Source organism: Polychytrium aggregatum (genome assembly GCF_025602895.1).
Source record: "Polychytrium aggregatum strain JEL109 chromosome Unknown BJ171scaffold_58, whole genome shotgun sequence".
Classification (NCBI taxonomy): Eukaryota; Fungi; Chytridiomycota; class Chytridiomycetes; order Polychytriales; genus Polychytrium; species Polychytrium aggregatum.
In genome coordinates this window covers 148787-292965 of record NW_026516260.1, presented here as the reverse complement: position 1 = coordinate 292965, position 144179 = coordinate 148787, and positions in this window count along the sequence as shown.

The following is a 144179-nucleotide window of genomic DNA, read 5'->3' as shown; positions in this document are numbered from 1 at the left end:
CTCCCCGAGCTGCATCTCGACAACAACCGCCTGGAAGCACTCCCGGAGACCTTTGGCCAACTGGCGTCGCTCTCCGAGCTCCATCTCGAGGGCAATCGGCTGCGGCACTTGCCCGAGACGTTCGGCAATCTCGCTTCGTTGGTGCGGCTGTACCTGCAGGATAATGAGCTCGAGCGTCTCCCAGAGTCGATCGGCAGGCTCGGGTCGCTGCGGTACTTGTACCTCAAGAGCAACAAGCTCCGGGCCCTGCCGCCGTCGCTCGGCGAGCTGACGATGCTCCCCGAGCTCTACCTCCAGAACAACGTGCTTGAACAGCTGCCGGTGTCGTTCTGCCGGCTCGGGTCGCTCACGAAGCTCAATCTCCAGAACAACCGACTGAGCGCTCTTCCGGACGAGATCGGCAAGCTGTGCAGGTTGCGCATCCTGAACCTGCAGCACAACCGTCTCACGGCCCTTCCAGCATCGTTTGTGCATCTGCGGGCGCTTTCGAAGCTGTGCCTGCAGAGCAACCGTCTGGAGACCCTGCCCGACGACCTGGGCTCCTTGCAGGCTCTGACCGACCTCTACATCAACGAAAACGGAATGCAGACGGTGCCGCGATCTGTCCAAACACTTTCGCCGCGATGCAGGGTCTTCTTCTACAACGAAGTGCGTCCGCTGGATCTCCGGTCGAGCAGATACTGATCTGGACAATGAGCCGAATTGTGGCTGGAAGGGCGGGATGGACATGATGGACATGATGGACATGATGGACATGGAGATGGACATGGATGTACAGCGTGTTGAAGGAGACATGGTATCTCAGACACAAACACGCCTGGCCGAGAGCGACCAAGTGGGCGACATCGTTTCCATTGGCCCCGTGGAATCTGTCTGTGCAAACCCCGATATCTCACCGGCCGAATCCATCGTCATCGAGCGAGCGCCGATCGATGTCGTTCAATGTGGGCGGTTGTATTCACCAACCAACCGCGGACAAACAAAAGTATCAAGGCGGCCATGCTCGGAACAGTGCATCCCCTTGGCCGACTTGGGCTGCTGAAACAGGGCCTGGCGTCCATCCCCAGAAATCCAGCCCGCCGTTCCGCCACCACAAGCCCAGCGGCGACTCGGGTGGATTGCAACACCGCCAGCCGGCCAATCGACAGCGCAGCAGACAATGTACCTTTGTCGAGCGCGGGTCCTGTTGGGCGTGCGCTTCAGCAAACGTGGCCCCGAACCAAGTTCGGCTTGCCGGCTGCTGCCGCTTCTCAGGCTCCTCGTTCCCTGCGCCCAGGCCGCCGTTCTGTCCCTGATACATCTTGCTGCTCTGCGTCCTCCGCCAACTCCTCGTCCTCTCTGCGGTCCGGTCTTTGACTCGTTCGCTTGCTCCTCGTCCCATGTCTCCAGGCGACCCTCGCTCCAGAATTCTGTTAGTCCGGATGTCACACAAATCTCTCCAAAGGCGGCTTTGGCTTCTGAGCAGGCGGGTGCTGCCATTGATCGTGCTGTCGCTGCTTCTGACTATCGGCATCGTCGTCCTGGGCAGGGCTGTGGCCAGGTAGACACCGTCCCCTGCTCTGCATGCAAGAGTGAAATAGTTACCAGCCAGATCCCGCGACTCCTGATCACCCGGATCGCTGCATCCCTCCCCCTGGTGGAGCTGTTCCTGGCTCCGCTCGCGGCTGCGGCGCCTCCCGCCTGTCTTCTGACCCATCGATACCGCCAACATGTCCAGGGAGACTCCAAACGCAGACTTTGTGTATCAGCCCGAGTTCAGAGTGAACAACACAGACTCTCCGACTGTGCCCGTTGGTTTGGCAAATCCCACGGTTGATCGACTGCTGGACCTGTTCGAGTTTAGCGACAAGGTCCAGCTCCGGGAAAACGACATCTATGGCCTGTCCAAGCGCTGCCAGCTCTTCCGTGATCTCTTCGGCACCATCTATGACTCCCGTGGTGGCCTCTATGTCGATGCTGTCTTTCAAGCCGGTGGAGAGGAGAAGTTGAGGAGGGTTCGGGATGCTGTGAGCAAGATGGAGTCCTTTTTGTATCCCTACTTCAGCAAGGACTACCACATCCAGACGCTCACCGGGCTCCTGAGGAGCTACAATGGCCAGCGTGGCATTGTCATCTCCACCGGCAACACCCATTATCGGTATGCCCTCCATCTGATTCAATCCCTCCGCATGGTCCTCAACTGCACTCTGCCTATCGAGGTATTCTACAACGGTGTAAAGGACCTCAGCGCCAACAGAACCGCGGCGCTGAAAGCGATCTCGGGTGTCCGAGTTGTTGATCTCTCCAAGATGCTCAACCCAGTCGGCATCGGCGGCTGGTCCATGAAGCCCTTCATGATTCTGTTCTCGTCCTTCAGCGAAGTGATCTTTATGGATGCCGATGCCCTGTTCCTGCAGGACCCAGCGGTGCTCTTCCAGCAAAAGGGATACATCGAGACTGGCGCGGTGTTGTTCCGGGATCGCACTTTGCTGCTGCAGGACATTGCCGGAAAGCGGGTCAACTATACCCTTAGCATCGTTCCGAGCCCGTCCGACAAGGTTGTTCACGGGCGCCTCTTCCGCAACATGAGCACGGACGAAGGCGACTCAGGCGTCCTGGTCTTTGACAAGGCCCGAACCTTCCATGTTCTGCTTCTGAACAGCAAGATGAACACAGACTACTTCAAGAAGGACTTTTACAAGGCCTTTCATGGTGAGTGCAGAGAGTCATGGCATAGCCTGCTTCTGTGCCGCTGCCGCTCGTTTGGGGGTCACTATCGGCCGACAGCGGTCGTCGCTCGAATTGCATCGCTGGAATTGCATCGCTGACGTGCTCTGGGCGCCACCATTCTGTGTTCAGGCGATAAAGAGACCTTCTGGATCGCATTCGAAGCCATGAAGACCCCTTATTTCATGAGTCCGAACGGAGGCGGCGCCGTAGGGTTTCTCGATCCAGACAACAACTATGTTTGCGGCGGGCTCTACCACCCCGACGAAAACAGACAGCCCCTCTGGTTCAACGGTGGCATTGTCCCCAACAAGCGCTTCGAAGGCGACGACGCATTCAATCTGACACACTGGGCGACAGACTCCACGTGGCACAACGTCAGCTGGATCACCGATACGGAGACCAAGCCGAGCTGCATGAGGCCTGCCAAGTCTGAGGATATGGGCTTGCTCAAAGGCCCATATGCCGAGGCCGCCAAGGGAATCATTCGGGTCTGGAACGAGGTTGTCAGGCCACTGACGACCTGAGACCTTCTTCAACAAGCGGTCAAGTTCTGTATACTCAGTGCTGAGAGCCTGTTCGGGTTCTTTTCTGTGCTGTCAGCAAGCATATGCTGCAGTTTTGTCATCAAGTCATGTCATAGTCTTGGAGCCATGCAGAGCAGCTCATCATGGTTTCATCACATCCACAGCTGCAGAGTCCCCGCTGGAGGAGGAGGCAGCGGCGGTGTTGTCCACTTATTTATGAATCAAATCGATCTATATCGCATCATATCGAGACTGCATCAGGAGAGCGAGAGCGAAGCAGCCGAGCACCCCAGGGCCAGCACATACTTTCTCGTTTGAGTGATACAGAAAGCGCACTCAAGGACAGGGGATCGTTTCCAATTGACGCTTTTGCAGCGTAGTTTACAGGCAATCCAATAAAAAACGGGACACCCGGGTTTTTGACCATTCATCGAATATTTTGTTACCCAATGTTATCGCGCGCTGGCCATGACCATTCGCCACACATCCGACTTTCGCACCGCCGCATTGCGATGCTACGCCCTCATCCATAGCCTGCGTAAGGTCGCCTCCATATTCAGTGTATCCAAGAGCACCATCCATCGATGGCACCGAGGATGCAAGCTGGATGACCCATCCCGGGTCCCAGCTCGCAGATCCACTTTCTTCGAGCAGGCATGTCCAGTCATTCGCACCCTGATTGAACAGGACCCGTTCCAGACTGGTCCTGTGCTGCGATGCAAGCTCGAGTCCATCCTCCAGAGGAAAGTATCACTCTCACTCTGCCACACTGCCATCCACCGAGCAGGTCTCTCACACAAGAGAGCCACACACCTCTACAAGTCCAAGCGACTGGATGAGCGAGTGGCACAGTTCAGGGACCAGGTCCGCTCCATCGACCCACGACGATTCGTCTTTGTCGACGAGACAGGGATCAGGAGATCCATTTTCTCTCTTTACGGATACTCACCGAAGGGCGTCCCACTCCGTCAGCGCAATCACATGAAACACAAGTCTGTCTCGGCTGCATTTGCCATCAACCACTCTGGTGTGCTGCATCGCATGTACATCCCCACATCATTCAAGACACACTCGATGGTCGAGTTCTTTGAGCGAGCGACCTTCCCAGACGACTCTGTGATTGTGATGGACAATGTCAGCATGCACAAGACAATGGCTGTCCTGGACTGCATCGAGCGCCGAGGATGGTCAGTGATCTTCACCCCACCTGCCTCGCCCGACTTCAATCCCATCGAGAACTTCTTTGGGGTTGTGAAGCATCAGTACAGGAAGGTGGCAGCGCTGAATGTGTCCGAGGGGTTCAAGGCCGGGATGGTCATATTGTTTGAGTCTGCCGTTCGGAGGGTGCTTCCAGATGTCTTCCCACGGCTGATTGAGCGAGCGATGCGCTTCTGGGGTTTGAGTTCCCTCCAATCAAGCCGCCATTTTCGCGTTCACATCCCTGGCTTGAACCTCTCGGCGATTTTTGAACAGGGTCACTTCCCCAACCAGCCCGCAAAGACGGGCTCCTGCTCTCGGGTATAAATGCCACACCTTCGTCCTGCTGCTTTCTTCCATCATCTCGCCTTGATCTGATCATCGCGCTATTGTACGATAAAAAAAAGTCTCTGCTCTGACCAGTACCACTGGCAGGCATCCAGCATCCTCTGTCCCCATGCCTCCGAAGCGCAAGGGTGCCGGTGATGGCCAGCCTCGGCCACCCAGGCCCAAGAAAGCCAAGTCACAGTCGGAGCCTGTCTCTGGTTCGTATTCTGATCCCACGCATGCTTGTTCGTCTGTTGCTCCGTCGCTCACCACTGCTTCTGCAGATCCAATGGATGTCGATCCCACCGAGCCTGGTCCATCTACTTCCTCGAGTACCGGCAAGCGATGTCCCAAGTGCGATGGCACCGATCACGAACGTTGCAACACCAGCAAGTGTCCAAAATACCGGCCCCTCAAGAGTTCTGTCGTCCCACTCGTGGATGGAAGGTCATCCGCCCCTCAGTTCAGCTGCTTCAAGCAGACGATGGATGGCTGTTGTCTCAATCCCGCTCTCCGCGACAAGATCCAGGCCACCGTCGAGGCCATGACCCAGATCCAGTTCGAGGCATCCAGGCTGCTCAACCTGCACATCCTCCGGTGCATCGAGCAGGATATTCCCATCCCCGTCATCTCCAAGACCACACCTGCATTCATCCGCCAATGCTTCACGATTGTCGAGGCCGATGCCCTCTCGCCGACCGGGGACACCAAGAAATACAACGAGCATCTGGTCGCTTCCTTTCGCGACTACCAGACCACTCGGCACGCAGACCTGCCTCCGGCCCCTCGTCTGCCTGATGGTGCTCACAGTCAGCTTCTCACCCTGGCTGTCAACGCCTATGCTACCAACTGCACCACCCACCTCGACCTGGCCTACTGGAGACTTCTTCGTCGCTTTTGTGCTGCTGTCTTCCCTGCCAACAAGCACAAGCACGAAGCCATCGAGGCCTGTCTCGAGCTCTTCGAGAAACCAGGGCAGACTCCACCCAAGGCCGATATCAAGTTCCTCTACCCGGGCTTTGGCCACATCCTGGACGAGTTTCGGTACAGCAACGACCAGGACCACTTCCGGGCCCTCCATCGCCTCTCACACCATGTGAGAATCCTCGCCCGAGACAAGATGGTCGACAATGTCCACAAGTGGATCGACTGTGACATGCCCGCCCTCCGAGTCACCGAGCTGCAGCGCCAGGCCAAGCTGGACAGCCTCACTGCCCGAGGCATTCCCTCCGACGACAAGAGGTTCACCACGGCCAAGTCTGAGCTCGGCACCACCAAGGCCAAGATCAACAAGCTGGCATCCAGGATCAAGTGGGCACTGAAGCAGCTCGCTCTCGACACTCCTCCGGCCGTGTGCACGATGGTCCCTCTGTGCACTGCGAAGGCCAAGTACATCAAGATTGACACGGCCACTCTCTGGGATCTCCTTGACACCGAACATCGTCTTGGACTCACCAGGGACATGCTCAAGGAAGAAGGTGAGGACGGTGTCAACAACCAGGATCGTCTCTGGCGCAGTTGCTTCAAGCTGCGTAGTTCCCTCTTCCGTGACCGGGATATCAATCACAAACTGTTCAACTACGAGATCAGCACCGATGCCATTGGATGCACCATCGGTCTCGTCAAGTTTCTGCCTCGAACCGATCGCACCGAGACCTCCGAGCCTCCTCCGACTGCCGAGTAGCGCATCCAGGCCCACATCGGTGACCCAAACCCCAACCGCACCACTTGGATTGGCATCGATCCTGGAGTCGGCTCCATCTTCACGGCGGTCATCCAAGCACCGGGCCACCAAGACGAGGTGGTCTCGTTCTCCAATGGTCACTATCAGCAAATGTGTGGCCATACGTCCAACACCGACTGGCACAACACCATGAAGTATCGACTCAGCATCGAGACCTGGATGTCGACCACCCCCTCGCCCAAGGTGTCGTCCTCGGAGGCTTTCAAAGTCCATCTCACCCATGTCCTGCGACCGGAGCTGCGAGTGCAGCTCGACTTCCACCTTGGCAAGAAGGCCCGTCACCATCGCTTCACGGGCCACAAGAGGCGCCAAGTGGCCGTCGACAGGATGTGCAAGTCGATTGTGGAGACCGGAGAGCGACCGGTGGTCTTCACTCGGAGGCTGCCAAAGTGATCTGTTTTATTTCTTGTGGCTTTGCTTGACGCAAGCACAGCACATACTACATGTTCATGGAAACGGCTATATTGTCCCGTTTTTTTCTGAATAAAGTGTAGGATACTCTGCGTCGATTTCAATAACGGTGACCTTCCAGCTCCTGAGCGAGATCCGGGGATGGTGGCCACAGGTCAAGAGATCGGCTGGCGACGGGACGACCAGGGAACCCATTTGGATTTGGATTTGGATTTGGATTTGGATTTGGATTTGGATTTGGATTTGGATTTGGATTTGGATTTGGATTTGGATTGTACTGTATTTGGATTGCACTGTATTTGGGAAGGCTGAGCGACGTACATACTCCTCCCTGATGCACTATATAGCGCATTGATGATCTATAGAAACAAGCGATGACTACAATAGAACGGGCGCGGGGTGATCAACGTGGTGCAGGGATGCGGCAGAGAGTAGAACAGGGTGGTGGGATCTTCTTGGCAAGATGGGGCGCAATAGGGATCGACACGGCGGAAATCAGCCATCACGGCACTTGGAGAGCGGTTGCTACTCGATGATACAGCATCACCACTGGTCCCTCCCCCTTCTCGAGCCACACCACGGGCTCCCCCTGCCCACTTTTGAAAGTACAGAATACAAAAATGGGTCCAGACAAAGAGAATGTGTGAATCGAAGGGGTGATGGGAAGGAGGAAGAAGCAGGTTCGACATATCTCAAATCTAACAAAATTCACACCGAGAAACGCCCGGTGTGTGAGGCAGAGCAGTCGCAGACATCTCGAAGGGGGGGGGATGAGTCTCGCATGGAGCACCTCAATCTCGGCAAAGAATCAGAATCAAAGGAACAGGGTGGGAATGGCGGCGAAGCTTGCTGTTTGGAGTCCCCTTGTTCGGAGAGAACGGACGATGGGCCTTCGAGATTGGGGCAGGAGAGAGAGATCGATGCTTCCCTTTACTTGGTGGTGCCTCGGCTCAGGAACGAAAAGAGTGTCTGCGAGACACTCCGCTTCAAACGCGGCTTTGCAGCAGTGGGCGTCAGCGGCTCGGGACTCGGAGGCTGCTGGTTCCGGTTCTTGGGATCGATCTTGACCTTGGTAACAGGCGATGTGCGCTGGCCCCAGCCACCTGATGGCAAGCATACACAACCGAGTCAGTCGCATAGTGGTTCACAACATGAAACGAGAGCTGAGTTGCTCGGTCATAAAAGTCGACATGCATCAAGGGATGCACGTCAAAGGAACGATGCAAGAGATGCCATTAAGGCTGGTGGGACTCTGAGACAGCACGCCATCAAGACTGAGATTGTCGGACAACACCATCACATCTTGGATGCAAACGCCATACCTGAGCCATTCATGTGGATTGCATGGAGCGTGGTGTGGCGTTCGAAAGCAGCCAGGAGACGCTTGGTGCCCGCAGCTTCGATGGAGTTGCCTAAAAGTCGGTTGTTGGTGGAAGTGGGCGAATCGATACGCAGAGGAGCGTGTGAGCGATGCTTGCAAAGGTACATCCAACACACCCACCCAGCCACAGCTTTGCTGCCAAGAGCGGACAGATCGCGAGACGCAAGCGTCTCTGCTGCAGGAACTGCCATAGCCTGTATGCTTCAGACATGCGGGAGCTGCCTACCGATTAGATTCAGTGACTTGATCCGGGTGCTGGCCGTGAGACACTCGGCGAGGAACACCGCACCCTTGTCCGTGATGTCGTTCTCTGAAGATCGAGGGTGTGCGTCAGGAGTGCGCATGCGCTTGGTCTACCAAGCCCACATATGTCGCCACCTTGGGCGGAGTCCAGCAGATCCGGTTGGTGAAGGTGTACTCACGGGTCAGATCGACGTCCGTCAGGGAGGTGCTGCCACGGATAGCAAAGCCAATTTCAATAGCACCGGCGTCTCCAAGAGAGTTGCCTGGTCGTTCGAGCCATGTCACAGAGGGAATGGTGAGCATCACATGCGCAACTCTACGGCAAGAGCAGCACAGTGTGCCGCAAGCATCGGTGCATCAGCCGGACCAAAGTGGGCGCTCTACTTCCAGTGCCATGCTCTGGCAGCAGACTCTCTGAGTCAGGACGAGCCAAGCAAAGCCGCAGTCGCAATCCGCTTCAATAAGGACCGTGGCACACTCACAGTTCAGTCGGAGAGAAGTCAGGGTGGTGTTGTGATGGACGAGGGTGTTGGCGATTGCCTGAGCTCCAACGGGCCCAATACAGTTGGCTGCGTACAGGAGCGACGGTGTGGTTGAAGACGTCGTGGAGCAGTCAGTAAGGCTCACTAGGGGCCGCAGTATGAGCAACCGAGGCCATGAGGCGACCCACGACAGCATCCCAAAGCTGACGCCACTCACAGCTGAGGTCGAGTTCCTTGAGGGTGGTGTTCTTTGACAGGGCCTGGGCAATCAGCTTGGCGCCTTCGTCGTTGATGCCGTTGTCTGTTTTGTTGTGGGTTACGGTACAGGGGATTATCAGCACACCGACGAGTCCGCTGCAATACTGGGCAAGATCTACCCTGAGCTAATGCAAACAGAGAGGCAGCATCGCAATCGTGTATCCTTACAGCAGAGCGTCAGTGATTGGAGTGACGAGTTGTGCTCGAGCAGCTCCATAGCAAGGGCCATCTCGGAGTCCGAGAGCTGAATCAGCGAACAGTTGCTGTAGCCCCAGCTGCCAAGCAGAACCTTGGCCTGCAGCGACTCTTCAAAGATCTTGAGGCATTCCAGGTGCTTTTCCTTGGACTCTGTGAGAATCTCCTCAGACTCGGAGGCTGCTGGGTTGTGGAGCATGGGGTGGAACGAATGAGGCCAATGACGAGGACGGAGCCGACGGAACGGTGGTAGAGTGTGGCGATCTAACAGCGCGGAGATGGAATCTTGGCGAAACACGTTGGCTCTGCGAGAACATGATTCGCACGTACCGGTTGAGCTGTAGCCAGACTCTCGGCGCGGATAGCTGATGTCCGACTTGAGATCCAGGTCGGAAAGCTTTCGCCAGCGGTCCTGGGCGGCCACAGGGCGGCGGCGCACCTCCATGACGGATTTTTCCTGGGAGGACAGGTGGACCTTGCACGGATACTGGAGCTGGTCTTCGCGCACAACGCTCTTGGTGGCGGGGCGGCTGTACTCGTTGGAGCTCAGCATCTGCTGGCGAAGCTGCAGCTTTTCGATGGCACGCCAGAGCTTCATGCGCTGCTCCCAGTCGGCAATGCGCAGGATGATCTTGAGGTCCTCGCTTGTCATTTTGAGCAGGTGATTTCCAGTCAAGCTATCTGTTGACAGAGAAACGCCAAACACGGACAAGGACGGACAAACATAGTGGCAGATATTGGGGATCATGACGGGTACGGCAAATACAGCCATGGAGGATGTACCGATACAAGGACATGGAGTGGGAGAAAGAAACTATCAGCAGGTGTCGATCGGGACTGGAGACAAGGTTGCGCTGGACAGATCGGTGGCGAGCGACATGCTGGTCGACAAGCAGAACCCAGAGGACAGTCGCGGTCTTACTGTTCAGGTTGGAGGAGTGCAGCGAAAATCCGTTGAGATGCAGCCAGGTGGCGACATGCAGACCGGTCCAGGTGCGGACGTTGTATGGCAGGGTGGTGTGCTCGATGGGGATGTCGGTCTCATCATCGACGCCATTGTCGGCTACCGAGTCGTTCAGGACCTCTTGCAGAGTCAGCATCGTGTGCGATATGCGGCTGGGACTGGTGTGGCTGGATGCAAATGGGCGCAGGTGCAGGCAGGTGCAGGCAGATGCAGGCAGATGGAGGCAGATGCAGGCAGATGGAGGCGGGTCGACTGCGAAGGAATCAGGAAGCAGAGACGGGCTTGGGGAAACAGGAGAGACCCGATCGCAGATCAGAAGGAAGTCTGGGCGGACGGAGCACGCCGCTAAAAAGGACGGTGCCGGAGGACAGGACAAGGGCGAAGGGCCGGCGCGGCGCAGCGGACGTGGACGCGGCTGTGTGACGCGGCTGTGTGACGCGGTCGCACGCAGCGCGGCAATGGCAATGACAGCTGGACTGCGCTGTTGCTGTCGACAGAGACTGCGACGCTCGCCGTGTGTCACCGCCGCCGCCGCCGCCGCGGTCGCGCATGACGCCACCGCCAAACACGTTTTTGGGCTGCCGCTCGCGTCGCACCGCCATGCGCGTCCCACCACGTTCCTGTCTCGTTGCCTGAGCCCCAAGCACGCTCCTGGCCCCGTCGTGACTGTTGACGATGTGCCTCCAACGCCACCGCATTGCTATCGCCAGGAGGCCGTGGCCATGCTGCAGATCGACCACATCTCGACTGCATCCCGGCACGAATCTCGACCACATCTTGACCACATCTCGAACGCACCCCGGCACGCATTCGTCGCTCGGCTCCAAGGCTGCCACGACCCTCATGACCAGGGCCGGACAGGTCGCCACACCATCCTTCCCCTGCAACGTGCTTGCTCAGCATCTGGCGCGGGCCGTCTGCCGCTGCTTGTTGGCCCGTCAGGCTGGCGGCCCAGCCGTGTTGGTGTGCCGCTTGCGCAGCCAGGCCCACCCATCTCCAGGCCGGGGCGATCTGTACTTGCATCGGTCCAGCGGTCGTGTTTCCATGATCTATGCCTTGGCAATCTCGCCAATCTTGCGGACAAACTGCTCAATGGACGTTGCCCTGACCTCCCCCTTGGATGACTCGCTCTCGGCACCCTTTTTGGCAGCCCTGTCGCCGCTCTTGCGCTTCTTGTTGTCGCTTGCTGCCGGTTGCGGGTCTTGCTTGGATGCGGCGATGGCATCCTGGGCCTTTGCAATCACGGTCTTGCTCGCTTTGCTCTTGAAGATCGCGTGGACCTCGGCGTCTTCGGTCTCGAGAAGCGCCAGCAGAATCAACGACAGGCGCTGTGTGTGGTGCGGGTCATGCGCCGCCTGCCCGATCCAGAACGGAATGTGGTCCTGGATCTTGGCTGTCACTGCCCGAGCAAACTGGATCGACTGCTCCGAGCGCGCAGGCTCGCTGGACACCTCTTGGCTTTCGCTCTTCTTGCCGCCCCACGACCCCGCAATCATGTCTTTGACGATGCGCGAGGCGGGGAAGTGGAGAAAGACGTGGGTGTCGAGATCCAGACCCTCTTCGGCCTGAGCTTTCTTGGCAGCCGTTGCCTCGGCGTGGAGCTTCTTGATGGGATGGAACACTTCGCCAGAAGCCGCTCCTGACTTGTCCTCGCCGGACTTCTCAGCCTGCTTGGCTGATCCGGTGCCCTCGACCAACGCGGCAACAGCCTCGATCAGGGCGGCCTTGTCTCCTGGTGTGCCATGAAACAAGTTCGGTATCGTGAGTGCCTGTGTGGCCTGTGTGGCCTGTGTGGCCTGTGCTCCCACATCCCGCCCAAGACGGTACTAGGGAACCCCTCAGTGTGCGCTCCTTCTGCAACAGCGATACCGCCGTCGCTTCCCACACCCAACTGCCCTTGCCGCCTACCCGCACGCTCCCTGACACAGCGGATACGAACCTTGACTGGTCCGGAAGAGCTCGAGCAGAACCTGCGAGCCGTACTTGTCGCGAATCAGCAAATTGGCGTTCTTCACGGCCACTGCTATCAGCGGCTCCGAGATGGCCTCCAGCATCTCAGCCCGCCGCTGGACATCGTCCTTCTTGGATGTCTTGGCACGGACCTCGTCCAGCTGGGCCATCTCCTTGATGATGTATGCAGGCTGGTATTTGGGATTGCGGCCGCAGAGCAGGAACAGCAGCACACGGCTTGCATACTGGTCCTTGGCCAGGTCGAGCAGGTTGCCCTCGCCGCCAGCCACAATCGGCGTGCCGGCTACCAACTCGCCGACGACCGCCTTCTTGAGCAGGACGGTGTCGTCCACAGAGTCAAAGAGCGTCAAAAGAGCCACATGTCCGTACTGCTCCTTGGAAATCTTGATCACATACTCCTTGAACGACTTGATGATAAGCTTGCGATCCTTGGTGGTCGAGTGCAGGATCACCAGCTGGCAAACTTGTGAGCCTTCGCGGGTGTGCAAGATCGAGGCGAGGTGTTCCTTCACCAGCGTAATCATCTCGTTCAGGCCCTTCTCATCGGTGAGCTGCATGTACTCCAGCAGGGCTCGATGGACGATTGTGTATGGGCCAATGCTGCTGAAGCCCTTCTCTAGCAAGCCCGTCAGACTCTCGCGCAGATGTTTCACGATCGACGGCTTCTTTGCGGGATTCTCCTGGACAATCGTAAAGACGCTCTTCGAGCCCTTGCTCTTGAAGATGCTAAACTCTGGGCCATAGAACTCCTCGATCAGCGCCGTTCGCTGCTGTGCATTCGCAAACTGCGAGTAAGCTTCTTCCAGCACATGCGATGCGTCGCGGTGGCGAATGAGCTTGCGAACATTGCCGTACAGCTCCGTGATAACGTTGTTGCGATATTTGGGGCTGGTGGGGGACCAAGTGCAAGCCGAGTTTGCAGATACGGGTCAGAAACTCAACCGCGGATCCGAGTGCTGATTTGGGCGCCTTTGGGATCATGCTGTGCCCGTGGACGGCGCTGCGTTTGCAACAAAGCTGCTCTCGAGCACCCTTTAGCCCACATTCATTGTTCCTGCGCCATAACGCCATCGTGTCGGGCTGTTCCTGCAGCGTGACTCACCAATAGTTCAAGATCTTCGACACGATAAAGCGCCCATACTGGCTCTTGGACAGCTCGGCATAGTAGCCCTTGAGCTCCGCAGCCACAATGTTGCGGTCGTCCAACGTGCCGTACTTGAGAATGGACTGCACAATGCGTGAGGCATCGTGCTTGAAAATGATCTGTGGGGCACCATCGGTCGCATGGAGGTCAGTTAGCTCATGATCACACCACGGCCCATACAAATGCACCAGCATGCCACAGGCAGTTGCAATCCGCCCTTTCTATCCTTACATCGTGGATCTTGCCGGTGACCAGTCCCATCATCTCCTCCATGAACGGCGCGCGCTCCTTCGCTGTCAGCTTCTTGACCCGCAGTCGCTCCCAAAGCTTTTTGATCTTGAGCACAAGCGGCGCATTGGGCTTCTGAGCCTTGCGCTCGAGGAGCAGAGCCTTCTGGCCCTCGCGATCTGGCCGAGACTTTTCTACTGCGGGACGAGTTGCCACATCGACTTTGGGGTTAGAAACCAGAAAACAGGCAACAAACCCGCTCATAGGAGCCTCACGAGTATTCGGACAATACATTTTTCATCCTAGAGCACAAGTACCGCTGCCACGAACCTGACTTGTCGTCCTCGTCATCCTTCTTGGCTCGCTTGGCGCCGCGAGGCGAGGCCCCCTCGCCCTCATCTTCGTCTTGGCCATCGTCGTCTCCATCGATCTCATCACCATCGTTGTCGTTGTCGTCGTTGTCGTCGTCGTCGTCGTCATCGTCGTTTTTGATGTTGCTGTCATCAGACTCCCAGCCATCGTCCGAGTCGCCGTTGTCGTCCGCGCCGTCCTCGGCTTCATCCAATACCTCGTCCTCGGGCTCCTCCTGGACCTTGGACTTGACATGTGCCTGGCTCTTCTGCTTCTTGGCAATGGTGCCCGTGTTGGATTTGGGCGGCGCGCTGGATTTGCTCGCTTTGGCGAGCTGACTCGACTTGCTCTTGGCCATATTCACAGGATGCTCGCTTTATCGAATCGGTGCGGATTTAGGTGGAGGTTGCGGTGATGAGCGGCAACCGAGGGGAGGCAGAGGGCCGGCTGATCGAAGCTGCTTGAAAATCGATCTGTACAGAGCAGAATACCCGTGGTGTGGAGGTGCTGCTGCTATTGCTGCTGCTGCTGCTACTGCTATCGCTGTCGATGCTGCTTTTGCTGTTGCTGGCCGAATCGAAGAGATGTGCGTGCCAGACCCTGTCGCTGTCGTCGATCGCCTGGTGTGCTTGACCGATTTTCGCCTTCCGACACTGCTTCGTGTCTGGGGCAAAAAAAAGTGCGCCGCTTATGTCATCATTAATTTCATCGCGCCGCGCATTCGAGCCGCCGGATCAAGCCGCCCGTCCCACACACACACACGCGCGTGCCTCCCCTCATCCCTGCTTTGGGCGGCCTGGCTGACTTGTCATTGATCTGGCGGCCCCCGAACGCACCCATCCGATCCTCTCAGGTCTGGCCTGGCTGAGCCACCGATCCGACGCAGCAGCAGCAGCGGCGACAGCAGTACCGGCAGCAGTATCGGCAGCAGTATCTGCAGCAGCATTATCCGCGCACACTCACACGAATAGTCCCTGTCGCATCCCACCAACACCTCTGTCTGATTAGTCCATCATGTCCATCATTTGCCAAACCCGTCTGGCCGAGGAGCGAAAACAGTGGAGAAAGGACCAGCGTACGTATCACCTCGCTCCGGCAACTGTCTGTCCGGGAAGGAACCGACCCGGTGGCGTCCAAGCACCAACAGACACAGTCGTGCCAGGACTATTCCGGTCAGATCGGCTTGGCTGCTCGGAGGATGGAGATGCGATTGGCGGTGCTCGTTCTGCCATGATGTCTATGCCTCGTTCTGCCATGATGTCTATGCCTCGTTCTGCCATGATGTCTATGCCTCATGTTCCATCGTATGCCTTGGCGATCCGCATTCTCCAAATACTCACCGACTCGACCTGCGATCTCCCTACTACGACATGCGATCTCACCGTGTACGACACTCTTCCGATGGACAACGCTATACTGCTTGCCTGGCACTTCCTCCTCGATCGCCAATCTCACGCAACGAATCCCACGAACCCTCGGATCATCCGATCGCCAAATTTCATTGCTGCGATATTGCAATCTTGTCTTTCCATCATCTTTGCGACCAGCATTCGGCTTCTATGCCCGTCCCGAAAAGGATAGCAACGGCAACCTGAATCTCATGCGGTGGAGCGCCGGCATTCCTGGCAAAGCCAACACCGACTGGGAGGGTGGCCTCTACAAGCTCGTCCTCATCTTCCCTGAAGACTACCCCCAGAAGCCGCCAAAGTGCCAGTTTGTTGCCAACTCAGGCCTGTTCTTCCATCCAAATGTCTATCCGTCCGGCACCGTCTGCCTGTCGATCCTGAACGAGGAGCAGGACTGGAAACCCTCCATCACCCTGAAGCAGATCCTTCTGGGCATCCAGGATCTGCTCGACAGCCCCAACCCGGACTCGCCAGCCCAGCACGACGCCTATCTGCTCTTCAAGAAAGACAAGGAGGCCTATCGTGAGCGAGTTCGGCAGCAGGCTCGCGAATACAGCAACAAGGATTAGAATGAATGCACTCGTCCCGGATCTTACAACGCTGGAGGCAGTCGGGGCCAGATGCCTGCGCGAGGGGGGCGTCCATCGGGTCGATGACTTTCCTCCTTGGCTATGCGGTCGCCACCCCGCTGCATACCCGCCGCCTTTCTCCGTGCTGCCCTTTGCATGACGCTGGCATCGGCTGTGCCCTCGATACCGCCACTCCGGCATCCCCCTTCCGCCCCCCTTCTCCGCCTGCCTCTCCTTTACGTGAGACAATAAAACGATATCTTGCTGAGCCAAATTACTGAGACGCTCTGTGCTGTGCCATGGGTCGCTTCTCGGACAAGTCGTCGCCAGGAACTTCCATCCGAAGCGAACCGATGGGAGAGGCGAAAGGCACGAACAAGAAAAGGACTCACTCCGAGAATCAGCCACTGCTCGAGGATATCGGACGTCGCTCCAAGCGTCTATCCAACTCGTATTTCCGCTGTTTGATCAAGGTTCAGGCAACCGATCTCCCACCAATACGCTGCGCACCACCATCCGTTGCCCAACGAGCATAACATATCAGTGGCCAGTCGTGCGGAACCTTAGTTGTCGTCCATCTCGTCTTCCAGGTTCTCATCCAGCTGCAGCAGATTATCCATGGCATGCAGGGTGTAGTCGATAAGGTAGCTGCCCGACATGAGCTGGTCGGCGTGCTGGTAGTGCCTCTCGGTGTACGGCAGCAGTGCCTCGAGGATCTCCTTGGACTTTGCCAGCCCCAGAATGCGCTCCTGAGGCAGCTTCTCCAGAACTACACGAAGAATCGCCTGGCTGGTCTGTGAGTGCTTGGTGTTGGTGTTCCAGTCTCGGACGTAGAGCAGAAGCAATTCGATCTAGTCGGCGCGCCCACAAGAAAGGGAATGTATCAGTCTTGAGTAGCATTTGCATTTGCATTTGCATTTGCATTTGCATTTGCATTTGCATTTGCATTTGCATTTGCATCGCTGTTCTTTCCACTGGTTGTTCAGGGCAATGCAGAGCACCCATCGGCAACATACCTTGTCGTCCTCGAGGTTGCCGAGCACCAGCTCCAGAGCCTTGGATCCAAGCAGACTGTCGGAATCATCCTTGGCCTCGATCAACTGCGAAAAGATCTTGAGCAGCCTCATGGGCTGCCGGAGTTCCAGCGCCAGCAACACCGCGTTCCGATAATCCTTCTTCAAGAGGAAGTTGGAAAGATCCTGCTCCTTCAGCACCTTGTTTTCGTTCTCGGCCTGCTTCTGCTCCTCTTTCTCGATCGTCACGTCCTTCCACAGATGAATGGCCGAGTCGACGCCGCCAGAGGCAATCTGCTTCTCGTCCTTGCGCACAGACAGTGCCCACACCTACACAGGGAGCAGTATTGGAGCGCGATTAGATAGAAGGATGTATGCAAGTTGAGACAGCCACGTCTGCCGGAGCATGCAGTCATTGTTTGGCTCGGATGGCATTGACTGACCTTGTCTTCGTGCTTGTCGAGAGTCTCGACGCACTCGCTCGTCTTGATGGTCCAGAGCTTGACAAGACCGTCGGAGCCGCTCGAGACAAGCTGCATGCCCATGGAAATGAAGCGCACCCGGAGCACAGAGTTCAAATGCCCCTCCAGAGTCTAGCGAGCCCAAAGTATGGATGGATGAACGGTCATGTGGGCATGTCCGGCGGCGTATGGTCAGTATCGGCTTCAATAGGTTTCCTCGACAGCAATCCCCCACAGGCCCGACGCGGTGCTCCTCCAGAGACCGGCCGACTGCTTTACCTTCAGACAGGTAAAGTCGCGGATGGACCATAGTTTGATGGTCTTGTCGCCGGAGGATGTTGCCAGGACTTGATCGACAGGTGAAAATTCAACGCACCATACACCGCGCTTGTGGCCCTTGCAGACGCCAAGCAGGGATCCGTCGCTGACCGACCAGATCTAGTGACAATTCAATATTGCCAGCAGACCAACAAGCGATCATGCGTGAATACAGCGTTCACCGAGCACTCCAACCATTTCACCCTGGGTCCAAATCGCGGTACACCCGCCGTTCCAGCAAGGCTTTGCTGACCTTGGCAGTCTTGTCTTGTGAGCCGGTGGCAAAGACCTTGTCGTTCGGGGCAATAGCGATTGAGTTGATGTCCTTTTCATGAGCCTGGAACGTGTAGAGTGTCTTGAGCTTGGCAATGTGGTCATCGGCTGTGAGGAGGCACACATGTCAGCGAACCACAGCACATCGCTGCCACCATGCGACGTACGAACAACAGGGTCGCAGCCGAGTGTGGACTCTGCGCACAGGATCGCCAAGCCCACCTATCGTAGACAAATCCCAGACTTTGATCGTTCGGTCCTGCGAGCCAGTTACGGCGAAGCTGGAGAAACGACGAGAAAATGCAACGGCGCCAACAGCTTCTGTGTGGCCAACGCATTCACCGACACAATCAAATCTGCAAATCGTCCCATTGACAGGATCAGCTATCTGAACAGCAGCAATCCATAGTACAGCAAAATGGTCCTTGAGCGCGACTGCGATCAAAGGCAGACATCATCATCGTCATGGCCAATAGCGAACGGAATGGCACTTACTTGGAGTGCTCGTTCATCCGCCACACCAGGGCGCGATGGTCCTTGGAGCCAGAGATCAGTAGCGTGCCGTCCGACGACTTGTCGAGCGAGATGACCATCTCCTTGTGTCCTTGGAGGATCTCGCAGTCAGTGGTTTCCAGATCAAAGATGCGGATCTGGATGATGGAGGGCAACGATTCATTGAGAATGACGCCCACTTCTATGAATGTTGTCGATGGCAGTACATCGGTCACAGGTCCAAACCGATCACGACACTGCACGTCCCTCTCCCTCTCATCTGTTGGCTCCTGGTAACGACGTGTGAAGGGTGGGGACGAACCTGCTCGCTGTTGGTGGCGACGGCAATTTTGGTATGGTCGGGCCCGACAAAGGTAGCGTCCAGGATTTCATCGTTGTAGCCCACAATTTGCTTGACTTTATCGAGAGTCGTGCCGTTGAAGAAGAACAGGTTCTGGTCGCTGGTCACCGCCATCAGTTGGTTCCGTGACTTGAGCAGTCTGGACGAGAATGCATGAGTATACATCAGCTATCGGCACATTCGGGCGATTCGCCCCCCTTATTTGACCGAGCCCGATCGTGATTAAGCTGCAATCATGTTATCGGTGACTGCAATCGATCGGGATGCATCCAAGCCGCCACGACATCCCAGTGTGCTACTTACTGAACATCCATAATCGTATGACCGCCGATCACACCCGACTTGTCCTGGGCAACGCACTGACCCGTCCTGACGTTCCATATACGGATGAAGCCTGAGCGGAGCAGGGAACAATGCACGCACCGTTTGAATAGCGCTCCTTTGACGAGGACGTCCATAGCCAGACGCTGCTCGTTGGACAGGTCGACGGGACAGGCAGGAAGAGCAGCCAGCGGAAATACCATACCTTTGTCGCCTCCAGTATAAATGAACAGATCGTCCTTGGATGCTTGCACGCCGTGGGGAGCAGCCGTCAGAACACCGACAGCCTCAACCGACTGCGAGAAGGACAGGTCCATCGGTTCCAGCAGAGCAGTGACGGTGATTGATGGCGAGTCAGCAGCCCGTTCAAGCCAGACGCTTTCCGGCCATGACAATATCGAGAGGGCGGAGGGATCGCATCACGATCATGCTGGCGACTATCTTGCAAAACACGCTCGGCTCAACTTGCCTCGAGGATGGGAAGCGTCTTGAGAAGGTTGCCGGACTTGAAGTCCCAGAGATTAACGACTTTGTCGCGAGCGCAGCTGATGAGCTGGCTGCCATCCTTTGTAAAGTCCAAGCCACGAATGACACTGACATGCGAGTCGAGCACGGAGATGCACCTGGGAGACCCGAATGCCATCAGAAGACACGATGCAAACACAGATTAGCGCCATGTCCAAACGCCTCTCGAGCCATGCAAGGTTTGGGCGGCGAGGCTCCCAGGTCCACCTCATCACCATGAACAGCACCAAATACACCCACCACCCATCGCCCATTGTCCACCGCCCGTCCTCACCGCTTCTCGGTCAGATCCCAAATGCGAATCGTGCAGTCGTCCGCGCCAGAGACGAGTTTCAGCTGTTTGGCATTTGGATGGAATTTGACGATGGAAACGATGCCGCTATGGCCGGTCAGGTTGTGGGTGCAGAATCCGCGATCAACGTCCCAGAGCTTGATTGTGCTATCGGCTGAGCCCGTGGCCACCAGGGTTGACGTGGGGTCAAAGTCCATGGTCAGGACAGGAGCTTGGTGAGCCTTTGAGCCGTGTCGCATTCATGGCACATATCACAAGGTTTGCCCGAGTTTTCGTTACAGATTCAAGGCATCAGTCCAAACATCGGCGAATATTTGATGAACGCACGCGATCCAGGCGACGAGGTCAATACGAGAGAGGAAGGGCGTGTTCGAGGACAGGATCGTTAGGAATGTTTCCCTTGGAAGCGCTCACGACGCCCCTCCAGCAGACCCGGCGGTGTCTATTTTGCCCACCTTCCAGCTCCGGATCTCCTTGCCGGTTGCAATCTCCCATATTCGGAGCAACAAACTTCGGCTCGCTGTGACGAGATGGTTGCCCTCGGGTCTGGCGACCAAACAGGTCACAACATCGGCCTCCTGCGGAGAGTGTGTCGATGAGACAGAGTCAGCGGGCCTTGTTAATCATCTCGGTGTGTTGATTGCCCAGGACTAACCGGTGGGAGCGGTACATGCAGCGCTCATTGCATATCCGAGGGACCTCTGGGTAGCCTCGCACGCCGCCGTTCCTCGGCTGCTATGGTGACATTCGGAGGATGCCTTGCGGCTGCAGCAGCATTACCCCTTCAAGAGTATGGACGATCTGACCGCTCTCCAGGTCCATGATGCGAACGTCCTCTCCGATGGTGGTGATCAGGGTCTTGTTGTCCTTGGTGACAACGACTTTGCCACCGGTGTAGATCTCCTCGAGGCTCTTCTCGATATCGAAGCTGTTGATCGATTGCGAAATGACCGCGCAAGCACACGGGAGCCACCACGCCGAGAGTGATCGCCGTCGACAATATGCAGGCATCATCGTATCGAGGGGTTGAATTGTCGCATCGGAGTGGATAAAGTTGGCACCGATCGAGATTGTTCAGTCGGGCGTTTATTCAGCAAGCGCACATTAGCAGAGTCGCATACGATGCAGAGCATTTCAGCGCGCTCGTTACCTGGATTTGAGGTGAACGGGCTCGCTCATTGTGTCTGTTTTTCAAAGTTGGTTCGACTTGCTGTGGAGGACTGGTCTGCATCGGAGCATACATTGAAAAACGGCAGCAGGGCATCAATCGACAATGTCGATGGGGTTGGTGATGTCGTTTGCGTCGCGATCACTCATACTGCTGGCACCGGCTGGCCAAGCAAGGCGGCCCTGCGTCTGGCTATCACGCACCTGGAATTTGTGCAGCCGGTTGGTGCTCGGAGCTCGATCCGTGCTCGCTGCTCGATGCTCGGAGCTCGACGACTGGGAGGCGGGCCGTCCTGATGTGCGATGCGATTTGCGTTTCCAAAAAAAAACAAAAAAGTCGCACATTATGTAATCCACACACACACACACACACTGATGCACATGCAGATCCATTTGCTCGGGGACAAGAGCCCAGCGATGCCTGGTGTCGACGATCGCAACCACTGCAGCGCACCATGCCCGAGGACGTCGAGGCGCTCAGGACAAAGGCAGAGGTCTCGGCGCATCTGGCCCGAAAGCTCGTGGACAGCTGGCTGCCGGCCGAGGCCTCCACGAACGATGGCGCTTCGACTGCCGCCAAACCAAAGTAATATCCGCATTTGCTGCTTACTTGCCAACCACCGATGGAGCTATGGCGATGATTCGTTGCCCCGGAACCTGCAAGTGCGGCGGGATCGATGCGTATCAGCATCCGATAATGTGCATCGACATTGGTCCAGGCACTCGACTGGTTCTGCCGCGATCTGATCCTCCCCCCCCCTTACCGCTTGCTTGATAGACTCGGCAGCCTTTACAAAACACCTGAAAACAAGCGAGCGAGGCTGGCAGACGTCCAAAAGTCAGTTGCTGCCAAGAAGAAGAGACAGGAGGAAGCCCAGATTGCTGCGGAAAAAGGTAATATATGATGCTGGGCCCAGAGTCGCTGCCCTCTCTCTTGAATCGTTGTCAGCCCTCGATTCACACATCGTTGCCCCCACTCTTGGTCCCAGCCCTCAACGATGGCGAAAGCCGAGCGGCGGCCGTAGCATCAGCATCGGCAACGCCAAAAGGCTCGTCCAAGCCAAGGGCCCAGGTAGTGGATGTCTTTGCGTCGTATCTCAGCAAGACAAAGAAGAAGAAGGCAAAGTAGAATGGACGCTACCGATCGGAACACCGGCAAGGGAGCAAGAAGTCAAGGACCGATCTATGTATTTGCTCACAAAGGCTGGAGTGATCTGGGCTTTTATTTCAAGGCCAGGGTCAGGGCCCGAGGACAATGCTCGGACTGGTCAACACACACGGCCTGGGCAGCCGGGATCGGTTCGGAGAGGGCGGCGGTCTAGCATCCACCACGCAGGGCCAGAACGAGATGCAGGACAGAGCCAGCCTCAACGTTGTAGCTTACGACGCTTCGGTCATCGGCCCTATACCGAGGCGGCGGAAATATAATATGGCAGTGGTTAGGCGATGATGGCGATGATGGCGAGCATGAGCGTGCGTCTGGGCAAGATCGGCTGGTCGACAATTAAGGCTGCGGAGCGATACATACATTTGCTTTCCACCAAAGATCAATCTAGCAAGATGGTTGGTAGACGGAGGTGTACGTTAGTATGTCCGCGGCGGGAGCTGTTGCGTTGGAAGGCTGCGGCTCCAGCGGTCGGCTGCGAGCCCGAACGGCCCCGGATACGGCATGTCGCAGCTCGGCGAATCTCGGTGCAGCTTCCAGTTTCTTGAGCTGACGATGCTTCTTGCGTCCCGGTGATCTGTTACATTATCCGTCACGCTCTCACCTCTGCTGAGCAGGAGGAATGCCTTCCTTCTCTTCAACTCTCTCCTTGATACGGCCAATCTGTCGAGCGGCAAGAATCAGTGGCGCAATTCGCCGTGCGTTCACACCGACAGAGATGCCAACCAGCATGAAATGTGCCAGCACAAGCCAAGGGGCCGAGTGATAATCGACTTACGGTGTCTGACGGCTCGATATCGATTTCGATCTGGGTGGTCCGGACAGAGGGCAATGGTGATGCCGGGTGATACCGGATGGCAATGCCAGATGCCGACGGGAGGCGGCTCGGTGAACACCAACAGACAACTACGGGGCGGGCTTGCCGGGAACTGGCAGGGACGTTCGATTGCACGGCAACACTCCACGATTCAGTCTCACCTCCTTTCCGGTAAGGGTCTGGGGAGAGAGTAGCCGTGGTCCGGCAAGACAGAGCAGGAGTTGATGTCAGCCCGGGGAAAGGCCAAGCAGCGTTCGGCGACATAAAGACACCGTGCAGAAAATGTCCAACGGACCAAGGACGTCGAGGCCGGCGACCTCGGGGTGGCCCGGCAGCGTGCACCCTACCTTGACCTTGATAAGCATCTTGGGAGGCGTTGTCTGTGATGATAGAGGGCAGAGGCGACGGAGATCGGACGAGAGACGAGCTGGTGCTGGCGCGGCACAGACAGGCTTTTGAGGCCGTGGCACAGCGAGCCAAGCGCCGGCAGGTCAGCGACCGATCTGCAGCCGATCCCCAGCCGATCTGCCGCCGATCTGCATCCGCACCGGCCTCCTGCCTCCCCCGCATACCTGCAGCCATGAGTGCCGCCGAACAGAGAAAGCTGCTGGAGCAGCTTATGGGCAAGGAAGCTCTCGGTAAGGCCTGGCCACCATCGCGGTAGCCAAACGATCTCTCAACTCTCGCAAGGCTGCCTGCGTTGTAGCCCTCGGTATCAGTGCTGCACTGACCTTCCCTTGCCTCGTCGATCACGCCGGCAGGCGGAACCCCCGATAATCTGCGTTTCGACGACCCCAAGGTTTGCAAAAACTACCTGTGTGGATGTAAGGCCATATCTGGGAGGCAGTCGAGCATCTCTGTCGTGCACTTCCAGGCGTTTCCAAACACTTGTGCGGGTCAGGATTTGTCTGACGCACCTTGTTGCTCTATTTGATCGAATGACTTTCGATCGGACTGGCCAGTATGTCCTCATGAACTGTTCACGTAAGTCTACCAAAGCTTCGGATGGAGCACTGTCAGAATGGGGCTCACATGGCTGCTTCTCGACGACGATGAGTCGCTGACGCTTCATCCCTCCCTTGGTTGTCTAGGAATACGGTATGTCCGGAGCACCGCGAGATGTTCGAGACGAGGGTGAATGGGAGGACCTGCTTGGCCGAGATCAGAGGATGGCCACGATTATCTGACGATCTGTTCGCTTGACCAACTCGTCGATACGATTCAGAAAATGGACCTCGGTAAGTGCGCCAGCCGAGCGATCTCGCTAGTTTGCAGCATATACTTTGCCGCCTCGTCCGCTGTATTTCTTTTCCGTGATGGCAGAAGGCTATCGTGATCGCTATCCGGTCTGGGCTGGACTGCCCTTGCCGCAGAGCTGACATCCCCCCCCCGACTGCATCTGTAGGCGCCTGTACCAAAATCCACTCGGATAAGCTGAAGAAGGACTACGAGGATGCTCGCAAACGAGACCGGAATGTGAACTACGAAGAAGAGTGGTGCCGAAACATGAACGAGTTTATTGCCGAGTGCGACCGAAAGATCCATAGTGCACAAAAGCGTCTGGACAAGAATCCCGAAGACGCCGGCATCAACATGGCAAGTGGCGGCAAGATGGCTGAACAAAGCGGACGCAAAAGCATCTCTATGAGGCACTGCCGATGCACGAAGCGGAATAGGCTCGTTGCCCACAGGGGGAAAATAACCATTCTCGACTCTCCTCGACAGATGAAGGAGATCGCCGATGCCAATGCCGAGATCACGTCTCTGGTCGACGAAACTGAAAAACTTGGTGTGTTGGCGCGCCGGGCGATGCACTTTGGTTTCGGTGTGGCTGTAGCTCCAGGTCATCGGTCGCATACACCTATATTGTGACTCGTGCTCACTCTCTCATCATAATCCACCCACCGCCAATGGCCTGCAGCTGAAGATGGCGAGGTTTCCAATGCCCTGCGGGTTCTGAAAGATCTTGAAGAGATCCAGGAGCGGAAGGCCAGGAAAGAGGTGCGCCTGATTGGATTCGCTTCAATGCGCGTATGCATGTCAGAACAGCCTTGGGTTGAGTACCGCTTACGCTCGTCCATGTGTCCGTAGCGGGAGTTGAAGCAGTATATCAGCAGCGAAACCACCTCGCAGCAACAGAAGCTGCGGGTCTGCGACGTTTGCTCTGCTTTCTTGTCGGTGTTTGACAGCGACCGCCGGCTAGGTAACGTACTGTTTGCGTGTTGGTGGGAAGCAACACACCCTCCAGCAACAGCGTCAATCCGATAACGATGCGTAGATGTGGTCTGGTCTGGTCTGGTTTGGTCTGGTTTGGTCTGGTTTGGTCTGGTTTGGTCTGGTTTGGCGTGGCCAAGTTGCCCTTGCCTTTTCACATTCTCCATATTGACTCTGCTGTATATGGTGGACTGGCCCAATCGCAGCGGATCACTTTGGCGGAAAGGTAGGCACGGAGCTCCATTGGCCCAGCAGATTAGGCTGTGGTTTGTTCAGGCAATTGCCAGGCAATAGCATGCTAGTGTTTTCGAAAGGCGTATACGTCTCATCCAGAAGCTAACGTGCTTGGGCCGGACTCTAGATGCACTTGGGTTACATGAAGATCCGGCAGACTGTCAAAGAACTCCAGGAGAAAGGCGTCAACCGACGACGAGATGCGGGCCGAGACGGAGGCCGAGACGGAGGCCGAGACGGCCGAGAATTCCGCGACCCTCGGGACTCCCGAGACTTCCGAGACCCCCGAGACGATCGCGGATATCGGGGCGGTCGATACGACGACCGACGACGCGACGAAGGCCGACCCAGATGGCGCTCGCGCTCGCCAGAGGCCCGCCGTCGATCTCGCTCGCCAGGACGAAGACGCTACTGATCCCATCGCAGTGCAGACACATCACTGCGCCGTCTGCGCAACGGGCTTGGGAATGAAAAAAAGTATCCTTCGGAAGCAAAAGCGCTCGAGAAACTTGCGGAAACTGCACCAGGAAATGCACAGCAGCGTGAATGCCGACTGTTGACGGATGCGAGTTTGACAGCACCACAATACAGATCATCCAGGATCGTTGAGAATTGCATCGATGCTTGCATTTTAGCATGGAGTGAGATTGGAGACATGGTCGATTCCCGCGAATATCATCAGAGGCGGCTGTGGCTGAAGAGGCTTCGTTTGCAGGCTGGCTGGGATCAAGGGAGGCGCAGCAACACAACGGAGATGATTCCGATCTTGACAACTGGAATCGAGGCGGGGCCAGGCGCATCGTCGGTGCGGGATGTGCTGAGTTGCTCGCAGATGATTGTGCCGCTGCATGTCGTGCGGAGGTTCGGCACGTAGTCGACCTGATCCCTGCGAGACTTCATAATGATCGAATCATGTCGATCATCGCGGTGTGAGCGGGAGTGCCGGATCTCATTGCTCGCTTGTTGTACTCGGATTCGATGGCAGAGAGCAAAAGCTCGATGGCAGTGCTGAATATGGACCTGAATAGGGTGTCCTTGCGGTTGAGCTTGATCACGGAGTATGCGGAACATCGCTGGGAACACCAGTGTATGTGGCAGTGTAGGGTAACACCGACTCCAGCCAGCAAATCATCGGATCGAGCCAGGCTTGCGTGTGTGTGTGTGTGCTCGATGACCAGGGTTTGGCTTGCCAGTGTTGGCTTGCCTGGGTCTGGCTTCCCTCTCTGTCTCTTGTCCATTTGCCATTGTCATCACCAACGAGCATCCATCCAGCATCCATCTCTCGCACCATGGCCAGCAGAGCCATCATCCGCCCCGCTCCCGAGCGTCCGTCCTGGTACATATCGCCCAGGGACATCACCGACCGCTCAGCCAACCCCATCGGCCGCGGTGGCTTTGGCGAGGTCTTCACTGGCACATACTTTGGCTCCAAGGTCGCCATCAAGCAGCTCCTTGGAAACCACAACAACCGGGAGCTCGCTGACTACAACCATGAGATCGATATCTGGAAGCAGCTCAGCCACCCCAACATCCTCCCTCTGCTCGGTGCCTGCGACAAAGACGATGACGGCAACCCGATTCCTCCCTTCATGGTGTCGCCGTTCATGCCCAACGGCACCCTTCGCAACCATGTTGCCAACAACAATGTCCCACTCGAGGAGAAGCTCCGTCTCCTCTTCCAAGCTGCATCGGCTCTGGCATACCTCCATTCCCGCCGCATCATCCACGGCGATCTCAAGGCCCTGAACATCCTCCTGGACGGCTTGAACAACGCCGTCGTCACCGACTTTGGCATGTCCCGCACCAAGCACACCTCTGCCTCGCTGGACCGCAACCGATCCATGGGCCCGACCGGCGGTACCGACGGTTACATTGCACCCGAGATGCTGGACGACGATGATCCCAGCGGATCCACCATGAAGACCGACGTCTACGCCTTCGCCATCACAATGTATGAAGTCCTCAACGATGCCAAACCCGTCTGGGTCACCAGCAACGGACAAGCCATGCTAGGCCGAGCTATCGAACGCATTTCATGCAACGGCAAGCGCCCCAAGCGTCTCGATGGCATCCCCGACGATATCTGGGCCCTCATCGAACGCTGCTGGGCCCAAGATCCCGCCGCCCGCCCTGCCTTCACCGAGATCCTTGCCGTCCTCCAGCCATACAACCGAGCTGCTGTCTCTGCTCTCGCCGTTCCCGCCGCCGCCAAGTCCCCTTCCGTCAGTCAGGTTGCCAGCCATTTCGCCACTCTCAGCGTGAACAACCAGCCCCCGTCCCAGTCCAGTCGGCCCGCCGAGTTCGTGTTCGATGGCATCAAGAGCACCCGTCGCCGACTACCTGGCGTCCTATTGTCCCGCGTCAAGCAAGGTGACCCCGCTGCCTGTCTCAATGCTGCCAAGTTGGTCTCGGAGGGTCTCCCTGCTCGCCACAAAGATTGGAAGCTCGCCGCCCAGCTCTACAAGGCCGCTGCCGACCGCGGGAGCCTCGAAGCATCCTTCCAGATGGGCTGGCTCGGTTTCCTTGGCGTGGGAATTCCCCAAAGCGACCGCAGCGCATTGTGGTTCTGGCAGGAAGTCAGCACCAAGTCGGATGACCAGGTCCTGAAACCCATCGCGACCCACATGGTCGGTTGGATGCATTATCTTGGCCGGGGAACCCAACAGGACAAGCGGAAGGGTGTCAAGATCATCCGAGACAACAAATCGGATGAGTTCACACTTGGGGAAGCCGAATGTCTGGCATGGTCAGTTTGCGACAGAAAATCGAATTCATCAGCGGCCCGCAAATTCTTTGAGCTATGCCAACTGGGATCAGAGCGCGACTGGTTGTGCAAGTATCTCTTGGCCATGTGTTTGTTCCTTGGATTTGGAACCACGAAAAATCAGACCAAGGCAATGGGCGACTTCGAACAACTTGCCAATGATGGTCGCAGTGACTGTCAGCTCGCAATGGGAAGGTGTTTCTACGCTGGTTGGGTGGGATCGGAGGATCACAAGAAGGCATATGAGTGGTGTAGCAAGTCGGCCGATCAAGGCAACTCGTACGGTCAGTGGATGGCTGGTGTGTGTATTCTCTGTGGATATGGAGTTGCCAAAGATCTCACCAAGGGAAATGCGTGGCTCCGCAAGTCGGCCGAGCAAGGCAATCAATATGGTGAGTTTTGGTTCGGCAACTGCTTCCATTTTGGCCGTGGTGTCCCCAAGAGTATCGAAACTGCGATTTTTTGGTACCGCAAGTCCGCCGACCAAGGCCACTGGGATGCCATCACCATACTCAAGTCCCTCGGCAAGTGGCCCTGATCTCCGAGCTCCTCCCGATCCACTCCCGAACAACCATATGGTAGCCAAGCAAAACGGCCCCCACACCGATCCCAGGCACACCGACATCATCTGCCTCTACGTGTCGGTGAGAGTCGCAATTTAGGTTGTCTCGAATCGGCTCAACCATCAAACTAAAGTTCTTTACTTTAATCTCTATTGTACTTGCCACGATTTCGCCAGTTGAACTTGGTCTCCTCTAGCAGGCCAATCTGAGGACCAAATCCCACCACTCAAACTGCCACAAATCCATACACTCATATAACCAAAGCACAGCGCCCACATCAAGCGCCATTCCCAACGATTTATATTGTGAAATGGTTCGGCAGTCTTGAGAAGATTATCGAGGTGCTATAGATGGCATCGCGGACTGCCGAGTTGAGGACTGCCGCTCCGACAACCAGGGTTGCGAACTCAGATAACATGGAGAAAAATCAAAACAAAAAACACAACAATGCAGATCATCACAAACCAACAAAACCCTGAGTGGCTCTCTGAAGTGGTGGACCTCGTGACTCTCGTCGGCTGAGCGCTTCTGGCGAGCTCCGCTCTTCTGGCCTCAGCTCTTCTAGCTTCCTCAGCTCTTCTAGCCTCCTCAGCTCGTCTAGCCTCCTCAGCTATTCTTGCGGCCTCAACTCTTCTGGCTTCTTCGGCCATTCGGGTTTCTTCGGCTATTCTGACTGCCTCGGCCCTTCTAGCTCGCTCCTCGTAATAGCCTTTGACCGAGGAGCTCTCAAGGACGGCTTTGGCTCGAATTTCTCCCTCGAGATCGGATGAGTTGTTGAGGTAGTTGGAAAAGGCGATGTGGATCTCGGGGGTGCTCAGGTACATGGGCTACGGAGCACGATTCAAGTTAGTCCGAGTTTGTGAGCATTTTATGCGACGGCTGGACCTACCAGAATATAGCAGATACGGAGTTCGTTCGGCCAACCGGGACAAAGGGGGACCTTGATGGAATGGTTTCCGTGGCGAATCCACTGGGGAGCTTTGTCGATGTTAGCCCACTCGGATGGTGCAAGCATGATGGGCTTTTTGGACGCTGAGACAAAGTCAGTTGGATTTTCGAAGGAGCGAGAAAATATTTTGTCATGGTAGGTCCAGATGATTTGGTTGTTTGAATAATCGCGGGACAATATCGAGTTGCCCTGTTCCGAAATGATAACGGAGTTCACACCATCATTGTGTTCTTCAAGAGTTTGTTCCAAACGATTGGTTGTGGCATCCCAAACTTTCACCATCTTGTCACTCGAGCCAGAAACAATCCACTTGCCATCGGGCGAGATCGCCACGGAGTTTACACTTTCGGTGTGTCCTTCGAGAGTGGACTGCAATAGGCCAGTGGCAGAGTCCCAAACTTTCACCGACTTATCATTCGAGCCAGAGATAATCCACTTCCCATCATATGAAATGACCACAGTGGTGACAGTATGGGTATGTCCCACGAGACTGTGCTGCAACTTCCCCGTCAAAGCATCCCACATCTTGATGGTTTTGTCCCCCAATGCAGAGACAGAGGCAAACCACTTGCCATCGGGGGAAATCACAACAGAGCTCACAGCGTTTGCATGTCCATCAATGGTGTACTTCAGACTGAAGGTTGTGGTGTCCCATATTTTGATCCTATTGTAGTCACCTTGATCGACAATAGCAACAAAGCTACCATTTTGCGAAATTGCGGACGTATGGACCTTGGTCTTGTGTTCAGTGAAGGTTCTCATGATCTGGCCAGTGCTAGCATTCAGATGCTTGATCGTGCAATCGACCTCCACAACCACGACATTCTCGCCATCGGCCGAGACCATTATGGAAGAGACATCCGGGTGTCCTGAGGAAGACCAATTCATTTTGCTTGTTGCAACATCCCACCGTTTGATTACCCCAACTTTTGATTTCGAGACAAACCAGGTTCCATCCCGCGAAATCGCAAGCAGGGCTACTTCTCCCGGTTGTCCTTCGATTGATGGCTCAGGACTGTCCCAGTGGCGTTTGACACCCTGGGTCACCAGGAACGGGATCTTGCCTTCAAGTCGGGCAGCGTATTTCTTGTAGATGGCTGTATCCTTGGGTGTGAATGCATACCCCGAGTTGTAGACCTGAGGGGCACTCTTGCTGATCGGATCGCCAAACTCGCGGACGAATCTGTGTGTGTCCTTGACCAACTCTTGGGCCGTGTCATCGAAGGCGGTGCTGGGAGTCAAGGCGAGTGTTTCTTCCAGCGAGCCAAGCTGGGTTGCGAATTCCGGAATCACATGAACCAGCGAGCCGGCTTCCAGCCAGAAGAATACATGACTCGTCAAGAATCGGTCAAGCAGATCACTGAGATTTTCCGCGCGATACTTTTTCCAGATCTGCCGATCGAACGACTCGTCGGTGGCGCACCACACAAAGTGTGTGATCCAGTGGGCAACGCTGTATCGGAGCGACGGTGTAATCTTGGCTGCGACCCTAATCTCGAGGTCTGGGATGTTGTCGTGAAAGTCGAAGATATCGCAGATGTTGATCACAGGCTCGTGGGAGAGGATCACAGATAGGCAACGTGAGGCGAATGTTACGTGGAACTTGGGGGAGACATGGAAAAGCTCGCTGGCAGACTCGTCTCCGAGCAGATAGGCAACAATCGACTTGTGCTTCTGAGCCTTCACCATCAAGCTACCCTCCTTATCGCGGCTTAGTTTGCCGGGATCGAGAACGGGTCCAAGTTCCTTGATGCACCGACGAACGATTCGGATATCAACTCCAAAGAGGTCAGCAATCATTCGGATGTTCAGAGGAGACTGCGATATGGCGATAGCCGAGATCAACAGAGGGAGCTGCTGCTGATTGCGGGACTGGGCATAGACGTTGGTGAAGGCTCGTTGGAAGTGGGCATTATCGGTACCACCGATAGCTGCAAACCACAGATCAAACTCATCGTCGTAATCATCGTCCGAATCGAAATCGTCATTCTCATCGTTGGTAAGCAACTCGGGCATGTCTGCAAGGAAGGGGACGGAGACGGGCTTGTATGCCAGGATTGCGGAAGAAGGTGTCTCCAGAGTGTGGGGCGCAAGCAAAGACACTGTAGCGGTGGAAGCCTCGAGGATTGGCTGGAACGACTCCAAGCGACGAGGGGCGATGATAGTGGGTCGTTGCATTACGTCTTGAATGGGAGAAATCTCAGTGGACTGACGGAGGATAGCAAGGATTTCGGGAAACTTGGGTCGCATGGCGGGATCTTGGTGCCAGCAGCGCTCGATGAGGGCACGGATGTCGTCGGGGATGTCGTCGAGACGCTTGGGACGGTTGCCTCGGAGGACTTGGCGCTCGATGGCTGTGGGTCTCATTGGCTGGCCGTCGGCGGTGACCCAGATGGGCTTGCAGTCGTTGAGGACCTCGTACATGGTGATGCCAAAGGCATAAATGTCTGTGGTTATTGAAGATCCCATGGGGTCGTCATCATCAAGCATCTCCGGAGCCATGTAGTCAAGGGTGCCGCCAGTTGGCTGGTCGCGGCGAGTGCGGTTGGCCGTGGCCGAGGTGTACTTGGTCCTGGCCATGCCAAAGTCAGTCACGACGGCATTGGATGAACCATCCAGCAGCACATTGAGGGACTTGAGGTCGCCGTGGACAATGTTGTTGCCGTGGAGATAGGCCATGCCAGAGGCGACTTGGTAGAGGAGGCGGATCTTCTCGCCATAGGGTCGAGGTTCGGTGGCGGAGAAGTGGCTGTGGAGGGTGCCGTTGGGCATGAAGGGCGAGACCATGAAGGGCTTGGCGGTAGTGTCGCAGGCACCAAGTAGGGGAAGGACATGTGGATGAGTAAGCTTGTGCCAGATGCCAATCTCACGACCAAAGTCGGCGAGCTCGTTCTGGTTGTAGCCTCGATAGAGCTGCTTGACAGCGACAGGGGCACCATAGTATGAGGCAGTGAACACCTCGCCAAAGCCGCCGGCTGCCAGTGGATTGGCCGACCAGTCGGTGATGGCATCCTCGGGGATGTACCAGGGTTTTTCGATCATGGTTCGACAGAAGGAAGATGGAATGAGGGCAGCTGCTGGCGAAACTAAACGGGATGGGGACCAAACCGCCTTGGGAGGGCGACAATTCTTGGTTTTTATCTCCCGATTTCGGCCGTCAGATGGTGGCGGAGATGGGTGTTCCATTTGATCAAATGCGGAAATTGCAGAGAACACAACTTTGATTGTTTCATGTTGTTGACGCGATTCTGAAACACTGTGTTATACGAGATGATTCGAATTTGGAAGACCCCGCCTCATCTGGGAGATTTGACGAATGGCATTGGCCACTCCAGTCTGTCGCTTTGTGCTTGGCTGTTTTCTGATCTCGCCTATTGTTTGTGTGCAGCCGCCAGGTCCTTTCGCCCGCATGTCGGCTCTGTGCGATCCGCTCAGTCCTTCTGGGAGATTCTGCATCGAACCATGCGCGTTGTCGTCCTTTGGCGAGGCGCTATCGTTCGTTACTCCTGATCCATCGCCCGGCCTCGATTCTTGCGGGAGCCATGAGCGGCAGAGATATCAATCATCTGCCATGGAAACCAAGTCTAACATGTCGGCCGCCTCGGCGTCTGAATATACAGCAACAAGGCAGCCAGATTGCCATCAGCGAAGCCACAGCCCGCAAGTCCATGGACGACGCGTGGAGCATCTTCAAGACCACGATCGACCTGATCGCCAGCGAGACCATCGGAAGCGCCAGCATCAACCCTGGTCGGATCGAGGGCACACAGGGGCCCGAAATCCGACGCCTGGAACGAGAACGGCGATGCCTGAGCAGAATGCTCGCCCAAACCCCCGAGTACGACACGGAAGAGCTGGACGACCTGCGTCGTCAGCTTCGGTCCACGAGAAAGGCCATCACCCAGCTCAAGCGCAAGAACGGCATACGGTCATGGAAGGAGTCCATGGCCACCATGGACACCCAGAAGTGCTCCGAGATGACCAAGACCATCGGAGCGATGCGCACGAGGAAGGAGAGGGAAGGATCCCATCTCTTTGACAACTCGGATCCGACTCTCGAGAAACTCGTGGTGCACTTTGGCAAGGTATCCTCTGCCTCGCAGGACAGCGGGACAGAGTACGACAGAAGTATGACCCCACCACCCCTGGGCACGGAGGCGACCCTCCTGCCGCCCGACAACCGGCTCCCAGAAGTATCGCTGGAGCACATCCAAGAGACCATCGAGAAGGCACCACGCCGCAAGGCAACGGGATCCGACAAGATCAAGAGCGAAATGCTCATACCAGTCGCACCAGTGATAGCCGAGTGGCTCCGCCTGATCATCATGGCGGCGCTCAAGGCCAGTGTGGTGCCAAGCGAATGGAACAGCGTGCTGATCCACCCAGTGTACAAGCAGAAGGGATCGACCCTAGACCCGGCCATGTATCGCCCTATCGGTCTCACTCAGACTTGCAGGAAGATCGTGGAAAGGATCATGCTCCCCTTCCTGGCAGAACAGGCAGGAGACATGGACGTCGCCCAAGGCGGATTCCGAGCCAGACGAGGAACCCTTGACCAGATCGTCGCCCTGGACACCCTGATCAAGCACCACAAGATGAACGGCGAGGAGTACTCCCTCGTCTTCCTCGACATCAAAGCCGCCTATGACACAGTATGGCGCGAGCGACTGTGGACCAAGCTCAAGCAGCGAAGAATGAACGGCATCGCCCTCGGCTTCCTCAAAGCCATGTTTGACCAGGTATCCATCCAAATGGTCAGCAAGGGTCGAAGATCCAAGCCAGTATGGCTCCAGAAAGGACTGATCCAAGGATCGGTGCTGAGCCCACTCATGTTCAGCGCCTTCATCGACGATCTACCAGGACCGAATGGTGACCAGGACAAGAGAAGCAGCATCCAACATGGCCAAGATGGGCCTGACCCTTGGGAACCTCACGGCCAAGACCTCAAAGATTGCATACCGCACGTTCTTGCGGCCAATGATGGAATACGGCCTCGCCCTCGACGCCATCCCAAAGAACGAACAGAAGCGGCTCCACCGGACACAAACATTCTGCCTGAACTTGCTGTTCCGCACAGCCCTCTCAACATCACACGGAGCACTGCACCTCAACTGCGGATTACCCACGATGGCAACAAGAGCCAAGGTCCTCGGCATCCAATGCCGAGCACGATGGGAAGACGTCGCCACACACGACGACAAGATGATCGCCCTCATCACCCGCTTTATCCGATCCACGGCGATGAAGGACCAGCCATACCTTGGCAAGCCCTTCTACGAAAGCATCCAATGGAACCTGACCTGCACCCGCAAGGAGAAGAACGCCACGTTCTCGATGTCCATGGCCTTTGCCAAGGACGACGACTCGACCACGGATCGCACACAGATTCTGTCGGTCAAAACACTCATGCTGACCCACGATGCCCACACATCGTTCAAGCGAGGACAGCAGCTGACGGCTGCGTGCACACCAAGAACGAAGATGTCGGGAGTCTGGACCCAACTTGGACCAAGCATCCCACGCAGACTACACGTAGTAATGGTGTGGTGGAGACTGGGGGCATTCACCTGGCACCCACACGGCAAGTACCGCCTCTGCAAAAAGTGCAAACGCAACGGCGAAGGCCGAATCGAACTGAGCAGATCCCACGCACAGACGTGTGTGGATGAGGAAGACGCCTTGGACGCCCTGGTACAGGGCTATAAGGATATTTTCACTGGATGGACCGAGCCCGAGACCGAAGGTGTCGGGCCTATTGATAAATTGTTGGATATGCCGGGAGAGGTTGGCAAGCTGGAAAACGAAGAACCCATCGTGGGACAGGCCTTCAGCGGTCTGTGGACTGATCTGGAACAGATATTCCATACCCTGATGTGGAGACTCGCTGGATGGCAATCCAGGCCCGGCGACATTCCCGAGTGGGACTTTTAAAACACTCGATGTACTCCATGAAGCGCGAGATGCCGGGGACCACGGGGTCCTGATGGCTAGCGCACTGCGGTTGAAACGAGTGCACAATGAGAGCGAGGGCTGATGTGAGGGATGGGATGATGTTGGGCACTTGCGACCCAAGAAGTGCCTCCTCTTTCCGAGGCGGTCCCTGACAAACACAGTCCCAATCTCGAACATGGACGAACGGCGCCACCCCACTGCCACAAAGTGTTTCATGTGGCAATATTGGGCGGACTGAGCCACCCTGTCACCCCAGAGGCAGCTCGCTCTGTCCATCCCTTGGCTGCCTCGGTTTCTGTCTCTCACCATCCTCCAACCCCGTCCAGCCATGTTGACACCCACCAGCAGCCAGCACTATTCCTGTCCTGCCCACGGCACCGACCACGATTTGTTCCTCTCCTACCAAGCCCAGACTGATGCCGACACTGTCCAGGCTCTGAAGGAGGTGCTCACCTCGGTCGCCCTCCGTCGATATGGCAAAACCCTTTCCGTCTTCCACGATGTCGACTGCCTCAACAATCCCAACGACCCTCCAGCCAGTTCTATCAATGCCCTCTCCACCAGCAAGGTCATCATCCTGCTCCTCAGCAAGGCTTCGATGGACATGATGAAGGACAAGGCACTCTCCGACCAAGAGGACAATGTCGTCCTCGAAATCAAGACCGCCCTCGACCTCAAGGATGCCAATCGTTCCCTCCCTGTCCTTCCCCTCGGAATCGCCACCAAGGAGACCAAAGACGGAGTCGATGTCTTCACTCCCTTCCTGCCCTATATGATGTCCCTCCCCGACGAACCAGCTTTTGCCTCGCTCAACCAGACCCTCGGCAGAGTGAACCAGATCCAGTCCTTTGGCTTCCGCCCCGACCAGATGCACAAGCGAGCCTACCGCCTCCTCAACCTCGTCCATCCCATCCCACCCAACATGGATCTCATTACGGCCATTCATGACAAATACTTTTGTGATTCCAAGTTCCGATTCGATCCCGCCCACCTCGACACCCTGCTCAAGCACCTCACCCTGACTGGCCGCGCCGTCATCTCCGGCATGGGTGGCATGGGCAAGTCTGTCCTCGCCATCCAGATTCTGTTCTTCATGATGGGCATTCTGAATGCGAGCAACAAGGACGACCTCCATGTCATCAAAGCCGAAACCATCGGCATCAAGCCGCAGTACCGCCAGGTCTTCTGGCTCAACTGCTCGACCGAGTCGACTGCCATCGATGGACTCATCGAGATGTTCCCTGGTGTCAAACCCGATGAGATCAAGGAGTATGCCTCGAGGTTCCTCGCCAACACCCACGGCTATCTCCTGGTGCTCGACAATGTCGATGACATCAACGTGGTCGACTCTGTGTTTGAGCACTCCAAGTCGGTCGGGTTCAGCGGCGATGTGGTGATGACGACCCGGCTGGCCTCGCTGCCTCCTGGTGCATTCGCCAGTGCTCTTGAGACCAAGGCACCGTGCTTCCAGCACGATCTGCTCCGTCTCGGCAACTGGGACGACAAAACCACACTCGACTATATCATGTCGTCGTCGCCAATGATTGTCCAGCGACTTGTGTCAGACGAGGCCAAGAAGTCCCTCGACAGCATCGTGGCCAAGATCAGTGGATATCCGCTCGTCATCCAGACATTCATGACATTTGCCGAGAACTACGACACTCCCCTGTCGGTGCTCGAGGCCACGTTTGCAGGAGCATTGGCGCTGCAGGATGGCGAGGACGACACGCGGTCGTCGCTCAAGGTGATTGTGGATCTGTCGCTGGACTCGCTGATGAAGCGAGGAGATGAGGGCATCGAGGCAGCCAGGCTGTTCGGGGCCCTCAGTCTGGTGGCGCCGACCAACATCCAGTTCGAGTTGATCAAGGAGATTGCAGAGCAGTTGGAACTCAAGACCGAAGGTGAGTTGCGAGTGGATCAAAGTGCAATCAATGGTGTCAGTGTATGGAACTGACCAGCCCATCTGTCCACAGTGACCGATCTGATCAAGATGATGGTCCAGAGTGGTCTCCTCCGAAGTGGAACCGAGGGACAGTACTCGACACACTCGCTCACCCAGCAGGTGGCTCGAGAGTACGTCCAACGACATGAAGACCTGGATGCAGAGGCAATTGAAGATGCAACTGGTGAAGTATTGATCGAGTTAACCGAGTCGATGGATCTCAAGGCACAATCATTTGCGGAGCATCTCGATCAATACGCCGAATATACAGTGCCAGAGGTTTACACCAAGCAACTGCATGACCGGTTCGAGTTCCAAGTTGCCACATTGGCCATCCATAAGCCACTCTACACCAAGGCGATGGAGACATACAAGAGGCACTTGGAACGAGTTACGGTGCTTTTTGGCACCCGCGCGCATCCTCATGTTGCCATGACTCTCAATAATATGGGTGAAGTGGCAAGATTCCAAGGACGTCTAGATGATGCACTTGCTTTCTATGAAGAGTCACTCGATATCTATGTCAAGGTCCATGGTACTCGCGAGCGTCCTGATGTTGCCGGGACACTCAGCAACATGGGTATTGTGGCAAGATCTCAAGGACGTCTAGACGATGCACTTGCTTTCTTCCAAGAGTCACTCGATATCTTTGTCAAGGTCTATGGTACACGCGAGCATCCCAAAGTTGCCATGGCCCTCAACAACATGGGCAATTTTGCTTATGGACAAGGACGTCTAGATGATGCACTTGCTTTCTATCAAGAATCGCTCGATATCTATGTCAAGATCTATGGTACACGCGAGCATCCCGATGTTGCCTTGACTCTCAACAATATGGGTGAAGCGACAAGATCCCAAGGATGCCTGGACGATGCACTTGCTTTCTTCCAAGAATCACTCGACCTCTATGCCAAAGTCTATGGCACCCTCGAGCATCCTCATATTGTCACGACCCTCAGCAACATGGGTATTGTGGCAAGTGACCAAGGACGCCTGGGCGATGCATTTGCTTTCTACCAAAAATCACTCGATATCACGATCAAAACCTATGGTACCCGAAAGCATCCTGATGTTGCTTCGACCCTCAACAGCATGGGTAATATGGCAAATGATCAAGGACGCCTGGACGAAGCACTCGCCTTCTACCAAGAATCCCTCGATATCAAGGTCGATAACTATGGCACCCGCGAGCATGCCGATGTTGCCATGACCATCAACAACATGGGTAATGTGTTACGATCCCAAGGACGCCTGGACGATGCACTTGCTTTCTTCCAAGAATCACTCGATATCTTTGTCAAGGTCTATGGTACGCGCAAGCATCCTAAAGTCGCCGGGATCCTCAACAATATGGGCTTGGTGACAAGTGACCAAGGACACTTGGACGAAGCACTCGCCTTCTATCAAGAGTCGCTCGATATCTATGTCAAGGTCCATGGTACTCGCAAGCATCCTGATGTTGCCTCGACCCTCAACAACATGGGTAATATGGCAAATGATCAAGGACGCCTGGACGAAGCACTCGCCTTCTATCAAGAATCCCTCGATATCAAGGTCGATAACTATGGCACCCGCGAACATCCCGATGTTGCCATGGCCCTTAACAACATGGGTGCAGTGGCAAGTGGCCAAGGGCGCCTGGACGATGCACTTGCCTTCTTCCAAGAGTCATTGGCAATTTGGACCAAGGCATTCAATGACCCCGAGCATCCGTATATCCAGATGGTTATGGGAAACATTGCTGAAACCGAGAAACAAATCATCGAGCGAGCCTAGGAGTTTCGATATCAATCCTCGAAGAAGCTGTAGTATTAGCACGATAAAAGATGTCCCTCATCGTGTAGCTGCCCCATCCTTTCCTTATCAGCATTGTGAATGTCATATCCCTCCTAGTGTGATGCTGAGTCGTCGTATTGTCCAATAACATTCAAGGGCTCGTTTCCACCCGCCCCATAACCTTTTGGCTCTACAAAACGATCCTTTTCCCACTGATCCTTTATGTTGTCGCGCAAGTCCAATGCGCGCTGGCCATGACCGTTCCTTCCTGCAATACATTCGCCATGTGTTCGATGGAGACATGATGGACAAACAGCTGTACTTCAGCCTGACCCGGCGACGGCGATTCAAGCGACTCGATCTCCAGGTGTGCCCACAGTGCCGGGAAGCCAAGCGACTCGAGAAAGCCGAGTATCTTGATATCGAGTTAGTATGGAGCTTCAGGTCTCTGAAGTCAGAAAGTGACCGTCCCGTTTCTTTCTGTATTGACTGCGGATGCAATATACATCGGACTCTCTAGACAGCGCCGCGCCGGCGTAATTTCTCGACATCCAGATTTCGGGCCAACAGGTTGCTCGCTGTGCTTTCTCGGCGTTCGAGCTCCTATAGTGGTGGTGGGTCGCCAACACTACTTGGCAAGTCTGAGTCTCCCTGGGCTGACTGCGTATCCCTTCCCTTGCTTGCCTGAAACTTCCCCAAAGGCAGCCACAAACCGGCCACTTGGACATGCTGTTTGACCATGGTGGATAGGCGTGTATTCTTGATCGAGAAAAAGTGACATGTCTGACCCAAAACCAGTCCATGGTGGAGTCACCGTCCCTCTAGAACAGTGCCCGAATGAGTAGCAGCCGCAGGCTGTTCCAGATATACATAATCCAGTCGAGCAGTGAACCTGGAGGCTCGGGTGCAGGCTTGGATCCAGCAGCCTCCCGGCGAATCGTCCCGGTTGCCCGGGCGGAGGATCTGAGGTGGGTGGCGATAGAGAGCTTGACCAGATCGAGCTGCGACAGCGACGATACCAGGAACCAGGCTCGCACCCCTCCGTCGGCCGACAGGTCTGCAGTCGGCTCGCCCACCTGGATCCGGACTTGGTCGGCCGATGAGGGCTGCTGAAACTGCATACCAAGTGTTTGGCAGAGCAGGAGGACGGCGCTTTCCATGAACCCATCGCCAGCGCTCTGGGTAAAGACGGCATCGTCCAGAACCCAGACAACCTTTTGCCGGGGAGACTGCCGGGTCAAATCGACGAGCTGAGCCAGCCCCAGCAGAAACGGCACAGCGCCGACATGCTTCTGGTACTTGGAAACGAACTGCGAGACTGCATGCAGGTCACGCTCCGAGAGAACTTTGGCATCGTTTGGGCTGCGGTTCTCCTGGAGGAGTCGCTCGAGCTCCGCCGAGAGGTGATCCTGGTGAGTGCGGTGGAAGGCTTCCCGGGCCAAGTTCTTGATGCGGCCCAGCCGCCCGGGATCAAGAGTCTGGAGAGCGACTCCAGACTGCGGGTCGATGCCGAGCTGAGCTAGAAGCGTTTGCGCCTGGGATTGCTGCTCGCGGGGCAAGCTGTGCAAGCCGTCCAGATCGATACGGGTTCCAGACGGCGACGAGTGGGCTTGCTCGGCCAGGGAAATCGCCAGCTCGAGGTACGGGGTGTTCAGGCTGAACGCCTGCTGACAGACTTGCTCCCAAAGGGCATAGATGGATTCAGGCGTCTGGGCCATGTCGACGGAGGGATGCCGAGCCGGGCGGGCCGGATGCAAACTTGGTGCCGAGGGAGAACGGCAAATCCAGATCCAGCACGGGCGACCCCGGAAGGATCGAAGCGGTGATCGAAGCAGCGACACAATGAAAAAATTTCTTGTTAAAAAAATGAGCGAGAACGAAAAAACGCGCTCTCGGAGCCACCTCGGTCGGCGAGAAGAGCAGTCTCTGGCGAGAGACCCCCGAGGGAAGGCGAGAAGCCTCTCGCCGTCACACACACACACTTTGCACAAGGGAGTCAAACACCTCCCATCGACCATCCCAAGAGGGATGGCAACCCCGAAGTGGACTGCCCAGAATATGGGCGACCCGGCATCCACTGTCGAAATACTCAAGGAACAAGATGCTTACAGTCTATCCAGAAAGAAACGGGACAGATCCCATTTCGGGCATCAGATGTCTGAACCCGCTGACTGACTTGTAGGCCCAGCGGGCAGGCCGTGGCATTGCACTCCTGTCTTCGTCGGCAATCGCTTTGTTTTGTTGGTCTCGGGAGCACAGTCTTGAATACACCCGGTCGATCTCCATGGGCGATGATCGACTGGCATACCGAGATCATATTCCTGGCTGCATTGACGTCTCGATCCCACAGCGTATGGCAGCTTGCACAGCTCCGTACAAAGTGTGGTTTCTCGATATCAAGATACTCGAGTGACTCGAGTCGCTTGGCATCCCGACAATGTGAGCACACCTGGGATGTGTTGAACTCGTTCACCGAGCACACATGGATCTTGGAGACGGATCGGTCTGGTGGGCCTCTCTGGTGGTGGTGGAATTGCTCAAAGTACTTGGCAAACCTGAGTCTTCTGGGACTGGATGCGTATCCCTTCCCCTGTTTCCAGGATGCATTCCCAAAGGCAATCACCACCTCGGTCTCCTTCAGTGCCTGGTCAATGACCTGCTTGCACATCTCGTGGACGGTGCGCTGTCGCTTGCCGTGGAGATCGAGTCGCTTGAATCGCCGTCGCCGGGTCAGGCTGAAGTACAGCTGTTTGTCCAGCATGTCTCCAGTGAACACATGGCGAATATATCGTAAGAAAGAAGGCACTCCAGGGATCTTGGGGCTCGGTGTGGTGCTCATCCATTGCTGCAGACCAAGGATCTTGTGGGTGCTCTGGATCCACTTGGTCGCTTGGGTGGTGCCAGTTCGATGCTGGTACTCCTTGTTGGAGAACGACACGATCTTCTCGTTGGCACGCTGTGCCTTGGTCACCTTGACACCGTCTCGCTCCTGGATGGATGGTTGACCGGGTGCTCGAATGACAACGGTGAAGATCGATCCTACTCCAGGGTCGATCCCAATCCATGTGGTCCGAGAGTCGTCAATGGGACCGACCCTGGTCTGGATCCTCTGCTCGGGAGTGAGTGCGCTCGTCTTGTCCGTGGATTTTGGTTTGGCATCAGGGTCCTGCTTCAGAATCTTGTATCTGAGTGTGGTGATCGAGCACCCGACCCCATCGGTGGTGATCTCGCAACCAAAGAGCTGCTTCCCCTCTTTCCTGACACCAAAGAGTCTCGGATCCAGCTTGAAGTTGGTCTGCCAGAAGGTCTCTTGCTTTGTGGTGTCGTTGACCTTGGTCTTCAGGTCGTCCCACTTGAGCCCAGTGCCAGTCTGGTATCCAAGGATCTCCCACAATGCTGTGGTGTCGAGCTTGATGTACTTGGCTCTGGCATCGCAGAGCGGGACCAAGGTGCACTGTGCTCGAGGGACATTGTGTCGCTTCTTGGTCTGGGCAAGCCGGTCGGCGAGGCGCTTGATCCGCTTCGTGTTGATGGTGATCTGCTTGCACACCTCCTCGTGCTGGGTCTGGAGTGCGTTGTGCTTGTCAGCCCCGATGTGGTGGATGGGTTGACACATCTCCTCGTTCAGTCGTCCACGCTCTCCTTTCAGAACATCGGTATCCCTCGCGAGCCTGGGAATGATCATCTTCTGAAAGACCACCATGAAGAGGGCCTCCTTCAGGTGGGTCAGGCGAGAGACTTCACTGGCCAGAATTGGTACGACTTTGTACAGGTCCTGGTGGCTTTCGTACCGAAACTCATACAACTGGTCGGCATGGTGGGCGAAGGATTTTCTCAGATCACCGAGGAGTGTCTTGGAGAGGGGATTCTCCATCAGCTTCATGCACTCATCGACGTGTGTATGACGTTTGACACCCTTGGGAGCAACCAGGACCAAATTGCAGAATCGACGGAGGAGAGACCAGTATCGATCGAGAACGTGGGTCTCACAGTTGACTGCATAGGTCTTGACAGCCAAACCAAGGACCTGTGACCCAGTGCCCTTTGGGAGGGACACTGGAGGCAGGATACACGATCCACTCCATGTACTTCGGTACATCTCATATGTGTCGAGGATGTGCCTGTCTTCTTGAGTCGTGCCTTTCTTGGCACTCACTGTTCCTGTCTGCACCATATTGAAGCATTTTCGAACAAACGCGGGTTCACTCGACGACACGATGGGGAGGGTGATGCCCTCGTCCAAGCACCGCCTGAGATGCAGCTCCAGGAGACGAGATGCTTCGTACTGCACTTGAGTCATGGCTCGGACAGTCTCCTCGATCTTGTCGTGCAAGGTGTCGTTCTTGATGATGGCATCGAGGGTGCACTTGACGGTGGAGTAGTCGGCCTTGACTTGCTCGTTTGGGCCACAGTCAGGCAAGGTAGAGCTCCAGAGTGGGTTCTTCTTGGTACACAATGAACTGTTGCTTCTGGCATGACCCTCTTCCCCGCACGTGGCACATACAGGGACCTTGGGTGCTTGGCTGACCATTTCAGCGACCGAGGCAGAGCCAGAGGCAGGGCTGCTGTCGATTCTGGCTGTGCACTTCTTGGTGAAGGGCCTAACATGGTTGGTCAGGCCACAGGCACGACACGATTTGATGACGGGTTTCTTGGCCACAGGAGAGTCATTGGGTGATCCCGGGTCGGGATCGGGGGGTGTCTTTCGCTTGGGAGCCATCTGGCGAGAAAATAGCGACGATGGCTGGTTCTGCCCTTGGGGAAGAAAGAATCTCCTCAAAACCAGCGCATTTTGGGCTGGCAGAGATACTGCGCAGTGGCGTCCTTGATTCAGATCCAGAAACGCATCGCTCGCTCAATCAGTCGTGGGAAGACATCTTGTCAAGGTGAGTCTTGCCTGATAGTCAAACGATCATGTCATCTCGCTGACACACAGCCACGCTTGACTAGGTTTCCAACCAGAGAGATTCAGACGGTGGTGGTTCTTGTCCGCAATCGGAGTGGAGCTTCCAACAATGATACAATTGGTCATTCCTCCACACCAATTGCCCACCACCACCGTCAATCGGCTCAAGGTGATACCAAATGCCGTCAACCGACCATGGCCGGATTCCAACTATTGCTGCTCCACATACAACGTGACTTTCAGGTGACCGAGATGAGCAGCCGCCAGGGGGCCGGAAAAAATTGATAGTGCGATTTGTCAGGCGCACGAGTTTTCCCTGATTGCCCTGGATATTTGACCGCCTCATCCGCCCCACTCTCGCTCATCCTGCTCGCCTGCTTGCCTACTCGCCTGCTCCCACCATGCCGCCGATCGCACGAAACGAACGACCCTTCGATGTCATCCGTGAGTGCCCGCCCTGTGCTGTGGCCATCGTCGCTGCAGATCGAGGAGTACTTTGTTGATCGCGTCCATTGATCCCACCTGCTCCGATACGGTTCGCATGATCTCCAAACGACGGACATTTCCCTGCATCAGTTTGGTATGCGCACCATGCTCTCGCCGCATCGGACTGCATTGCAATTGCACTGGGTCACATCGTATCGCCTGAGGCTTGCCCTCCGATCGCTGGAATGCCGCCCATGGCTTCCTTGCGATCCAAGGAAACTACAATTCACCCTACCCCTTGCATCTCAGGGGTGCCACTGGCTTCACCGGCCAGTATGTCGCCAAGCATCTTGCCCTCAACGGCCCCGCGGTCAGTGCACATTCCCATTGCATTTTTTGGGTCCTGAACACCACCACAGACACATCGATTCAGCATGCGCTCGCTGGGGTGGATTATGCCCAAATCAACTATTTGATCGCCACCAGCAGTTTCCATCGTCATCTGTGCTGATGCTGCCCCCCTCCTCCACCCAATGACAACTAAAGGGACTGAAATGGGCCATCGCCGGCAGAAGCGAGTCGAAGCTCATTCAGGTCCGAAACAAGCTCATCTCCTGGGCTGGAACCAAGGTCGAGGTAGCCACCCAAAGCCAGCTCTTCAAGCACACACGGGTCTTGCTGCTCGAACGCCTATTGGATATGTCGCTGACAGCTTGCTTTTATGTATTTTTGGCGCTCTTGCTCATGGGAATGATGCCAGAATCTGCCGATCATCATCGCTGATTCGGGTGACTCTGCCAGTCTGGATGCCATGGTTGGCCAAACTCGGGTGGTCGCATCGACTGTTGGTGAGTTGGATCGTCAAGGTCGACAATTGCATCGCCAAGGTCGACAATGGCATCACCCTCCAACCACAGCATCGCAAGACATATGCTGCATTTGGCTGATCCGTTTCCGTCCGCTAACTCCCTGCAGGGCCTTTTGCAATCTATGGCTTTCCGCTTGGTACGTTGCCATAATGCATATGCTGCCCGCAGCACTGTTTGCCAGGCAGCCCATCTCTGCTTGCCGCTGAGGTCGGCAGTCTGAGCAAGTGGTACATACTCACCGTTGGACTCGATCGCTCCCCATCTACCACCACTGCATTCTACAGTGGAGTCGTGCATCCGAATGAAGACTGATTATGTCGACTCGACCGGCGAGACAGACTTTGTCAAAAAGGTCAAAGACCTGCACCATCAGCAGGCCGTAGAGGCCGGCATCAAGATCGTCAGTCAGTGTGGCTTCGACTCGATCCCCTCCGATCTGGGTGCGCTGATGTGAGACCGTGAATCGGTGTCGGAGAGTGTACCGCAGTTCAGGTCGACGGCTCGTGAGCCAAATGAAATGTTCTGCCAGCATCGCTTGGTATGCTCTGTGGACTCACTCGCAGCTGTCGGAATTGCCCCTCCTCGCCTCGTCATTAGGATCGCCGACCACCTTCGCACCGCCCACAAAGCCTCCACCACATCGATCCAGCTGGTCAACAAGGTGGCCAAAGGCGGTGTTTCCGGAGGAACCATCGCCTCGGTGTGCAACATGTTCTCCAAGCCCATCAAGGAGCTTCGCGAGCTGCTCGATCCCAGGATCCTGATCCAAGATGATTTGCCCGAGTCGATCGCGCCAAAATCCAAATCCACCTTTGTCGAATACGTCCCTGCTCTCAAGGCTTGGTGTAGCTACTACTTTATGGAGGGCACCAATATCCCGATTGTCCTTCGATCGATCGGACTCTTTGCAAAGCGCCACATTGACCAGGCTGCCCAGGCGTCGTATGGAAACAACGTTATGTATCAGGAAATGATGGTGGCGCCGCTCTCCGGAAACGTCATCGCGGCCTTCATCCTGTCGTTTGTCTTCAAGTTTGGGGCGGCGCTTTTGTTTTTGATTCCGCCCTTGCGAACGTTGGTGCAGAGGCAGTTTCCAAGCGGAGCCGGGCCAACGGAGGAGCAGGTCGAGAAGGGATACTGCCATATCGAGCTCCTTGGCGAGGGCATAACGGACGAGGTAAGAGACAGCGCCCCAGGTTGTGACTGTATAAACCAGCGCCCGTGGGGATTAGCAGGTTGCTGGTGTGACCAAACGACTTGTCCTGGTTTGGACAAGGCATTGCATGATTGGAATGTGCTGGGGGAGGTTGATACTGCAAATGATGAGGCAGTCGCGCTGACGAGGTACCGACTCTCTGGCACCAGACCGCCAAGCCCGTCAAGGCTCGCGGATCCATCAAGACCGAGTTTGATCCAGGTGAGGCACCGTGGACTTGCATCGTGGCGTCGCACCTCCCTCTGTCTCTCTGTTGATGGTGGGCGCTGTGGCTTGGGTTGGCCAATCTCCTGCGCTCGACCAACGCTGCAGCCGAATCTGAACCCTCGTTGCTGCGACAGGATACGGCGAAACTGGCAAGATGGTTGCCGAATCTGCCCTCTGCCTCGCCCTCGACCGGGGCAAGCTCGAGACGGCCGACCCGGCAGTCGTGGGACCGTTTGCGCCCTTCCGTGGAGGTGTTCTGACCCCTGCCACGGCCATGGGCATGGTCTTGGTGAACCGCCTTCGAAGGCAGAGGATGGAATTTGCGGTGTCGTCCGCAGACCAAGCCTGAGTGGCACTCCAGGCCTCATTTTATCACGCGTGAGACTCTACCATTCTCTGAGATGGCCAACTTCCCTCATCCTCTTCGGACTTTGCTGTCCCTATATTCTTCTCGGGCTGGTGAAGTAGCAGTATCCTCACCATTTTGAGTCTTGCTTCCTGTTGAACTGCTGATCGCTGGCCTCTTACAACGGGAGAAGTATCGACAAAATACATTGCAGATGATCCCATCTCCATCGTTTGGATTGTATGTGGTCGATGAGCAAACTTATCGCCCAGAAACAAAGACGGTGACGTACAACAACCGCACCCAAACCGATGAATGCTCGAACGCATGAGCAAGCACAAATCCCAAGTTGCAACACGGAGCCGTCCACAATGTATTTCTGATCTTCGTTTGTTTGTCATTTGATGTCGTTCGATTGTTCGTACTCGAGCGATCTGTGCGGACCAATGGATTGCATATTTCGGCGCTCCGCTACTCCGAGTAAAGTATAGAATGGATTGGGGAGGGGCGACAACCTTCGCGATTCGCTAGTAGGATTGGTGTCAGACATGGCATCGTTGCTGGACAAGCCTTCACTCGTAGTTGGCCATGGCACTGGTATTGGCCATGAAATCAGAGACAGTCCATACGTTCGATGACTGCCGGCATGGCGGAAGCGGCATCCGACCAGGGTGAGGGTGGGGATCTGCAAGTCAGTTTCCGGGCACAAATGACTCGGAATGATCACGTTTGGCTGTGCGGCTGTTGCGACAATGCCATCCATCCATCCATCCATCCATCCATCTGTGGGCCACGAGCCCTCCCAATACCGGCTTTGCTTGAAAAAAGAAAAGTTCAGCGAATGACGCACCTTGTCGACCATCATCTTGGAGTCTTTGGTAGTCTCGGCATGCAACTGGTCATGCAAAACAGTGATGTGCTTGACGATCTGCTCGATCCCGGTGGTGGGCGAGAGATTCTCGCACACTGAAATGTCAACAGAAAGGGATAGGAACGAATACGTCTCGTCAGGAGGCGGATGGTATGATCGCGTGGGTGCTTGTGTGTGAATGGCAAGGTGAATCTCTTCCGGCTCGAGCGTACTTAGGATATGGCTGTTGAGCTTCTCGGCCACTCGCTCGCGCCGCTCCTGCGAGAGGTATTCGGCCATGGGCGAGCTTTGTGGATCGGCATAAGCAATCAGCGACACAATGTCCTGCAGGATGGCCACGTAGCTTGAGTCGAGCGTGCTGAATTGGCCGAGCTCTGGGACGACAGGGAAGATGATAGGTGTGGTCAGGAGGAGAGCCGACAGAGACGCATTACGATGCCGTTGCGCTGCCGCTGCGACCCGATGCAACCCGATGCAACCCGATGCAACCCGATGCAACTCCGACACCAGGACAGAGTCTCCGCGAAAAGCACCATAGCGTCATGCAGGTCCATGATCAGGCCGTCGCGTGCACATTCGCACGCACCCGCATGGGCAAATGTCAGCGCGGCCTCGGCGGAAGTCTTGGTGAGCTCGATAAACTCTTGGCACTTGAGATCGAACAGAACTGGAAGGGCCGATGGATAGACGCTTGTATCCAGCACGCAGAGCGGCGCCGTGGTGCAGATCTGGATGGCCTCGCGAACGTTTCCCTCGAGGACGAGGGAAAAGAGCCTCTTCCTCCAAAGCAGCGAGCGATCGGCGGGCTCGGCTTTGAGAGACGGCGACGCGGAGAGCGAGGCAGAGGACTGCGAGAATGCCACGGCCGTGTCGGCATAGCAGTGGTGCAGCAGATACTCGTGGATCATCTGATCAAATGTTTTGTTTTGGAGGGCAAGCGAGGCGAGCGAGTCGTTCTTTGTGCCCTGGAGGGAGCCGACTTTCTCTGCGAGGGACGGAAGCGTCATGATGCCAAAGCGCAGGGCGACAGAGAATAGCAGGAGATGAGGGCGTGGGAGGTGGCGAGGCTGTGAGATCAGTTGAAGCGCTGGCGTATGAGCGTATCGATTCAGTTAGCGAGATGAGCGTATCGATTCAGCTGGCGAGATGAGGATGCTGATAATGCCGATGATGCCGATGATGCCGATGATGCCGATGATGCCGACAGAATGGCAAACCTCCGATCGATGCCCAGCGCGTCGGAGATGCGACGCGGCTCTGGACGCAAACCGGGACGGACAAACCCGGGACGGACGATACGCCACGTGCACAGCCACCCACGTGTGCGCCGCGTGCACAGAACGCACGGAACGCGCACACACACACAGCGCTGTCTTTGGCTTGGCCGTCTGGTCTTTTGGGGTTCTCGTCCTGTCTTCCCTCCTCTGCTCTGTCGGCGCCATGCAGTCTATGACACAGGTACGCCGTCCTGGCCCTCGCCGCTGCTGCTCCTGCTGCTGCTACTGCCGCCTGGATACCCGGGCCGGTTGCGGTGTTGCTGCAGAGGCCTCTGTCGCCTCGCTGTGCATGCTGCCACCCGCAGGGCCCTGCCCCGGCAGGAGTGCGTCGGTTGCCCTGCACCCTTCCCCCTCGAAACATCCAAGGAGACGAGCTTCCCCCTGGCTTCGCTTCGCTTCGTGCTTGTTGTCGCTGGCCGGCCTACTGACACTGACGTTCTTCGTTCACGCACACGCCTAATCTCACCCACTCGCATCGCGGGGTGCCATGCTCCATCTACCGCTGCCATCATGCTTGGGGGGGGGTGTGGCAGAACAACCTGCCTCAGTCCGAGACCCCGGCTCAAGCCTCCGAAGGTATCTGCCCCAGTGCCTGCATGTATCGCTTGCTCCTCTGCCCTTGAAGCTCGCATCGATTCGTCCGTCGCCGCGATCGTCGTGCACGGCTGCAATCCATCTCTCGCTCGTATCGCCACATTGGGTCCTGTCTGGTTTGGGTCCGGCCCTGATCTGTCTCTCTCGTCTTTCTCCCTTCCTCCCTCTCGTGGCCGTGCCTTCGATGCCCCCAGTGAGCCACATCGAAGCCCTGCTCCCCGATCTGGGCCTGGAGGTCGAGTCGACAAAGCTCTACAAATGGCAAATCAACAACTGGTCGTCGCTGAACCAGTCCGACCGAGTCCACAGCCCCGAGTTCGAGTGCGGTGGCTCTCACTGGTGCGTTCCTGACTCTTACCACACGAGCCGAGCTGGCTGCTATCCTGCCCTTCGATTCGGTGGCCAGCCTCTTGCCGTTGGCTGATCGGACAAGCACACCACCCAACCCCTGACCTGTCTCGCTCTGGGAAGTGGTGATGCGAAAAGTCACAAGTGGAGATCTGTCGAGGAACCGGCTCTCGTGTCGCTAACGCCAAACACAACACCCCTGATCTATCCAGGAGAGTTTTGCTCTTCCCCAAGGGCAATCGCACTCCAGACAGTCTCTCGGTGTTCCTCGAGTCCGTCGAGGCTCAGACGATCCAAAAGCCAACAAAGTGGCATGTCTGCGCCAACTTTGCCCTTGCCATCGCGAATGCAGACGACGACACCATCATCAAATCGTCCCGTAAGCGCTTGGCTGCCGCGTCTGCCCCTCTGCTCTGCCCCGCTTCGACAGCTCTGCCTACACAGCTTAGTGCAGATCGCCCCGCACCCTGACCATCCTTATCGATCCTCCCGCCGACGGTCCTCAGACGTTCAGCACCGTTTCAGCCCAAGCGAGCAGGATTGGGGCTTCAACACCCTCGTCAAGCAGAGTCTCCTCTTCCAACCCATCGAGAACTTTAGCCGCCCGATCATTGAGCAGGATCGAGTTGTGATCATTGTTTATATGCAGATCATCAAGGACTCCACCGGAGTGCTCTGGCACAACTTTGTCGAGTAAGAGTCTCGTCAACAGCGCATACGCATCCAGAGCCTGCTGTGCAGAAATACCATGCTGGTGGCGCTGTGCGACGGGCTCTGGTTGGTGCGTGTGGGTGTGCTCGGCTTGCTTCAGCCTGAGCCACAGGCGATGGCCGCGACTGGCACCCCTGGCAGCGATCGCCGTGGCCGCTCGTACTGACTTTTGGCCGATCGGTGTCCGTGCTGCTGTGTTTCTCTGGTTCTGGTTCTGGTTCTTGCGGTTGCACAACTCCCCGTCATCAGCTACGATTCCAAAGAAGAGACCGGCTATGTCGGACTCAAGAACCAGGGTGCAACCTGCTACATGAACTCGTTGCTGCAGTCGCTCTATTTTACCAACGAGTTCCGAAAGGTAGACCGTCCGACAGCCGCAGCCGTCCGGCATCAGCCACCACTGGCGGATTCTGCGCATACGCAATCGATACGCTGAGCGGCACCCAGCGCACTGAATAGTGCAGCCATCCTACCGCCTCTTCACAATGCTTTGAAACCCCGCCATATTTTGGCCTTGGCGGCGCCCGACTGTTCTGAACGAGGTGGTACGTCAATGCTAATGCCGACTCCTTTCGCTGGATGCGCCAGGCTACATTCCAGATTCCCACGGAAAACGATGACCCCAACAAAAGCACCGCCCTTGCGCTGCAGCGCGTGTTCTACAACCTCCAGTACTCCTCCGAATGCGTCGGTACGTTGGAATAACAGTCTTTCTAGATCCAGCACCGACTGTTTGCCGTCGCCGCCGTCCATGGTACCGGTGCTGTGCGCGAGCATACTTGCTTATTTTCTTTTCCGCCTCTGCATCCCCAGGCACCATCGAGTTGACAAAGTCCTTCGGTTGGGACATGCACGACTCATTCATGCAGCACGACGTCCAGGAGTTCAACCGTGTTCTCCAGGACAATTTGGAGAGCAAGATGAAGGGCACCGCCGCCGAGGGCGCCATCTCGAGACTGTTTGTTGGCAAGATGAAGAGCTATATCAAGTGCATCAATGTCGAGTACGAGTCGTCCCGCACCGAGGACTACTATGGTACGCCCGAACTGCATTCCGACTTGCCCAATTGTCTACGATCACAAACGCCAAGAGCCTCCCTCCTTCCCTCGTCGCCGGCACTGGCCCTGCACTTGGATATCTCCGCGCCTGTTTATATCTGTCACTGGGCCGTGATGTTGGAACCCCCGTTCGTCTGTCGCGATTCGGCGCTGCTCGCTTCTCGCTGTTGCCTCCCTCGTCTTTCAACCCGATCAATTCCTCCCCCCTGAACGCTGCGCTAATATGTGCCCGTCCATACCAGACATCCAGCTTAACGTCAAGGGATGCAAGAATCTCACTGAGTCGTTCCGAGAGTACGTCACCGTCGAGACTCTTGAGGGCGAGAACAAGTACATGGCCGAAGGACATGGCCTCCAGGTGCGTGGGTGAACTGTGCACCGACATTGCCGCTCGATCCTCCCACCCCGCCCCGGGATCGGCCCGGTGTCAGTGCTGCCGTGATACGCAACCAATAGATTCGGTCTGCACTGGATCGTCCACGGCCAACTCAGCTCCGCCAGATGTCGTGGCAGATCTCTGAAATCTCCATGTATTTCAATCTACTATTTGGATCGGTAGGATGCCAAGAAGGGCGTTATCTTCAATAGCTTCCCACCCGTCCTCCATTTGCAGCTGAAGCGCTTCGAGTATGACATGATGAAGGATATGATGGTCAAGGTAAGGGGCGCTACCGGTCGCGCAGCGGCTTGTGGGTGGTGCTGTGCTGTGTTCGTTGCCATGTTGTGTTCTCATTTAACCCACACGCACTGCCAGATCAACGATCGCCACGAGTTCCCCGAAACCATCGAGCTTGATGAGTTCCTGGACCAGAGCAGCGCCCCCGGCCCCAAGCAGACGTATGCCCTCCACGGCGTCCTTGTTCACACCGGCGATCTCCATGGCGGACACTACTGCGCCTTCTTGAAACCCGAGAAGAACGGAAAATGGTTGGTGCCAGCGATCCTGTGGCTCGTTCTTTGGCCGTAGGGGAAGCGGATGATTGGCCAAGACGCCGGGCACTGACATGGCTTGCCGCCCTTCAGGTTCAAGTTTGACGACGATCGGGTCACGCCCGTATCCAACCGCGAGGTCTTTGAGGACAACTTTGGTGGTATTCCCGACGCCAACCCTCAGTTCAAGTCCCAGTTCAGATCCGCGCGACACAGCTCCAACGCCTACATGCTTGTGTACATCCGCCTCGACGACATCGACCATATTCTTGCGCCAATCAGCGAGCACGATATCCCCAGCCACGTTGGTGACGCCATTCAGAGGGAGAGAGAAAAGCTCGATTTGCATAAGAAGGAGCTCGAAGAACGCCACTTGTATCTCACCTTCAAGGCACAGTATCTCCTCTGCAGCAACACCTGCCGAGCTCATTTTTGTGATATATGTGTGAAGGCGCAGACAGCTGCTCGTCGAGCTAACCGTGTTTTACCAACAGGTCATCAACGACGATGCTATCCGAAAACATCACGGCTTCGATCTGTGGAACTTTGAGGAAGCGGACTACCTCGACAGCGAGATTTTCTCCGGACGAATCAAGAAGGATCAGCCGGTGCACAAGTTCAAGGTAGGCACACATGGTGCTTTCCACGGAGCTGGCAGGGATCCGAGTGCGAGACGCTTTGTCACAGAGACTATGAGCTGTATGTCGGTTGGTCTCTGAGCTCTGTGCGCCAACCTTACATTGAACTGCTATCATGCCCAGGCCCTGGTTGCAGAACGCTTCCGTATTCCGCCAGAGCAGATCCGCCTGTGGTCCATGGCCCCCCGCCAGAACAAGACCGTCCGGCCCGATATGCCTATAACGGAGGGCGACGATGAGAACCACACGATGGAGCAGATCCGCGACAAGTTCGCCAAGGGCTCCCATGAGCTGCGCTTCTATCTTGAGCAGCCCGACTCGGCTCTCCAAGGCGTGTCTGGCGGCCAGGTATGTGTACCTCTCGAACCACACTCACACAGCTTCGATTGATCCGGCAGTAGTCTATGACTGCGCAGCAGCGGCGAGTTGCCTGTGAAGCTCTCGATGCTATTTCTGATATGGGGGGGGGCTTTCTTGATTGGGATGACGAGTAGGCTTCCTTCTTCATGCCAAAGGACGAGAACACTCCCGCTGGATACTTCATGATCTTTCTCAAGTACTACGACCCCTTCAAAGCCAGGATGGAGTGAGTCTCAAGCCGACCCACCCTGCTGTTGTCGCTGCTATGTCACACGATCATCTGGGCAGGACCTGTGTGATCTGACCATTTTATGTCCCGTGCGGATACACACAATCTCCTTGGTTGACGCGTATGTATCGAATCACCGCTCAGATTCATCACCAAGTTGTCGGTTAAAAACCGGGAGAGTCGAGTTACAGATGTTATTTCCATCGTCAGCAATGCCATGGAATTGCCTTCTGGCACACCCCTCAGGATTTACGAGGTACGTGGTCTTGCAAGCGTAATGGGCTCAGTCAGTATTCGATGAAAACGGCGCCGAGTCCGCTGCTTGCTGTGTTGGCTGCTGTTACTCACCCCTTCGAATACCGTTTGATTCGACAGGAAGTCAAGCCCAACATGATTGAGCTGATAAAGATCAAGTCGACTTTCAAATCTGCAGAGATCGGCGATGGCGACATTCTCTGCTTGCAGCCAGATCTCACTCCCCAAGAGTAAGTGGCGTCTCTCTTGTCTCTCAGAAGCGGCACTCGAGGACATCGCGTCTATGCGTTGACTGGTGCCGCCTGTCATCAGCGCCGTCCTACGTTTTCCTGATGCTCAAGCCCCTCACCATCCCCCTCCGCTGTTCTCCCGTTTATCTCGGCCTGGGAAACAGAATTGAGCGTCTCCCCGATCCAAGCCTAGCCACAGTCCCTGCCTACTTTGACAGCCTGTTCAACCAGATCACGGTCCTGTTCCGTGAGAGACAGAACAAGGACGGCAAGTCCGACATCCAGCTGCAGCTGTCCCGCAAGATGCCGTACAATGTGGTGGGTAGCACGGGCGATGATGACCACAGGAATGAGGAAATGACCGGCCAAGATCGATCCCGTGCCACAGCCGCTGTCCATTGTTCTGGCTGGGTCGTGGGTGTGAGAAGAGCCGAAGCGGGATAGGAGGGGGAGGCTGGGAGCTGAATCTACCTGCGATCAGTTGATTATTTATATATCCTGATGTGTGACGAATCCGGTATGATGTCTCTGATCCCAGGTTGCCACCAAGCTTGCCGAAGTGCTCCGCGTCGACCCTCTCCATCTGCGATTCTATCAGACCGATGGCATCCGCGCTCCGATCAAGCACCAGAACATTCTCCTCCAAGAGATGCTGCCGGCTAGTTTCCAGCACGTCGGATACAACAACAGTGGATACTTTGGTGGCGGCTACGCCCACCCCATCCTCGCCTACGAGATCCTCGATGTTGCCATCACCGAGTTCGAGACCAAGCGGATCGTCAAGCTTACCCTGGTGGACCAGCACCAGCACGAGACCGTATGTTCCTCCTTGCCGTCGATGGCTTGGTGTGCCGCGGGGGTGAAGGCAGGGCTTTGTGATCAGCGGCGGCCTGCGCGGTGGCCTGCACGGTGAGAGGATGGACAGTCACAGGACGAAGGACGTTTTTGGAAGGGCGGTGGCAGTGTTCTGAGCTCTGTCGCTGCCATCAAAACGGATTGGTTTGGAGAAATCATATCCCCTCCCCTCCCCTCCCCTCCCTCCGTTGGACTCGATGATTCATCCAGCAGGCATGCTCACGCCGCCACTTTGTGCGCTCGTACCTTACATCCCCAGGGCCCTGTCGATGTGCTTATTCCCAAGGAAGCCTCGATCAAAGACTTGGTCTTGACCTTTGCGGCCAAGGCCAACGTCGATCTTAGCCACATCAGCAAGCCGCTCGTTTTCGAAAACCTGTTTGGCAAGTACGGCACCACCTACACCCTTGACCAGCCCGTCTCGAAGATTCCTGACCAAATCCCGCTCTATCTGGAGGTGGGTTGTGCATTCAAACGCAGATCTGTCTTGTTTCCGATCGGGATCCTGCCGCATGTGGCCCGAACGCGCGCGAGCGAGGAACTGCTTTGAGTCGTCTGAACTTTGCTCCAGTGTGTAGCATCGCTGCCCCAACTCGTACTGGTCAAAGATCGAGCGAGCATGCTGACTATTTGTGATCCATGGCGATGGCAGGACACCTCGGTTCTGGATGAAGTTGGACCCGACGATGTCGTCATCAAGGGCTTGCACCTGTCCAAGGAGCTCAACCGCTCCCATGGCCTGCCCTTCCATTTTGTCTGCAAGAAGGCAAGTAGCCCACGAGATCGGCCCCATATTTGCCCCTGGTCGACAGACCAGCTGTTGCCTGGCTAAAGGAGGGGAAGAGTCTCTCTCCTTCCATCGCATCGCATGTCCCTGCGCTTTGCTGCGACCACTCCACACTCCCTCCCTCGCCTCGGCTACACCACGTCTCTAGGATGAATTGCCTCTCCGTCTCCAATCCCGATTTCTCACCATCTTGATGTGTCACCATCTCTTGCAGGGCCTCATGGCGGCCGGAGTCAAGAAGAGCCTTCAAGAGCGCGTCGGTCTGAATGACAAAGAGTTTGCCAAGGTCAAGCTATTCCACGTCCAGGCCAGCCAGGTGAAGCCTATCGAGGATGGTAAGTCCGCGATTGTCTGCTTTTGAAGCGTGCACCGATGATCATGGCAGCGATCCGCTTGGTCCAGCAGAGAGGGAATCAATATGGAGCCGCCCTCGATGCAAGGTTGCATGACGTTCCGATATCAACCCTCCTTCCCATCCTTTCCTTGACAGGCGACATTTTGTCGGATCTGTTCATCAACGAGTTGGACTACCTCGGCTTGGACCACCCCGATCGCAGCGCCAAGACTTTCAGCTACGAAAAGGCCATCAAGATCCATGTATGTAGTCTTGCGTGGCCTCGATCGCAACAGCACAATTCACCTAGAGGACCAGTATCGCGGGGAGAACGAAGGCGGTTGAAGTTGCCAGCCGTTGCGGCGCACTGCCACAGGGGGTTCGCATGAACTGCACACGCACGACGGACGAGACTAACCGAGCTCGTATTATTTCTTTTTGTGACAACTCCAGAACTGAGGGGAGACTGTTGGTTCGCGCCGCAAGCCACAAGCGATTCCTACTCTCCTTCACCCCACCCACTCAACACGGATCATCGATTTGTGGGAAGCATTGTGTGGGCGGAGACTTTATCCAATCGAAAGCGTGCGTGGAGGTGAGCAGGGTATAGGGTATTGAAGGGAAAGCCTGCCGAACGCAAAGAAACCGACACATCCAGCCTCTCCCCCCCCCTCCAGCATGGTAGCTGTTACCGGAGCCGATGTACGTGTGCAAGTTGCTTGCACTCTTTTCCGTACACTTGCAAATCCAAAATAAAAGATAACGGAGCGACGTAAATGGATGTATTGCAGCGGCGTGGTGGCAACGAAGGTGAGGAAGGAGAGGAGCTGTGTGGATGAGACGGGCAACCGAATCGGGTTCATCGACGCGGACGAGAGGGAAGAAAAGGAAACAGCGGAAAACAGGGGCGTTCGATGCCACCAAGCAGCGTGAGCATGTGTGCGGGATGCAGATACAAATGGGGGCAGACACAGATGAAAACAGCAGATCGAGCCACAGACAAGGTGTCGTCCAACAACGAGAAACCAAAGCAGAAGGGAAGGAGGACGCAGGATAGGGCCACCATTCACAATTCACAGCCCACCCGAATCCATCCACCCGCTTCGTATGCCAAGTGACAGGTGCGGGTCACAGATCATCAACTTTGCTTGAGAGGGGAGAGGAGATGGAAGAAGGGAGGAGAGAGACGAGAGACCTCCTCCTCCTCCGCTCGTTTCGAGCTTTCGCTCAGTTCTTCTTTTTCTTGTCGGTGCCATTGGGCTTGTTGCGGGCAAACTCGGTGAGCTCCGCAACCAGCTTGCGGAGGGCATGGAGATTGGCGTCGCCAGAATAGTAGACGTCGCAGCTCGGGAGGCGATAGCTTGTGCCGGTCTCCGACACCAGCGCAAACTCGATCCTGAAGCGAGCAGCAAGAGGAGCGAGGGTCAGTACCAAACAGAGACCGGCGGGGAGTGCAAGAATGGCTATGGATTGCTGTGGATTGCTGTGGATTGCTGTGGGTCATTTGCTTACCTGTAGCCATAGACTCCCCGACGAAGTTCCACGCGCACATTTTCGACCTGCGGGACAAGCAATCGCCAGACAGATGTTGCTTTAGAGCCAGTGCAAGATGTACCAAAGCCAATATCCTGATTGCAGTTGCGAGATCGCAGCTCGGATGTGCCGTGGAGGACGAAGCAACGAGGGTACACATACGGAGACAAGCTCGTCCAGCTGGATACCAACAGGAGTGGATAGAGGGACGATCGAGTCAGCAAAATCTCGGATCGACAGATCGGCCCACGCCGTAAGAATCATGTTGGACACACAGCCAGCCAGCCAGCCAGCCACATCGCCCAGCGAGACATCCAAAAGCAGACACTGCATGGGGCTGGAGAGGTCTGGCCTGAGATGCACGATGGTGCCGCAGACCAAACTCGGCTCGCAACATCGCTCCAACCGTCAGATTTAGTGCTACACCCCCCCCCTGCACGAGGTCCCGTGGACGACGACGTACCGGCGCTCCTTTGATCCACTTGGTGCGGATGAGGTCCGCCTTCTTGACCTTGATGGTGTTCTTCTTCTGGTTAATGGTCACGGTGAAGGTATCGTCGAGCACGGCGAAGGCGACATACAGTGCCACGCTGGCATTCAGCGCAATCTTCCACCAGTGACGGGTGATGTCAAAGTTTTCGGTGCGCATCGTCGAAAACAGGATAAACAGCAGGCCGATCAACAGGACCACAGCCGACCAGACATAGTCGCGGGTTTCGGGGCCGTTGAGGCGGTAGACGAGCAGCGACGAGCTCTGGCGCACCACCCTGGGCTGGATGACCTTGTTGCTGAGCTTCTTCCACAGGACCCGGAGTTGGCTGAACATGGCTGGCAGACGACGATTGAGCGACTCGGCGATTTGGAGATTCGGGCGGGCGAGCGAGTGGGCGGGCGAGCAGGCGGGAGCGAAACAGGCTTCGGGGCGACGAGTGGCGACCGATGCAAGATCGCAAGCCGCGGGTTTTATATGCCGGCACGCCCCTTGCCCGTCGCGGCCTTTGTCGCCGAGCGCGTGCGCCGGACGGGCGAATCGCGTGTCGGGGCTCGCAGCACGTGCGCGCCGGCCGCTTGTCCCAGGCGGCTCATGGCGACGGCCAGGCCGACCGCGGCTCCATGCGCCTGGGCTTGATCTTGGAACGGCCTCCGATGGCAGAGAAACAGGGACACTGTCCCGATTTTAGGTTTTTTCTTTCCTGGAATGACTATACAGCAAAAACAAGATCGCTGGTTACCGCCGCCAAGGCTCCCAGCAAACAACGCATCAGCAAAACAACGCCTCGTCGGGCGGCATCGAGCAGTAAGGCACAGTCGAGGGCGCATATCACAGCAGCAGGTGAATCATGAGAGAGAGAGAAGAAAAGAAAACGGCCGCAATGAACATTGGTGCGGAGATGGTGTCGACGAGGTGATCTTCCGTTGCAAACAGGATGGCAACTTCAGGACGCGCGCGTTGTTCCTGCTTGGTATCTTTCAGACACAATCCGTCGCATCAAAGTCGGTGAGAATCCGTCCGGGATCGGTGTCGCTCAGCGATCGGGCCGCCTCGGTTTGGTCCATGCAATGCTCATCGGTGACCAGGCGCGCTGGTGCCCCTATCGGAACTCGTATACTGTAACACGGAGCATTCTTAGTAGTCGCAAGCACAGCACGACGTCGCCGAGATGCATCTACTCGGCTCGTCAACCAGGTTTCCAGAGACAGTGTGATGGGTAAAGGTCTCACAGACTGTGAGCAACAGCACTCGAGCTTACCCCCAAAGTGCCGCTCGGACTGGTGGCGGAGGCTCAGTCTTTGGAACTTCTCAGAGCTCTTGTGCTGTTGTCGCAGAAGATAGCGCCCCACGATGATGTGGTGAGGAAGATGTTGGATACCGATAATGAGTTAAAGGGTAGCGGGTATCAGAGCGCGTATCAGCGGAAACTGGAAAGACTCGGATCGGCCACAACAAGACCAGCGCCGAGTGGGAGTATCCGGTCAATGTGCTGCCTTTGCCAGACTCTGACAAAATCTCGCCAAAGGCAATTTGTTTCGAGACTCGGGCTGGCGGCGCAGACAATACCGACATAGTAGTATCCAACAAGTGTCCCAGCGGTTCGGTCGTACGCAATGTAATAGAAACCTGCAAACGAGGCACCGGTGATGGTCTCGATACGGTGGTCTGGGACCAGAAAGTGCTCCTGCAAGTACAGCCCGTTTGTCGTGAGATTAGAGGCTGAGCAAGTGGTGGTGACGAGTCCCTACGGTTGCCCATGCACTCAAACACGGCGATGCCTTGCCTTCCATCGCATAAAGAGTACATTCGCATTCGTGTTGTCGCACTGAAAGTTCTCTGAAACAAAGCACTCTTGGTAGGGCTCGAAGGCTGGGAACTTTGTCTATCCATAGCGGTGTGCGGGCAGGAATCGTCGGTCGAAGTATTAAATCCCATCGCCATTCCGTTGGACAGTTGGTTAGTGGATTTGCATCGTTTGATGGAGTTGATCGGCCAACGAAGCACCAGCGGCGAGCGAAGAGGTGTCGTGAGTCAGCCAGTTGCACGCTTATGATGCCGATGTGCCGACGTGCCGATGGACTATCATGCCCGCATCGGACACAGAGACATCGAAAGTTGGCCAATTGTCTTCCAGCCTGCAATCCGAGTCTCCCCCCCCCTTGACACTGCCTCAGAGCTCCAATGACACGAAGCCATACCCAGTGCATGCGATCGACGTCGGCATCGGCATCCCACTTCTTGGTCAGAAACGAGTAGCGATCGCCGACAATCTCTGCCTCGAAGAACGTGCAAAGCGTGGGCCATTCCTGGATGGCCGCCGGAAAGCAGAGACGCTACGATCAGATCAAGGCACAGTTCCATGCGATACAATGGCTGCAGCAACAATGTCGAACGGCGATCGCACTCGGGCCTGCAAAGGAGAAGGAAAATATGGGCTCCCTGGGTTGGATCATGGCACCCAGACACACCTCTGTAAGTCCCTCGATATGCAGATATCCGCAGAGGAATGACGTGTCCAAATCGACATGCTGTGGAGTGGAGGAGACCTTCCGATTGTTAGCCGAGGATCAGGTGTGGATGGATCGATAGAGTGCCCACATGGCGGTGGAACGACACAGGATCGATCCTTGAGATGCATTCACATGAGTCCGGCTGGCGAACGACCACAGTTTCGCCGAATCGCAGGATCGGCATGTCCGGAGCGAGGACATTCTCGTATCTGCTCCGCTCAACACACCTGTATCTGGACTGTAACATTGTAGCTACAACGACCGCTCTTCTGGGTGCCCTGAAATCGGGAGCCCGAGTAGAGATGGCGGCATTCGCGGTTTCGGAGCCGAGCCTTCTGGGTCGGAGAGAGGGTATGTGGGGTGTCTGGGGACGGATCGGTCGCGGGCGGTGGTAAGGGGCGATTCCAGTTCATGGAGTGCAGCTGGAGCCGGCGTTTTCGCTCTGCGGTGCCGGGCATCGAAGGCTGGATGAGAGAGGCGAGAGCCTGTGCCAAGCTGAGCAGAGGTACGGTCTTGGGGAGAGGGGCGATCGAGCAGCCGGCTCGATTGGCGGGAAGGTCGAGGACACTATGAAAAAATTTCTTGTTAAAAAAATGAGCGAGAACGAAAAAACGCGCTCTCGGAGCCACCTCGGTCGGCGAGAAGAGCAGTCTCTGGCGAGAGACCCCCGAGGGAAGGCGAGAAGCCTCTCGCCGTCACACACACACACACTTTGCACACACACACACACTTTGCACACACACACTTTGCACACACACACTTTGCACAAGGGAGTCAACCACCTCCCATCGACCATCCCAAGAGGGATGGCAACCCCGAAGTGGACTGCCCAGAATATGGGCGACCCGGCATCCACTGTCGAAATGCACAAGGAACAGTGCGAAATACTTACAGTCTATCCAGAAAGAAACGGGACAGATCCCATTTCTGGCTTCAGATGTCTGAACCCGCTGACTGACTTGTAGGCCCAGCGGGCAGGCCATGGCATTGCACTCCTGTCTTCGTTGGCAATCGCTTTGTTTTGGTTGGTTTGGGAAGCACAGTCTTGAATACACCCGGTCGATCTCCTGTGGCGATGATCGACTGGCATACCGAGATCATATTCCTGGCTGCATTGATGTCTCGATCCCACAGCGTATGGCAGCTTGTACAGCTCCGTACATAATGTGGTTTCTCGACATCAAGATACTTGGGTGACTCGAGTCGCTTGGCTTCCCGGCAATGTGAGCACACCTGGGACGTGTTGAACTCGTTCACCGAGCACACATGGATCTTGGAGACGGATCGGTCTGGTGGTCGTCTCTGGTGGTGGGTGAACTGCTCAAAGTACTTGGCGAACCTGAGTCTCCGTGGGCTGGAAGCATATCCCTTCCCCTGTTTCCAGATGCATTCCCAAAGGCAATCACCACTTCGGTCTCCTTCAGTGCCTGGTCGATGACTTGCTTGCACATCTCGTGGACGGTGCGCTGTCGCTTGCCGTAGAGATCGAGTCGCTTGAATCGCCGTCGCCGGGTCAGGCTGAAGTACAGCTGTTTGTCCAGCATGTCTCCAGTGAACACATGGCGAATATATCGTAAGAAAGAAGGCACTCCAGGGATCTTGGGGCTCGGTGTGGTGCTCATCCATTGCTGCAGACCAAGGATCTTGTGGGTGCTCTGGATCCACTTGGTCGCTTGGGTGGTGCCAGTTCGATGCTGGTACTCCTTGTTGGAGAACGACACGATCTTCTCGTTGGCACGCTGTGCCTTGGTCACCTTGACACCGTCTCGCTCCTGGATGGATGGTTGACCGGGTGCTCGAATGACAACGGTGAAGATCGATCCTACTCCAGGGTCGATCCCAATCCATGTGGTCCGAGAGTCGTCAATGGGACCGACCCTGGTCTGGATCCTCTGCTCGGGAGTGAGTGCGCTCGTCTTGTCCGTGGATTTTGGTTTGGCATCAGGGTCCTTCTTCTCCAGGATCTTGTACTTGAGTGTGGTGATCGAGCACCCGACTCCATCGGTGGTGATCACGCAACCAAAGAGCTGCTTCCCCTCTTTCCTGACACCAAAGAGTCTCGGATCCAGCTTGAAGTTGGTCTGCCAGAAGGTCTCTTGCTTTGTGGTGCCATTGACCTTGGTCTTCAGGTCGTCCCACTTGAGACCAGTGCCAGTCTGGTATCCAAGGATTTCCCACAGTGCTCTGGTGTCGAGCTTGATGTACTTGGCTCTGGCATCGCAGAGCGGGACCAAGGTGCACTGTGCTCGAGGGACATTGTGTCGCTTCTTGGTCTGGGCAAGTCGATCGGTCAATCGCTTGATCCGCTTCGTGTTGATGGTGATCTGCTTGCACACCTCCTCGTGCTGGGTCTGGAGTGCTTCGAGTCTGTCAGCCCCGATGTGGTGGATGGGTTGACACATCTCCTCGTTCAGTCGTCCACGCTCTCCTTTCAGAACATCGGTATCCCTCGCGAGCCTGGGAATGATCATCTTCTGAAAGACCACCATGAAGAGGGCCTCCTTCAGGTGGGTCAGGCGAGAGACTTCACTGGCCAGAATTGGTACGACTTTGTACAGGTCCTGGTGGCTTTCGTACCGAAACTCATACAACTGGTCGGCATGGTGGGCGAAGGATTTTCTCAGATCACCGAGGAGTGTCTTGGAGAGGGGATTCTCCATCAGCTTCATGCACTCATCGACGTGTGTGTGCCGTTTCACACCCTTGGGAGCAATCAGGACCAAATTGCAGAATCGACGGAGGAGAGACCAGTATCGATCGAGAACGTGGGTCTCACAGTTGACTGCATAGGTCTTGACAGCCAAACCAAGGACCTGTGACCCAGTGCCCTTTGGGAGGGACACTGGAGGCAGGATACACGATCCACTCCATGTACTTCGGTACATCTCATATGTGTCGAGGATGTGCCTGTCTTCTTGAGTCGTGCCTTTCTTGGCACTCACTGTTCCTGTCTGCACCATATTGAAGCATTTTCGAACAAACGCGGGTTCACTCGACGACACGATGGGGAGGGTGATGCCCTCGTCCAAGCACCGCCTGAGATGCAGCTCCAGGAGACGAGATGCTTCGTACTGCACTTGAGTCATGGCTCGGACAGTCTCCTCGATCTTGTCGTGCAAGGTGTCGTTCTTGATGATGGCATCGAGAGTGCACTTGATGATTGAGTACTCGGCCTTGACTTGCTCGTTTGGGCCACAGTCAGGCAAGGTAGAGCTCCAGAGTGTTATAGAAACGGCACTTTGGGGTGTTGCTTCTGGTATGACCCTCTTCCCCGCACGTGGCACATACAGGGACCTTGGGTGCTTGGCTGACCATTTCAGCGACCGAGGCAGGGCTGCTGTCGATTCTGGCTGTGCACTTCTTGGTGAAGGGCCTAACATGGTTGGTCAGGCCACAGGCACGACACGATTTGATGACGGGTTTCTTGGCCACAGGAGAGTCATTGGGTGATCCCGGGTCGGGATCGGGGGGTGTCTTTCGCTTGGGAGCCATCTGGCGAGAAAATAGCAGCGATGGCTGGTTCTGCCCTTGGGGAAGAAAAATTCTCCTCAAAACCAGCGCATTTTGGGCTGGCAGTGATACTGTGCAGTGGCGTCCTTGATTCAGATCCAGAAACGCATCGCTCGCTCAATCAGTCGTGGGAAGACATCTTGTCAAGGTGAGTCTTGCCTGATAGCCAAACGATCATGTCATCTCGCTGACACACAGCCACGCTTGACTAGGTTTCCAACCAGAGAGATTCAGATGGTGGTGGTTCTTGTCCGCAATCGGAGTGGAGCTTCCAACAATGATACAATTGGTCATTCCTCCACACCAATTGCCCACCACCACCGTCAATCGGCTCAAGGCGATACCAAATGCCGTCAACAGACCATGGCCGGATTCCAACTTTTGCTGCTCCACATACAACGTGACTTTCAGGTGACCGAGATGAGCAGCCGCCAGGGGGCCGGAAAAAATTGATAGTGGGAGTCTCTCGGGTGACCAGCGAGCGGGGCGGGACGGAGCGGGAGGGACTCGCTCGCTTTGGCCGCTCGCTTTGGCTGCAGACGGAGGGGATTCGCAGCCAGAGTGCTCATCGAAATTGATAGTGATATCCGCTGCAGATGCTCGTTGGGAGCGACGGATAGCGGATGATTGGGCTCGAGGCCGATGGGTCTAGTCCTCTGGAACTTATATCCCTGGGTGCCCGTCGAATCGAGTCGGTCCAAGACTCTAATATCATCGGTCAAGCCCATCACCGCAGTGCGAGCGCTCATCGATGGCATCCGGCAGACGATCGATCGATCGACGCCATTCAATCCACACATTTCGCCTACAATCAATCTAGAAAGAAACGGGACAGTCAATCTCTGGCATCAGCGACACAAGTCTGCTGATCCATCCAGTGAGAAAGCCATGCGATTGTTTCTCGACCCGTTTATATTGAATTGGCTCTACACTTTATTCAGAAAAAAAAAACGGGACAATATAGCCGTTTCCATGAACATGTAGTATGTGCTGTGCTTGCGTCAAGCAAAGCCACAAGAAATAAAACAGATCACTTTGGCAGCCTCCGAGTGAAGACCGCCGGTCGCTCTCCGATCTCCACAATCGACCTGCATACTGTGATCATGTTGCGCGCCGTATTGACGTCGCGATTCCACACTGTCCGGCAGCTGGGATTCTTGCAGCTCCTGACAAAGTGGGAATTCGCAACACTGGGCGCATCGAGTCCTTCCAACCGAACTGGCTCCAGGCACTTGGTGCACACCTGTGAGGTGTTGAACTCGTTCGTCGAGGCCACCTTGACGCTTCCGTGAGGGTGATTGGGACGGCGTCGGTGGTGCTCGAACTGCTCAAAGTACCGAGCAAACCGCTGCCTCCGAGGGCTGGATGCATAGCCCTTGCCCTGTCGCCATGACGCATTGCCAAAGGCGATCACCACATCGGTCCGTATCGGGGCGTGCTTCAGGACGGCCTTGCACATCCTGTCGACGGCCACTTGGCGCCTCTTGTGGCCTGTGAATCGATGGTGACGGGCCTTCTTTCCAAGGTGGAAGTCGAGCTGCACTCGCAGCTCCGGTCGCAGGACATGAGTGAGATGGACCTTGAAGGCCTCCGAGGACGACACCTTGGGCGAGGGTGTGGTCGACATCCAGGTCTCGATGCTGAGTCGATACTTCATGATATTGTGCCACTTGGTGTTGGACTTGTGGCCACACATGTGCTGGTAGTGGCCATTGGAGAATGAGACCACCTCGTCTTGGTGGCTCGGTGCTTGGATGACCGCCGTGAAGATGGAGCCGACTCCAGGATCGATGCCAATCCAAGTGGTGCGGTTGGGGTTTGGGTCACCGATGTGGGCCTGGATGCGCTACTCGGCAGTCGGAGGAGGCTCGGAGGTCTCGGTGCGATCGGTTCGAGGCAGAAACTTGACGAGACCGATGGTGCATCCAATGGCATCGGTGCTGATCTCGTAGTTGAACAGTTTGTGATTGATATCCCGGTCACGGAAGAGGGAACTACGCAGCTTGAAGCAACTGCGCCAGAGACGATCCTGGTTGTTGACACCGTCCTCACCTTCTTCCTTGAGCATGTCCCTGGTGAGTCCAAGACGATGTTCGGTGTCAAGGAGATCCCAGAGAGTGGCCGTGTCAATCTTGACATACTTGGCCCTTGCAGTGCATAGAGGAACTATCGTGCACACGGCCGGAGGAGTGTCGAGAGCGAGCTGCTTCAGTGCCCACTTGATCCTGGATGCCAGCTTGTTGATCTTGGACTTGGTGGTGCCGAGCTCAGACTTGGCCTTGGTGAACCTCTTGTCGTCGGAGGGAATGCCTCGGGCAGTGAGCTCGTCCAGCTTGGCCTGGCGCTGCAGCTCGGTGACTCGGAGGGCGGGCATGTCACAGTCGATCCACTTGTGGACATCGTCGACCATCTTGTCTCGGGCGAGGATTCCCACATGGTGTGAGAGGCGGTGGAGGGCCCGGAAGCGGTCCTGGTCGCTGCTGTACCGAAACTCGTCCAGGACGTGGCCAAAGTCTGGATAGAGGAACTCGAGATCGGCCTTGGGTGGAGTCTGCCCTGGTTTCTCGAAGAGCTCGAGACAGGCCTCGATGGCTTCGTGCTTATGCTTGTTGGCTGGGAAGACGGCAGCACAGAAGCGGCGAAGGAGTCGCCAGTAGGCCAGGTTGAGGTGGGTGGTGCAGTTGGCGGCATAGGCATTGACAGCCAGGGTGAGAAGCTGACTGTGAGCACCATCAGGCAGACGAGGGGCCGGAGGCAGGTCTGCGTGCCGAGTGGTCTGGTAGTCGCGAAAGGAAGCGACCAGATGCTCGTTGTATTTCTCATTGTCCCCGGTCGGCGAGAGGGCACCGTCCTGGACGATCTTGAAGCATTGACGGATGAATGCAGGGGTGGCCCTGGAGATGACAGGGACGGGAAGATCCTGCTCGATGCACCGGAGGATGTGCAGGTTGAGCAGCCTGGATGCCTCGAACTGGATCTGGGTCATGGCCTCGACGGTGGCCTGGATCTTGTCGCGGAGAGCGGGATTGAGACAACAGCCATCCATCGTCTGCTTGAAGCAGCTGAACTGAGGGGCGGATGACCTTCCATCCACGAGTGGGACGACAGAACTCTTGAGGGGCCGGTATTTTGGACACTTGCTGGTGTTGCAGCGTTCGTGATCGGTGCCATCGCACTGGCGACATCGCTTGCCGGTACTCGAGGAAGTAGATGGACCAGGCTCGGTGGGATCGACATCCATTGGATCTGCAGAAGCAGTGGTGGTGAGCGACGGAGCAACAGAGAAACAAGCATGCGTGGGATCAGAATACGAACCAGAGACAGGCTCCGACTGTGACTTGGCTTTCTTGGGCCTGGGTGGCCGAGGCTGGCCATCACCGGCACCCTTGCGCTTCGGAGGCATGGGGGCAGAGGATGCTGGATGCCTGCCAGTGGTACTGGTCAGAACAGAGACTTTTTTATCGTACAATGGCGCGATGATCAGATCAAGGCGAGATGATGGAAGAAAGCAGCAGGACGAAGGTGCGGCATTTATACCCGAGAGCAGGAACCCGTCTTTGCGGGCTGGTTGGGGAAGTGACCCTGTTCAAAAATCGCCGAGAGGTTCAAGCCAGGGATGTGAACGTGAAAATGGCGGCGTGATTGGGGGACTAAACCCCAAATCGGTGGGGACTCAACCCCAAAGAAGTTCTCGATGGGATTGAAGTCGGGCGAGGCAGGTGGGGTGAAGATCACTGACCATCCTCGGCGATCGATGCAGTCCAGGACAGGCATTGTCTTGTGCATGCTGACATTGTCCATCACAATCACAGAGTCGTCTGGGAAGCTCGCTCGCTCAAAGAACTCGACCATCGAGTGTGTCTTGAATGATGTGGGGATGTACATGCGATGCAGCACACCAGAGTGGTTGATGGCAAATGCAGCCGAGACAGACTTGTGCTTCATGTGATTGCGCTAGCGAAGCGAAGCACCCTTCGGTGAGTATCCGTAAAGAGAGAAAATGGATCTCCTGATCCCTGTCTCGTCGACAAAGACGAATCGTCGTGGGTCGATGGAGCGGACCTGGTCCCTGAACTGTGCCACTCGCTCATCCAGTCGCTTGGACTTGTAGAGGTGTGTTGCCCTCTTGTGTGAGAGACCTGCTCGGTGGATGGCAGTGTGGCAGAGTGAGAGTGATACTTTCCTCTGGAGGATGGACTCGAGCTTGCATCGCAACACAGGACCAGTCTGGAACGGGTCCTGTTCAATCAGGGTGCGAATGACTGGACATGCCTGCTCGAAGAAAGTGGATCTGCGAGCTGGGACCCGGGATGGGTCATCCAGCTTGCATCCTCGGTGCCATCGATGGATGGTGCTCTTGGATACACTGAATATGGAGGCGACCTTACGCAGGCTATGGATGAGGGCGTAGCATCGCAATGCGGCGGTGCGAAAGTCGGATGTGTGGCGAATGGTCATGGCCAGCGCGCGATAACATTGGGTAACAAAATATTCGATGAATGGTCAAAAACCCGGGTGTCCCGTTTTTTTGGATTGCCTGTAATAAACCGCTGTATCATCAGCATCCAATCACGACTCGGCCATTTTTCGAGAGCCGTGGCCGGAGCAAGGTCCCTTCATAGGCAAGCTTGATACTCTCCAGATTCATCGCTGCCCGCTACTTTGCCTGGGCCGTCGCCTGAATGCCTATTCCCTCTCCCCATATCGTTTCTCAATCCTGCTTCTCTGTCCATCCTCTCTCTTCGTCACCCAAATATGAAAGTCCGTATCTCCGTCGGTACGTGGAACATGAACGGCAAGGTCGATTTCCAATATCATTCTCCCAAACTCGGGTGCTATTATGCAGGTGGACGACGAGGCAAGTCCCAAACAACGTATTAGTCTGCTCCCTGTTTCTCATGATATCTGTACTCTTTGCTCGCTTCGTTATGCAGATCCCACAAACCCAGAACATGGACAGTTTCCTGTCGACGAGGGATGTCACCGACGGCTTTGACCTCATTGTCGTTGGGGTGCAGGAATGCCAAAGAGCGATCGACGCCTCGTCCGCCCAGGACGCTTGGGATAAAAAGCTCCTCGAATATATTCTCTCCGACCACTGCCTTGTGAAGTCGGAGTCGCTTGGAGGAATCCACATCGCTGTGTTTGCCAGACACGAGCACATCGCCCTGATATCCAGTAGGTCGACGCCAGCGCCGTTTCTTGCACAGTTCAGCATCGACCCCGACGATCACAGTGCATCGTCAGTTGGACCATTGCCCCGGAGCCACATCCGTTCTTTGCACCGCAAACTCCAGATCGGATGCAAAAACACATTCTCATCCATCCATCGTCCACATGCAGACATCCATACACATCGCGTTCCCACAGGCGTCGGGAACGTCTTTGGCAATAAGGGCGCCGCCTCGATCTCGTTCACATTCGCCGGATCGTCGTTTCTGTTCGTCAACAGCCATCTGACGGGTAAATACCCCGCCTGTGTCCCTGGATTGCACTCGGAGCCACCCTGGCCTATATTCTGACCCTGTAGGCACAACACTGATACCACCCCCGTCGAGTAGCGCACCAGGAAAAGACGGTCGAGCGCAATCAGGACTACCTTCGCATCCTCGAGAACCATCCACCTTTGCAAAAATTCTCGCTTGTTGTCTGGTTCGGGGACCTGAACTACCGAGTCGAAGGAACTCGCGCAGTTGCCAACAAGCTACTCGCCGACGGCGCTCTCGAAGTGCTGCTCAATAACGACCAGCTGCAAACTGAGATGAAGAAGGGAAACTGCTTCCATGGCTTCATCGAGGCACCCATTCACTTCCTGCCCACATACAAGCTTGACGTGTATGTATTCATGCCATAGATTGGGAATCACTTTCCGCTGATGGATACCGCCCCCAGTGTCCTGGCAGCACAGGCGGCAACTTTACGAATTGGATGTGCCTCTGATGCTTTCGGGCCCTCAATCTGCAGTATCGTCTGCGGCACGCCTTGGACTAATGGCCACATGCGACTCTTGATTGAACTGCTGTCGTCAGCGACTCTGCTGCTCCTTTGCCGCCGCAGGCGGCCCCAGAGGAAACCGACACGGTCCCTCCATACGATTCTTCGGCCAAGCAACGGATTCCCTCCTGGACCGATCGCATTCTGTTTTGCTCCGAGCCCTGGGTCACGGTCACTCCGCGGATATATACCAGCTGCCCCAAGATTCGCGGATCGGATCACCAGCCTGTTCGGGCCGTCCTGGAATGCCTCATCCATCGGAGCTCGGTTTCAAATTTCCATAAACAAAAGCAGCAGCCCAGCCGAGTCTGCTTGGTCCAGTGAGTTGCAGCAGTAGGCTGTACCTGAGAATGAGCACGGTCTCGGAGCAGCATGTCTTGAATATATTCGTCGACAATATGTGGTAATGGTCGGATTATCCAGCGTGATCAGAACGGAACAGCACCTGATTGCGTACTCTCGCACTTCGGCCCTGCCTGCTGTCGGATTGGGTGAGTATAGTCGTGAGATACAATACGTATTCGGTCGTCTGGATAAAGCGTTGTTCTCAGTGTCAAGACAGTCGCTCGCTGTGACTTGGATGCCTCTGGTAGCAGATCTAGTTGTATTCGCATCCAGAGAAACGTGACAGCCCTGGTTCATAACCGGGTGTTCCGTTTCGTTCGGGGTGATTCGACATCCCCTCGATACCTCACGACCAGGTTCCATCGCCCGCCATCAAGTTGGCGCCCAGAAGCGCCAATGGCGCTTTCCTGATTGTCTGTCTGCCCTTCCTGTGCTGTTCTGCCTTGCCCTTCCAGTGCTGTATCGTTCTGCCTTACCTTGCCTGTCTTCCCATCAAGTAGCTTTCTCCTTTCTCCTGATCGAAGCAATCCTTCGAGCCCGACACGCGCACTTTCCTTCCCAACTGCCCAGCATCTACCCCCTCGCAATGATGGCCGAAAAACAAGGCGGTAAAACCCAAATCAGCCCAACATCGCCCGAGTTTGCGTATCTCGAATACAACCTGCAGCTCACGCTGCATTCCTCCACGGCCAAGATCGTCAGCGCGTTCGCCATCTCGAACCCGCACCTGGGCAATCAGTTCGAAAGGAGATGCAAGGCAAGCTATGCGTTGCTCCGCGCCGGCAACTGGCACGATGGTGATCAGCTCGCAAAACCAGCCGACTGTAGACTTTCCAACACACCAACTCGATCGCTTCAACGTGACCAGATTTCTAACATCCGCGCCCCAAATTGCCTCCCGATCGATCGTGTTTGGGCGCGATGATCGTCCATGATAGGACATCTTGGTGCTGCCATGCTGGGTCGAGAGCTCAGAGTTGATTGGATCCAACACTGAGGAGGAGGTCATTCGACGGGGGTTTTATCTCACTGGTCAAGAAGGAATGAAGTTTGCCGTGGGTAGTCTCCTCAGGAAGATTCGCGCGGTCGATGGTGAGAGCCCACAGCGAACAAACGCATGCAACGCAACGCTGCCTCGGGACTCGGTGGGAACTCACGCGCTGCACACATTTGCAGGAGTTAAGGGTCAAGGCGGCGACTCGGCAAAGAACCTGCGCAAGGCCATCTTTTGCCGCATCGGCGTTGGACGAGCGTACGTCTCCAGCGAGGCTGGATTGGACAAGAGGGCCATTCCAGATGGTTACGATAGCTTCTACATCCATGACGGTACGAGCCAAAGCCTGCTTCTCTGGGGATTGGAGCGGTGCCGACAATCACCGAGATTGACTTTCCTTGCGCCGGCCAGACGACCAGTCGAACAGCAACTCTGTCACCAGCGAGGGATACTACCATGAGTACTATCTCAAATCTTCGGCGCAGGTCTTGCCCCAGTATCTGATTCACTACGACTACGACGCCAGGCGGGAAGTGGCCTCGCGCGAGGTTCGGCCAGCTCGCTGCAGAATCGATATAATGTCAGCAGGAGATCGCCCAAGCTGCTTGTCCTGAACCACAGTCTGCCTCGTCCACGCCCGCCAGAAATCCAAGTGCGACAATTGTGAGAAGGAGGCCGCCGTCGTTTACTGCCAGTCCGACGCTGCCAACTTGTGCCAAGATTGCGATGCCCAACTCCACGTTTCCAAGCTGGCCTCGCGGCATGTTCGCACGCTGATCGGGAAGGTAAGAGAGCGCCGTCGACACCTTAGGGGTTATTTGAAGCAGACCGAATAGCGGTGCGTATTCCGGTCAGTGTTGCTAGCGCGAGCACCGCACTCACCCCTGACTTTTGTTGTGAATGCCTGGGGGGGGGGACCAGGGTGCCGATGTCTTTGGACACTGCCGTCACCACCCCGAGAAGAAGATCGAGTTCTTTTGCAGCCAATGTCATGTTCCAGTCTGCGTCTACTGCAAGATGGTTGGCAATCATGCCAACGGAGAGGCGGCCAAGCATCAGCTCGTCAGCGTCTCGGAGGCATACCACACGGTGCTGGAGGAGGCTCAGGCGGTATGAATGACATCTGCGCGCCCGTCGCTTGATGGATGGACTCGCATTTGGCCTCTTGACTCACTCGCCTGGGCCTCTGGCACCAAACCTATAGCACGATCCGATTTTGCATGCCCGCAGGTCCGAAATCACCAACCAAATCGCCTGCATCAATGCGCGTGCCAGGGCTGTTGAGAAAATGGCCTGTGTGATCGAAGGACAGATTGAGGAGATTTACAAGAAAGCGATGCTGGAGCTCAAGACTGCCGCCCAGAATAAGGTGGGGCTTCTTCCAGAAGGCCGTGGCCGTGGTGATTTGCCAGTTCAAACGTGGTGCCCCAAGATCGAGTGATGCCACTGGCCAGACCTTGACAACCCCCCCGTGGATACCCCACCATGCTCAAAGCTGCTGCCTCTGACCCTCCTGCTTTCATCCATGCCCCATCCAACATGTTCTTGGATAATATCCGTCCCTCCCTCGGCCACTGACGGTGGACAAACACATTCTGAACTCTCCACGATTCCGTCACAGCTCAACGTTCTGCTCGGCGATGAAGTCGAACTCAAACGGCAGTTTGGCGAGATTGCGATGCTGGAGGAGTTTCTGAAGTACCAGCAGTCTGGCGAGGCCACCCAGTTCCTCTTCAGCTGGGTCAGGCACCAGCAGCTCCGCTCCGAGCTGCACGACTTTAAATTCTTCCGCGAAGACATTGATGTCGCACTGGACCTGAAGGTGGGCGGAGAGTGGGTTGCTGGTCGGTGCGGTTGTGTTGGCGAAGCACTTGATTTGATTCAAGCAGCCTAGTTGCTTTGCTGGAACGGGTAAAATCGCTCACCCGAAGCTCCGTTTGACGCAGGTTGTCGGTGGCATCACGATTGCGACGGAGGAAAGCTTCAACTCTACTCCAGGGCCGCATTCACCGGCCGTCCCCTCGGGCTCGCCCAGCAAGTGGGCAAAGTCCAATGCAAACCTCAGCCCCGTAAAAGATGTAAGCGTTCAGTTGGCAGCGGTGAAGGCTTGCACGACGAGACAGCGCCGTCGCAGCTTGCCGATTCTCACACAGACTCGCTCAGGAGCCCCGACATGCCCCTCGACTCCCAGTTTCGAAGATGGGTCAGAACGAGCGCCGTGTGCAGAGAAGAACCTCGGTGAGCCTCGAAAGCAATCCGGCGAGGCGCGAGGATTGGATGGATGTTGATATACTGGCTCATCGCTTAACCCCCATCGGATATTCAACCACGATCGCTTGGACGATACCCATCCGCCGATAGGACTTTTTCGCAGAGACCCTGGGGACATTTGACCAACTGAGCATGAATATTGCCCCTTCGGCCGAAGATCTTGGTTATGGCGGCTATGACGACGCCAGCTCCGTCAATGACGAATGATGAGGACAATGTCAGGAGAAAGCTGCGTTGGAAAACGCAAGCCAGTTGGCCGGACAGCAAAAGATCGAGAGCGCAAGCACTGCTCTTTGAATGAATGGAAGTAGTTGCTGACTATAATGCACCGCGCATATCGACTCCGTTGTACCCGCAAAGAGCAAGTTGCAAAATGCAGAGATGCAGAATACAAGGATGCAGAGATGCAGAATACAAGGATGCGGATCGCATCGCTGGTGCCGCACTCTTTCGCCTGCGAGATCTTGGTGTCAATAGATGGGCTCTCCAAAGACCTCGCTGATGCAATCAATGTCGTCTTTTGACAAGTCGGGCCACGACAGAACCTGTAGATCTTGTCGCATGTGCGTCTCGCTCGAAGTGCCGGTCAGGGGTGTGATCCCAAGCTGGATGACAAACTTGAGAAAGACCTGCTCTGGCGTTGCGTTGCGCTGTGCGGCAATCCGACGGACAGGCTCCGAACGAACTGCCTCCGGGTTGCCAGTCAGAGTCCAGAAGCTTTGATAGACAATGTTGTACTCTCGGCAAAATCGACGGATTTCTCGGTCGTGCTGAGTCGACTCGTGGAATCGGTTTTGGACAACCCGGGGCTTGACCGAGGCATCGGTCCACAACTGTCGGAGATCTTTGAGGGAGTAGATGTTGCTGATGCCGAGCATGCGGACGACGCCTTGTTGGTGGTACTCCTCGAACACCCTCCAGACCCTCATGGTGGCTTCGTGCGTGCGCAAAGGCGAATGAAGGACAAGCGAGTCGAGGTACTGGAACCTCGCCAGCGAGAGGTCGACGGACTGGCGCACCTGCTCCTCGAGAGGGGCATTTCGGTCGTAAGGGGTGGTATCCGGGTCCTGACCTGGGTTGACGAAGATAACAGTGGGAAATGCGGCAGGTCAGAGGGTCAAGTTACCGAAAGCCATCAACGAAACTGTGATAGAATCGAGAGCGGCCAGGTGTCGCAGGATCGCAGGATCGCAGGATCCGAGACCCCCTGATCGAATTTGGCGTACCACCCGGCGGAGTGAACTTTGTCTGCAGAAAAATGTCCTTCCGCTGGATGCCAAGAGTCGTTGCAGCCGTCTTGATGGCCTCGGAGACGAGATCCTCGCGATAGTGGCGGGGCTGGCAGGCGGTGTCGATGGCAGAGTATCCAGCCTGCAGCGCCTTGAGGACCAGACCCTGGGTTAGCTCCTTCTTCCACGCCGTTCCGTAGATGATGCCGGGTATGCTCATGTTTGTCGGGGGGGGGATAAGTGAGGTCGATAGCGGCTCCAGTGTAAGGATCGATGGCAAAGGCAAGTCAAGGCAAGGCAAGTGCCAATGAACAGGACAAGACCAGGGTTGATATGCAGCCAGTCTGTGGCTACCATGCAGCCAGTCTGCAGCTGCTCTGTGGCCGGCCAGAGCTGGCTGGAGCCGTGCGCAGGCGCGGGTTTGCTTCTGATCGCAAATCCGCCGTCCATCACCGTTTGGCTCGGTCAGTCCGCGATCCCTGAGCACCATGGCCATCCTGGCTGCCCTGACGTCCCGAGTCTGCCCTTCTCTCGGCAGCGCCCGCCAGACGCTTGTCGCGGGCAATGCGTGGTGCCCTCGTTTCAAGCCCTGCCGATCTCGCATTCTTGCTGGGCTGGCCCACTTTTCGCAAGGTGTGTCGTCGGTGCCAACACCATTCCCTGGCCAGCGCTACCGTTCGGCGTATGATCTGGAGATGCAATTGCCATGCGCTTACACTCAACGAGGCTTTTGCTGGCTGATGGGTGCTCGATGACGAGTCTTCTCCATGCTAAATCGAGCAGCGATCGACTCTGTTTCAGCCAAGAATCCGGAGAGCCTCACCGTCCTGGACCGCGAGTACCCAACCGACAGCTGGATGAACATTCCGCCGTCGATCCTTGCAAAAACCGTCTGCCGCCTGCACCTCCAGCCCGGACACCCGCTCAATCTGCTCAAGGCTAGGATCGAGGACCACTTTGAAAAGTTCAGCAAAGACATTGGCTCCAAGGGCTTCCGTGTCAAGGACTCTCTCAATCCCATCGTCACAGTCGAGCAAAATTTCGACGATCTCTTCATCTCCAAAGACCATCCTGGCCGCCGCCCCACCGACACCTATTACGTCAACGAGGGCCATGTGCTGCGAACGCATACCTCCGCCCATCAGCGCGAGGCTCTCCGCACCCGCGATGCTCCAGGCTATCTCGTCACAGCCGATGTTTACCGCAAGGACGAGATCGATACAAGCCACTACCCCGTTTTCCATCAGATGGAGGGCATCTACACCTTTGATCGCGCAAACCTGGAGACCGAAGCTGCGCTCCCGGCATCGCTCTCAACCCCAGCCAACGTCGAGGTCACGGGTGCCAAGGTCTGTTCGGAGACCAATCCAGGACAGGACGTGCACACCCTCCGCGAAACCGAGCTTGTCGGTGCTCATCTGCGCACCTCGTTGGAGTGCATGGTCCGCAACATCTTTGACGACCCGAACCTCCGAATCCGCTGGAACGATGACTACTTTCCTTTTACCGCTCCGAGCTGGGAGATGGAGGTGTGGTACCAAGACAGATGGATGGAGCTCTGTGGCTGCGGCGTGATGAAACAGGAGATCCTGGATAAAACAGGTTCGTTTGTCTGTGGAGCTTGTGCTTCGACCTCCGTAGCAAGGACCACGACCCAGCGTCTCTGGGTGGAAAGCGTCTGTCTCTAACGTCGATCTACCACGGATGACGCACATCGGTGTCCTGACTTTTTCCATCCTGCACTTTGATGCGCAGGCAACGAGAGCCGGATCGGATGGGCTTTTGGCTTTGGACTCGAGCGAATCGCCATGGTGCTCTACGGGATTCCCGATATCCGACTCTTCTGGTCGATGGACGAGCGCTTCCACTCGCAGTTCAAGAACGCCTCCAAGAGCTCGGTGGTCAAGTTCCAGCCCTACTCGAAGTACCCGTCGTGCTACAAGGACATTTCGTTCTGGTGCCCCGAGAGCTACCACGAGAACGAGTTCTCGGAGGTGGTTCGTGAGGTCGCCGGCGACCGGGTCGAGACCGTCGCACTGGTATGGATCCGAAGAGCCGACTTGGTGGCGTTACTGGTGCTGAACTCGGCGGCGCAAGGACCAGCTGTGGGCCAGAGTGCTATGTTTGTCTGGCCACTGGCTCATGCTCCATACGGCTGAGCGACTGATCTTGATCCCGATCTCTCCCTGAATCCACCCCTTGACCAGATCGATAAGTTTACCCACCCGAAAACCAAGCGAACGAGCCGATGCTACCGAATCCAATATCGCGCCATGGACAGGTGAGACGCGAGGCAAAGTGGAGTTGCAAGTGGCTGCTGGCCAAGGCCGACTTGTTCTCGACTCGGGCGAATCCCTTTTCCCGATATTGATCGTCCTGCGACACCTTTGGCAGGACCCTGACCAATGAGGAAGTGGACTCTATCCAGGAGAGTGTCCGGCAGATGGTCAGTGACAAGTGCGGTGTCGAGCTGCGAGGATAAGCATCGACCGCCACAAACCGAGACACACCACTGCTTGTCGAGTCGGATGCTTGCTTCCCATATCCCACAGCCCGATTATACGACTTGATGGACACTGCTATACGCTGGCGTGGGATATTCTAGAGCCCATATCGACCGTGCCGAGACAGCCCGTGAGCGAAGCGCCTGCTTGAGCCCCTGGACAGTAAACGAGATCGTTGCTGCCCGAGCTCAAAACAGAGTGTCCTGTTTCGTTTTAGACATGCTGTAATACACCCATATGAGCCCTGCGAGCTCAAGGAATCTGCGATCCACCGACCACGACGACCGATGGCTGGGACCGCCGCGCCGATGGGCTTGGACTGTCTGTGGCGCAGTGAAATCTGACTCTCACATGATCACGCCGTTTCTTGTGCGGTTTGAGCTCGTTTCTTGCGACCAGTCCAACAGGCACGTCCAGGCCACATCGACAGCCATCGCCGCTCAAGACTCGCACCCATGAGGATCGCCATCGAGGGGTGCTGCCACGGAGAGCTCGACAACATCTACGAGGCTCTGGTCCATCTTCAGAATGTCAACTCGTGCAAAATCGACCTGCTGATCATCTGCGGCGATTTCCAGGTACAGCAAAGCGATACCAAACGCCGGCAGATCGTCCAGCACTCCCCTCCCCCCGATGCGAAACGCTCAGACGGCGGGTGGAACTGCTCCTCGCCTGGTCCTGTCTGCTCGTCTGGCGGATCACTTTGCTAGTCCTGCTGCTGGTCTGATGCATGACTGTCCCGGACAGCCAGTGGCATCGCCTGATCAGTGCCCTTTTTGCTTTGTCGCCAGTCTATCCGGAATCTGGCCGATCTAGATGTGATCGCATGTCCCGATAAGTACAAAAGCATGGGCACATTTTACCGTTACTACAACGGAGAAAAGGTTGCGCCTATCCCAACCATCTTTATCGGCGGAAACCACGAGGCCTCCAACTATCTGTGGGAGCTGTATGTGCCCACCACCGTCGCACTCGTCTGAACGAGGCGACCGTCTGCATCGCTTCGACACAGCGCCTGTGTGGACTGGGCTCAGCGATCGGGCCCAGATATCGGGTTGCTCATCGGTTCACGTCTTGTCTCTTGCTCTTGGAATGGCACTGCCAGCTATCATGGCGGTTGGGTCTGCCCGAACATCTACTTCCTGGGCTTTGGCGGCGTTGTCAACTTTGGTGGCCTTCGCATTGGCGGTCTCACGGGAATCTACAACCCAGCACACTACGACAAAGGTGCGGCTCTGCATTACTACTGGCTGCAGTCACGAGCTGGCTGCGCCCTCGGCACTCAAACGAGCCCGGCGCAGACTTCAGGGATGCAGCATATCCGCGAGCAAATGCAGCGCAACTGCCAAAGAAAACTTACCATCTGAATCGGCAATCTAGGCTTCTTTGAGACCCAACCTTTCAGCAACAAGAGCTGTCGAAGCATCTACCACGTGCGAAAGTACAACGTTTATCGCATGGCGCAGGTAAGCATCCCTGGCCAGTGGGGTCGCTGCTGTTCCCAATCCGACCCTTGAGCTGCTGGGCTGCCGCAGGTCGGCGAGGATATGCGCCCGTGTTGATCGCGTCGCCTTTTGTTCGCAGATCCGTCAACCTCTCCACTGCTTTGTTTCGCACGACTGGCCGAATGGCATCGCGGCCTACGGTAATGTGCGCCGACTCTTGAAACTCAAGCCGTATTTTGCCGACGAGGTGCGTGCCTCCACAACAGCTCGGCAGAGCCGCAGGCATTTTATTAGATGCCGCGGCAAGTTAACAGCATAACATGGCACATGGAGTGAGCAGTGGCTTCTCTTCCATATCCTGGACTCGCTGGCTCATGTTGCCTGTTTGTTTAGGTTCGGACGGGCACCCTGGGAAGCGATGCCAACCAGTTCCTGCTCAAGCGCCTCAAGCCCTCCTACTGGTTTTCGGCGCACTTGCACGTCAAGTTTGCCGCTGTCTATCCGCACGAGCCGGAGCACCCAGGTCCCGAGAGCGCCCAGCCAGAGAACCCTGACGAGATCCTCATTTCTGATAATGAGGATCGAGACGACAATACAGCGCCCGACGAAGGTGCCAGCAGCAACAAAAAGGGCGAGGGCCAAGAGTCCACCCTCGACACCAGGCCGACTTCGTCTGAGCAGCAAGCACAGCCGAGTGCGCCTTCCCGCCGAGTCACACGCTTTTTGGCTCTGGACAAATGCCTTCCTCGCCGTGATTTCATCCAGGTCGGTTGAAGCCGCCGCCTGGTTGTCTGCGCAACTCTTGCGATCAAGCGATGACGCCACAAACTAACAGTCTAGGATCGCCCTGCCTATGCCGCTCAGGTCATGGACATCCCTGAGGTCGAAGGAAGCGGCCCTTACGAACTGCACTATGATGAAGAGTGGCTGGCCATCATGCGAGCAACCCACGAGTACATGTCGCTCGCCTATAACCAAAAGTCACTCCCAGACGATGCGACGATTCGAGCGTGAGTATGAAACAAACTCCATCAAGTGCAGTGCAGACTCTGATGCTGGAGTCATACGCATCGGCAATGTCCCGCCCACGCCGACACGCGTTGACTCGATTTCATCCAAAACGAACCAGTAAAATCGACCAAGAGCTGCAGTGGATCAAAGAGAATGTGTCGTCCAAGCCCAACGGTCTCAAGGTCCCCCTTGACTTTGTGCACACTGCTCCCAAGCACAACCCCACCAGCCAGCCAATGCGCCAGCCTGAGAAGTTTGAAGCACGTAAGCGGTGAAGAGCGATGGCGGTGCTGGCTGCGATTGCGGCTGCTCTGGTGTTTATGTCCGTGACGGTGGGATTGGCGAACATGAAATCCACCAGGATGCTGTTTGGGTGAATGGGAAAATGCCAGGACCGGAACATGCCAGGATGGGCTCCCAGCACCAGTGTACCGCCGAGGACTGCCTCTCCGCGGCTGCGCACCCGCCATCTCGATCTCTTGATCCTGCTCGTCCTTCTCACCCACGCTGAACCTCCGACCTCCTTTAATTGGCCATCTGTCACCCAGTCCGACCCTGCTGCAACCCCCAGACGCAAGCTCTCTGTGACTTGATTCAAATTCCCAACCAAATCAACCCCAATGGGATCCGCAGCTTCAATCGCGAGTCTGGCGGTCGTACTGCGCCCAAGCTACCTCCGCCTAAAATCCAGGCTGCGACGACAGAGTCCGCAAAGCGTGCGCCTCTCAAGCTGCCGCCGCCCAAGAGCAACTTATCTGCAAACGCACCTGGCGACGAAGCCTCGGCCTCCGCCCAGGAACCCTCCGTTCCCGACCCAGAGCCGGAGACAATGGACACCGCTCAGCTCGATCAAGTTGATGAATCGTCGCGCACTGCCGACGATGTTGGCGATGCCGACAGTGCTGCCAAGGCCGTCGATGCACCCATCGACGACGAGGCTGCTAGCACCCCTCCGAACAAGAAGCAACGGCTTGAGGGCATCGTGGAAGATGCTCCGAGTGAGCCAGTGGATGCTCACGATGCTTAGCTCGTATGGCAGGCAGTAGTAGCAGCCTTGCCATCCGAATACAAACCGAGTCCACCATCTATTCGTCGCTGGCGAATCGCACTATAGTCGTTGATAATGCAGCGCAGCAGATGCAACATGTCCGTACATCCAGCATCCAACACACAGCGTCCAGCGGGCCGAGCATTGTTCCTGGCTATGCAAACTGGGCTGCCCGCCCTCGGACAGTGACTTTCTCCAGGAACCGGGCAGCTTGGCAGAGCCGCTCATGTTGTCGTTGGCGCCGAGTCTCGTCGGTTCGAGGGCCCCGCCGAGCTCGAACCCTGCGACGGCATGACTAGCGAGACCGATGAGCGCTCGCTGCCGCCCGCTCTCCGGGGAATGTCTGAGTCGGCCTCGAACTTGCGAATACGCAGCCGATAAATGATTTCATCGATGCACAGCTCCACAAGACAGTGATTCCGCATGATCGAAACCTCTGGAGGACAGGTTGCAGAGTAGCCAGTCAGGGCAAAGCAGTTGGGCAAAGCAAAGCGGTTAGCGCAGACAACCAACCGAGCCGGGGCAAGTACGCCGTTTGTCCTGCCGACGAGCACGGGGACTGCCGTGACTGAGGGCAAGCACCGATTGTCCAAACTTACTGGGCCAAGTGGCTCGCTCGCCTGTAATCGTATAGTTCACGAGCATGTCCGAGTCGGGGTTACCAACAAGCCGGGTGTAGTCGTCGGGAGAGATGTCTGGAACGATCGTGATGTCGCCGTAGTACCGCTGCACGAGAATCGCTTGGACCCTGAAGAGGAGGCTGTTCCCGAGCCCAAGCTCCGAGAGCTGCATATGGCAGGCAGAGTCGTTGGCGGGCAGCGTGTGAATACCCAGCATGAACAGCGCATAAACGGGCACTGAATCTGCGAGTGCTGCACCTGGTATAGACGGTGATGTGCCTCGGACCGAATCAGATACGAAAGCTTGGATGTGAGTTGGTCCACGGTGGATGGGCTGAAGGTATCCTGCATAAATGGGACAACATGGGGATTGACTGCCACCATTACGCATGCGATCAGAATGGAGTCGAGCGACACGTGCAAACGGTATGGAAAGGGATTGTGGAAGCAATCAGTGGAAACACCCAGTGGAGTCAGTCGAGGCTTATCGAGTGGTGCGTGCTGCAAAAGAGTCGCTCTACTACATCACACCATTTTGGCATCCACGTCTCGCCCTGAGCTCGGCAGAACGACCATCACCTTGACTAACGATGAAGTGGTTGACGTTGAAAAGCTCAGACAGACGCGCGATCGGCAGGTCGCTGAAACGCATAGCAACAGAGGGTGGGCCACATAGTAACAAAGCGTAAGTCGCGGCGGCCCAACCCGAACTGCCTACCCGCAAGCCACGATCACAGCCGCAGCTTTCCACACATACTTTTCGACAGACCCGTCGATCCACTTGTGTCCGGACGGGTTCCACTGGATGATCTTTCCGTTTCGGTCCTTGGCCATCAGAGGCGCGGATTTGTACACATATGGAATGGCACATGACGCCGTGCTGATATCCGAGAAGAATGCACTCACGAGTCAGCTCGAGACAACGACGGAGTCCGGAGCAAGGAGCTGGGCGCAAGCAGACAAGACACCTACACAGCTGACCAAATGATCTGCGACAATAGCGCATCAAATATGGGTTGGGCTCAGTACAGGCATCGAGACAAGGCGGCCTCTCGCCGGCGCGGTACGTTCTGCGGGATGCGACACCCACGGCAACGCACCACGTTCGGGGCAGTGAGGTAATTCAGCAACTTGGGCATTTCAAAGACAGTCGACGTGCTGACGGTAATGTTCAGCACCCTCCGGGTCTTGTTGAAGGCTTCCTATGATTTTGGCGGATCCATCAGCATGCATATAGACCACAAAGTGGGAAGGAGCAGCTTGCTGGGCACAGCAAATCTCCTGCCGGTTACCAGAAATGTGAGGTCGCCAACGTTGTCTCGCATGGCTTGGACAAAGACCTGGACGTCAAATACTACGCCTAGAACATAGGGAGAAACACCCCCAGGCAACAAGACAAGTAGAGAGGATTGATGTGGGCACATCCAGTGTCAGTCGCTCCCCGACCCCTTACAACAAACTGAATACGGCCATCGCCGCCACCGCGAATGATCAAGTGCAGGATCGGCCATCACCGTCTTTCAGTATCCGAAGAAGTCGTTTAAATATGTTCCCGTGATCTTCCGCCGATTCGAATACATTCTGTAACAGCGGCACGAGCGCCAGTTAGTACTCGGTATCGTAGTATCGAGAGTATCGTGGTGTCCGATGGCCGGGACCGATGGCCAGGGCCAATGGATCAACTTTTGGCCGACCCAGCCTCCACCCACCAAATTGAGGGTGTCCGGCTCGAATATGTACGGGACCTCAGAGTCCGTCCGGGTGCATAGCACAGCGGCGATGATGGCGCCGCAGGAAGAGCCGCTGATGATGCGTGGGAGAAGCTTCGTCTCATAAAGCGTTTTGATGACGCCGACATGGGTCAGTCCTGTGGCAGTCATAGAAATGATCGTAGGATCCAGGGGAGGGGGGGCCGCAATAGGGAGAGAGTGAACCGAGTTCAGCATCTTGGAAGCCGATGCGACTGGTAACTGTTTGGTCGATGCGTTACTTGACTACTATCGACGAACTACCCAGCACACACACGATCATATTCTCGTCGTCGCTCATTTGTGACCTCACCAAAGATGGCCCCTCCGCTCAGTAGAAGGGCAGTTCGTCCATATGACTTCTGGATGCTAAGAAAGAGATCGAGCTTGGATGCATTCGGCAGGTCGTCCGACTCGGTGTCGCAGATGATATTGAGCTGCTTGGTGACTTCTTCGATGTAGTCTTCGATCAGCCGCTTGGTGCCAATATGCGTATGGCCGTACAGCTGGCGACAGACAGTGACATGAGACTTTCGATAGAGTCGAATGTAGGCAGCAATCCCATTTGCTCACCAGATAGTGCGACAGTGCGACAGCAGGATGGCCCCGTCCGTATTGAGGCAATATGGCAGTGGGTCCGCTGGCCGATGATGTTGCTGGATCGTCCGAGACAAGACCTCCGTCCTCCCACATGAGCCCAGATTCACTCACTTTGTGGTTTCCCATGTTCCCAAGATCCCTGTTCAGGCTCGTCCGGAGGAGAAAGATCATCGATGATATGTCGCCCGAGAGGCGGGCCTTCTTCAGCGAGACAAGGCGCTCTTGAATAAGATGGTAGTCGTAATCCGGCGAAACAGGATCTGATTTCCACTTTTCATTTCCTGTTCGAGATCAGAGTCCAAGTTGCAGATTGACGGATGTATATATGGATGGATGTATATGGATATCAGTCGGACAAGCGAGATGAGGGGCTTGGTTCGTCGTCGGAAGATGGATGAGCGTGTGCAGGAAATCAATCGTCTCATCCATCCATTGCCGCTGCACACACCTTCGAGATCGTCGAGGACCAGCGAGGCAGCCGCCCATTGCTCATAGTTGGTAGCCCGATCCTAAAGAGTATCCGAGCTCGTCAGCCGCTCCACTTGTTCATCAGCAGTGGAGCCGAGTCACTCATGAGCCGAAACCACCAAGCCAGCTCCAGACAAAACCTACACGTATGCGCTTGAAATACTCGATGGTATCGTTTTGGTGGAGCATGGCCAGGTAGATTTTCTGGCGTGTGAGGTGTGGGGTGTTAGCAAGACCCGATGGCCACAGGCAAATGGTGACCAGCGGCACCTGTCCGAAATATGTCCGGACGGCAGCACTGCATTGTCCGCGTTGAATAAATCAGGAGTATCCAGTCGGGCTGATGTTCAGGGGTTGGGAGATGCCATCGAGGGCACCAATGGCGGAGAGGCGGCATCCAGGGGACAAATGGCACCCCCCTCGCATCATCTGTCTTGGGGGCTCGGCGGTCATCCGGCCTCACCTTCATCCAAAAGCTTGAGACATCGCTGACGATCATGCCCGCGAGCGAGAGCAGGTTGCGGAAATGAAGCGCCAGCCGAGACTCTGGCGATATTTCCGAACTGTTCACAACGGGGCCAAGAGTGACGGTTGGGGACTGCGACGACCGCAGAGGATGGGCTGGATCGGCATCGCTGTGGGCATTTGGGCCGAGATTGTGGTTGCTGGCGCCGATGCCGGTGCTGGTGCTGGTGTTGATGTGGATGGGACGAGGCAGCTTTGGGCTCGAGAGACGCGACGGCAGCGACGACATTGCAGAGGCAAAGCCAAAGACGGAGCAGGGACAGCACAGGACGAAGGGCCCCAGAAGCAAATGATAAGAGAATGAGATCTGTGATTCTGGCGGCTCGGATCGGGCGGGCAAATATGGCCGGCCAGCGACTGCTGGGGACTCACAGGCAGAACGGGGGCCTGCTGCTGGACCATGCTTTTCACGTGCGGGGACGCTTTGATCTGATCATCACCATCGGTAAACAGCCAGGATACAAGAGAGCAGGAAGGACTCATGTGCAGATAGCATGGTGTGTATTGGAATGCCGTCTACACCGACGTCATGGTGATGGTCAGCACCCTGGTCTCGCGGTTGAAGACTGCCTCGCCGAGCTCGGTGTCGATGGCCCTGGGCAGACGCAGATCCAGATCGTATCGCTCGGGTGAATGGAACAAAAGTCGATCGGACTCAATGTCCACCGTGCAGCTGCGGGTGGAAGTCTGTTTGGACGTGGATGCCGAGCAGGTTTGGGACAGAGACATGAGGAGCTTGTCGATCGGGCGACGCATCCCTCGATACAATGCATCCAAACCAGCGCAGATGCTACTTACGAGATCAGGCAACTCGATGGTGGCAATCACGTCGCTTCCCTTGACGACCAGGTTGTGCTTGGGCTCTTTCAGGCGACGTAACGTTTGTGATGACGAGGATGCAGTCGCAGCCGGTGAACCTCTCAATCTCTGAGCTGTCGCCGAGGTCAACACCGGATTGATCTCAGAAATCTGGGGTCGCTGCGTCCGCCGAATGATGTGCTTGGAGAGCTGGCCCTTGGTTTTCAGCTTTGGCAATGTGAACTCTGCAGGAGTTGATGGCGAACGGATAGCATTCGCCAGCGAAACGATACGGAATGAGCGCAGCCGCCGCTTGGGCATGGTGGGTGTCGACAGGGCCAAGACGCTTCGAATCGCCCCACGATGCCTGGTGATGATCGGTGTCGTTGGGACAACAGGGAGGACAATGATTACCTCGACTGAGATCCAAACGATGCTTCTCCTCAACCCACTCCATCGACAGCTCGACCAGGAACAGCTTGAAGTCCTCGTCGGCCATGCATTTGAGGAAGGGCTGCGTGTTGATACACGCATCAAAGACAAGGCAGGCCCTGCCGGCTGGAGGATCGCCATAGCATCAGTATGAGCACGGCAGAGCAGTTTCGAGAGGGAATCTCAGGCCCGATCGCTTACACTTGTCCTTTTCGGCCTTGGGACCCGAGAGCGAGAGTGGAACGCGGAAGGCGGTGTTGTCTTCGGCATTCAGCGCCCGACGAATCTCTTCGTCGGATGCCAAAGGCGGCGGAGGGATTTGCTCGCTGTGGCAGAGGTTGATGAATACCTACAAGGGCAGCAGCACGAGCATCAGCATCCACCAGGACATGCCCAGAGTGATCGAAAGCACGTTCGGCAACACCAGCAGCTCCGTCGTCGGCCAAGTCTCTCTTTATCAAGCCCTGTCTATCTTCTCGAGCGAGTACATCTTGTGCGAGATCTGCGCCTCGGCGGCCGAGCAACGCCCAGGACCATCGCCAAATGGACATGCTTCATGCGTCTGACCTTCAGCCCGGCAGCCCAGTCGCCAACTTCGGTTTGGTTGAGGGTCTTGACGACGAACCCGGGCTCGGGGACAACTTCAAAGGCTTTTGGATGCTCGTCGGGCTGGGCGAGCGGGTCGGCAGGAAGGCCGGAAAGGACCTTGGCTGCGAGCTCTGGGTTCTCAGACATGGTTCTGAGAAAGTCCTGGAAGGACGGATCAGCCATCTCGTCGGTTGGCTGTGAGCGGGATGGCTGCGTGGCGGACGCCAGAAGATCCTCGATGGACATGGCGACGGGGCCGTGAGGGAGAGATGCGAATCGGTGTGTGCGTGAGGAGGGGGGAGTGAGGCCAGGTGTTGTGTTGAAGCGATCGGCGATGGCGGGACAGATCAGGGCCAAGTGTGGGCGATCGGCCATGAGGGTTCTGTGCCCGAAATGGCGGTAGCCCAGCGGTGTTCCCTCGCATCGACCACCGCCTTGAGCAGAGTGGTCTACAGGCTGCCCCGGGCCAACGGTGCGATTGGCGATGGCGGGGCTGCTCAAGGTCCCGGGCGAAGCTGGGTTTCTGCAGACATGCTGGTTGTATGTATTCAGGACCTCAGAAATGGGTGTTCCAGGGACAGCCGGATCGAAGATGTCCAAGGTACCCAAAGGCACACATTCAACCAAGAGCCATGCCCCCTCTCCCTCTTGTTCAAAGTGGCCAGCCGTCAATGGGATCATGTGCTTTTGATTGCAGTGGTATTTCGGATTGTGACTACAGCAATGTTCGCTGAAAACCCCGGGGCAGTCGGGGCGCCCGGTATTTTCGTCGAAGGGCTGTATTGACCTCATGCACCTCCCCTATCGGAACATCTCTGTGTTTCTAAAGCTGGAATTGTCCGTGATGGACGACTTGTGGGCCTTGTATTCCATAACGCAGTTTGCAGGCAGATTCAGAACCTTCTTCAGTGTATCCCTATGGCAGCACCGAGTGTCGCAGCAAGTTACGGTGGTCAGCAAAGCCGTCGGCTCGCCCAGTAGATGCTGGCAGCCTCTCAGGACTGTGTCGGCCGGATCTCCAGCCCATTCAGTGTGCCAGTGCGCCGGGTCGCATGCCTCCAGAGACACAGAGGCGGTTCATGACCAGAGGTCCGGGTCAAGAGCACAGCGAGAGCACAGGCACGAGTCATCCGAAAAGCGCAACACGGCAACATACCTGATTTTCAAATTGACTCGGCTGTCATCAGCATTCCTGTTCCACAGGGACAAGATGTCCTCCGAGTGGCGGATCGATATAACGGCCCCACAAATCTCATCCCCGACATCGAACTGGTCGCCGATTAATGAGATGACCTGGGATGCGTGGGGCATGGACACAACATGGGCCAGAGCAAGGAACGTATGCTGGTCAGGACACTCGCATACCTTGCAGCGTGCGAGCTCGTTATCCTCTCCTTGCCCATCCAACGCTGCTCCGCGCAGGTACATCAACGTACCAAGCTTTCCCAGTAACGAGATGCAAGTCCCTTTTTTAGCCGCACCTGGAGGCCACGCAGAACAACAGGTTAGTGGAACACTGGTCTCGCAGATGACCAAAAAGCGCACCCTCATCCGTGTGATCGTCGGCTCGATCGGCACACGCTCGCATGAGGACTCGAGCTGATTTGACTATCGAGACTGCCTCAAAATGCCGTGCTGGTACCCACAATCCATTTTCCACCCTTGATGTTGTCTTCCCAAATGGGACGCAAGCCCGATTTGAAGAGATGATAGTCGCTGATTGTGGGCAAATCGTGCGGGCGGTTGAGATGGCTGTACACGGCCCAAAACTCTTCGATCTGGCAGGACACGGGCAGGACACGGGCAGGACAGGAGCAGGACGACATGGTCAGCCGCAGGTTTCGCCACAGAATGTACGGCAAGGGTGTTGGTAGACAGCGATGCAGAGTATGCTCCGGAAAATCCCTCAGCCGATCCGGCAGGGCTGCGACGCTCAGAAGTGGTGATGCGGCGAGACAGACGGTTCCGCACCGATGCAAATCCGGCAATGCGCTTGATGGCCGAGTTGTAGTCCTGCAGCTTGGAGCCTGGTTCTCGGTGCATGAACCTGGATGCGAAAGCGGCCACAAACACACGGTCAGCATCTACCGTCGACAAGTCCTGCAGTCCTGGAGTCATGAAGGAAGTGGATCCGACCGATCCAATCTCATCGGATCACAGCACATCCTGTTGTATCCTTTCGTCGGGGGGATCACATCCTGCCACATCGAGTAAGCCACGCCGGCGACTCGGCTGGACTGGGCCAAAGCGCCTTGAAGTAGAGGGTGTGTACACGGCAGCGCTTCGATTGCGTACAGCCAATTGACCGGAGCATGCACCTCGAATCCTGGTGTGGGACAGTGTGGGGAAGCCAGCGGCTGCAGTGACAGAAACGCACCAAAACGCCCATCCAGACTTCAGGAGGTGGCCCTTGGATGGAAAGGGAACTATCAGCTCTGGAGACGGCTGGGTGGAGTCTGCGATGGTGGTTTCAGCAGAGCCGTTGGACAGCGATGTCGGATTGTGGGACGAGTGCATGGCTTGAGTGGGCGAGTCGGTCGGGTGGTTGGTCGGGCAGATCGGGCGGGCAAACGGGAGAGAGGCCACAGGCGAGATCGGGCAGGCTTGTGCGGGGCTTGCGGGCGACGGATATGGGTGGGCAGGATGCAGCAGGGCTCTGGGCGACAGACACCAGGGCCGGGGAGGAGGAGGGTGAGTGGGGGGGGGCGATGGACGACAAATGCGATCGGAGACGAAGAAAATTTTTGCCATCCAAAGGACTGGCGACGACGAACACGAGAGCAGGGAGGCGGCGAGACGGCGGGCGAGACGGCGGGCGAGGAGCGAGAGAGAGCAATGGATGGCCCACGAGCAGCGAGAGGCAGCGAGACGGCAGCGAGGCCGGAGCGAGAGCGCGGCGAGATCCATGTCGCTCGCGATCGATATCGATCCGCGGACGATCGCCATGCCGTCACCGAGGCCGTCACCGAAGCTGCCATCCAGGTTGCCGTCCAGGCTGTTACCGAGATCTCCACCAAGACTTCCATCGAGGCTGTCTCCATGATATCCCCCATGATATCCCCCATGATATCCCCCATGATATCCCCCATGATATCCCCGGTCCATCGGCGGCTGCTTTCCTCAACGCCTGCGCATTGGCACAACAACCCGCTGGTATGGTGCTGCTGTCTCCGTGCGATCGGCGGCCTGGCCGCCAGCGTCACCATCCTCACAGTCTCCAACATGCTGCATGCTCCATGATCCAGGGCATCCCCGCTGCAAAATCAGCACCACCGTCGCTGCCTCGGGCTCACAAGGGGCTACCGGCTCGGACAAAGATCCACGGCGTCGGCCACATTGTTGCCGTTGCATCCGGCAAGGGCGGCGTTGGTAAATCGACGACAGCCGGTAAGGATTGCAGTGGGTCAGCTACAGCCGGTGCACTCTGCCGTACCATCGCCACCGCCCAGCAGTCAGACTTCTCACTCGTGCATCTCGATGCCATGCAGTTAATCTCGCCGTGGCTCTGTCGACTCTGGGCAAGAGCGTCGGCCTACTCGATGCGGATCTGTTTGGGCCGTCGATTCCCAAGATGATGAACCTGCAGGGCGAGCCAGAGATTGTCCAACGACCGGGCGTGCCAAGTACGTCGAGTTTGATCTGCAGATGCAAAGCATGGCCGGTCGCAGGGCTCGCGTGCTGCTGGGCGAATGTGGAATGTCGACCACGGCCGTTGCATCTTCCGCTGCGGATCTCACTCGATGCGATGCGGCTCACATGCGAATCCCGTCGTCCGTGCCGTATCCAGTATCGCTTCTTCGCCCGCTCACCAACTATGGCGTCAAGTGCATGTCGATGGGGTTCCTAGTCGGCGCTGATGCCCCGATCGTCTGGCGAGGTTTGATGGTTAGTTTGGTGTGCGTTGCGCCTTGGCCCGGTGATGCCTGCCTTTACACCAGGACCGATGGGAGATGCCAACCAGAGGCTTCGTTGGACAAGATAATCCACTCACCAGGTCGCCGCTGCTGCCGACGTGCCAGGTTATGAAGGCGATCGAGCAGCTCGTGCGGCAGGTGGACTGGTCCGACACCGATATCCTTGTCGTCGACATGCCGCCGGGCACGGGCGACACCCAGCTCTCGATCACACAGCTGGTGCCTCTCTCGGGCGCCATCATTGTGTCAACCCCGCAGGATGTTGCTCTGCTGGATGTCAAGAAGGGCATCAACATGTTCAAGAAGGTGGACGTGCCGGTGAGTCGGTCGGAAGCAACCAATCTGCCACCTGGCCTCGCTATATCATCCGCATTCGTGCCAGGCAATCGCCGTGCTAATCGATATGGCCTGGCTTCTTGTGCGGCGCAGATCCTGGGTCTTATCCAGAACATGAGCTACTTTATCTGTCCAAACTGCTCGCACCCGTCACACATCTTTGGCAAGGACGGCGTCGCCCAGACCTCCAAGGACCTCAACATCGCCATGCTGGGCGATGTGCCGCTCGATGCCTCGGTCTGCGAGACCTCGGATGCAGGACAGCCGATCGTGATTGCCCGCCCCGACAGCGAGCACGCCAAGGTGTACCGGTCCATCGCCCAAAAGGTCATCGACAAGCTCGGCATGCCCTAGAACTCGGAACTGGTCCGCTGCGTTGGGGCGACCGGCAGGCTTTTCGGCGGCCGCAAAATGGACCGGATCTTGCTTTGGATGAATACACATGTCCGGGAAACTACCATGCCCGCCTCGATTCGTTGGATCCATCGACTGCTGTCCACCAGCGACGCATCGATATCGACTGACAGCCCTTGTGCTCCCCCTCGCACGATCGGCTGACACCCATGGTCTGTCCGTCTCTGTTCAGTCCACCCGCGCAGCCCGCCGCGGTTTTTGTTTCCGGCTGCTGCCCGGTCCCTTGCTCGATCCCCTGGCCTCCCGAAACGATCATCGGCGCCACCAAGCCCCTCGCTGGGTTGCAAGTCCACCGACAGCCCGCCTCGCCCGCCTGGCTGCTCTTTTCTCTCCCTCGCCAGCCCAATGCTCCTCTGCCTGCGCTGTCTGCTCGACTCTGACGACGAGCCCGGTCCATCGCCGGCCAGCAACCCTCCGTATTCGCCACCGACCATGACGACCGCCGATTCCTCCTCGGCCCAACAGCACGCCAGCCCTGCCGAGGCTGTCGCTGCCTCTTGGCGACACCCGCTCGAGGCCCTCATCAACCTCGCCCGCGACGAGCCCGACTGCCTGGCAATCTACACCCACGAGAACTCCTGCACCGAGACCTTCAGCTACCGCCAGACCTGGGATCGAGCGTACTCGATTGCACAGGGGCTCAGGACCCTGCCCAACTGGTCCGAGGACGACAAGGTCGTTGCGCTCTACTGTGAGCCCGAGACCCACTGGGTCTTTTACACCTACGCTCTCTGGATTCTTGGAAAGTAAGCGTCTCCCGAGCCGCCCGGCTCAGAGCTGCATATCCCGGAACCATGGTCGGGGCAACGCCCAACGCTCCATGATCCAGGCAGCAGAAACGGCAATGTTGTCCCCCACGACGGGTCTTGCTCCTTGCGCCGTGCCTGCCATCTGGTCGAAACGCTGGCTCTTTCCACCCCTTCCCCACGGCCATGCTGCTGCTGGTTGTCTGCCCTCCGCTCTGCCCTCCGCTCTGCCCTCCGCTCTGCTCATACCCTCGCTCCTCATTCTCGTAGGCAGGTCATCTACTTTGCTCTCAACTGGCCAGCCACCGTCCGCAACCATCTCGCCCAGAGGCAAGTGTCTGGACCCCTCCAGCTCGTCGCTCCCTGCCCCCCCCCACGACTCGTCCTTGACCTCCAAACTCAGCCACTCACATGGGCTACCGCACCCGTTCCAGATTGAACATCAAATACGTGCTCTATGGCCTATCCAAGCCCGGCCGTGTCCACGGCTCCGAGCTCATCGACGCCCGCACCTTCCCCTTGCTCGAGACCATTCCCGAGCCCTCGCTCGCCGTGTGTGCGCCCCTGAACGACTTTATTGGCTTCTTGAGCACTTCCGGCACCACAGGTGAGTCCTGCGCTGCCTCGGTGCAATCAACCATTGATATTTATCAAGCTTGTGCTAACGATCAGCGTCCTGGATTTCTCTTCCAGGTATTCCCAAGACGTAAGTAGCCTATGATGGCCAGCCATGTCACTGCTGTTGCCCTCCCTTCGTCGATATCAGCATGCTCCAACACACCCGCCCGCCCCTGTAGATACCCGGTCGCGCACAAGCTTGGATTGTCTGTCCGTTCGGCGATGGATCTTCCGTACATCCGCCAAGGTGTATTCCAGGTATGCATGGTCTCAGCCCTGGATCCCCCAGGGCATTCAGTCGAGGCATCGGGCCAAGCGCCACCTCCGAGCGCTGACAGCCGTTCCATTACTATTACTGCCCTTCTCATCACCTTGCGATTCTGTGCTGTCCCTCTGTCGCCGCACTGCCTCCAGGCACCCTCGTTCACCGCAGCCATGATGACAATGCTGCTGACGCCCAACATGAAGAGCTCCATGTGGTTCCCAAAGCCGTCGCCAAATATTGTCGAGAAGGCAAAGGGCGTCGTTGCCCTGCTGGACGACGGCATGGACTTTGTCAAGGCGGTAAGAATCCAACAGCTGCTGTATCATCCGACATGTCTGGGAAGAGACGGTCCATGTGGGCGATATGGCCCGCTCGACCACCAGCGGCAAGCGAAAGCTGACTCGGCTGATGCACACGCCATGCAGACTCCCTCCTTTATGAGGATCGTGTTCAAGACTGCCCAGTCGATGCGGGAGCACGTCCAGTGGCCCGAGGTCAAGTACGTCGTCCTCATGGCCGAGATGATTCCAGTACCTCTGGTCCAGCTAGCTCGCGACCTGTGCCCCAATAGCATCATCCACTGCGGATACGGCTCGAGCGAGGTAAGTTGTTGGGAAAATAGGATGGCTTTCGTGGTAGCGACGCTGATTAATTGTGCCGAGAGTCCGCATCGACTTTGGTCGGAACGCGCCGTTCTGATCCTGCACTTGCATCTCTCTACCTTCTGTTGCTACTGCCATCAGGCTGGCATTATCCAGGCGTTCTCCATGTGCACTTTGCATCCAACGGATCCGGTCCCCACCAAACTGGTGTACGTCTTGCGCAAGCCAAATGTGCGCTGTCTTCTTGTAGATGACCAGGGCGACCCAGTAGCCCCTGAACCCGGCAGCACCGGCATTCTCTGTCTAGCCGTGCCCAAGGAGGATCCCGTCCGCGACCACCCCAACTTTGTCCACTCCAACCCCAACGACAAGCTGGCATCCTTTGGCTTCCTGGAGGACGGATCTCCTCGCGTTTGCACTATGGACTGGGTCGAGATGGTGGGCGAAAAGTCATTCTCGGTGATCGGAAGGTAAGTCGTATTGGTCGTGCACATGGCACCGTACGCACGGAGGCGCTGACTCGACGATTCTGTTGCTTATGCACGTGCTGCCCAACAATCTCCAGAGTTGGAAGAAAAGTCAAGGTCAACGGCGTCTATGTCGATCTCCAGGTGCTCGAGGACCTCCTCGTGTCCAAGATGTCGGGCTTAATCTCGGACTGTGCCATCATGCAGACCCTGGAGCTCAAGATTGTTATGCTCTATGTCCCCAAGGAAGGCAACGGCCCTCGCCTGCTTCCGCGCCAGATCCTCGACATGGCCGAGACCATCTTCAAATTCGAAAACATCTCCAAGGTGCCCATCAACAACTGTATGGAGTTGCACGAGATGCCCTTCAACGAGTCCGGCAAGCGCGACCTCAAGAAGCTCAAGCGGATTGCCGAGCGCACCGACACCTACGGGCTCGCCGTCAACTACCCGCCTCTGCTTGTGGAGGACTCGAAAGAGTCCCGGATCGCCGCCAAGGTCTCGCGGCTCGGCAGCGAGATCCTCGAGGCCGAGGCCCTTGATGGCCGCGACTACTACATTGCCGGCGTCGGCTTTGACTCTCTCACCGTCGGTCGCCTGGCCCTGGTTCTGCACCGAGAGTTCGATGTCGACATCTCCCCCGTTGTTCTGCTCTCACACGGCATGACGCCCAAGAATGTGGCCCACATCATCATCGACATGCTGGATGACCGTCCCTTCAGCCCACCCACGCTCGATCTGGCTGCCGAAGCCGCCAAGCTCGACGACTCGACCGTGACCTCGGCGCACCTCCCTCCGTTTGAGTTCCAGGCTGCTCCCCGAACCATCCTGCTGACCGGCGCCACTGGGTTCCTTGGAGCGTTTTTACTTGCAGAGCTCTCGCGCAAGTTCCCTTCATCCAAGATCATCTGTCTGATTCGCGGTACCGACATTGCGCACGCGACCGCCCGTTTGCGCGAAACCGCCGAGATCCTCCTGCTGGAAACCCAGCTCGTGGACCAGTCCGAGGTCATTTGCGGCGATTTGTCCAAGCCTCAGTGGGGGCTCTCGGACGAGAAATGGGCGGAATTGGCAGAGCGCGTCGATGCCATCGTCCACAACGGCGCTGAAGTGCACTGGCTCTACAACTACGAGCGGCTGATGGACGTCAATGTCGGAGGAACACAGGCGGCTCTGCGACTTGCCACCACTCACCACCTCAAGCCGCTGCACTACATCTCGACCATCGGGGCCATTCCGAAAACCAAGCCTGCGGACAATTTTGTCCTCGAGAAGGTTTATCCAGACTGGAACGTCTCCGGCGGTTACGCGCAGACCAAATGGGTCTCTGAGCAGCTCATCGAGAAGGCTCGCTCGCGCGGTGTGCCTGCAACGATCATCCGGCCTAGTATCATTGCTGGCGATAGCGTGCACGGAGGTGAGTCAGACTCGGCCGGTCGAGCACACGGACATGAACAGCACTAGACTGCTAACTCATCGCGCCTCTTTTGCCTTTGTACGTGTCCACAATGACATGCACCACCGATCCTATCACATGCACTCGTGGTTCCCTCCAACCCCCCGGACTGATCTCGCGCTTGCTCAGTGTCCAACGTTGACGACTACATCTGGCGCTATGTCAAGGGATGCATCCAACTTGGCACTGCCCCGGCCCATGCAAATGTCGTCAAGCTCAGCCTGAGTCCCGTCGACCATGTCGCCCGCATCGTGGCTGAAATCGTCTCGTCGGAGATCGCTCTGTCCAAGTTTGTGTTCCACATCAACGACTCTGCATTCAGGTACATATCGTGGTGCACGCAGCCAGCGGCTCGCATCTGGTAGCTGGCTACGGTCTCGTTTTCGTGCGAACATGCTCACGCCACCCGCCGCCGTTTCCTCCAGTTTCAGCGAACAAGAGCTCTTCCGCGTCGTCGCGAGCTACGGCTGGACACTGATTACCGAAAGCCGTGAGAAGTTCAAGAAGCAGCTCTCGTGGGCCAGCGATGCCGAAGCAAACGCCTTGTTCCCGCTGATGCATGTCATGCTGAACATGTCCTTCGATGTCGACAACAGCAACACCCGCTCGGTCTATCCCCATCCCAGCCCGGCTGCTGCTGAAACCGTGTCCAAGTGTCTCCGATATCTCATCAAGATTGGCTATTTGCCCAAGCCGGGCGATGTGTGTCTTATCGGCGACGATGCCCCGACTGACGCTTTGAAGCCGTTTGGCCGAACTGGCCGTCACTAAGCCACAAGAATGGCCTTCGTTGCGCTGTCGTTTCGATTCCGCTTCATTCTGGTTTCTTTCCATTTGCGTCGCCCCTTTCACCTTCCCAATGTTGTAGCTTTTTGTTTGGCAAAAAAAAAAAAGAAACGAGGCATCTCCTACTTGAAGCCAATAACACAAACATTGACTTACATCACCCTGGCTGGCAAAGAATATCCACCAGATGGCCAACTAGATTGCCCATGTTGGACCGGACCGAGACAGGGGCGAGAATGATTGTTTGAGCAAGCCACAGCCAAATGCAACATGTCCGTCGTCTTTTGCCTCCCTCGTTCGCTTCCTGCACTCGAACTTGACAACAGCAACAACGACGCTCAAGATGGCTGATGGTGAATGAAAGCGTTGCCGACTGAAATGATATGTAATAGACGACTGACTCGTGGTTGCCGGGACCAGACGACTTTGACGCTTTCCTCAAGCGGCATGGGCTCGGGAGGAACAGGAAGCGACTTCTGGAGAACGAATGCGACACCATCGACTCGGTATGTGCTGCTGAAGTGGTCGAGTGTGGTCGCTGTCCAGTGGCTGATTCTATCAATTCGAAGATCCTTCGTTTGCCAGATGATGAAATGAAAGCAATTGGCCCCACACCTGGGGCCGTCACCAAGATCAAACGAGCCAAGCAAGGCCATCAACAGCAATCCATCACCGCCCCTGCTCCAGTTAGCGCCCCTGCCACCGAGCGAGAATACAACCCGCCTGTCCTCAACCCTGAATGGACTTGTGCCAACGGCTTCCATATCCACGACATTTTCATCAGGTTTGTCGGTGGCGCTTGTTGTTGCCGATGATCCATTCACATTCATCTCGCATCCATCTCATCGATATTGCATCCATCCAGCTATCGCGTGGCCAGTCAGGAGGTGACTGCTGTCAAATTCCACTCGGCCCTCAGTGCTGGCCGTGTTGGTGAGCAGCATCCCTCCCATGTCTACCTGGATGTCCGATGCCTCGAGAACGGACTGGACTGGGAGGATGGTTTCATGAACGGCCTGGCCAACTCCAAGGTCTTTGTGCTCCTCCTCTCCGAGGCTGGACTCGAGAGAACCAAGACTGCCGACACTTGCCCAGACAACCAGTTCCTCGAGGTGAGTGTCGTCGATCCAGTCCAGCACCATCATCACCATCCACTCGCCATCCACTCACTGACGATCCTATCCCAGATCGAGCTGGCTCTGAAGCAGATGAAGGAGACCCAGAACACCCGCTCTCCCGTCCAGATCCTGCCGATCCTCATCAAGTCCAGTGCGATGATCGACGGCACCAAGTACACCAGGGACTGGTTCCCCAACACAATCGACTTTCCCAATGCCATCCACTGCCACAGAGCCAGTCCCTCCAAACTCGGCCAGATCAGCCCTCCCCTCACCGTGCGCCAGACTCTCGAGGAGTTGCTCAAGTTGCAGGCGCTGATTGCCGCCGACGACTATGCCGTCACCAAGTGAGTGTGTCTGTGTCCGACTTACTGATGGCATCCGTCTCATCAATCAGTCAGTTGATGCAGACCATCCAGATGCTGACTCACACATCCACAGACTCGTCCCCGAGATCCGCGAGACTTGGAAGAAAACCAACCTCGTTGCCACCGTGCCAACTTATCTCCCGACTGGATCGACTGTCCTCACTGCCAACGAGAACCACGCCCTGCGACTCCTCCTCAGTCCCATCGACTCGGCCCTGGACAGACGAGCACTCGAGAAGCTGTTTGTCGAGGGCACCCGCCAATGGCTGTTCGACCAAACCACCGACTGGGTCAACCAGGACACCACCGACACTGTCCTGTGGATCACGGCTGTTGCTGGAGTGGGCAAGTCTGTTGCTGCCGCCCAGATCGCCAACATCCTCCAGGCAAACGCACAGCTGGTGTCGGCCCTGTTCATCAAGTACAACGACATCCGCAAGAGCGATCCACGAGTGGTGTTAAACACCATCGCATACGGTCTGTGCAAGTGGTACTCGCCGATCGGCCGCAAGCTCCTCGACGCCGGTCACAAGAAAGACGACCTCGACAAGATGAGCATCTCCGAGCTGTTCAAGGCCTTGATTGAGGATCCACTCGCGGCTGTCGGTGGCTACAAACCACAGGAAGCGATCGTGATCATGGTGGATGGACTGGACGAGTGTCATCCCCGCGACGAGATCCTCGGGTTCCTGGCCAGTGGACTACAGCGACTGCACACAAAGCATCCGTGGCTCAAGCTGCTGACATCCCGTCCCGAGGACGACATCAAGGCAGCATTCGATGGAGTCCCGACCAAGACGATCGAGCCCTCGAGCGAGGAGAACATCCGTGATCTCGAGGTGTACATCCATCACCGACTGCTAGTGCACGGCACTCTCATTGACTCGGACCGCACCGAGGCAGTCGCCATCCTGCTGGACCAGTCCAAGACATTCGTGTGGATCAACCTGATCCTCAACACCGTCGATGCAGCATCCACGGACGGCCCAGTGACACTCGCCACGATCAAGGACATCAACGACAGCGCCGCAGATGTCGGCCAGCTGTACCACAAGACATTCGCCAAGATCCATTCGCAGTCGAGCCACCCGGCCGAGTCGGTCACGGTGGCGTCGGCGATCGCCACGGCCCAGTCGATCCTGACCCCGCAGATCATCGCCGATGTGTTTGGACTCGAGATCGGCGTCGTTCGCGAGTGTCTCACGAGCCTCACTCTGGTCCTCGATCCTGGCGCCAATGGACTGGGTCCCCGAGACAGCCAGTCCACCAACACCGAGGTCAAGTTCAACCACAAGTCGGTGGCGGACTATCTCCTCGGCGATACATCGACTGGCCATCCGTGGCATGTGTCGGACTCGTTCCACACGGTGTTTGCTAAGGGATGTCTCGGTGTGATCCTCTCGCACGATCCAGTGATCAACATCTGCGATATCTACGACTTTCACGACAAGATCCCAGACCTCGAGGACAGGGTCGCAGCCAAGATCACACCGTCGCTGCGATACAGCGTCGCCCACTGGATCACACACTTTGTGTGGTGTGTGGAAGGAGTGGCCGAGTCGAGTCCGGTGTGGCAGTCGGCCGAGATGGTTGATGTGGCAGCGGTGCTCACTCGGTTCGTCAAGACACATGTGTTCTTCTGGCTCGAGTGTGGGTCGCTCACACATGTGGTCAAGCCGATCATCGAGCAACTGGCTGTGCTCCGAGGAGTGATCACAAAGGCACCCAGCACCATCGTCGACGACACCACGAAGGAACTGGTCAAGGACACGTATCGATTCATCCGCGAGTTTGCCGATCCGATCATCAAGAGTGCACCACAGGTGTACAATTCGGGGTTTGCATTCACACCGAAGGAGACGGCGATCTACAAGACATATGCCACCCAGCTCGAGGACAAGATCTCGTTCCTGGTCACGGCTGGTCCAGCACCCACCTGGGATCCGTGTGAGATGACATTGACTGGTCACTCGAGCCAAGTGAATTCTGTGGCAATCTCGCCCGATGGCAAGTGGATTGCCTCTGCCTCAGACGATGAAACTGTCAAGGTGCGTAGTGTTACCACGGGTCAAGTCAGTCGTAGCCTTGAAGGGCACACCGGCGATGTGAACTCTGTCTGATCGAATGGCTGTTCATTTGCGAGTTGGTTTCGTACACTCGCCAACTTCCCTTTCATCCCGCGCATCTGGCATTCCACAGTGTGTGAGTTCAACAATGGCTGTGAGTGTCCTTGAAGAGTAGCAGCGGCCTTGGATACACTGTATTCAGAGGGAAATGGGACACCCCGTTTTGAGCCATGACAGGGTTTTCTTCTGGAACCTGAATACACCCACCCACTCATCGCAATCATGGCCAAACACAGCACCCTCGATTTCCGCATCGCTGCACTGTGACCGGTGGTCTTCACTCGGAGGCTGCCAAAGTGATCTGTTCTATTATGGCATAGTTAGACGCCTGCCGTCGCATACTACGCTGACAAATGGGTTGTGGGCAAGTGTCCCATTTCCCCCTGAATACAGTGTAAAGTCCACACTCTCCATGTCGAGATCGGGAGCAAGTTTGTGTCTGGAATCCGCTTTCGAGGGCGCGCTGGCTTCACATTCGCTGCTGCTGAACCTGCTCCAGATCTCCCTCTGATCGCCCAGCCTGGATCTGCATCGCATCCCGACCAACCAACGCCGGGACTGGACATGGTCGACATCTTCCAGACCATTCTGGACCACCACCACCAGCATCACGGTGTCCGACAGCGCCTCGATGAGCATGGACAATCAGCAAGCCAGATCCAGATCCAGACCCAGCATCCAAACCCACGCCCCCTGGATCCGTTCGATCTGGCCCACAGCAGTTCACGAACACCCGCGATGGCCTCGTGGGAGGAACTGCATCGGCAGTGGAGCGAGCACATCAGCGGATCGTGGGCTGCCCATCTGAGCCAGCCGACATCGCTCCATCCGCTTGGTCCCGGGGAGGTGTGGGGCGCATTGATGCACGAGTATTCCTCCGGCATGGGTGTGTCGGTGCGTATGGCACTGCTCATGCTGCAGCGATGGACAGATCGGATGGCCTGGCCTGGGTCGGCGAGGGAGTGGTAATGTCTGCTCTCTCGGCGCCGTCATTCCCGTCGCCGAATCTGCCGCTTGGCTCCCCGCACGGTTGACCTTCGTCAAGGATCCCATTTGCTCTGCCGTGCTGCATCTCTCCGCACCCCGCTTATTCTGACCTGCTTCACCCGGCTCGCTCGTCCAATCTATCTCACTCGGGTCTGTATCGGCCCAACCCCTCCAGCTCGCCGTTGCCTACGAGACCTTTGGATCGACTGGACCAGCAGCGGACCCTTCGATAACCACAGCCACAGCCGCAGCTCCACTCAACCTTCCCAACAGCATGCCAAATCATCCCACCACACCGAGGCTTCGTCCACGGGCAGGCTCTCGCTCGTCGATACCATCCAACCCTGAGGATCGAGTCTCCAGCTCCTCCGAGCCGCCCAGCCGAGACGAAGGCGGCTTCAAGCTTGGAAAGCGCAAGAAGGGGGTCGCAAAACAGGGTCGCTCCAAAAACAAAATCCCAAGCAGCCTCGACGACCTGACCCTTGCCGACATCATCCAGGATTGCTCTGTCCGGGTGCAACGGCGATCGGGCACGGCGAACGCAAGAGAGCTGGCTCGTCTCTTGGAGGCTCTGCGACTCGAGCGAACCAACGAGAGAATCCAGGATCAGAAAACACCTTACCGGTATATCGATGTAAGGACTCTGGCCATCGTCTGGTGTGCTGGTGCTTGCGGACCTGATCAGGTGTGGAACTCGCATGTCCGGCGACTCCCGCCTGATGATCGATCGATCCACCGTGCTCACTGGTGGCTCATGTCTACACCACCGACCAACTCATGCTGTGGCTCGGCCCCATCGTGCGCAATGCAGATTGCTGCAACGCTTGCTGAGCCAAAGGTATCGGGTCTCCATCGAGTGGTCTTCCCACTGCGAACATCGGACATCATCGCCGCACAGCGGTTTGCGCGCAAGTACAACGGCAACATCGAGGTCTATCTCGCCCGGGACGTTGGCGTGAACGACCCAATGCCCTTCCTCCGGAGAAACAAATGGAGCAGTCTGTACGAGATTCATATCGACGATACCAAGTTGGTGAGCAGCTTGTGTCCATTTTGAAGAACTTGAAGTGGGCTCGACCAACTTAACTTGATCGATTCTGGTCAGGGGAGTTGGGAATCAGAGTTGCCTTGCCTTTGATGCAGCGCTGACGCACGCTCTATCTTGAACGACGATCCAACTGTCGACTGGACGACTGGACGTTGAAATCACATTCTCAATCAACGATCTATACCGCCGAACGACCAACTTGAACCTTCGAACAATTGTGCTGCACCAAGCCCGCCAAAGGACTGTCGCAAAAAATCCTCGTTGGAAGCTGCTTGTCGGCCTTCAACCTGAGCCAGCATCTTGGCCAGGCACTCGAAGAGGCCTTGCACCACAAACGAGATCTGGTTTTGTTCTCGGTGATATCTCCAAACAGCCCGATCCGGGTTCCAAACACGCCCAAGATGGTGGTGCTCTCGGTTGCCTATGACGAAGACAAGTATATGCTGTTGCTGAGCGAAGGCGCAACAAGCTCCAAAGTGATCGGCGCCGCTGAACCACAGGCACCGGCACAGGCACAGCCTCCAGCAGAGCAACCCGTACTGGTTTCGGAGACTGCCCAAGAGTCCAAGAGTGTGCTGTTTGGGCACAGCGAACCAGAAGAACAGGCTGCAGCCGACGACCGAGAGAGTAGCGTTCCCATGGATGTATCGGACGGAGAGTACACGGCAACGGCAACACCGGCCACCGCAGCGGTAACAGTAACAGGGACAGCAACAGCAACAGCAGCAACGGCAACGGCAACGGCAACGGCAGCGGCAACGGCAACGGCAACGGCAACGGCGGCTCCAGCGGAAGCATCGCTCGATCAATCTCAGTCTCCTATAGCCACATCGCCACCCAGACCCACAGAGGCTCCTCAGGCCGAGCTGGAAGATGAAATCGTCTCGCTGGTGTGCCCAATCGGCGCCACCCGTGTGCTCTACCCTGTCAGCGGAATGAACTGTCGGCACTTCCAGTGCTTTGATCTGGCGGTATGGATCTACAACGGCGCAATACCATGGCGTCAGCTGTTGGTCTTGCGGTCTGGTGGACTTGCTGGCTCTGGACAGTACCTGTGCTTACACCGCCCCTACCGCCTCTCTCGTATGCACCCACTCGGCTACCGACCGGCGACGGCTCCTTTCTGCTCCGACGTTGCGACGAGCAATCAGTCGTTCCTGGTCTCGGCCAATGATGAAGACGAGCGGCGCTGTCCAGTGTGCCACATCAAGATATCTCCGGACGAGGTTCGTCAAAGCGTGGGGAAGGAGGAGGAGTATATAGGTTTTGTTCTCGCGCCTGCACGGAGCAGCTTTCTGATGGTAAGGCACCCTCTTTTTGATGTTGTCGACGGGATGATGCGTGCAGGATCTCCGATTCAGCAGCGCCTTCTTCCATCTCTTGCTCAAGTTTCCAAACGTCACGCGCTTCTCAGTATCAGCGAACGGGACCACCTTCCGGCCCTTGGCAAACATCAAATTGTAAATATCACTGCTTGTTTTTGTTCGGCCTCAGAGAACGCTTTTGTCACAGCCGCGCTTCTGCTACCACCATTGCTGTCTTCTCGGCGCGAAATCACGAGGGGGGTGCAGTGGCCGATGAATGAGTAAATGACTAAATAAGGGAGGAAAAGAAAAACAGAGCAACGTGCACAGATTTGACATTGGGCCGCCGAGCTTTGGTGCTGCACAAAGCAAGATCGAGCATGGCATGGTCGGCGGCTCCAGTTCACAGACAACGGCGAGTGATACTTCATGCGATGATAAAGATGGTGAAGCAAGGGTGGGGTTTGGGCCACCATGGACAGCCACGAGAGTGAAGGACACTGGAGTGGTGGCTTGAGTGGGGTATCCTTTCGGCCGCATTCACGGTCTGGGTGGGCAACAACGATACCGTCGTCGCTCGGCCAAGAAAGCCCGGCTTCATTGGGAGACCTTCATTTCTTCTTGCGGGAGCCCACCGCGGCTTTGCCCCTCGCCCTGGTCGAGGTGACACCGACCCTTGCCTTCCTCGGGGCCGAGGTGTTCATCCTCTTGTACTTTTCTGGATTCATGCTCTTGGCCATTTTCAAGTAGGACCGGGCTCTGGACGCCTCCTTCTCATCGGACGAGGTCTGCAAGAGCTTGCCAAGACACTCCCATGCCTCGGCACTGTTCAGTTCGGTGGCACGTTCAAAGAGTTTCACGGCGATCACCTCGTTTTTGGGAACCACGATCCCGTCCCGGTAGCAGATCCCAAGATGGACGGTGGCGTCTGGGTCGTTGAGGGCCTGGCCTTGTTGAAAGAGCTGAACGGCTCGATCCTTGTCGACATCTACGCCCCTGCCATCAAGATAGCATTTTCCGAGGGCGTTGTAGACACGGGGATCCGGATCGTCCGCCTCGATGCACCTTCTGAAGTAGTGGAGGGCCACACTGTGGTCTTCCTTGACTTGGTGAAGGCCGCTGAAGTAGCATTCGCCCACTTCATACATGCTTCGGGTATCCCCGCGCTCGGCAAGCTTCAAGTGGTGCTGGAAAAAGGCATCGTCTTCGATGTCCTGTCGATAAATGGTCAAGTTTCGCTTGGCCATCTCGTTTCCTTGCGCCGCGCTCTTTTCGAACCATTCCTTGGCCTTTTGGTAATCTTGGATGACTCCAACTCCATCGCTGTAGCTAACGCCAAGGTTGTTTTGGGCAACGGGATGGCCCTCGCAGGCAGCAATCAAATTCCATCGGAAGGCCTCGCTGTGGTTCTTCCGGACGCCCGTGCCCGCGGAGTAGCATTCGGCAATGTCCTTCTGCGCTTGTGCGTAGCCATGGTTGGCGGCACGAAGATACCACTGAGCCGCCTGCGTGACGATGGCCGTGACGCCGGGCTCACCGAAGAAATAGATATCGGCCAGCTGCGCTTGAGCCTTCCAGAAACCTTGCTTGGCGCTTTGCTTGAGCCAGACCAATGCCTTGTCAATATCCTTGGTCCTCAGCACCAGACTGGCTTTCTTTTTTCTGCCGTCGACATATGTGTAGTCGACACGAGTGTCGCAGCCGTTGGCTTCATCGCCATTGTAGTAATACATCCCCAGATGGAACTCTGCAAGGGCGTCGCCCTGGAAGGCGCTTGCATGGTAGAGGTTCCAGGCGTAGCCAAAGTCTTGCTCGACGCCTTGACCTTCTTCGTAGCACATGCCCAGACAGAACTGCGATGGCGCAAAGGAGTGCGAGTGGACGGCCTCGGTGTAGTACTTGGCAGCTTGGCGGTAGTTGAAAGCGGTGCCGTGCCCAAAGTAAGAGCAATCACCCAGAAGATGGATGGCAAAAGCTCGGTCCAGCAGGGCGCCGCGTTTGCACCACTGAAGGAACTCCTTGGCCATCTCAGAGTCGCAGCTGAATTTTCTGGGATCATCTCCTTCAGAACTGTATGCAAACAGCTCTTCAGCAAGCTTGAAGTTCGAGCAAAGCGACTGGCGGTAGTAGTAGGACGCTTGATCGCTATCCTTTTCGACACCGACGCCATTGAAGTAAAGGAAGCCGATGAGAAAGGCCGACGGGGGGGTCAATTCATGCGACGAGACTTGCTGAGCCCTCTGAATCAGCCGCTTCAGATACTGGACCGCCTTGGGGATGTTCTGCTTGACCGCCCAGCCGATTAGGTACATCCAAGCTAGGATATATCGTGACTGTAAGTGGCTGAGCCCTTCCGAGCAGTACGAAAGCAGCGCCAGCGCTCGAGGGTTGGGGTCCGCTGCTGTTTGCGCGTCGACGTTCAGCAGCATCACCGAAAGCCTGAAGAGAGCCTCTGGATTCCACTGCCTCAGAGTTTGGTTGGTGGAGAACCCGAGCTGTATCCAAAGGGGCACCATGTCGGATCGATGAGTCAGCAGCGGATCCCGACCCGCCAGTAGTGGCTGTGTGCAGAAATCGACCGAAATGGTCGGACAGACCCCATAGCATCCCAAGCAACAGTAAGGAAGCCGCCACAGACGAAATCAATGCGGAAGGTGGCGAGTATCTGCCAACTTACATGCTCCAACTCCGTCTTTGTAAATCCAAAGTTTGTTACGGTGTTATATCGGCTCAGAGCATTCTAACACAATGCAAACTATGATCAGCGTGGCGATCAAGATGATGTATTGACTCAGCAGGAGCACCAGAGTCGTGGTAGCTCACCTGTTCGTTCTCGCCATCAGTCAGAACTACCTCAGAGTCTTCGATCGGCCTAAGGTTATTGAGGAGGTACAGGCTCTTGCCATTCGCTCCGATGAATTCACCCTCCTGGGTGAAGCCAGATGTATCATCCAGAGAGAGTTCAGAGAGAGGGTTAGGCCCCATCGAGACCTACATGGGATTTGCACCGACCAAGCAGCGGGTCCATACATCCAGGCGGAACTAATGAACGTCGACTTGGGCACACAACACTCGAACGGAGCCTACGCACCTCATCTGATGGGTCGTCCATGTTCATGTCGTTTGGATGCTCCAAGACCGGCACGATTGTGGAGCATCCAGAACCGTGGTCTCCTGTTGCGGTACGATGGGCTTTTTCTGGGTTTGCGCGCTTGGCCGGTGAGCGACAGGGGGCTGAGTGAGTCATCGGCTGATCAGCAGCGTCGGTAGCGGAGTCGGAGCCGTGATCGGATTCATCGCCCGAGGAGTCGCTTTCGCTCGAGTCATGCGAGTGGTTTCCATCCGAGGAGTGGCTGGCGTCGCTGTGTTCACTGGCGGGCGACTGGGGCCGGGTCGGCTGATGCGGCGGCTGAATGGCTGTGGCTGGTGATACCAAGTTCGCTGTGGAGCTAGATCCCGGTGAGTCTGGAACGATGCTCTCCGGGGTCGCGATCGAAGCTGCTGCTGGAGCATGGGGATCATGGAGATCATGGAGGACCGAAGGTGAAATTGACGGCATATCGGGTCCAAAGTCATGCATCTATTTGCAAAGGAGTTGGTCAGAAAGGAACTGAGCATCGAGCGGGACCGCAGTTTTTCAACGGAGAATCTGCCGGGAAGAAACGCCAGCGTTCGGCTAGTCTGCGCCTACATTGATGTCGAACATGGAGCCCGCTGAGAGCAGAGAGCCGCTTGCGATTTGAGAGTCGAGCAGGTTTCCCACAACCATGGACGGCGGTTGGTCCGATAGAGCAAACGCAGAGTTGGTTAAACCCGCCTGGGCGGCCAAGACGAGCCGCTCGCGTCGAGCAGCCTTGAGAAACCGATTTGCGTGGCCTACAGCCAAGCCGCATCCCAAAAGCTCGTCTCGGCTCATGTCCAGCAACTAGATGGTTACCATTCCCCGCCGCGAGAGACCAGATCGATGGTGGCGTTTCGGATCCGGGCGAAGGAGCGGATGGCGGGATAAATGTAAGCAATGCAGCTGAGGTAGGAGGGCAGAGGCATGTGGCGGCTGGCGCTATAGCGACGGTTTGGAGAAGCACACGCAGCTGAAACAAGAACAGAGACTGACCACATCGAGGGTGTCGAAGCCTTGGGCTAGCAATATGGAGATGTACGGAGTGAAGTTGTGCCTTGTGAGCCAGGATCTGACGGCGGGCGTTTCGTCCTGCATCTAACCGACGGCGGGAATAATTTGGAGCATCAAAGCGCGATGTTGTTGAGATATAATGAGTCCAGTCGATGAATTATCCAGAGAGAAAGCAGGAGGGCAGGGTGAGAATCAACCCGAAGCAGACGATGACGAACTTGGTGTCGGAAATCCGCACCGGGCATCGCGAGGAGCGAGACGGCAGCCAGAGATGCGTGGAGCTGGTTGCGAACGTACCATCGGAGGCAAGACGACACACAGGGGGCGGGTCGGAGGGGAGCGGTGAGTGCGAGTTGGAACAAAAGTTTGCCCAGCGAGTCCGGGAGATGGACAGGGGGCGGGAGCCCGACAGTGCGGCAAAGATCAACACCCGAAAGCGAAACAGCGCCCTGCGGTGAAGGCCAGGCACGGAGGAAAAAAAAAAAAACAAGCGGCGAGGGGGTGGGCAGAAGACTGGAGTTGGATTCAAAAGACGGGGCCGAGAACAGGAAGCGAATGGGACTGCCGCCGCCAGATCGTCGACAGGCCAGACGAGACCGGTGCGATAGACAAAAAGGACTCGGCGATAGACAAAAGGGACTCGGCGATAGACAGAGGGGGTTCCGCAATAGACAGAGGGGGTTCCGCAATAGACAGAGGGGGTTCCGCAATAGACGCAGCGATCGATGCGGCGATCGATGCAATGGATGCAGTGGAGGCAGCGAATCCGGCAACAGATGCAACGGAGCAGATGCGGCAAGAACCCGCCCCAACGGCCTCCCAAGCCCCACGAGAGACAAGGGAACAGGCATGATCTCGGCGGCAACCCAAGACCAGCCCAAGACCAGCCCAAGACCAGCCCAAGACCAGCCCGCGGCTCCTCTCTCGTTCGATTGTCCCTCATCGCACCGCCGGTCGGCCACTGCCATGTCTGCGTCGCCTCCTTCGGTCTCCGCCTCGCCCTCCTCGTCGCTGTCGCAGCCACCGCTGCTGCCGTCTCAGGCAGCCGCTGCCGACCCTGTCGCCCAGCGGCTCTCGCAGCTCACCGCCCAGCTCTCGGACCGCTTGTCCAAAGCAGAGGAAACCATCATCCAGCTACACAGCGTCACCAGTTCGCTCAAGGTGAGCGTCCAGACCACTTGTTCTCTCCGCATGCTTGCACTGGCACCTCAGCCTTTGCCAGAATGACCCGCTGTCCGTCGATCGTCCCTTGACGGTCAGCATGCTGACTGCAGAGTCTCGTGCAGGAACAAGTCAAAACATTCAAACCAAAAGCTCCGGCCGCTCAGGGTAAATCGACACTCGACATAGGCTCGTCGGATATCACGGCTCGGGGGCTATCAGTATCGTGAGGCGGAAATCGGCAGCCTGGCAGCATCAATCCCACCAGCACACTAATCGTCAACTGTTGATCGTGCCCAGCGGTTCCCGACTCGCCCCTGGACCAAGTCCGCAGCGAAAACATGGTGCTCAAACAAACAGTCAAGCAGTACGAGCAAGCTATCGAACTGATCATGACACAGTTCCGCAAACAGACGGTATGCATTTGCTGGTGGTGGGGCACTGTTCTCGCAGAGACCGAGTCCGGATGGATTGGTTGGTGCTCGAAGCAAAGAGACAACATCGACCCAGACTCATGATCGCATATCGTCCAGGCATTTGTTGTCGCAGAGAAAGCAGCTGTCCGGGAACAAGTCCAGGCCATGCTCGATGAAATGCAGGTGGGTCCGCTCGCAACAGCGCCGCTTGAGCCGAGCAGCATTCAGCGAGACTGACCCTTCATGATGCGGCACCGGTCGCCCTCCAGACTGAAATCCACACCCTACAATCCGAGAAGGCGCTGCTCGAAGCCGATCTGTGTCGGGCTCACACAGCCATCCGAGAGGCACTAAGCCAGGACTGCGACTTGGACATGGCCGCTGCGTCGCAGGCGCTGTTGCGGGAGAATGAAGCACTCCGGGAGCTGCTTGCCCTCAAGCAGCCCGAGCAATCCGTTTAGACCTGATCACTTGGGACACGGCCATGCCTCTGCTACCAATGATGATAAAGCCGGCGCCTTCAACACCAAATACATGTGGAGCCTTGCGACATGGATACATCTACTCGGCTCGGCACGAAGTCAGTCGCAAAGCTGACGATACAGCGCTCCTGCATCCAATACGGGTATCTGATCGTTCGAGGCTACACCACACCCGCTTCCATGAACATGTAGTATGTGATGGCATGCGTCTAACTATGCCATAAGAAATAAACAGATCACTTTGGCAGCCTCCGAGTGAAGACCACCGGTCGCTCTCCAGTCTCCACAATCGACATGCACACTGATCCCGGAGTGCCAGCGGTGAGTGGTGCTCTTGGACATACTGAATATGGAGGCAACGTTTCTCAGGCCATGGATGAGGGCGAAGCACCGCATCACAGAATGGTCACCACCAGCGCGCGATGGTGTTTGGAAACGAAATATTCGGTCAATGACCAAAAACCAAGGTGTCCCGTTTTTATTGGAATGACAGTAGCAGAAGAACCCGCGATCCGGCATAGAATTTCCCACGCACCGCCGGCAGCGACACAGGCGCTTTCGACTAGAGGTCCAGATGTTCCAACCCCGACGACCACTCCTGGACATGTGCGCATTTGAGATCCGGAAGGCCAACAGCGGTGCCAACAGCGGTGCCAACAGCGCTCTGCTGCGTCCTGGGGTGGTGGGTGCGACACCCTGGATCGCCTCGGACCAGCACCGCGACAATGCACAAGGGCCCACCGCCAAGCCGAGGAGGGCTGGCCTGGATCAATGGGATGATTTTCCGTCTTGGGTTTGCCAGCGCAGGCTTTGCGCTCTCGCCCGCATCGCCCACATCATGAACTTGGACACTGCTACCCTCGCCCTGGGAGGCGCCGTCGGCAAGTTTGACGATGGCAATCCACCGCCCCTGTTTCGCTGCTCTTGCTCATCCGTTGCACTCGTTCTGCTGCAGCCCTCGCCGGCACGGTTGCCTACCTCAGATCTGCCCCTGAACCGGACATCCACCCGGCCCACCTCCGAAGCCAGAGCGATGTGAGTTGACCACATTCCCACTCGCAATCCTTGGCGGGCGACACTTTGCGAGAGCAGCTTTGCTCCGGTGACTCCGTGGCTGCCGAGCCATGACGGCATTCGCCCAGCCAAGATTGACCTCCTTTATATGCGGCCGATCTGCAGATTGCCCGAACCCGAGTTCAAGGCGAAACTGCCATCATCCGAAACAGAGGCACTCCAAACGGCGTTCCGCTGCTGCGAACCTCGAGCAAAGGCGACTGTCTGACGGTCTACGGTAGGACCTGGCGATGGTGGTCACGATGGCGACGGAAAGATGCTATAGCCATCTTCGTTCACTTCCACCTCCTTGTGCCAGTTCAGGCCAGCAGATTACAGATGCCGCTGTGGTGCAGTCCTCATTGTGTTGATGTGGGCCTCCTCCGTTTCTCCCGCAGAGCTGTTCCAGTCCTCCCTGAAGAACAACTCTGGCAAGCCTTATCTCGGCCATCGTGTTGGCGCCGGACCATATGAATGGATTACTTATGGTGAGAGTACCGCAATGGCATCGTGGAGGCAGACATGATGGGTGGATGGGTGAATGGATGGATGGATGGCTATGCAGGGCTCTCGCAAACCGAGTCATTCCCAGTGTGCTTCCGCCAGATGAGTGATGCTAATGTACATCGGACCATCATGCCATTTCCTCGTCTCGCCGCCCAGACCAAGTCGCCGTCCGGGCCACCAACCTGGGCTCGGGACTCTGCGCCGTCGCTGGTCTCAAGCCCGGCAGCTCCGACAATGTGGGCATCTGTTTGCAGAACTCACCAGGTAGGCCGCGAACCCGCATTCCGAACGATCTATCTGCTCTATCATCGGCCCGGCGGTCTGATGCAGCTGCCTCCTTTCCTATCCAGCCTGGTTGGTCACCGATCTCAGTAAGTGTGCGAACATGGCCTTCTTGGGTCGAAATCGTAGCGACCGGCTACAGCTTTTGGAAGGGCATTGCACCCGAATGCGTATTGCACCAGAAAACGCATTGGGCTCGAAACCGCATTGCACTCGAATCCCACCACACCCTGTCGCATTGGCGTGCTCTCGACCGTCGTCGCTGATGTCTTGTTGGCGATGCCTCGTCACTTTGGCTGCCGTCAGGTTGCGCGAGCTACAGCCTGGTTTCGGTTCCGCTCTATGAGACCTTTGATCAAAACTCGCTCGAGTACATCATCAACTTGACCGAGATGAAGATCGTCGTGTCCTCCTCCAAGAACCTGGATCGGATCTTTGAGCTCTTGAAGAAGTGCCCCCAACTGAAGGTAGGTGATTATGATACAGCTCGATTGCATGCATGGAGAGGGGGTATTAGAGAGCAAGTTCTCCATGACCGGTGCAAGATGACCAGCGCCGCGCCCAGCAACTTGGCTGTGATGGCTGATTTCTTGTTTGTCAAAGGCCATCGTCGTTACAGATGCGGAGACCGTATCGGCAGATCTAGTTCAGAGGGCTGCCGAGGACTCGGCCAAGATCCTGACGCTGGCCGAGGTCGAGAAGTGAGTGTCGCGGCACACAGCACTTGACAGGTCGATGCCCAACACTGAGGCAGCATGGGATGCTCTTTCCCCTCAAACGAGGGAAGGTAGCTTGTCCTTGAAAGTCGATAGTCGCCGATGCAGTTGACTCATGTATCATGTACTTGCTCCAATGATAACACAGGATCGGTGCCGGCAATCAGCTTCCACATGTGCCTCCAAAGCCTAGCGATGTCTTCACGGTACGTGCGCATCGGCTATCGTGAGCACAAGCGGTCGTATTTGGAGCTGTATTGCTGTTGGTTAAGACCCACATTGACTCGCTGTTCCAGATCTGCTTCACCTCAGGAACGACCGGCAGCCCCAAGGGCGTCATTGGTCTGCACAGTAACGCCGTCGGTGAGTTCAGGCAGCCTTCAGAGCACATCAGACATCCGCACACAAGGACCTGACTCATTTGTGCATGGATTGTGTTGTTCCTCCGAACTAAAACCCTCACCCACTCCCACCTTTTCTCGCTTCACAACACCGCACACCTGGCAAATTGGCTATGGCCGATGCAAGCCTGCATATTTGGCATCGTCGAAACGTTCCCCAAGGAGCTGGCATTAACCGACCAGGATCGCCATTTATCGTTTGTATGGACCCCATTCCTTTGCGACCGACGCCATTGTTCGGGCTCCTGAGCCATCGGCAAATCTGACCCGCGTCTGTCTTGATTACAGTTGCCCTTGGCGCACAACCTTGAGAGAGCCTTGACCTACGCCTTCACCTACTAGTAAGCCCATTCAGCAGCTCTCAGCTTGCTTTAGCACGCCGAGGGATCCTTTATAGATGAGACGATGTTACCCCTCGACCAACCGAATCAGCTGACCCACTCTTCTACGCCTTGGCGACCGATAGCGGCATGCAGATTGGGTTCTACCGCGGCAGCATTCCCCAGCTGTTTGACGACTTTGAAGCTTGTCAGCCCACGGTATGACTCGCGTTAAATGATGGCAATACCCTGGGCAATGATGCGACGGCCCGTGACCCGTAATAACCATATTATTGGCCTGTGTCCGCCGAATCCGTACCGCAGTTAACGCTTTGTGCCTGTGTCATAGGTCTTCCCGGCCGTTCCGCGCCTCCTCATTCGACTCTATGACCGCGTGAAGCTCCAGATTTCTCAATCCAGCCCCATCGTCAAGATTCTCTTTGACTTTGCGTACGCGCAAAAGCTCAGTCTCCTTCAGAGCGGCTGGTGAGTCGTCAGTCGGCAAGCGCAGCCATAGCCGGGAGGCTGAAGAAGTGGGCTTTGCCTTAGCTCCTGACCGTCGCCTGACTGTATTGATCGTCTATTGGTTGTATTGATCGTTGTAGCGTTAGGCGAGATACTATCTGGGACAAGATTGTTTTCAAGAATATCCAGAACAAGCTTGGCGGACGGATCCGTCTCATGGTAGAGTTGAATCGACCCGACGCATACTGCCGAGCCTTGCCGATAGATCCAAGATTGACGAGACATGCGCGAGACGGGGGCGGAGGTGGAGGGAGAAGTAGCGTGGGTGCGGACGCCATCTTCGACAGACAGCCTTACAAAGAGAGGAATTGACCATGCCTTCTTTGATTGCTTGACAGCTCACGGGATCGGCTCCTATTTCGCCCAAAGTCCTCGAGTTCCTGCGCATTACCCTTGGCTGCCCAATCATGGAGGGCTACGGCTTGACGGAGCTCTTTGCAGGAGGATGTGTGACGATGGTGTACGACCACCTCCAGCCCTTTGGAGCGCACGTTGGTGAGTCTGACTGAAGAGTATGCAATCCGGCGCGAGCTGATGCGAGCTGACGCAACCTGGATGTCCCAGGACGCTTGAGGAGACACGGTTGAGTCTGGATGCGACCGACCCGTGGCAGTGCAACTCATCTGTAGCACTATCGGTTGCGGATACAGTTGACTGCACTGAGCAACAATAGCTTGTTTGAATGATACTGACCCAACAGCATCATCCGATGCTGGTCGCATTTGATCAGGTGTTCCATTCCTTTGCAACGAGGCCAAATTGGTGGACGTGGCCGACCTGGGATACCGCGTTGACGATCAGCCCAACCCTCGCGGAGAGGTTTGTACTATAGCAAAGGATTTTGAGTGGTTGAGAACCCGAACTCTGCGGCCTCGCTGTAGCATTGGCAACAGCGATGAGCACCACAAATATACCCCCACGACTCGAGAAGCCAACGGTGGCGCTGGTGGATTGAGGGATTGATGGATTGATGGATTGATGGATTAATGGATTAATGGAATGCTAATACCGTCCCTTTCTCAGCTCTGCTTCAGAGGAAACGCAGTTACTCCAGGTAACCAATGTTGCTCTGGCCTGTCTGGTCATCCTGTGAGGGACAGTCGACAGGGTTCTTCACAGCACGGAAATGAGCTTACGGAGGGAAGGCAGTCAACGCTGCTGCATGTTGTAAACTGGGTCGTCCCCGTGGCTCCGCTGATCATTCGATGCACCTACAGGCTACTACAAGAGCCCAGAGCTTACTGCTGCCGCATTCGATGAAAACGGATGGTTCCACACGTGCGTTGTGTCTGCGATACTGATATGCGTTAACCACTGTGTCGATGGATAGGCACTCGGATAGCCCATATGGCCGACTGACTAACTAACTGACTAACTGACTAACTGACTGACTAACTGACTGACTGACTGAATGGCTTGTTCCCACCATCAGGGGTGATGTCGGCGAGCTCTTGCCCAACGGTACCATCAAGATCATCGATCGAGTCAAGAACCTCTTCAAGTTATCCCAAGGCGTAAGCGTCTGCCCTTGATGTCGTTGCACTTTTGGGCCGTATATCGACCAAGCACGATTGATTTGTGGCGATAGCTGCTGCGTGTGCCGGGTATGTTGCGTGGATGACTAACGGCTCTGGTTCTCGATCGGCTTGCCTCAGGAATACGTGGCGCCCGGTATGTGTGGCAGAAAATGCAAGAATAGCAAGGGCTATTTCGAGTAGCGTGTGGATGATGCACCATTGGATATTGCAAAGCGCCGTGCTGATACATCAGCTGCCACGGTTGACTCTGGGAATTACAGAGAAGGTGGAGAATGCCATCAAGAACAAGTAAGTGTGGAGGCTCCTACAGCGATGGCTCATGCCTCGGCTTGATGGCGGCTGTTGGAGCGCTTCGTAGCGTCTTGTAGGGCTGGTTGCAATGCAGGACAGCCATCCGCCGCATTGACAATCACGCAGGGAGGTGCTGATGGCAACGCAACACTCTGCCAGGTTTATCGGACAGGTGTGGATTCACGGTGACTCTTTGGAGTCTTATCTCATTGCCGTAGTTGTTCCCGAGCCCGACACCGTCCTGACCTGGTAAGGCGACCTGGCTGATACGACTCGTCTGAAGCGACCACGCTAAACAATGCACGAAGGAAGCCGATCATCGCGAGTTGGTGTTGCTCGTCGTATCGATTGCACCCGTGAGCCGCATATGACTCAAATGAGATGTCTGAACAGGGCCAAGCACAACGGACTGGAGGGTAAGTCCATGGCCGAGCTGTGCGAAACTGAGGCTTTGAACAAGCTCATTATGGACAGCATTGTCGAGTCTGCCAAGGAGGTAAGCCGCCACCACAGTCGATCAATCTGCTTGCGACGAGTCTCGGTTATGGCACAGGCACGATCGTAGTAATGCGAGTGGGACTGCTGCTGATGCGACCGCGCTGCTTCCGCTCACACAAATTTATGTGCCTGCTGTATGCAGCACGCCCTCAAGAGCTTCGAGACTCCGCGACGCATCCATCTCCATCCTGATCTCATGACCCCCGAAAACGGGTTGCTGACTCCTACGCTCAAGCTCAAGAGGTAGGTGATGTGCACCCACCCAAGCTTGTAGCGATGGATACGTGTGGTCTTTGATCGCTGAGCGAACCTAGCATACCATGGATCAACGGGCACTGATGCCATAATTCGCTGGATGGTATCAGAAACGTGCTCAAGACTCATTTCAAGACCGTCACTGATAAGCTCTACGGTCGCGCCAAGTAATGCGTTTGCAAGTCGACAGCCTGTACCAGAAGTCGCTGCCCGGAAGTGTCTGGCGTGGCTACTGGAAATGCTGGCCGTTTGTTGGTCTGACAGCACTGTGATGTCGGGGGCTCGTGTGTCTATCCTTCAAGAATCAAGACCGAGCCCCGTTGTTTGCACGGATGTGGGACGCGGGAGAGATCGGGATTCGAGTGCAGGGAAGAGGGTATGATCGCAAAGGAAGAATGTATGTATCCAACACCCTCTCAATCACACACGGGGCCCTGTCGACATTCGAGAGCGATGCCGGGGTGTTTTGTTGGTTCAACCCGACGGCTGGTCTGGACCAGGCTTGGCGTTCTTGGTTCGCAGCTGGTTGGGAACGAGACGGAGTAGCGGTGTAGTGGAGTGTTTCTCGTACCAACCCCTGCCTGTTGTTGGTTTGAGGGAACACAGTTTTGAGATGATTGCAATGAGTAGGCGATGTGTTCAGGTTCCAGAAAAAGCAACTGCCCTGGCTCAAAACGGGGGTGTCCCATTTCGCTATGGGGACACTGTAGACTATTGTGTATTAGGTCAGGGTGGCGAGAAAGCAACAGGTCTGTGATTATATAACGCCGGCGTTGGGTCTCATTAGAGGGCGGAGACTCGAGAGGCTGATACGGTACGCAGTCGGTGGACCCGGGGAGTGGCGCTCTAGATGACTGGGAGGGAAGGGTCCGGGTGGGGAACAAACATAAGTGACTTGACAACAATATTGAGCGGAGGAAAGACCTGGGTGCTGCCTTGGTATGGATTCAGATAGTAGGTGCAGTTCGGGACGTTGATGCCGTTGACGATGTTGATATTGCAGTTGGCCGTCAGCACAGGGAGAACAGGGTTCGAGGGATTGTACTGCTGACAGCCCCAATCTTTGTAAAAGTCAACAGAGTAGCCCTGAGGAGCAATGGTGCCAACCCTGTTGACGATGCCATCGCTGCCGGCTGAGAATCCATAGCAAGTCGTGATGGGGTCCGCGGTCTGAGCTGCCTGGATGCTGGTCCAGGCCGACGTTCCGCCACCTGGAGGAATATTACCAACGAGCTGGACCGCTGTTGGACGTCACGACAAGTGGATCGCCGTCCGAGTTAGCGTGCACATCAACTCTTCCAGGCAACGGGTTTTCGCCGGGCGGGAATGTGATGGGGCTCCCCGTCGTCCAACAGTGTGCTACATACCTCGACAGCCGTCGCCACTTGCAATAGCAACGACGTTCCCGTTGCACATTGCTGCTCGCTTCGCACGAGTAGGTCTGGCCGCCGGAACGAGAGCGTGTGCACATGGCCAGGCTGGAATGCCGCCGCAATGAGGATGAAATCGACCCGGATCGGAAATGTATAATGACCCGTAATCAGCAACATAGTTCCAGCATCAGAGAAATGTATGTGTCAATGTCGCCCACGTGGCAGTTATGAACAGAAGTGCTTACTCTGGGCTGACAGCAGGACAACAAGCAAACAGGCGGTAGAACGGAAGCTCGGCATGTTATGCTTGTGTGTCGGAAAGAATTGAGCGATGGAACGGATGGTTTGGAAGATCGACCAGAGCTTGACCGCAGGCTTTCTGGATGAAATATACTGAGAGTACAGGTGCTTCCTGAGGGGATATCTCATTTATAGCCGCCTTGGGGGAGAGAAGCGAGCCTGCGTTCCATGGAAGACTTCTGAAACGAACGCTATTGATTCTAGATAACACGGACGACGCTGCGCAAGGCTGGCTCCGAAACTGCTCCGGGGCGGGCGACAAGCTGGAAGAACAATTGCTTGTAGCTCGATGGCCATCGACTCTCACGGGGATCCGATCAAGCGGCTGCAAGCGACTGCAAGCGACTGCATGGAGACGGGCGAGAACGAGAGAAGGTTCGACGGACATGCAATCAGGGGCACCGGAATCGCGACGGTAACACACGGTAGAGTCACGGGAGCAGCCGCTGCATCACGTGCATCACGTGCATTGCGTGAGCAGCGCCAGAAATGGCGCACAGCCACGTGCCGCTGGGCATGTTGCACAGAGGCACTGCCGCTTTTGGCGACCGCAGTCGCCTGAGCCTGCACAGCGACCTCTCCGAGACCGACATGACCGAGGAGATATGAATGGAAGAGGACGACGAGTCGACGGATGAGCTGTTGGATGTCGCTGCTGGATGTCGCTGTTGAATGGCGCTGTTGAATGTCGCTGTTGTTCTCTTGCCTGGGCTCGGTCTCGCTCCCCGATCTCGCTGCTTGCAACATCTCTCTCGCCGCCATCTCGCCCCCGCCTCGCCCCCGTCTCGCTCGCCCAGCCACTCTCGCCCCAGCAACCAGGTTTTTGCCTTCCCTGACCTTCCTCGTCTGTTTTCTGCCCCCCATCTTCTTCCCTCATTGCTCACATCCGTCTCCCATCCTCATCGTCCCTCGCCATGGCTACTGAATTCAAGGACGTCGACATTGCCGTCATCGGCGGCTCCGGCCTCTACTCTCTCGAGGGCCTCACCGTCCTTGGCGAAGTCAACCCCCTCACTCCCTGGGGCCATCCTTCTGACAAGATCGTGGTCTGCCAGACTCCCCACAACACCAAGATCGCCTTCCTGGCTCGCCACGGCCGTGGCCACTACGTCAACCCCTCCGAGGTCCCCACTCGTGCCAACATCGCTGCTCTCAAGCACATTGGTGCCAAGGTCATTCTGGCCTTCTCCGCTGTCGGCTCCCTCCAGGAAGAGATTGCCCCCCGCCACTTTGTCATCCCCTCGCAGCTGATCGATCGCACCCGCGGCATTCGCCCCTCGACCTACTTTGAGGATGGTGTCACCGCCCACGTCGGATTTGCCGATCCCTTCGATGCCGAGCTGGCCGATCTGATCTACGATGCCTCGCTCTCGATCGAGGGCGTGACCTTCCACAAGGACAAGACCCTGGTGTGCATGGAGGGTCCTGCCTTCTCCACCCGAGCCGAGTCCAACCTGTACCGCTCCTGGGGCTGTGACATCATCAACATGTCGGCCATCCCCGAGGCCAAGCTGGCCCGCGAGGCCGAGATCGTCTACCAGATGATCTGCATGTCCACCGACTACGATTGCTGGAAGACCCACGAAGAGGCCGTCAGCGTCGAGGCCGTCATTGCCAACCTTGGTGCCAACGCCGACACCGCCCGCAAGCTTCTGCTCAACCTCCTCCCCACCCTCGAGGACAAGGTTGCCAAGGGCGAGCTCAAGTCCATCGCCACCCTGCAAGGAAGCAACCGCTTTGCCTGCATCACGGCCAAGGAGAAGCGTAACCCCGAGACCGTCAAGAAGCTCGACTACATCCTGCCCGGCTACTTCTAATTGCCTATGATCCACAGGCGACATCATTTGGCCCGCTACGCGCCCTTGCCCGATGGTGCACATCAAATCGTGACTTGACCCGGTCACAACTCCCCATTGAACGTAGTTTTATTTCATTTCTTCTTTTCTCGAAGCCAGGCATCATGCGATGCATACAACGTTTCCAAAATGAAATGGGACACCCCCGTTTTTAACCAGGACAGTGCTTTTTTCTGGAACCTGAATACACCCACCCACTCATCGCATTCATGGCCAAACGCAGCACCCTCGATTTCCGCATCGCTGCACTGCGATGCTACTCGCTGCCCCGCAGCTTGCGCAAGGTCGCCACCATCTTCAGTGTGTCCAAAAGCACCATCCATCGCTGGCACTCCGAGGCCAGTGTGCAGGTCGATTGTGGAGATTATTTCTTCCCCAAGGACAGGACCAGCCATCGTCGCTATTTTCTCGCCAGATGGCTCCCAAGCGAAACACACACCCCGACCCCGACCCAGGATCACCCAGTGACTCTCCTGTGGCCAAGAAGCCCGCCATTAAATCATGTCGTGCCTGTGGATTGACCAACCACGTCAGACCCTTCATCAAGAAGTGCACAGCCAGAGTCGACAGCAGCCCTGCCTCTGGCTCTGCCTCGGTCGCTGAAATGGTCAGCCAAGCACCCCCTCCAGACAATCCCAGTGAGGACACTGCCTTCCCAGCCCTCGTGGTCGAGATTCCTGCACTGTGTAAGCTGCCATACGCTGTGGGATCGAGACATCAATGCCTCAAGGAATATGATCTCGGTATGCCAGTCGATCATCGCCACAGGAGATCGACCGAGTGTATTCAAGACTGTGCTTCCCAAACCAACCAAAACAAAGAGATTGCCAACGAAGACAGGAGTGCAATGCCATGGCCTGCCCGCTGGGCCTACAAGTCAGTCAGCGGGCTTCAGACATCTGAAACCAGGAAGGAACTGTCCCGTTTCTTTCTGGGCCGACTGTAACAGATGGGATTGCATGTCCTGGGTTCGATAAGACAACCACTTCCGCACCGTTTCGGCGTCGTGGCGACGACAAAATGCAACGGGTTGGCCTGTGGCTTGAAACCATCTGCCGAGCGTGCAGATACTTTTGGATCGCTCAGAAGCAGGCCAGTGCGCATTCCCGTACTTTTTGCATGCCAACCAAGTGGTTGGGTACGGTAGAGCTTCTCAGTCCTGACGAACCCGGATCTCGGTGGGATCGATGGGGCACAATTTCAGTTTCCTTGGGTGTTGCTGGTCAAAGTGGATATGTCTGCAATGTGTCTACGAGCGACCCTGGTCGTGACACTTTCGCCGCGGGAAGGAGCAAGGTTTGAGCAGGTCCGGCGGTGCATGGTCAGGCCAAATCGCATGCTTTTCGCGTCGGTTCGAAGCACTGGGCCGGCAGTGTCCACGCAGGTTTCTTTTTTCGCTTGGCTCGGCGCGCACAAGGCGAGCGGCGCGGTCGCGATCTCGGCCAATTGGCAGGGTGGGGCGGAAGCCACAGCAGGCTTGTCCTGGACAGCCGCACCCCGTTCTTTGACCCACAAAGACGCTCCCCTCGCCCTTTCCCCTCGTCATTTTTGTCTCGTTTCGTCCTTTCGGCTCCCTCCTCGCTCTCCTGCCCTCATCTGGCTTTGGCATCAACACCTTCGTCGCCCTCACCCCGCCTCTCCGCCATGCTCAGGGCCATCTCCTGTTGTTTTGGAGGGTCTTCAGACCCGGTCGACGGCCGAGATGTCTCCCAGCAGACCCCTATCTACCTCTACCAGCAGACCCACCCACCAGCAGCCCAACAGAGCCTGCCTCCTGTCTCCGAGCAGACCCAGGATGTCGTCGCCCAATCTGCTGACACTCAAACCCAAACCCAGACCCCTGTTTCCCAGCAGCCAAAGTTCCCTCCTCCGCTCGATCCGTTTGGCCCTTGGCTCCATCCCGTCGAGTGTCTCATCAACGGCGCCCGCGACGAACCTGATACTCTCCTGATCAACACTTACGAGAGCGGTGCCTCGGAGCGACTCAGCTATCTCCAGGTGTGGAAGCAAGCCTATTCGGTCGCCCAGGCCCTCAAGGCTCTCCCTGGCTGGAACGATGACGGCCACGAGGCCATCGGCACCTTCTGTGAGGCCGAATCCAGCTGGGCGATTGGCTCGCTCGCTGTGTGGATGCTGGGCAAGTGAGTATTCGCTATTGGTGCGGTGTGATAAATGCTGTTGTGATGTGAGCTATGAACATCAATTCAAGCAATGGACATGTTCACCCTTGCTCCGTGCCATGTCAAGGGTCGAGCCTCACCTGTCTCTTGATCCTCCCCCATCCAGGAAAACACTCAACTTTGCCCTCAACCTGCCTCCTGCAGCCCGCAGGGCCCTGTGCGAGAGGTTTGTGCTGGTTGCTATCGTGAGGATGAGCAGGCTGGTTCCTGCATCCTGGATTGAGCCAGCTTCTCTTCTGGGCTGGTCGACTGAGATCCTGACACTCACATCACCACCAACCGACAGACATGCAATCAAGTACATTCTCTACCACCACACCAAGCCCGGCCGCACCGAAGGCGTGACTCTGATCGATGCCGCCACCTTCCCGGTGTTGGACGACATTCCATCCCCGTCTCTCGAAGTCTGTGAGCCTCTCGATGAGTTTGTTGCCTATTTAGGAACATCTGGAACAACTGGTATGTGAGTGGAGTATGAGAGTGCCTGGGATTGCTGACAGAGTAAGCCCCAGCCACAAAGGTCGAGCATGGGAAGTTGAGCTCTAGCGGTTGCGACAGTAGATGACAGACATTGAAGCAACGGTTAGAAACCTATTTGACCTCTGTCTCAATCCTCAATACCGTTTCCTAATCACTCAAACAGGCATTCCGAAGACGTAAGTGACCCATGGCATTGCATCCATACTCCTCACTCGGATCGAATGAAGGATCTCACACTCAGCGGATTCTTTTGATTCTTCAGATACAAATTCCCTCATACTGGCGTAATCACTAGTCGAGGTTCTCTGGGACTCGAGTATATAAGTACCGGGCTGTGCCAGGTAAGACACACGGTTCTGAGCGACAGAGTTGAGCCATCCATGGATTGAGAACTAACACGGAATGGCAATCAGGCACCTTCGTTTGGTGCAACTCTGGGCTGGATGCTTTGCGCCCTGAGCCTCAAAGGATCCTTTTGGTTTCCCGAGCCCACACCCAACACTGTCGACAAAGCCAAGAGTATCATCAAAATGCTCGATGATGGTTTGTGGTATCTCTTTATGGTAAGCTGTAAGCGCCATTGACATTCTCCTTCATTCGGGTACTGACTAATTGTTTTTCTTTGATACCATCCTCTCAGCCACCCTCGTTCATGAAGATGATCATCGACGTTGCTCAGAGTCAGAATCCGAATGTCAAGTGGAATACAGTGAGAAAGATCGGCATGGGCTCGGAGCTCGTTCCAGCGAGCGTGGTCGCACAAGTCAAGAAGGCATTCCCCAAGGCTGATATCATATCCACATATGTATCCAGCGAGGTAAGTGTATGCATATCGTATTATCACCGCGTCATGGTACTGAATCAATCAATTATTCTTGTTCTAGTCTGGCCTTATCGGTGCAATTACGATTTTCCGTCTTCCAGCCACCAGCCAAATCGTTCCAGACAAGTTGGTCTACAGGTTAATTAAGCCCGGTGTTCGCTGTCTCCTTTTTGACGAGGAGGGCAACATTGTCGACCAAAAAGTCTCCAAGAGCGGTGTGCTCGTCTTTGCCGTCGACAAGGACCATCCCATCAAGAACCACCCCAACTTTGTCAACGCCGATCCAAACAACAAACTCGCACCCTTCGGCTTCCTCGAGGATGGCTCACCTCGAATCTGCACTATGGACTGGGTCGAGATGGTCTACGAGAACCAGTTCACTGTGGTTGGAAGGTGAGTCAATGGCTGGGTGTTGCATCTCATTGATGGTGAGTGCACATCTGGCACCCTGGGGACACATCCAACTCCTGTATCGAGAGTACTCACGCCATCCACTCCCTCACTCCACACCATCACTCCAGATTCGACCAGAAGATCAAAGTCAACGGCGTCTACGTCGACCTCAACGCCCTCGAGGAGTTGGTTCTCGAGCACATGCCTGATACCATCACAGACTGCACCTTTGTCCAGACCTCCGAGAAGGAGATCGTGATGCTCTACGTTCGTCGGAGCGGATCCAACACCGATATTGTTCCAAGCGAGATGATTCGTATCGTCGAGGACTTTTTTACCCTCAAGAACGTCGCCAAGTTCCCGATCCACAACGTCTTCCAACTGCACCAGTTCCCCCTCAACGACTCGGGCAAGCGTGATCTCAAGAAGCTCAGGCGTTTCGCCGAGCATGCCAAGTACTTCGGCAGGGCAGTCGAGTATCCTCCTCTGAAACTCGCCAACACTCCCCTGTCCCGCACTGCCGCCAAGATCTCCACACTTGGCAGCCAGATCATCGACAACCCCGCCCTCGACGGCCGCAACTACTACATCGGCGGTGTTGGCTTTGACTCGCTGAGTGTCAGCCGCCTGGCCCTCGCCATCAAGGACGAGTTTGATGCCGAGATATCACCGATGATATTGCTGTCGAACGGAATGACGCCGCTCGATGTCGCCCAGTTGGTTGTCGACATCCTCGACGACAAGCCTCTCATTCCCCCGACTGTTGATCTGGCTGCCGAGGCCGCCAAGCTCGACGATGCGAGTGTGACGGCCGAGGGTCTTCCTCCGTTTGTCTATCCCAAGGACCCTCGCGGCATCGTCCTGACCGGTGCCACTGGGTTCCTTGGTGCCTTCCTGGTCTTTGAGCTGGCCCACAAGTTCCCTCGGGCCAAGATCTACTGCCTGGTCCGAGCCAAGGACGATCAGGAGGCTGTCGAGCGCATCATCAGCACGGCTCAGAAGCTGGTCCTCGATCCGAGCCAGAGAGCCTTCCTTGACCACAACCTCAAATCTCGACTCGTTGGACTGTGCGGCAACCTGTCGCAGGACAAGTGGGGACTCTCGGACGAGCGATGGAAGGAGATCAGCGAGGAGACCGACATGATTGTCCACAACGGCGCCGAGGTCCACTGGCTGTTTGACTATGACAGACTCAAGGGACCCAATGTCCTCGGCACTGCGACGGCCCTGAAACTGGCCACAACCCACCACCTGAAGCCGCTGCACTACATCTCGACCATCGGCACGATCCCGATGGCCAAGAAGGCAGACAAGCCGCTCGAGGAGAAGATCTACTCGGCCTGGAACATCTCTGGCGGGTATGGCCAGACCAAGTGGGTCTCTGAGCAGCTGGTCAACAAGGCACGATCGAGGGGAGTACCTGCGACGATCATTCGCCCAGCCGTCATTGCCGGCGACAGCCAGTACGGAGGTGAGTCGAATGTGATGTGGTGTGGTGTGGTGTGGTGTGGTGTGGTGTGGTGTGGTGTGGTGTGGTGTGGTGTGGTGTGGTGTGGTGTGGTGTGGTGTGGTGTGGTGTGGTGTGGTGTGGTGTGGTGTGGTGTGGTGTAGATGTCTCAATCGTCACATGGACTGGCCATGAATCGATGGTCTCGATTGTCAAGTGCCACTCATCCACCAACTGACACCAACTGACACCTTCACACCATCCATCGCTCCAGTGTCCAACTCTGACGACTACATCTGGCGATATGTCAAGGGATGCATCCAGCTCGGCCTTGCTCCGTCGTATGCCACTCCCGTCACCCTGACCATGGATCCCGTCGACCATGTCGCCAAGGTGGTTGCCGAGATTGCCGGCTCGGAGGAGGCCCTGTCCAAGTTTGTGTTCCACATCAGCGACTCGGAGCACAGGTGAGGACTGTGTGATGTGGTGTGTGATGTGGTGTGGTGTAGATGGTGGATTCCAACTCTAATTACTCACTCACTCACTCACTCACTCACTCACTCACTCACTCACTCACTCACTCACTCACTCACTCACTCACTCACTCACTCACTCACTCACTCACCACAGTGTCCTCACTGAGACCAAGCTGTTCGAGATTGTCAATTCCTTTGGCTGGCCCGTCCTCTTTGAAACTCGTGAGAAGTTCAAGTACGTCATTTCCACCAACCCCTTGTACAACCAAAATGCCCTGTCCCCGCTCATGCACATGATGATGGACATGTCCATCAAGATCGACAACGCCAACACCCGCTCGATCTACCCAACGCCCTGTCCCTCGACTGTGCTAATCGCCAAGAAGTGTCTCAGCTACTTGAACCATGCTCACTTCCTTCCCAACCCCATCACGCCATCGAGCGAGTTGAAGGACGACGAGTATCCCGAAGTCAGCATCTTCACCCGCACCGGCCGCAACTGATCAGCGGACGGTGATTCAGCAATAGATTGATCAGGTTGTTTCTTCCCTCTTCCTTTCTGCTTGAGTCTCTTCTTTCCTTTCCTTTCTTTTCATCTATAAACGACGGATCACTCGATTGATCCGATCCCTTCGCTTCCAACATCCCGCAGCTTGTGGATGTTCATTCCTTTGTGATCATGGACGTCCTTGGTCTTTGGTCGAGTCATGTTTGGTCGAGCCATGTTGGGACTTCTGATGTGAACACGGTTGATTTTTCTTTGCGACCCGCTGTGGCAGGCTCTGAGCCATCTCGACAGACAAGGACCCAGTCTCAACCAGTGTTTCATATCCCGATTCCACTCTCCCGGCTCCATCGACACAAAGGAGGCTGTGTCTGCTGAGACTATCGGGAGCAGGAGTGCGTCCTCATCAACATCGATGACTTCGGAGCTGCCCTCCTGGGATCTAAATGAGTGACTGATTACCGGAATGGTGTATTTTACGGTTCGTTTGTCCAGGTTGAAGCACCCAGACGCGGAACACTGGCACTGGTTTGATACAAAGCTCTGTACAGATATGAGTCGTCGTTGCATTACTTGCATTCGAGAATAAAGGAGAAAGACCTGTCCATTCAAAGAGGCAAATCTCTGAGGCTTGTGGGCACGGCGAAATTTGGCCGGAACTACGGTCCGGTTAGTCGGAGAAGTTGATTCGGATGGATCCGGAGTGGGAGCTGGCCGCCAGAATCTGGCTGCTGGTGCCGGAGCGGACGTGACCCTCGATCGACTCGCCGGGGATACGGCGCTTGCGGCTGTCAATGGTAACCTCGCCAGAGACATGAATGCCGCCAACGGAGGTCTTGAGATCGAAAGTGCCTTGGTAAGCCTGGCCGCGAACATCAAGGACAATGCCGCCATTGGTGTTGGTGGCCTTGAGGGCAAGATTGTCGTTTCCATCGGCAACATAGATGTTTGATTTGATGTTTCCGTTGACAGTCACGGCAGACCAGCTCGATCCGGCCCAAAAGTTTCCAAAGACATTTCCGTTGACGTTAGCGGCGTCAATCCTGTCGGCATCGACAAGCTGTGGGTTGAAGTGGCGAGTGAGCAGCAGATCGAAGGCCGCGCGATGCGCGATGAAGCACCCACTGCGGGTATCGAGGCTGCAACACTGCGGCTGGTTCGTACCTCCACAAAGAGGTTTCCGTTGACGAGCTTGAATGATGCAGTCGAGGATGACAGTTGCTACGGAGGTGCAGACAACGCAGCGGTTAGAATCCTGTTGCAGGCGCATCTCGATGTGGCGCATCCCTCTATGCTTACGTTAATAGAAACCTCCCCGTTAACGTTGTGGATGGAACTGGTGGTGGCTATGATATCTGATTCCTGGATGGCCACAAAGGAGAGATCGTGAGTCGGCCGGCGAGCGTTGTGTTCATAAGCGCGATCGCAGACGGTACTCACGGCCAGATTGATGTTTCCATTGACGCTGGCAAGTTTCAGATCTCCGAGGCGAAGGCGCTGGTTGTGGAAGCCGTCGATGGGGCCGGTGCTCTGGACACTGAGGGCGAGCGACTCCTTGGTGCCTTGAGGCAGAGTAATGCGAGCAGCGACATAGATGACGCAGTGATCCCGACCATGCGGAGACCGGCGGTGGTTTGGGGTCTGTGACGGCCGGCATGGTAAGCAAGTTCCCAGATACTGTAGAAATGGCATGCGAAAGCTTGTGGCGGGCAGGTCAAAGACTCACCTTGATGGTCAGGGACAGGGTCGTCTCGCTGTTGACGACTTCGCGGCTGATGTCATCCAGGCACCGCTCGTGGGAGACGTGGTAATGCGACTCGATGATGGCGTTGGTTTCAGAAGGATCCTCGTTCACACGGAGGGAAACGGTGGAGATCTGCGAAAAGTAGATCGGTTGCTTCGCAAGTCAGCGACTGCCGGAAATGCGCATCTGGCTGGTCCCTGGTTGGACTGGACAGGCGATCTTACCGCATAGCCCTCAACAACGAGAGCGATGGTGTCCAGGCGAGTGCCATCGGCGACGATCGGGTCGTTGTCGGGATAGACTGGGATCCTGGCTTCAGGAACGAATCGGATTGGCTCTTCAAACTCCTTGGAGGGGTCGATGTCACTGCTCGGCCAATCGTAGTTGCCGGTGAAGAATCTGGGGCCGCTCCAGACGTGGTGCTATTGGAGAGGTTTGAAGGGACGCAGTGTAAGGACACGGAGATACGGCATCGTCGGTGACGATTTGTGAACCGCATCAAGAAACGGAGTGGGAGAGTATGCGCGGCACTCTACCGGGAAGATGAGCGAGGAGAGAATCCACAGAGCAATGAACCAGCACAGGAGTTTTCCTGCTTGGCATCCCCTTTTGCGGTGGCGACACTCTGTGTGCTCGACGATCGGATTCACCACAATCGAGACGGAGCTGGGGGACTCCCGCTGAACGGCGGCTTCGTTGAGGAGGGGCTGCTTCTCGGAAGAAGGGTAGTAGCTTGGAGGCTGGTTGTGGGCACCGCTGTCAGACATGATGGCGCAGCAAAGCAGAACAGGAACGGAGGGGACGTGCGGGACAGCCGAGAACGAGAAGAAGAACAAGAACAAGAAGAGGCCAATCGATTGTGAATGCTGTTGCTGCTGTGGTTGATGATGCTGTTGCTGCTGCGGTTGATGATGATGCCTGGGCCCAGCCTGGGAAAGTGCTCCTTTTGTATCACTCGGGCTGAGCCCACGCCAAGGGAAAACGCCAAGGTGGCCAATGTCGCACGCGAGTACACGTGATATCCAGTAATCCCCGAGCCGGGGCGGATGGCACGTGCATCAATATCCCCATACATGGATTGTGCGACATTGGCGTCCTGGCCAATCGGCGCTGTGCTCGCCTGGGTTTCGCCGTTCAGACACCGCCGCAACCCTCTCCACACAATCCACCACGGCTCCTCTCGATCGTCATCGCTTTCGCCGTGCTCTCGCCCCTTGGCCACCGCCGTGTCGCATATCAGAGACTTGAGCACAGAAAGCATAGGCATATCCCAAGCCATTTATTGCTCCATCCTGCGACCAAGCCATTTTTGCTCCGTCCTTCAACCAAGTGACAATGTCGCAACACATTGTGGATCTGACCGGTGACAGCGACTCGGACGCCTCTCCTGATATCAAGCAGCGTCACAATCGGCAGGTCATACTCGATGATGAACACGACGAGCACGACAACAGCGTCCAGCTCGTCCCTGATGGAGCTCTCAGGGAGAGATCGAATCAGGCCCCTCGGATCGTCCGCCCCCAGAGCCAAGAGACCCTCTGGAGCTCGGAATTCGCCCCTCATCCAAGCAAAGTGATCCAAAACATGCGCCCAGTGTCCCAGCCGCACCAGAAGCAAGCTTCCGCCGGAAATCCGCGCCCGGCGCTAGGCTCCTCCAGCACTATTAGACCCCCATCAGCTGCCCATCAGCAAAGCCGGCCCTTCTCGACTCCCTCCAAGGAAAACCGATATGGCTACGGCTATGGGTCTCAGCCCGGCAGACCTGACTCCGACGGCACTCCCTTCGCCCGAAGCTATCGAAACGACCAGGGGACCAGCTCGTCGTACGGGCGAAATGGCGGTAACCCCAACTTTGTGCGTACACCAGCTGTAATATGCTCGCAATCGTCAAGCTCCACAGCTGCAATCGTGCTGCCGCTACTTTGCGTGTTGCGACATTGCGCTTTCCTGGCTGGGACTATTTGCACACATGTGCACCCAGATGCCAAAGCACGAGCTGTGGGGTAGCGTCGCTAACCCCTTCCTTTTTCGATCCAGAACCCCAACCAATTTCCATACAATTACGTGCCCTCGCCTCAGCGCCCACCCGTGATAGTGAGCAAGTCGAGCCTCGATCGTAACGGCCGATCCACATCCCGGCCGGCCGAGTCGAGAAACATCTTTTCATCCCACTCGACCTTCAGCAACCCATATTCGATCGAGCCCATCGATTATGACGCCCAAATGGAGCGGATTCTGCGCCAATCCGCGCCCACCCGGGACGCCCAGCGATCTGGACCACCGAGATTCCAGCCAGAAATCGAAGTTCCTGAGAGGAATCTGCTCGAGCTGTTGGAGAGGTGGGATATCAGCAGATGATGTTCATTCCTCTAGCAAGTCGGTGTCTCTGAGAACTGACAATCCTCTACAGTATTCCCGACGACGACGAGACCATTCCTTACCATGTCCAGCCCAAGGACGTAAACGTCACTCTGCTCCGCCACCAGCTGAAAGGTCAGTGCTTGTGCTAAGAGCAGACGACGCCGCTGCTGCCGCCGCCGCCGCTCAACTTGAACTGATCCAAACCAATCTCGTCAATTTGATCCAATAGGCGTGGCCTGGATGAAAGGTAGACAGCTACACAATGGCAGCAGCCAAGGATGCGCCGTTGTTTGTCCATCTGGCCTGACAGGGTTCAGTATTGAGCCGAATCTATCATCGCTATACTGATACACATGAGTACTTGTCACCAGAGCGCGAGGAAGGCATCAACAAGGGCGGTATTCTTGCAGATGATATGGGTAAGACCTGTGCAACATCTGGTGGGGTTACGAGGACCGTCTCAACCACTTTCGCCGCTTGCTACCGTATGCCTCAAGCAATCTGAGCTGATGTGCCTTCTTGACGGTTAACCAGGCCTTGGGAAAACCGTCCAAACGATCAGCTTGATTGTCTCGAACCCTTCCAAAGACCCGGCATGCAAATCAACTCTCGTGGTGGCACCGCTCGCATTGATTCGTCAGTGGGAGAGCGAGATCAAGAGCAAGACAACCGATGGCCTTCTTTCTGTCCTTGTGTACCACGGCAGCGAGCGCATCAGCAGTAAGCTTTGGATGACAGCGGTCTTCAGACCTGGCCAACACGGGGCTTTCTTTGGCGCCGGTAAACTGAATATTGTCTCCCTACCCCAGATATTGAAACGCTCAAGACTTACGACGTCGTCATCACAACATACAATGGTCGGTATCTGTTCCACGAAGCGATACTGTCCACTGCTGAATCGCGAATCGAGCCTTGCTAACTATACCTGCTTTCAGTGCTGACGGGCGAGTTCCAGCCGCCAGCCAAAGATGAACGAGACCTGGACTCGGAGTTCATCAAGCCCGGCAAGGACTCTGGCCCGCTTTTCAAAGTGACTTGGTATCGAGTCATTTTAGGTACTGGAGAGCCTTCGATAGCTGCCAACAGCACCATGACGTGGATCCACCTGGATGCAGCAGCATTGTGCACACCATGTATCCTGATCTATTTTCTGAACTCTTCACCAAGACGAGGCCCAAACGATCAAGAACAAGTCCACAAAGGGCGCTCAGGCATGCTGCGCTCTGTATTCCAACTATCGCTTCTGCTTGACCGGAACGCCAATTCAAAACAACCTTGATGAGTTGGTAAGATTCGTGGTTGCAGCCCACCTTACTGGCACTGTCCCACGACCGGTATCCTGAAAGCGGGCATTTCGCATCGTACCGTGCTGGCGACCATTTGATATCCCATCGTGGCGAGAACATTGCCTACGAAGGTCGATCATTCTTGAGGGAGGGCCATGATGAGCTGGGTAGATGCTCCCGATGGCAGCTAACCACAACGACATCTGGTGGAATTGTTCGGTGGGCGTCAACAGTACAGTTTATTCAGGTTCTTGAGGGTCAAGCCCTACTGTGATTATGGTGAGATGTCACTGGTCGCAGTCACTGCCCCAAAGGCCCGCCGGCACCAGCAGAGCCGCAGCCCCGCGAAACTTGCATCGATGCTTCTGGTTGTCTTGATGGTCGCACTGACTGCTGTATTTGACCGATGCCAGCCACGTACAAGAGGGAGGTGTCCGATCCATTCAAACAAAGCCGGCCCAAGACCGCCATCAAACGGCTGCAGATTATCCTCAAGGCTGTGATGATCCGCCGAACAAAGTTCTCCAAGCTCGAGGGCAAACCGTTGTTGAACTTACCCCAACGCAAGGTCGAGCTCAAGACCATCCCGTTTTCACTCCAGGAGCGCCGGTTCTACGACTCGCTCGAAGATCGCATGAGGAGAAAGCTGGATGCGTACATGCAGGTCCGCAGCTTGGCCGTGCTCAGAGCAAATATTGACGCATGTCTGTGGCAAGCTGAGCTGGATCGATAGTGAACTAGTGCTCGAGTTGGTACTTGTCCTGGCAATCTGTTCATCACGGCGAGCACATTAGCATTAACCTCGGTTGCTGTTGCGCAATTCACTCCGCAGGAAGGAAGCATGGGCACCAACTACACAAACGTTCTGTGTTTGCTGCTGAGGTGATTGAACTGCGTGTATATCTGCAGACGCAACGGCGGCAACGGCATCGCACGAGACGATGGACCGTGCGTCTGAGACACTCTGCGTGCTTGTCGCACGACTAACCGCAGCTCTGCCGGGGTATATAGACTGCGGCAAGCTTGCAATCACCCTAAGCTTGTTGGTGGACAAGAATCGGCCGAGAGCGACATCGGGTCAACCAAAGACGACAACGAGGAGATCGACGATCTCGCAGCCATGCTTGGATCGCTTGATGTCAACGTCAGGCAATGCAGGATTTGCCAAGAGCCGTAAGTAGCTGGTTCTATGTCGGCTGCACTCGCATCACGAGTTGTTGCGACGCTTGTGAGTTGAGCGGCAGCGGCACGGCAAGCGACGGTTTCCAAGTAGCATGGGGGTCAGTTCCCAGTCCAATATCGGCACTGCTGCAGATGATAGCGGTGATGCAGCATTGATGAAGTTACTTGCTTTCGCCAGACTCCCTGCTGGGAAGCCTAAGGGCGAATGCGACACCTGCAGTGCATCGGTTTTGGCCAAGCAGCCCACCCAGGAGCAGCTTGTGACATCAACCAAGATCGAAGCGGTAAGGCATTCATGTTTGGGTGTGCGTGGCTGGAAGCAGAAAACAAGGACAAGATGCGCAGAAGGATGACATCATTGACTGAAACGGCCAGACTGTTGTCCTCAACGACTCCACCTGTCCCAGACTAAGTGTGCCCTCTAAACTTGCACATAGATGCTCGATATTCTCAAGAACACGGCCAAGACCCACCCTGGCGAGAAAACCATCATTTTCTCGCAATTCACCTCGATGCTGGATCTGATCGAAAATGCCTTGAAGGAGAACGGCTTCAAGTACTGCCGATGTATGTTGTTCCGCGCTACCGTGTGTCTTGACTCTTCCAGAGACGAGTGTGTGGGTGCTGTTGATCGCATTGCCGATTCTCCACAATGGTTTTTGGTTGGAGTACCGCGCCGTTGATATGTTCCATGACCCATTAATGCATCGATCCAGACGACGGTCAAATGAACAATCAGAAGCGAGAAGACAGCTTGAGGCGAATTCGTGAACGACCCGAGTACACGGTGATGCTGATTTCTCTAAAGTGTGGTATGTATCGATTTGTCTTGGATACTGCATTGAGCCACTTGCTTACCACCTCAGGGGTCTCCGCGCCGATGTGAATGTTAACTTCGCGGTTGCCTTTGATCAGGTTCCCTGGGATTGAACCTTACGGGTGAGGTCACGTCGGGAGCAGGGAGACTGTTTGTGCACTTGTCTGAGGCAGTAGCTCCCTTCGCCCCCTCAGTACAGGACCCATACCTTATTTTAACCGCCGTTTCCCTGTCTGGGGCTGCTCTCGTGGTCTATGTAGTTGCAAATCGGGTGCTCATGATGGACATCTGGTGGAACCCCGCTCTTGAAGACCAGGCCATCGATCGAGTGCATCGGTATGTGACTTGCTGCTGGCCAATATCGTGCGACCTCGGGCTGTTTAGCCACGATGCTGTTTCTATTGAGTTGTCGGCATGCCCTAGGAAGCTGTAGAGGTGATGGCAGCATCGTTTCCCTCTGCATCACGGTGTCTGAGATTGCTCTATCCTTATACAACGAACAGCATTGGCCAGACGAGGGATGTGCTTGTCACCCGACTCACAATCGTCAGCACCGTGGAGGATCGCATCCTCAAGCTCCAGGAAAAAAAGGTATGGGCGCAGCCTCAGGGAGCCGAGCCGAGCCGAGCCGAGCCGAGCCAAGCATAGCCTAGCAGAGCCGAACAGAGCCGAGCAGAGCCGAGCAAATGCTCAAGATGGGGACGTGTGATGAGTTGCCTGTCTGCACCAGCTTTCCAAATGCTGATACAGTGTGCTTTTGGCCGCGTGCTCTCCCAGCGCGAGCTGATCGAGGGCGCCCTTGGGGATAGCATCGGCAACATCAAGAAGAACAAGAAATTGAGCGTACAGGAGCTCATGATGCTCATCAATGGAGGCGAATGAAGCGCGGACGAGGCCCAGCAGTCAAACCCACCTTCTCATTGTTTGATCCCGGTCTGACCACCCGATATGTGTGTAATACTTTCGTATTTTTCCTCCCTTCCCCTTGCTAAATTTGCCGGCTCGTATATACAGAGCTTATACACTGGATCGGTGTGATCTTTTATTATGGCCGGGGACACGGGAGTGGGGGGAGAGTGGCAGGAAGCGGGCTGCGGAGGCAGGGCCTGACGACTGTGGCTCAGGACTCCTCTTCGCTGTCGCTCAGAAACTCAGACACGTCTTGAGACCTTTGGGCCAGCTGGATCACCTCGCTTGTGATGGGTTTGGCTCTTCGACTGATGCCGGCAGTCGACAGAGTCGATGTGGACGGCGTGCTCGAAACAGGAGAAGAATTGGTAATCATCTTGGCAGGCGGGCGTCCGGAGGGCCGGCCCTTGGGCACGGAACTGGCTGGTTTGGGTTCTGTCATCAGCGAGGTAATGAAATCAGTACAGGAGTCACAGTCCGGATATGGAAGAACATGGGGCGGTCGAGGAGCGACGACGCAGCGCCAAAGCATGAGGAGCTCGCCGGGCCGGCGCCATTGCACCACCCAACCCGATTCCGAACGAGCAATCTGCCCATCACGAAGCCTTTTGGGCTTTCGGCGTACCATCCAAAAATGACAGCAGAGTGTTCTTCACGCCCTTCTTCCGGCTCTTGCCGGCAAGCCGGATCTTGGGCGCTTCTTCGGCGTCGCTGCCGTCGTCGTCGGTGCTTGACAAAAAGTCGTCATCTCCTGCTGAAATGTCTTCTTCTTCTTCCTCCTCCTCCTCGTCGTCTTCGTCTTCGTCCTCGTCCTCGTCGTCGTCGCCTTCATCATCGTCGTTACTCGCCTCTCGATTTTCCTTGGCGTTGCTGTTCCCGCTCTGGTTTCGTCCACCCATGGACCCATTGGCAAAGCCGGCCGAAGCAAACTTGAGCGCAGGATAGCTCGGTCCACCCTTCCGCATATCGGCGGGGCCGCCCAGTCCCTTGGTAAAGTCCAAGCCTGACAGAATAGGCTGATGGAATGATTCGGGCTTGAAGTTCTTGGCAATGTCGGTCAAGGACATGGTCGTTCGGTTGGCACGAGAGAAGAGCTGGAACGTCGATGCGAGAGCGCCGGTCGATGTCGACGAGCTGCTTCGTTTCAGAGGCGGCTGCTTGGCCGGCGGCGCCAGTGTCTTTGACACTGCTGTTACTGCTGTTGTTGCCGCTTTTGTTGCCGCTTTTGTTGCCGCTTTTGTTGCTGCTGCTTGTATTTCGGCTGCATTCTGGGAGGGCTTCAGGATCGATCGCAGCTTTGGAGCAGCATCAGGAGCCGAGGGGTTGAGTTCGGGGCTGTTGGGCGCATCGCTGAGGGGCGGCGAGTCAAACAGGAGCGTCTGTGACGAGTACTCGGGCGACTTGTCTCTTGGACGGGACTGCGATGAGCCGCTTGCCTTGCTTGACCTTGTTTCTCGGCGGCTAACCACCGCGTCATTCCGACGCTTCGTTCTGCCTTGAGTCCAGGTATCATCTTTGCTATGGCTACTTTCATCGTCCTCGTCTTCGTCTTCATCCTCGTCTTCATCCTCGTCTTCGTCCTCATCCTCGTCATTGCCATCGTCCACATCGTCTTGGTCGTCCTCATCTTCTTCGCCCTCGGCTTCGTCCATCGATTCATCCGCCTCCTTGTCGCCATCTTGAGGCTGATGACGGGGTGCGCTTTTCTGATTGCTACGTTTTCCAAGAGACAAAGCATGAACAACTCGGCCACTGCGATTCTGGCTGTCGTCAAAATCCTCAATCTCGTCTTTGTCGCTCGCATGACCTTGGCCGTTCGGGATCTCCTCTTGGCTGTCGACAGAGTCGCTGTCGTCTTCCGCACCATTGCCCTCGCCAGCGTCTCTCTTGATGGTTTGAGAGTCGCTCGGGCGGATGTGTGGCGGCTGGGTGACAGGCATGGGTTGCGGGGTGATCGGCGACGGCGACAGTGGAAGCAGCCGAGTCCGTTTGTGGTTGGGAACAGCGGTTCCGGCATGCCCATTTTTGTCGTCAGCGTCAGCGTCATCGTCGCTACGAACACTGCGCTTCTTGCTGGATAGATTGGTGGTGGACGTCGAGGACGATGACACTCTGAGACTGCCAATGTGGGATTGAGTCACCATATCCTTGATATTGCCCGATGCGCTGGGAGCTGAGGGGGCCGGCTCGGGTGTTGCTTGCTGAGGCGCAACGGAGGCCCTGGCCCGCTTGCCACTGTCCGCTTTCAGTATCGGAGATGTCGAGTCGCTTTCATCACTCGAGACGGCCGGGCGACGTGCAGTATTGACACTGAGGGCAGCCACAGCCTTTGACAACCGGGACGAGCGAGCCGACTGCATGGGTCGTGCTTCCAGTTCTTGAGAGGATTCGTAGGAGCTAGGGGCCGCCAAGTGCGAGCGAAGACCAGGACGAGCCCCTTGAGATGCCGGCTCAAAGTTGTCGTCGCTATCGTTGCTGTCGGTGTTATCGTCGTCACCAGCTTCAAAAGAAGATTCATCGGACTCGGTGACAGTCTCAGTGACGCCGACCGAATCGTCGTCTCTGTCGCCATCGCCTCTGTCGGCAGTCTCGTCAAGTCCATCGAGATCGTCACGCAGGACGGTTGCTTCTGAGTCGCTGTCGTCGGGATTTGAATCAGGCCTGGATGCGATCCTGGCTCTAGAGCGGCCGGCATGGGTACCGGGAGGGCCGGCTGGAGCAAATGCGCTTGCCTTTGGCGGGTATCGCAGGACAAGAGTGCGGGGAGGAGGAGGAGCGACAGACAGCATCATGGTAAGTGCGACAAATCTTGGAGGCACACATCGAAGGGTCTCTGATTCGGCCATGTCAAGGGCGCAGCCTCAGGTGACTAGACACCCCGAGTCATCAAAGTAGAGAGGTGCTTGTGGACGCAAGAGTGCAGAAGCGACACGGCGGCTGCTGCGTCGTCAGTAATGTGTGCGGGTGCGTGCATCGACTTGGAGGTACTCACCAGATTGGCGGTGCGCGGATCGGTCTGGCTTAGGACTGCAGTGCTCCTTCGCGCTGCGCTGCGGGTCATCATCTTGGGTGGGTCGGTAGACTGAGTCGGCGTGGCTTGAGTTGCAGGAAATGGAGTTTTTGGTGAGGTCTCATCGAACGCACTTGGGCTGCTCGCCGAGACGGAGGGAGATTCGGTCTTGGCTGCCCGCGCAGAGATGGCCGCGGGAGCGGGTTTCTCACTTTGGCCGGGCTTTGCCTTGCCTGTCTCGCTAGAAACCGCACTCGGCAACGAGATTGAAGAGGCTCCTTCACCTGGGTCCCTTTGGAGACCAGTAGGACTAGTCTCCGACTTGCTGGAATCGGCGAGTTTCTCGAGCGCCTCCAGGGCCTTCCGTCGCTTTGCCCGACGACTGCTTGTCTGAGGAGGCGCGGCTTTGGGCTCGGTCTCGGGTGCAAGTTTGGTCGCGGCAGTGGGCTGACTCGAGCTGTGCGCGGTATCCCGGGTCGTGGAGGTCGTTGGCAGCGCCCGGCGTGTGGGTGAGCTCGGCTGCGTCTGGGACGGGGCACGGCGGGGCTCAAGTTTGGACGTGTCCATGAGCTCAGGCGAGGACGGGGCAGAGAGCGTGTGCTCGGCGGCTGCGTTTGCATTCTGAGACAGAGGGAGTGAGCCGGTCACAGCAGCGGTCGTCACCGACAGGGGAGGAAGCTTCGCTGCAACAGCGGCCCTCACTGCCGCGATCGTGTTGGCGATCGGCGCTGATTTGCTTGGAGCCCGGGTCTGCACCACATTAAGGGGGACAGTCTCTGCTTGAGCAACTGTAGTCGTTCGTGTCGATGACGCAGCCGCGGGCTTGGGGGCCGTGTGAGATTCTGCTGCCCCGATCCGTGCAGATGTAGTTTGAGGACCAGTCACTGTCTTTGGATTGGACGCAGAGACGGATGCCGCTGAGCTGGACTTGGAGGGAGCTGATGATTTGACAACGGCCGGAGCTTTGGACACGGTCGGTGTTGTCGATGTCGATGAAGCGCTGGATGCTGTCGCGACCGTTGATGCTACTGGTGGCTTGGGTGCTGCTGCTGTTGCTGTCTTGGGTGCTGTCGTTGCTGTCTTGGGTGCTGTCGTTGGTGTCTTGGATGCTGTCGTTGGTGTCTTGGATGCTGCCGGCACGGTGGGTGCCGTGGATGCCGCTGGTGTTTTAGCGGCGGTGGTCTGGGACTTGGTGCTGGTGGGTGTAGTCGTCTTTCCCTGCTTTGTTCGCGCAGCCGTTGCGACCGATGGTGTGACTATTGAGGGCGAGTGAAGCAACTGCTGACTCGCCCTGACGATCGCACTCTGGATTTCATCAACGCTGGCCCCAAGTCTCTTGACGAAGGCTTGGGATGGCGCCAGAGCGTCAGTGTCCCTGACCTTGTCTACACTCGATAGAATAACATCCTCGTCATCGTCGGTGCTTTCCACGGTGATTTCCGCCATGCCCGAGGGCTGGTGGCTGCGCTCATCCAATGAGACCAAAGCCGCTGAGCTCGCTGCCGAAGCAGATGAGTTGGATGAGTGCGTGGTGTGGCCATCGGCGCTTTTCGCTGGAATCGAGGCAGCGAGACCAGATGACTTGTTGGAGTCTACTGTGCTCTGTCGCTTGGTTTTGACACTGCCTTTGTTTGGGGCAGCCGCTGCACCAGCGATGTTAGACTCTGCTGTCCGAGTTGACGGAGTTGAAAGCGGCGCTGGCTTGGGAGGGACACTCGGCGATTGCGTCGTTTTCACAGATGAGGAGGTCGTTGGCGGGAGAGTGACGACAATAGACTCGTCACGGCCAGGTGCAGTTGCGCTGGTCTTGTTCTGAGGCTTGAGGGCATCGGGGCGAGGGGTATCTTCGCCAGACTTTACAGATCCTCGATCGGCCGACCGCGGCAGCTTCGAACTTGAGCTGGTGGCTGTGTCGTAAAGTGCGACTGCTGGAACCGAGGTACTAATCGGCGAAGCCTCGATGGGTGAACGATCAGCGGCCACAGGTTTTTGGCTGTCCGCGCGCGCCTTGGCGGCCTTGGCGGCCTTGGAGGACTTGGTCGCTTGAGGAGGAGGAGCTCGAGCCGGAGCACCAATAGGAGCGCCAGCCGGAGCACCAATAGGAGCGCCAGCCGGAGCACCAACCGGAGCACTAGGTGTGGTCAGCGTGGAAGATTGATCTACCATCGAGGGGGGCTTCGGGCAAGGCGTACTTGGCCGAGCCAGGACATCAGAAGCTGGGTCTGGTGCAACTGCTTCGAATCGAGTAGACTCAGTGACATCGGCGGCGAGTGATCCTGCATGAGGAGTCGCGGAGGGGGCGGGAGGCACAGATGCAACCGCAGCTGTCGTCGATGCGGTCTTTGGCCGTTTGGCTTTCGAGACTGCAGCGTCGTCAACAGTCACAGAGGTAGCGGTGGACGGCGGGACAGACGACGAAGCCGTCGACAGTTTCTGCTGCTGTTGCTGGGATTGTTGTTGTTGTTGCTGTTGCTGGGGTTGCTGTTGCTGTGGTTGCGGCTGTGGTTGCGCCACAGGCTGTTGGGTTCGGTCCTTGAGCTTCCGCTTTTTTGACTTGGCAGAGCTTGGGTTGATCGACGGCGAAGTGGCCGGAGGATTAGCAGGTGGGGTAGCGCCAGGAAGGGAGCCGGCCGAGGCCGGGGTTGGCGTTTTGAAATGGGGAAGGGCGTATGGATAGGAATCGGGGACCGCGAACGGCTGAGCTGGCCAAGCGGTAGGAGCCATGGCTGGTGGTCTGGCGAAATTAATCATTGGCCGCAGAGGGATTTGCTGCGAGACGACGGGTGGCTGCCAGGGTATTATGGGCGGGGGCGCTGCGGCGATTTGGGACGGCGCTGTGAACCGAATTGGCTGTGAAATGGGGTTGGCAGCTGTTCTGGGCTGGCTCTGTGGTGGAGCGGATTTGACAGCAGCAATAGTGGACGCCGATGGGGCTGCGGGTTTTGATTTACCAGCTGCTGCAGGCTGGCTTGATTGTGGAGCGGATTTGGCAACTGCTCCGGGCTGACTCGATTGTGGCGTGGGCTTGGCTGCCGCTGTAGGCTGGTTCGGCTGTGGAGTGGTTTTGGCTGCCGCTGTAGGCTGGTTCGGCTGTGGAGTGGTTTTGGAAGCCGCTATGGTCGACACTGGTGGGGTAGTGGGCTTTGGCTTGACAACCGCTGCAGACTCACTGGATTGTGGTGTGGGTTCGGAAGCTTCTGTGCTAGGCACTGGCGGAGCTGCAGTCTTTGGCTTGACAGGAACATCGTTTGCGACGGCGACAGGAGACGGTGGCCGAGGGGAAGGCGTTGGTGGAGTGGCATCTGGGGTAGCGAAATGAAACAGTATCGTGGTTGTGAGCAACCAAGCTTGCGAATTGGCTGGATGACAGTGATACTCTCGTTCGATGGCAAGCACAACACGGGGACCAGAGGAAGCTCATCGTAGCTGCGACTGTGATAAATCGGCGTGGCCGATGTCTTTCCCATGTCAAGAGACAGGATCGGTGGGAACCGGCCGAGCACACAGGTCATCTCATCGAGAACGGGTACCATGCGACGATGCGAACGACGGGGGCACCTTTTGGAACAACAATGACGAGATAGATGACTTCATCGTCCACGAGGCCGTAGGAGACCGGTAGTTCCTTGGCGACAAATGTTCCCCGCGAGTTTTGGAGAAAACAGCGGCTTTCAGGGGAACTGGAGCGGATCGAGTGCCGTTGTGGATGATTGGATAGCCGCCAAAGAACAGTGACACCAGCGGACCGGGCGATGGAGACACGCAGAGTTAGCGGCGCAACAATCCGGTGAGCGAACTCGTGCGAAGGAGGATGTCGTCCTGAAACATGGACGGCCTCATCGACAGCGGCGAGGGGTCGGACCCTGAACAGCGGGAGCGAGTGTGCGTCGCCAAAGGGCAGCCCCACACGGATGGCCTACATCTCATATGGATCCTGGCCCAGTTGTTTCCGGACGGCGTCCCACATCTTGAGGGTGTTCTTCTCGAGCTCTTCGATCAGCGAGAGCGGCGGACAGATGACGAGAAAAGGCTTGGCGGTGGTGCCATCCAAGAAGGGTGAAGGCGAGAGTGAGGCGGGAGCCTGGCTGGGCGAGTCGCTGTCCTCGTCGGAAGCGCCTTGGTGCCGGTCGGACTGGGGAGTATCAAAGCGACTGCGGGAGGCATGGAAGGGCGAGATGCCGTACGACGACGACGGACGATGGACCGAGCGGGATCTGGATCGTGAACGTGAGGGAGAGCGAGTGCGCGAGCGGGACGATCGGGTGGCGACCGACAGATAGTCCTCGCGCTGGATCTCGAGGACGGAGGACTCGACTTCGGGATCGTGGGTGACGATGACGTAGGCATGGAACTTGAATGGCAGAAAGCCGTCCATGCGCTGGAGCTGAGCGGGCTGGTTCTGAACGACCATGGAGGCGCCGAGACGAGAGGCAGCGGGCGGTGTGGCCTACGATATGCAAAATGGAGTGCACAGGATTCGATGCACAGCGCGAGGATGCAGCATGCGATATCCGGGATGCGATATGCGGTGCTCAGTATCGGGGGTGGAGTATCCGATATGCAGATCAGCGGCGAGCGGCGTGGAAAGGTGCGACAAGGCCGTGTGGTGATGGGTCCTTGGGTATGTGCCTTCCGCTGGGCCGATGTGCTCGGGAAGAAGCAGCACTCGGCGCAATCCAATGAACACCAACAAAAAAGAAACGCCCAGGATCCAATCGAGATCATGTGACATCCACATGGCTGCGCCACGGCAAGTCCAGCCCGCCACACCCAGCGCGAGCAGCGGCCGAGAGAGCGAGCGACGATGCGATGCGATACGCCTGCTGGGGCACGCGGATGCCGCGGGCATTGGGTCTGCCGGTCCTGATGTGGGGGGGCATCGGCGCTTGGGGGGGTGTGGTGTGTCCCATTGTCTGCTCAACACACTGAGTTGCTCTCTGCGAGAAACTGAGAAGCCGAGAAGCCGAGAAGCCGAGAAGGCGAGAAGCCGAGAGGGCGAGAAGCCGAGAAGGCGAGCAAAAAAACGGCGCTTCCCTGGCTGCAGCCAAAGCCATCCGGCTCCAGCCGGGCGGCAGTCTCGGCGAGGGTGGGGGAGAGGCAGTCTCGGCCAATAGGCAGCGCGCCCGGGCGGTCTCGCGACGCTCTCGCGGCGCTCTCGCGGCGGCCTCGGCGCGGCCTTTTCAGCGGCCTTTTGGGCAAAACCTCCTGGTCCAGACGTGACCTGCATTCGCTGCTCTCCTGGTCAAGACGTGACCCACCAGACGTGACCAGCCAGCAAAAGACCTGCTCTCCGGCTCGCCATCGCTGCCATGTCCTCCGACGACTCCCATCTCGCCGACCGCGTCGACGATCAGCCACCCGCCGAGGATGACCTGGTACGCTGTCGTCGCTGCTGCTGCCTGCTGCCTCTGCTGCTGCTGGCCCCCTGCTGTCGCTGCTGCTCGGCTCCTTCCCTTGCAGCCAGTCCCCGGCCTTTTCCTGGTTCTGGGTCCTCGCTGTCGCTGCACCCCTCTCGTCACCGCATGGTCCCTTGTTGGGCTGCGAGCATCGTCTCGCGAGCACCATTTTGTGGGCACCCTCCTGCGAGCACCCTCCTGCGAGCACCCTCTTGCGAGCACCATCTTGCGAACATCAACGGCCAGCATCGATCTCCTGCTGGCCTGGACACTCTCTTTCACCCGCCATTCCCCTCTTTCTCCATCATGCTCACCCATGAGCCCTGGGTCTTGCCGTGTCGGCTCGCGGCTGCTGCTGCACCGGACGGCTCATGCCTGCCTGATCGTCCCATCCGGCCACAACAACTGGTTCTGATCTATACGCAGAGGTGGAGCTGCCTCTCCTCACACCGTATTGCCTCTCCTCACTCACCGTACTAACCACCTTGCCCGTTTTCTTGGATGCCACAGAACCCTCTCCCTCCCCCTCCCTGCAAGCAGTCGCCATCTCTGGGGCATAATGAGCCCCCCAGCGCCAGCACCGCCTCAGAGTCGCCCTCTCCAAACCAGTCCGATCCCTCCTCGGTCGAGCAAAACATCCACCAGCATCTGCTACACCACCAGCTGCAGCTCCAGCAAGACCACCCCCAGGAC